We start from the raw sequence: 123,536 nt of genomic DNA, 5'->3' as shown, positions 1-123,536 counted from the left end.
TGCAAGAGCAACTGAGAAATCTACCAAGAAGTGATGTAATAACAGTAGACTTTCTGGTACTTCAAAGCAGTCAACAATACACATAATAATTTCCTAGTAGGCTAACTTAAAGGACTTTAACCCTCAAACTACTGACTGGGGTCATTTTGAACATGGCTCAAATGTGGTTTATTCAAATCTTAAATTTTTTTCATGACTTTGTCAATCAACTTGCTCTTGACAATGCTGTGTTTCTGTATCAATATGGACTTTTAAAGTTTGGGTTCATTTTGACAGCAGCCAAAAACACCTACTTCCAACCAGTGGCGATACAGTAAATGTCAAAGTTTGGATACACTTACTCATTCAAGGGTTTTATTTTATTTATACTTTTTTCTACATTGTAGAATAACAGTGAAGACATCAAAACTATGAAATAACACTTATGGAATCATGTAGTAACCAAAAAGTGTTAAACACTTTTTAGATTTTAGAGTTTAGATTCTTTAAAGTAGCCAACCTTTGCCTTGATGACAGCTTTGTACACTCTTGGCATTCTCTCAAAAAGCTTCAGCTGGAATGCTTTTCCAACAGTCTTGAAGGAGTTCCCACATATGCTGAGCACTTGTTGTATGCTTTTCATTAACTCTGCGCTCCAACTCATCCCAAACCATCTCAATTGGATTGAGGTCGGGTGATTGTGGAGGCCAGGTCATCTGATGCAGCACTCCATCACTCTTTGTCTTTGTCAAATAGCCATTACACAGCCTGGAGGTGTATTGGGTCATTGTCCTGTTGAAAAACAAATGACAGTCCCACGAAGAGCAAACCAGATGGAATTGCGTATCCCTGCAGAATTGGTAGCCATGCTGATTAAGTGTGGCTTGAATTCTAAAGGAATCACTGACACTGTCACCAGCAAAGCACCACCACACCATCACACTTCCTCCTCCATGCCTCACAGTTGGAACCACACATGCAGAGGTCATCTGTTCACCTACTCTGCATCTCACAAAGACATGGCGGTTGGAACCAAAAATCTCCAATTTGGAATCATCAGACCAAAGGACAGATTTCCACCGGTCTAATGTCCATTGCTTGTGTTTCTTGGCCCAAGAAAATCTCTTATTGATGTAGAGGTTTCTTTGCAGCATTTTGACCATGAAGGCCTGATTCATGCAGTCTCCTCTGAACAGTTGATGTTGAGATGTGTCTGTTACTTGAACTCTGTGAAGCATTTATTTGGCCTGCAATTTCTGGGACTGGTAACTCTATTTTTTTATTTTAATTTTAGCTTTATTTAACCAGGCAAGTCAGTTAGAACACATTCTTATTTTCAATGACGGCCTGGGAACAGTGGGTTAACTGCCTGTTCAGGGGCAGAACGACAGATTGTCACCTTGTCAGCTTGGGGGTTTGAACTCGCAACCTTCCGGTTACTAGTCCAACGCTCTAACCACTAGGCTACGCTGCCGCCCAAATGAACTTGTCCTCTGTAGCAAAGGTAACTCTGGGTCTTCCTTTCCCGTCCACGACAGTCCATCATTACTTTAAGACATGACGGTCAGTCAAGACTGAACATTTCAAGAGCTTGTAAGTTTCTTCAAGTGCATTACAAAAACCACCAAGTGTTGGAAAAAAGCTGTCCTTGAAACAGTCTTGAAATGTTTGTCAAAAGAGAGATCAGGGTCCAGAGTAACGCCGAGATCCTTCACAGTGTTATTTGAGACAATTGTGCAACCATCAAGATTAATTGTCTGATCCAACAGAAGATCTCTTTGTTTCTTGAGACCTAGAACAAGCATCTCTGTTTTGTCCAAGTTTAAAAATAAAACATTTGCCACCATCCACTTCCTGAAACACAGGCTTCCCCGGAGGGAAATTTTGGGGCTTTGCCATGTTTCTTTGAAATGTACAGCTGATCTCTCTTTTGACAAACATATTTGACAACTGTTTCAAGGACAGCTTTTTTCATTCTACGTAACATTACAAAAATCTGAAACGTTCTGTCTAAAAAATGATCCAGAAAAAATGTATCCTTACTTTTGTAACTTCTAGATTAGACTACTGCAATTCTCTACTTTTTAGTATTATACTCGGCTGCTAGAATAGCAATGAAAGTTAACATTATGTTTCCGAATGACATTACCAAGAGGTAGAATAAATCGTGAAAACAATAGTGGTCCTAAAACGGAACCTTGAGGAACACCGACATGTACAGTTGATTTGTCAGAGGACAAACCATCCACAGAGATAAACTGATAACTTTTCGACAGTGTAGAGATGAGACAATATAGTAACTACTAACAATTTGATACCATGAAATTGGGGAGAAAAGGGGGTAAAATTCATAAATAAATAAATAAATTATCAATGTTTGACAAAGCCAGATATGGCCTGGGCTTTACTGTAATGGTAGTGTTTTCACAGGACAGTAATCTAAAACTTAGTCCATTCTCAGAGCTACTAATTTGTAGCCCAATTCAACTACGGAAGCAAGCTGTTCCGTTAGCTATCCCTCTCTCGTTCTCTCCCGCTGTCTCTCTCTCCCACACTCCTCCCTCTCTCTATCTCTATTTGTTCTATCTCAGTCTCTACCCCCTCTCCTCCTCTCTGTCTAACACCCTCTCCTCCTCTCTGTCTAACCCCCACTCCTCACTCTCTATCTCTCTCCCTCTCTCTGTTTCAAGGACAGTGAAGTCCTTGGGCCTGTTTTGCGAGGCTGACCAGTAAATTGTGTGTCTGGCTGTACAGCCAGCCAGGCCTGTAGAGGCTGTATGTGAATATTATCATGGAGCATTTAGACTGTTGAGTGACTTGGATCGAACCTGTCTAAGACCCATTAGAACAATTACTTAATGTCCTGGCAGTGGTACTGATAGAGTCTTGCTGTCAAAGATACAGTATATCAGGATGTGGTAAACTGGACATTGGGAGAAGGACAATAGATGAGGTCAAGGGTAGAGGAATAGGGAAATCTGTAGAGCTCAGTGTAGAAAAAAACAGTCACAACCTCTCTGTTACAGGATTCACTTACAGTACAACATTCACTTACAGCACTTATCTCTACTACTCTCTCTGCCTTCCTTCTCTTCTCTCTCTCTCTCTCTCTCTCTCTCTCTCTCTCTCTCTCTCTCTCTCTCACTTTTTCACTCTCGCAGCTCTCTCACACGTCCCTGTGCTCTTTCTCTTACTCGTCTCCACTCCCTCCACCCCCTTCTCTCTGGCTGTGCTGGCTCCCTCAGCTGTTCTCAGTTGCTCTCTGTGCAGTGTGTAGTGTGGACAGGGCTAGGCTGAGCTGGGCTATGTTGAGGACATAGAATGTCTCAGTGAAGACTGTTTCCCAAGCTAACTGGATTAGGAGCGGGAACATACTGGACCTGTTTGTCTTTAATAACTAAAGACCGAGTTTTAATTAAGGGCATGCTGGAAGAGAGAAAAGAGAGAAACAAATAGAGAGTCAACACCAGAGAATTGTTGGAGCAGAGACCCACGTAAAGACTGATCTCTAGCCCAGCTCCCCTCACTCTCCCCGGGATCGGTATGGTGGGACTCCCCTTGCCTCTGACCTCCAACATTGAGGTGGTATGAGTCTGCTGTGTGGGTCCGGTTCAGCTCGGTTAAGTTCCACTTAGTTCGGTTTGACTCGGTTCTGTTTGGCTTGCTTAGACTGGCTGTCTATAGCACTTACCCATACCCCTGCTCCATTTTCAGGTTCTGTGTCTCTGGAACCCCTGACCCATAACCCCTGACCGTAGGACAGGTGCTGGTCCAGTTTTTCAAAATTACTGGACTGAACAGACTTCTGTTTGACAGTATTTAAAAAAATATATATTTTCTGGAAACTCTACCCCTGATCTGGGACTGATCCTGGTTCTGCTGACATCTATTCTGTGTTCTGGAGGACTGGTTCTTCAGGGACCTGTCTGGCCTCTCTCCCCAGGATCATGGCCTCTTTCTGGGGCATGGTGGTGTTGCTGTGTGGGATGGTGGTTATTTCGGGAGCACAGAAGACGAAGAGCAATATGCCCAGGCTAAAGCTCTCTTATAAAGGTGAGTCTTATTCATTTACCTTGACACTTACTGTACCATATTTCTTCCCTCTTTCTACTATTACTCTAAAGCTATCTGAAAAGAAGAATCATCTATGCTTACTCTGTTCTTACCAGCTGCTCTATATTCATACTTGTCTGTATGCATATCCAGCAGGGATAGAGGTTTCTGCTGGTGCCTGTGTCTGTCTGTGTTGAGAAAGAAGTGATTCACTTAACTACTAAAGATTGACTGTGATACGACATTTCTGCTAAAGTGTGTGTCAACATAAAGTGCAACCCATATTTCCATGATGTTGTTTGGTTGCTTTTAAAAGGTTTTATGTATTTGGCTTTATACGGCACATTTTCAGCATCAATTACATTATTTTACTGAGAATGTAAGATATGTGTCTGCCATATGCATGGGATTGAAAAGGAAACCACATTGATAGCCTATGTACTCTGCATCTGAGATATGTTTGATGTGCAGAGGTACACAACTTTCTTCCTCAGAATTCCATGTGCCATATGGCTGATCAAAGACATGCTTACTGAACATAGTAGGATCTGTTACAAAATATAATTGCTGACCATGTAGACCTTCAGATCAGAGGAGATATGTATCAGAGTGGATATGTAAGAATCTGTTAGATCACACAGGATCGAATCTGTTAGATATTTATTGAACATACACTGTTACCAGCTCTGTGAGATACATCGATCTGTTCTGCTATCCATCTCTAGAAAACTATACACTAGAATTGATTTTATACTATTTTATTCTACTTCCACTGTGTTGTTATGGGTAACCTTTATTTTAACAGAAACTCATACTGAGACCAAGGTCTCTTTTACAGATAAGACCTGAATTATTTAAATTACAGAAAATACTAAACGCAAGCAGAAAGAAAAACACAATCATAAAACAATTCATCTGTAAAAAGGTCCTCAATCAGGTTTCTGAATTGCTCTAGAGGTGAAAGTAGGCAACAACAGATCTGCCACGCTGATCCTCAACAGGGGTGCGTGCTTAGTCCCCTCCCGTTCTCCCTGTCTACCCACGACTGAGTGACCAAGCACGACTCCAACACCATCATTACGTTTGCTGACGACACAACAGTGGTAGGCCTGATCACCGACAACGATGAAACAGTCTATAGGGAGGAGGTCAGAGACCTGGTAGTGTGGTGCCAGGACGACAACCTCTCATTCAATGTGTGCAAGACAAAGGAGATGATTGACTATAGGAAAAAGAGGGCCGAACAGGCCCCCATTAACATCGACTGGGCGGAAGTGGAGAAGGTTGAGAGTTTCAAGTTCCTTGGTGTCCACATCACTAACAAACTATCATGGTCCAAACACACCAAGACAGTTGTGAAGAGGGCATGACAACGCCTTATCCCCCTCAGGAGACTGAAAAGGCATAGTTCCCCAGATTTGTAATTGCAGTGCGCTATGATAAACTGCATCTAGCGGCTTTAATGAAGTGGCAGCTGAGTTCGTATAGATGATGTCGCCATGGTCCAGGACCGATAGGAACGTCAACCGAATAATCTGCATTCTACTATTTAGCGAGAGGCAGGACCTATTTCTATAGAAGAAGCCCATTTTTATTCCAAGCTTGTTAACTAACTCATTAATATGCTTTTTAAAAGACAGCTTTTCATCTATCCAGATGCCCAGATATTTGTAAGCAGGGACACGGTCTACATGGACACCATCCAAAGTACATATGCTTAAATCAACAGACTTATTTTAATGCTCTCTAGAGAACAACATATACTTAGTTCTACCTGAATTCAGTACTAATTCCAGGTCAATAAAGTTGTGCTGTATTACAATGAAGGCAGACTGTAGTTCAGATAGAGCCTGGTTAACAGTAGGGGCAGTAGATTACTCAACAGTATCATTGTCATACAAGAGGAGGTTTTTTACAGACAAGTCAATATTGTTAATGAAACAGTAAAAAGTACAGTACCCAGAATCGACCTCTGCGGGACACCTTTAGTAATATCCAGGAAACCTGAAACCATTTATAACTAGGGATGCAGCAGAGATATTGCTATGACCTGGTCTAAAACCAGACTGATGTACATTTAGAATACATTTCAAAGACAAGAAAGATCTTAGCAGAGATTTAATCAAGGACTCTAATTTTTTAGCTAGGCAAGATAGTTTAGAAATAGGCCAATAATTATTTAGGTCACAAGGGGTACCACCTTTGTCAAGGGGGAATACATGGGCCACCTTCCAAACCTTGGGGATAGTTCCAGATATAATCGTCAGGATAAAAAATATGGGTTAATGATTCAGCAATCAGGTGAGCAGAGAGCTGCAGCAAAAATGGATCAAGCACATCAGCCCCAGTGGATTTTTTACATCAATCTTACTCAAGGCATCTAGCACCACAGATAGTAAATTGTCCAAATGAAAACAAAGATTCACTAGAAGTTGATGGGTTAACCATTGAGTCAGCTAGAGGCTGGCATAGAGAAGAGCTGACCAGGGTCAACTACACCACCGTTTCTCTCAAGTAAAAAGCCTGCAGAGATAACATGATGATTAAAAGCATCACTTATCCCATTCTTCTCAGTTATGACGCCAGTCAGACATAACTTGCTTGGGAAGAAGAGGAATTTGTACTCTTTAGTGCATTTACTGTTTACAAACTTCAGAAGGATCACCAGCAGAGTCAGGGATAGAGCTTAAAAAGTAGCTTGATTTAGCTTTCCTAATTAAGATAGTACATCTGTTTCTCATCTGAAAGATTTCTAGTCCACTACAGAGTCAGTTTTCCTTGCTTTGACCTAGGCCTGATTTCTCATCTGAATGAGCTCAGATAACTCAGAAGAAAACCAAGGATTCAATCTGTCATTGGAATCTCAAAGTATCTTGGACTCAGCAATGTGTATGAGTGTACAATATTCTCTGCTGTCTACTGTTTTCAGTTTCTTAATGAAGAGACATGCCAGAGTGACTTGCCAGTGGTTAAGTGAAGTATCGTTAATCTGTCTATCCGTCTCTCCCTCTCATATTCCTGGTTGCCGTTTTTCCGCTCTGTCGTTCCCTGCATGGTAATTACATTGAGGATGAATGGTGTGAGTCTGTCTCAACAGATGGCTCTCTCAAACAGAGACATTTCTTTCTCAGCACCACCACAATCATAATTATACACGCGCATACGAACACACTCACACACGCACACTCACACGCACACACACACACACACACACACACACACACACACACACACACACACACACACACACACACACACACACACACACACACACACACACACACACACACACACACACACACACACACACACACACACACACACACACACACACACACACACACACACACACATTCTCACACACTTTGGCCAGTAAATGATGATACCTGTGTGTGTGTATCAGTCATCTCTATATCACGCCCTCTGTGATTTCTCTATGAGACCACAGCACTACACATACAAAACACAGCTGAACTACTGTACTTGGATGGAACAACGCACAAACAGCAGACCTGAACAAAGAACAGGGTAGAGAGACAGTCTCTGTTAATGATATGGACTCATTCATTCTGAGTTTTCAATTATGAATATAGGCTTACATACATCTGTGGATAAAAGGTCAATTAATGTTTGGCATTGCTAAACATTTGTGGAGTGAGATGTGAGGTGTGTGTGTCTGTGTCTGTGGCTTCTGAGTGTGGGGTTGGTTGTTGCCAAGGTCTGTTCTCTGTGACCGACAGGTCCGGCAAGTGTAGGGACCCTGATCCCTACAGGCGGCACTCTGCACACACATGCATACACATACCCCCCCCCCCCCCCCCCACAGCAGGGCACATGGGGGGATCCACTGTACACCCCCCAACCACCTCCCTCACATCCTAACCCCAACTGCAGAGGGCAGTAGGACAGGGCGGCAGGGAAGGGGACGGGGAGCATGGTGGGATGTTACCTAAACATTACCCCTCCAGGTCCAACTGTAACAACAGCATGACTATAGGACTACAGGATGAAAGGGTAGTAGAGGAACAGGACAGAGAAAGATGTGATCCTGGTCATCTGAGGTGTGGTCTTAATGGGGTCTGTACACTGCCAGGGACATAGGAACTTAAACTGAGCTGTATAGTATGTCATACATGTGTCCTAGCCAGGAGAAGTGTGTGTGTGTGGGGGGGGGGGTATTGTTAAGTGTCTGGGAACTAGAGGAAGAGAAAACTAAAGATTATGAAGGAGAAGAAGTGAGAGGGGGAACTAGAGGAAGAGAAAACTAAAGATTCTGGGGAAATATGCCTTAAAAAAAGTATGCTTGTTTGTTTGGGTCAAGGAGAAGAAGTGAGAGGGAAGGAGAGTTAAAGAAAGGGTACTTTAGTTTCCCCGAATCAGGGGCTCCAGCCTGAACACACTGTCCTATTACATGGGTCAACATAAAGACATTTATAATTCAGAGTTTATTGCATTGATGTCCTAGCAAATCTCTCTATTTTTCAGAACTAGATGTTTTACCTGCTCCTGTTTAACCAGGGGCCACATGTCCACCCTCTAATTCTCTGAAAATGACTGCAGTCTAATGAATAGGAAACACATTTATAAGCCTGACTCACTAACATTGAGAGGAGACATAGAACACACACACACACACACACACACACACACACACACACACACACACACACACACACACACACACACACACACACACACACACACACACACACACACACACACACACACACACACACACACACACACACACACACACACACACACACACACACACACACACACACACAACACACACACACACACACACACACACACACACACACACACACACACACACACACACACAAACACACACAAACACACACACACACAAACACACACAAGTACACTCACGTAACATAAACACTCATGCACATGCATACTCACACAACACATATACTCTCATACAGCAGATACCAGCCAAGATCTAACCTCACAAAAACAAAAGCCGATGTTTAAAACAATAAACCACTGAACAACACCAGCCAAGGTCTAACCTCACAAAAACAAAAGCCACTGAATTGCAAAAAGAAAAAAATCTCTCCCTCTTTCTCTCTATCCATCTCTCTCTCCTCCTGAGGTCATGCAAATCTTATTGTAGTAATGTTATCCTCTGGGTTTGTCTCGGTGTGAATAGACTTTTAATTAGGGCATGGAATGAGGAAGGTTCTTTTAAAATGTTTAGTCCATAAGTATGTAGAGAATCTAGAGACCAGGGTTGGGTTTCTCTCTGTGTGTGTGAGACAGAGAGGTTCTCCATAGGTCAGTATCACACAAACACTGGAGTGGGGGTGGGACTGTATTACATGGGCTTGCCTCTCTACACATCCCAACCATGCAGGCAAGAATGTGTTGTGATTGTGTGAAATCTCCTGTTGTGTTAATGGGAACTTCTCTCATCACCTTCATAGTTTATTTTTTATTTTAATGTTTTTTATTTACCTATTCAGACAATTATGTAGTTATTTGTCTAAGCTTTACCCATCAGCATCCCACAGAGACAGATGGCATGCTGAAATATGTCTGCATGTGGTGTTGTGGACAGTGACTAATGTGATGGTATTGCAGCATCTAGAACACTTCATTGGTCATTGACTATACTCCCCCCTCCCAAAATACAGCAAGACAACCTGAAGGGTATGCTATGAAGGAAACAAGATCCACTCAGGGTTTTCAGAAACTAGCCAGCATCAGTTAGCTACCCATTCGAGCTCAGGCTTCATGACAACTTGATGACAACAGATGGCATGATCAGTCCAATCAAAGCTACTGTAGATATAACGTAATTGTTGCCAATGACCTTGAGCCTTCTTGGAAGGGCACTTTCAATCTAAGTCTACGGCAGAACTCAAAGGGCTCACATTCTTGATGTGTACCCTTACTAAATCAAATCAAATGTATTTATATAGCCCTTCTTACATCAGCTGATATATCAAAGTGCTGTACAGAAACCCAGCCTAAAACCCCAAACAGCAAGACATGTTGGTGTAGAAGCACGGTGTGACTAACGGTGTGACTAAAGTGTGTGACGTAGTGTCCCCATGAGTGACAGAACACTGAGCCAATCACGGTGCAATGCTGAGCCAATCATGGTGCAATGCTCCTATTTTCTGCTGGCCTGCCCCACCACAACAGAAAGCACTGAGCTACGCTGAAACACCTGCATTTTGAAGCTGGCTGTTTGAATGCGGCTTTATTAACTCAATGATATATGTATATATTTTTACATTGTCTGCAAACTGATATGTGACACATATAATGCAAAAATAACTTGCGAAACAGGCAACCCCCCTCCCCCAACATATATTTACAGTGGGGCAAAAAAGTATTCAGTCAGCCACCAATTGTGCAAGTTCTCCCACTTAAAAAGAGAGAGGCCTGTAATTTTCATCATAGGTACACTTCAACTTTGACAGACAAAATGAGAAAAAATATCCAGAAAATCACATTGTAGGATTTTTAATGAATTTATTTGCAAATTATGGTGGAAAATAAGTATTTGGTCAGTGAGAGAACTTGCACAATTGGTGGCTGACTAAATACATTTTTGCCCTACTGTATACATACACTACTGTTCAAACGTTTGGGGTCACTTAGACGTTTCCTTGTTTTTGAAAGAAAAGCCATTTTGCTGTCCATTAAAATAACATCAAATTGATCAGAAATACATTGTAGACATTGTTAACGTTGTAAATGACTATTGTAGCTGGAAACGGCTGATTTTTTATGGAATATCTACAAAGGCATACAGAGTCCCATTATCAGCAACCATCACTCCTGTGTTCCAATGGCATGTTGTGTTAGCTTGTCCAAGTTTATAATTTTAAAAGGCTAATCGATCATTAGAAAACCCTTTTGCAATTATGTTAGCACAGCTGAATGGGAGGTCCCGATGCACAACTGAGCAAGAGGACAAGTACATTAGAGTGTCTAGTTTGAGAAACAGACGCCTCACAAGTCCTCAACTGGCAGCTTTATTGAATAGTACCCGCAAAACACCAGCCTCAACGTCAACAGTGAAGAGCCGACTCCGGAATGCTGGCCTTCTAGGCAGAGTTGCAAAGAAAAAGCCATATCTCAGACTGGCCAATAAAAATAAAAGATTAAGATGGGCAAAAGAACACAGACACTGGACAGAGGAAGATTGGAAAAAAGTGTTATGGACAGACAAATCTAAGTTTGAGGTGTTCGGATCACAAAGAAGAACATTTGTGAGACGCAGACAAAATGAAAAGATGCTGGAGGAGTGCTTGACGCCATCTATCAAGCATGGTGGAGGCAATGTGATGGTCTGGGGTTACTTTGGTGGTGGTAACGTGGGAGATTTGTACAGGGTAAAAGGGATCTTGAAGAAGGAAGGCTATAACGCCGTTGTGCAACGCCATGCCATACCCTGTGGACGGTGCTTAATTGGAGACAATTTCCCCCTACAACAGGACAATGACCAAAACGCATAGCTCCAAACTATGCAATAACTATTTAGGGAAGAAGCAGTCAGCTGGTATTCTGTCTATAATGGAGTGGCCAGCAGTCACCGGATCTCAACCCTATTGAGCTGTTGTGGGAGCTGCTTGACCGTATGGTACGTAAGAAGTGCCCATCAAGCCAATCCAACTTGTGGGAGGTGCTTCAGGAAGCATGGGGTGAAATCTCTTCAGATTACCTCAGCAAATTGACAACTAGAATGCCAAAGGTCTGCAAGGCTGTAATTGCTGCAAATGGAGGATTCTTTGCCGAAAGCAAAGTTTGAAGGACACAATTATTATTTAAATAAAAAATCATTATTTATAACCTTGTCAACGTCTTCACTATATTTCCTTGTCACAAATCCCCCCGGTACTGCTCCTCCTTCTGTTCACCAGTTCCGGAGGTCCAAGTCACAGGCCTTCTAGACTGGACTGAACTGTCATTACGCACACCTGGTTCCAGTTCCTCACTGATTGTGCTTGTATAAATGTGCCCTTTGGTGCCCCATTGGGCTGTAGATTATTGTTCCCATGTCCGTTGGTCGTGTGAGTACCTATGCGGTGGCTCAGCATGTGCGGTGTGTTTTGTGCATTGTATATTACGAGTGTCGTTCTTCGAGGTTTACCCTTGCTTTTTTGTTTGGGTACATCCAGGGTTTTGTATGTTTACTTTGGATATATTAAAAACCCAGATGTATTCCTGCGCCTGTCTCCAAATCCTTTACACCAGCGTGACGTTCCTATTTATTTTGCAATTAATTTCATGTATGTTTTCATGGGAAAACGAGGACATTTCTAAGTGACCCCAAACTTTTGAATGTGTGTTGCAAAACAATTGGCTCAAAACAGGTTCTATCCTGAATGACAGGTCACCACTAGTAATAAGTGTTTTAACATATTAATGTTTTTACAAAAAGCAGGTTAGTTCTAAAGGATAAGTTGACATTGATGTACCTAGCTAAAAGGTGAGCCACTTTTGTAGTACCGGTCATCCCGCGTTGAACTCCAGAGTTGACCGAAGTTACCTCAGTAACTCCTCAACTGATACATAGAGTAGGCCTCTGGAGTCTGAAATGATCAGGATATGCTTTATCTGTCACCGAGAGGACTGCCAGCCATGCGACTATAAACTGATCTATAGGAACAAAGCCTTGAGATATAGAACTCCATACACTACTGGTTCATGTTTTGTTTAGATATTTTCTATGGCAGCACTAAATAACACTCCCTATGCCCTCCAGCCCAGAAAGAGAGTGAAAGAGAAGGAATGTAGGGTAAAATAGTTCATCAGTCTCACACAAGACTGTTGATTTGTTTTGCCTCCATTTGCCTTCGCCCTTGCTCTCTCCTTTCCTCTCACTCCCTCCACCTAAGATCCATTGTAATAAAAATACAGCTGTATCCTAACAGGGTGAGACAAGAGGGAGGAAGGTTGAGTAACCCATATGCAGATGGGGGGTGAATAGTAGGGCTAGGAGTCTCTAAAATGGCTGAGTTCACTTTGATTATTAAAATAGTGATAAGATTTTGTGTGCATCCACATGAGCTTGAGCATGTGAGTGTGTCAATGTATCCGTTTATTGGTTTAATCTCACAATACTCTGGTGAATGGATGGTTTCCATGGATGCTAGTCCCACACAAACACACTAACCTGAGCTGTGTGTGGTGTTGACTAGAACTGTGTTTGAATACCCATACAACATACTGTATTCTACCTACTTAATGAGTATATACTATTAGTTCATTTTAGTATACTGTAAGTGAACGGTGTCCTTTCAGTTGAGTATATGCTTCGCCTGTACCAGAAGTTGATGCTGTTGCTATGCAAACTCTTGCTAGCTTGTTAGCATGACAAATTAGTAGCTAGACATTTTACAACTGAGTGTTATTAAATTAATTCTGGAGTGCGCTCAGTGTCCGTTTTGTAAATTGAGTGTTTCGCTCTCGGAGCATTCAGAGCGCACACTGCCAGGCAGTATCAATGGACGTTCTGGCCGAGGAGTAGTGTTGATCCAAACAGTAGTGTTAATCCAAGCGTTCCGACTTTACAATGGCAGTCAAGCACCCAAGCTAACTGGCTAGCTACTTCCAGACACAAATGAGAGAACACCTCAATCTGACCATTTTACTTGCCCTAGCAGAGCTGGTTAGGCTGTTTTCAAGTTATCCAGAGCGTTAGTGTTTGTGCTGCTGGCAACAATTTAATTATGCTTTAATGCCTACGTTTACTGACACTGGTGTTGAGTGTTCATAAATTCATCAGTTATTCTGAGGAGGTCTGGTACACTCAAACAAGTGTGCTCTGAAATCGGAGTAGATAGCCAGAGCGAATTTACGAATGCACCCAAATGTCCATATAGTTTATATACTGGCAAGTTCGATATATTAGTAGCCAACTGACGTTAGGGAGCTAGCTAACATACCAGTACATACTGCTGTAATGACATGCTATGTGGTTTGTAAGGATAGCGTAGCTAAGAAATTGTCAGCCAACATAATGTGGTAATTATTTGAAAAGTCATTGCTTAATTACGTTGCTGAACATTATCTTAACATTTGCCATTAGTTAAAGCAATTGATTTGTATGTGCTCTCGCTGGATATTTTCCTCCATTTAATTCAAATCTAAAAAGGTTGTGAAGCCACCCCGATTTTCTGAAGGATTGCATGATAGGCCCTAAAAGCACAGAAATATTGTCTAATGCTTGTATACTTTGTATTTTGGCGAATGTAGTACAACATCCGGGAATTTTTGGCATATTATGACCAATAAGCATGATATACAGTGGGGCAAAAAAAGTATTTAGTCAGCCACCAATTGTGCAAGTTCTCCCACTTAAAAAGATGAGAGAGGCCTGTAGTTTTCATCATAGGTACACTTCAAATATGACAGACAAAATGAGAAAGAATGTTTTTGGGCTGTTGCTGGGCAACACGGACTTTCAACTCCCTCCAAAGATGTTCTATGGGGTTGAGATCTGGAGACTGGCTAGGCCACTCCAGGACCTTGAAATGCTTCTTACGAAGCCACTCCTTCATTGCCCGGGCGGTGTGTTTGGGATCATTGTCATGCTGAAAGACCCAGCCACGTTTCATCTTCAATGCCCTTGCTGATGGAAGGGGGTTTTCCCCAAAATCTCACGATACATGACCCCATTCATTCTTTCCTTTAAATGGATCAGTCGTCCTGGTCCCTTTGCAGACAAACAGCCCCAAAGCATGATGTTTCCACCCCCATGCTTCACAGTAGGTATGGTGTTCTTTGGATGCAACTCAGCATTCTTTGTCCTCCAAACACAACGAGTTGAGTTTTACCAAAAAGTTATATTTTGGTTTCATCTGACCATATGACATTCTCCCAATCTTCTTCTGGATCATCCAAATGCTCTCTAGCAAACTTCAGACGGGCCTGGACATGTACTGGCTTAAGCAGGGGGACACGTCTGGCACTGCAGGATTTGAGTCCCTGGCGGTGTAGTGTATTACTGATGGTAGGCTTTGTTACTTTGGTCCCAGCTCTTTGCAGGCCATTCACTAGGTCCCCCCGTGTGGTCCTGGGATTTTTGATCCCACGGGGTGAGATCTTGCGTGGAGCCCCAGATCGAGGGAGATTATCAGTGGTCTTGTATGTCTTCCATTTCCTAATAATTGCTCCCACAGTTGATTTATTCAAACCAAGCTGCTTACCTATTGCAGATTCAGTCTTCCCAGCCTGGTGCAGGTCTACAATTCTGTTTCTGTTGTCCTTTGATAGCTCTTTGGTCTTGGCCATAGTGGAGTTTGGAGTGTGACTGTTTGAGGTTGTGGACAGGTGTATTTTATACTGATAACAAGTTCAAACAGGTGCCATTAATACAGGTAATGAGTGGAGGACAACAGGAGCCTCTTAAAGAAGAGGTTACAGGTCTGTGAGAGCCAGAAATCTTGCTTGTTTGTAGGTGACCAAATACTTTTTTTTCCACCATAATCTGCAAATAAATTCATTAAAAATCCTACAATGTGATTTTCTGGATTTCTTTTTCTCATTTTGTCTGTCATAGTTGAAGTGAACCTATGATGAAAACTACAGGCCTCTCTCATCTTTTTAAGTGGGAGAACTTGCACAATTGGTGGCTGACTAAATAATATTTTGCCCCACTGTATATACTCAATTTAGGTCACAAATATTACGGTTAGTATGAGTATTAGAACACAACTATGATTTCCAGACTAGCTTTCTACATGTCTGACACCACTGTTTATACGACAAGCAGCCTGGGCTCTCGGCAATTTAACAGTTTCCTTTTCACATGGTGGATAGCATATACAGTAGGATTACAGTAACACATACCTGTCTCATTGTTTGTTCAGGTGACTGCGTGTGTGCGCCTGAGGGGAATTGTGCTGGGCTGTGTGTGTGTGGGAGCTCTGGTGTGTTTGTGACAGAGCAGAATTGAGGGCACTTGAGGGATTCTGTTTCTAACTACTCTCTCTCCTCTTTCTTCCCCTCCCTCCCTCACTCTGTCACGCATCTTTTTCTTTCATTCACACATTTTCCCTTCCATTGCCTTTTTTGTAATGCATGTCCATCTCTCCCTTCTCTTATTTTCGCCACTTCTCTCCCTTTTTCCTCCATTGTCTCACTTCCATTCTCCTCCCTCACTCCTCCCTATCAGGGCTTCAGATATAAAAAAACACACTTCAGAGAGTGGGGAATTTTCCCTGATGAAACATTAATGATGTACAGTTATATTACACAAGAAAGAAAGATTTTAAAAACTCAGCAAAAAAGAAGCATCCTTTTTCAGGACCCTGTCTTTCAAAGATAATTCATAAAAATCCAATTCACTTCACAGATCTTCATTGTAAAGGGTTAAAGACTGTTTTCCATGCTTGTTCAATGAACCATAAACAATTAATGTACATGCACCTGTGGAACTGTCGTTAAGACACAAACAGCTTACAGACGGTAGGCAATTAAGGTCAGTTCTGAAAACTTATGACACTAAAGAGGCCTTTCTATTGACTCTGAAAAACACCAAAAGAAAGATGCCCAGGGTCCCTGCTCACCTGCGTCAATGTGCCTTAAGCATGCTGCAAGGAGGCATGAAGACTGCAGATGTGGCCAGGGCAATAAATTGCAATGTCTGTACTGTGAGATGCCTAAGACAGCGCTACAGGGAGACAGGATGGACAGCTGAACATCCTCGAAGTGGCAGACCACGTGTAACAACACCTGCACAGGATTGGTACATCTGAATATCACACCTGCCGGACAGGTACAGAATGGCAACAACTGCCCGAGTTACAACAGGAACGCACAATCCCTCCATCAGTGCTCAGACTGTCTGGAATAGGCTTAGAGAGGCTGAACTGAGGGCATGTAGGCCTTTTGTAAGGCAGGTCCTCACCAGACATCACCGGAAACAACGTTGCCTATTGGCACAAACCCACTGTCACTGGACCAGGCCAGCAGCCATACTGCTCATTCTGTGTGTGATTTCCTGCAAGACAGGAATGTCAGCATTCTGCCATGGCCAGCGAAGAGCCCGGATCTCAATCCCATTGAGCACATCTGGGACCTGTTGGATCCGAGGGTGAGGGCTAGGGCCATTCCCCCCAGAAATGTCTGTTAACTTGCAGGTGGAAGAGTGAGGTAACATCTCACAGCAAGAACTGTCAAATCTGATGCAGTCCATGAGGAGGAGAGGCACTGCAGTACATATTGCAGCTGGTGGCCACGCCAGATACTGACTGTTTCTTTTGATTTTGACCCCCCCACACACACATACATTGATCAGGGACACATTATTCCATTTCTATTAGTCACATGTCTGTGGAACGTGTTCAGTTTATGTCTCAGTTGTTGAATCTTATGTTCATAGAAATATTTACACTTGAAGTTTACTGAAAATAAATGCAGTTGAAAGTGAGATGACGTTTCTTTTTTTTTGCTGAGTTTATATACTACATACAGTTGAAGTCGGAAGTTTACATAGACTTAGGTTGGAGTCATTAAAACTAATTTTTCAACCACTCCTCAAATTTCTTGTGAACAAACTATTGTTTTGGCAAGTCGGTTAGTACACCTACTTTGTGCATGACACAAGTAATTTTTCCAACAATTGTTTACAGACACATTTTACTTATAATTCACTGTATCACAATTCCAGTGGGTCAGAAGTTTACATACACCAAGTTGACTGTGCCTTTAAACAGCTTGGAACATTCTAGAAAATGATGTCATGGCTTTGGAAGCTTCTGATAGGCTAATTGACATAATTTGAGTCAATTAGAGGTGTACCTGTTGATATATTTCAAGGCCTACCTTCATACTCAGTGCCACCTTGCTTGACATCATGGGAAAATCAAAAGAAATCAGCCAAGACTTCAGAAAAACAATTGTAGACCTCCACAAGTCTGGTTCATCCTTGGGAGTAATTTCCAAATGCCTGAAGGTACCACTTTCATCTGTACAACCAATAGTACGCAAGTATGAACACTATGAGACCACACAGCCATCATAACGCTCAGGAAGGACACTCATTCCGTCTCCTAGAGATTAATGTACTTTTGTGCAAATAGTGCAAGTCAATCCCAGAACAACAGCAAAGGATCTTGTGAAGATGCTGGAGGAAACAGGTAGAAAGTATCTTTATCCACAGTAAAATTAGTCCTATATCGACAAAACCTGAAAGGTTGCTCAGCAAGGAAGAAGCCATTGCTCCAAAACCGCCATAAAAAAGCCAGACTATGGTTTGCAACTGCAGATGGGGAGGAAGATCGCACTGATTGGAGAAATGCCCTCTGGTCTGATGAAACAAAAATAGAACTGTTTGGAGACCATCGTCATGTTTGGAGGAAAAAGGTGGTGGCTTGCAAGCCGAAGAACACCATCCCAACCGTGAAGCACTGGGGTGGCAGCATCATGATGTGGGGGTGCTTTGCTGCAGGAGGGACTGGTGAACTTCACAAAATAGATGACAACATGAGGATGGACAGTTATGTGGATATATTCAAGACATCAATCAGGAAGTTAATGCTTGGTCGCAAATGGGTCTTCCAAATGGACAATGACCCCAAGCATACTTCCAAAGTTGTGGCAAAATGGCTTCAGGACAATAAAGTCAAGGTATTGGAGTGGCCATCACAAAGCACTGACCTCAATCCTATAGAAAATGTGTAGGCAGAACTGAAAAAGTGTACACGAGTAAGGAGGCCTACAAACCTGATTCAGTTACAATAGTGGATATATACGATATAAGCTCTGTCAGGAGGAATGGGCCAAAATTCACCCAACTTTTTTTGTGGGAAGCTTGTGGAAGGCTCCCTGAAACGTTTGACCCAAGTTAAACAATTTAAAATCCATGATACCAAATACTAATTGAGTGTATGTAAGCTTCTGACCCACTGGGAATGTGATGAAAGAAATGAAAGCTAAAATACCGTTTTTTTACCATCACTTTGTCACTAATTTCAGAACTTTGTGGTCATTTTTCAAAACTCTAGACACAAAACTCTAGACACAAAACTCTAGACACAAAACTCTAGACACAAAACTCTAGACACAAAACTCTAGACACAAAACTCAAAACGGTCATCACTTGTAACACAGGCTGTCCAATGTTCAACACATTGCATTGTGCATTCATACCTTTAAGGAAACCTTGCACTTGCAGAATCATTGGTTCAAATAACTCATTCATCATGAAATACCATAGGATTATTCATTTAGATCACACACAACATATCGATTGTTTCACTGTGTAGTTGTTCGTACAATCATTAAATACTGTAGTACCAAATGTGTTTTACTATGCTACTTCATATAAATACATTACTGTAAAAGGACTAGTAGAGAGAATACTACAGACACAGTGGAATCATTGAACAGAATATTAAATGTATTCACAGGTTTCCTTGAATCAAAGCAAAGGTAATTAGCTACAAAAAAAAATAAAAGAAATACAGAAAAATGTCAACTGCAGTGTTCCTCACCTGACATCACCTGACATTATCCCACACAATGACATAGGTCACGCCATCAGCTCTACATACCTCATTTAGCTCATCTAGGAAGGTTACATTCGAACAGCGAACACTATGTGGCTGCCTGCAACTCAATATATAGAGTATATTGAGTAGAGAGCTTTAGTGGTTGTTCAACCTAACATTAGAATGGGCAAGATGAGTAATCTAAGCAACTTTGACCGTGGTATGATTGTTGATGCCACACATGGTGATTCCAGCATCTCAGAAACAGCTGCCCTCCTGGGATTTTTACGCACTACAGTCTCTAGAGTTCACAGAGAATGGTGCGATAAACAAAACACATTCAGTGAGAGACATTTCTGTGGGAGAAAAACACCTTGTTAATGAGAGAGGTCAAAGGAGAATGTCCAGATTCATTCAAGACAACAGAAAGGCCACAAACACTCAAATAACAGCTGTTTAAAACAGTGGTATGCAGAATGGCATCTCTTACCGTACAACACCATGAATAATTCAGGCTGTTGTGGAGGCAAAAGGGGGTCCTACCCAGTACTAGATAGGTGTACCTAATAACGTGGCCAGTGAGTGTACAGTAAAGTCAAATCTGAAAACGTGGTCTGAAAAAATGGTACATGGGACCATAGAAACGGTGTCTGATAAAGAATGATGATGAAATATTACATCCAGGTAATGTAGTCCAATTGGTTCATATTCCACGGTAATTGGTGTCAATGGATCTCGTTATCCAGAAACTTTCATGATCTAAACATGGAATATTGTTTGTCAGTTTCCATAAAACTATGCATTAAGATTAATGGAACAGTTACTTATCATTTTGAGCACTTGTATCAATTGATAGTTAGATCATTGTAATAAAATGAACAGACAGTCATTTCAGATGGAATGTGTGAATTGCATTTTGAAATGGTAATACTTTCATATTAAGTTGTGTCATTTTGAACAGGTGATTTTAGTTCAATGAACAAATGATCTTAGCTCCATGTTTATTGTATCCAAGCAATTGGAAAAAGTGTTAGAGTTTTGAAAAATGACATCATTAGTGCCAAAGTGATTGTAAAAAACTGTAAATCATTCTCTCTACTATTATTCTGACATTTCACATCCTTAAAATAAAGTGGTGATCCTAACTGACCTCAAACAGGGAATTCTTACTTGGATTAAATGTCAGAAATTGTGAAAAACCGAGTTTAAATGTACTTGCCTAAGGTGTATGTAAACCTCCAACTTCAACTGTACATCATGTGGCACTCAGGACCCAGTCACTAATGAAAGTTTCAATTTATTACAAGTCATTATAAAACGGGTTGTTTGGATTCTGTTTGTGTTTGTTTGTGTGTGTGTGTGTGCACGGCGTGCGTGCGTGCGTGCGTGCGGCTGAGGATATTGTGCTGGGATGTGTGGGAGGGTGTGGGGGGACTCTGGTGTGTTTGTGACAGAGCAGAATTGAGGGCACTTGAGGGATTCTGTTTCTAACTACAAGCAGGTCTCTCTCTCCCTCTCTTTTTCTTCCTCCCCCTCCCTCCCTCTCTTACTCTGTCACTCGTCTTTTTCTTTCATTCACTCATTTTCCCTTCAATTGCCTTTTTTTGTAATGCATGTCCATCCCTCCTTTCTCTTATTTTCCCCACTTCTCTCCCATTTTCCTCCCTTGTCTCCCTTCCCTTCCCCTCCCTCTCAGGGCTTCTGACATAAAAACACACTTCAGTGAGTGGGACATTTTCCATGATGAAACATTAATGATGTACACAGTTATTTATTCCAATAAAGAAAGAAAGAAAGATAATACATACTACATACATCATGTGGCAATCAGGACCCAATCACTAATGAATGTTTTAATTTATTACAGAGCATTACGAAACGGGTTGTTTGGATTCTGTTTGTGTTTGTGTGTGTGCGTTTGTTTCTGCGTGCATGCATGATGTGTGCGTGTGTGTGTGCGGCTGAGGGGAATAGTGCTGGGCTGTGTGTGGGAGAGGGTGTGTGGGAGCAGTGGTGTGTTTGTGACAGAGAAGAATTGAGGGCACTTGAGGGAATCTGTTTCTAACTACAAGCAGCAGGTCTCTCTCTCCCTCTCTCTTTCTTTCTCCCCCTCTCTCTCCCTCTCTCTTTCTTTCTCCCCCCTCTCTCTCTCCCTCTCTTTCTTTCTCCCTCTCTCTTTCTTTCTCCCCCTCTCTCTTTCTTTCTCCCTCTCTCTTTCTTTCTCCCCCTCTCTCCCTCTCTCTTTCTTTCTCCCCCTCTCTCTCTTTCTTTCTCCCCCTCTCTCTTTCTTTCTCCCCTCTCTCTCTCCCTCTCTCCTTCTTTCTCCCCCTCTCTCCCTCTTTCTCCCTCTCTCTTTCTTTCTCCCCCTCTCTCCCTCTCTTTCTTTCTCCCCTCTCTCTTTCTTTCTCCCCCTCCCTCCCTCTCTCTTTCTTTCTCCCCCTCTCTCTTTCTTTCTCCCCCTCTCTCTCTTTCTTTCTCCCCCTCTCTCTTTCTTTCTCCCCCTCTCTCTCTCCCTCTCTCCTTCTTTCTCCCCCTCTCTCCCTCTTTCTCCCTCTCTCTTTCTTTCTCCCCTCTCTCCCTTTCTCCCCCTCTCTCTTTCTTTCTCCCCCTCCCTCCCTCTCTCTTTCTTTCTCCCCCTCTCTCTTTCTTTCTCCCCCTCTCTCTCTTTCTTTCTCCCCCTCTCTCTTTCTTTCTCCCCCTCTCTCTCTCCCTCTCTCCTTCTTTCTCCCCCTCTCTCCCTCTTTCTCCCTCTCTCTTTCTTTCTCCCCCTCTCTCCCTCTCTCTTTCTTTCTCCCCCTCTCTCTTTCTTTCTCCCCCTCTCTCCCTCTCTCCCTCTTTCTCCCTCTCTCTTTCTTTCTCCCCCTCTCTCTCTTTCTTTCTCCCCCTCTCTCTTTCTTTCTCCCCCTCTCTCTCTCCCTCTCTCCTTCTTTCTCCCCCTCTCTCCCTCTTTCTCCCTCTCTCTTTCTTTCTCCCCCTCTCTCCCTCTCTCTTTCTTTCTCCCCTCTCTCTTTCTTTCTCCCCCTCTCTCCCTCTCTCCCTCTTTCTCCCTCTCTCTTTCTTTCTCCCCCTCTCTCCCTCTCTCTTTCTTTCTCCCCCTCTCTCTTTCTTTCTCCCCCTCCCTCCCTCTCTTACTCTGTCACTCCCATCTTTCTCTTCCATTGCCTTTGTTTGTACTGCATGTCCATTTACTCTTATTTCCCCTCTTCTCTTCCTTTTTCCTCCCGTCTTCCTTCCCTTCTCCTCCCGTCTTCCTTCCCTTCTCCTCCCTCTCCCCTCCCTCTCAGGGCTTCTGATAAAAGAAAAAAACACATCAGAGATTTGGGCATTTTCCCTGGTGAAACATTAATGATGTACACAGTTATTTATTCCAAGAAAGAAAGACAGAAAATCCATACTACATACATCATGTGGCAATCAGGACCCAGTCACTAATGAACATTTCAATTTATTACAAAGCATTATAAAACAGGATGTTTAGAATCTGGATGATGATTGGTTGAAAGCAGGGAGTTATAGCACCACAATCCCCGCATTTCACAGGTAATGCCTGTTTTAACAGTTCCATTAGATTTATCAATGTGCATCCACTGTCCCACAGCCCAGCCAATCAATTTATAAAATTCATTCAATATATATATTAGAATGGATATAAAAGACAGGTAACGGTTGCCTAGCTTTCCTCAATAGCTATCAAATAAAAAACTTACTTACAAGCTCTAAACCAACAATGTTGTTATAAGAAAAATAATAGTTAATAAAAAATAAAAAATGTAAATCAAAGAGCAACATTAAAATTTAAATAATGAGACTATATATGGGGTACCAGTACCGAGTCAATGTACGGGGGTACAGGTTAATCAAGGTCATTGAGGTAATATGTACATGCAGGTAAGGATAAAGTGACTATGCACAGATAATAAACAGATTAGCTGTTTGATTAGATGTTCAGCAGTCTTATGGCTTGGGGGTAAAAACTATTAAGAAGCAATTTTCTCAATTTTCTCCAGTACTGCTTGCTGTGCCGTAGCAGAGAGAACAGTCAATAGGGTTGCTGGAGTCTTTGGTAATTTCTAGGGCCTTCCTCTGACACTGCCTGGTATAGAGGTCCTGGATGGCAGGAAGCTTGGCCCCAGTGATGTACTGGGCGGTACGCATTACCCTCTGTAGCGCCTTGCGGTCAGAAGCCGTGAACCTCGCCAACAGCCAGTGAAATTGCAGGGCGCCAAATTCAAATCGACAGAAATCCCATAATTAAAATACCTCAAACATAAAAGTTTTTTACACCATTTTAAAGATATGAGATCTGAGGACACATGCCAAGTCTTTTCAGTCTCCTGAGGGGAAATAGGTGTGGTTGTCTGGGTGTGTTTGGACCATGATAGTTTGTTGGTGATGTGGACACCAAGGAACTTGAAGCTCTCAATATAATCCACTACAGCCTCGTCAATGAGAATGGGGGTGTGCTCGGCCCCCCTTTTCCTTTAGTCCACAATCTTCTCCTTTGTCTTGATCACGTTGAGGGAGAGGTTGTTGTTCTGGCACCTGTTAAGGCTGTGTAAGGCAGGCAAAGTCAGGTGCAGGAGAGCAGAGTAGAGAAAAGAGGCACACTTTTATTCTGGTCAAAAAATAGGCACAACATGACATCTAAGTGCCCATAAAACACAGAACATGAATGCAAAAGTATAGCGCGTGAACATAGACCATTAACAAATAAACAATTACACAAATAAACAATTACACACAAAGATATGGAAGGGAACAGAGGACTGAATACATGCAGTGTGATTATGGAATGAAAACCAGGTGTGTATGAAACAAGACAAAACAAAAGTATGAGAAGTATGAGAAAAAGTATGAGAAATGGAGCGGAGATGGCTAGAAAGTCGTTGACGCCGATCGCCGAATACCGCCGGAACAAGGAGAGGAGCCGACTTCGGCGGAAATCGTGACAGCACCACACTGTCAGGTCTCTGACCTCTGATCTCATTGTTGTCGATGATCAGGCCAACCACCGTTGTTTCGTCAGCAAACTTAATGATGGTATTGGAGTCGTGCTTGGCCACGCAGTCATGGGTGAACAGAGAGTAAAGCAGGGGACTAAGCATGCACCCCTGAGGGGCCCCCGTGTTAAGGATCAGCTTGGCAGATGTGATGAAACCTACCCTTACCACCTGGGGGCGGCCGGTCAGGAAGTCCAGGATCCAGTTGCAGAGGCAGGTGTTAAGTTCCAGGATCCTTAGCTTAGTGAGGAGCTTTGAGGACACTATGGTGTTGATGGCTGAGCTGTAGTCAATGAACAGCATTCTCACATAGGTGTTCCTTTTGTCCAGGTGGGAAAGAGCAGTGTGGAGTGCAATAGAGATTGCATCATATGTAGGGGTCTGTTGGGGTGCTCTGCAAATTTGGGTGGGTCTAGGGTTCCTGGGATAATGATGTTGATATGAGCCTTGACCAGCCTTTCAAAGCACTTCATGGCTACAGACGTGAGTGCTACAGATCGGTGGTCATTTAAGGCAGGTTACCTGGGTGTTCTTGGGCACAGGGATTATGGTGGTCTGCTTGAAACATGTAGGTATTGTAGACTTGGTCAGGGACAGGTTGAAAATGTCAGCAATGACACTTGCTAGTTGGTCAGGGCCAGTGGTGTAAAGTACTTAAGTAAAAATACTTTAAAGTACTACTTAATTAGTGTAATGGGGTATCTGTACTTTGCTATTTATATTTTGGACAACTTTTACTATTACTTCACTACATTCCTAAAGAAAATATTATATTTTTGCTCAATACAGTTTCCCTGACAACCAAAAGTACTTGTTACATTTTGAGTGCTGAGCAGGACAGGAAAATTGTTACATTTATGAAGAGAACAAGTGGTCGTCCCTACTGTCTATGACCTGTTGGACTAATAACAAAATGTTTTGTAAGTAATTGTAAGTAATGTCTGAGTGTTGAAGTGTGTCCCTGGCTATCCATACATTTTAAATACACAGATTTTGGAATTATTTATAATTATACTTTTACTTTTGATTATTAAGTATATTTACAACCAAATACTTTGACTTTTTTGCACGCAGTATTTTACTGGGTGACTTTCACTTTTCCTTAAATAAAATAAAAAATCCTCAGCAATCTGAACGCAATAATGACAAAGCAAGAACTGGCTTTCAGAATAGTCTGCACATTTATAAAACATCGAAATTGAGCTCAGGTGCATCCTGTTTCCATTGATCATCCTTGAGATGTTTCTATAACTTAATTGGAGTCCACCTGTGGTAAATTACATTGATTAGACATGATTTGGAAAGGCACACACCAGGTACCAAAACATTTCTGCAGCATTCAAGGTCCCCAAGAACACAATGGCCTCCATTATTCTTTTGTTTTATTTTTTGTACTGTGACCCATTTTTCTCCCCAGTTTCGTGATCTCTATTTGGTAGGTACAGTCTTGTCCCTACATGACCCTGCCAAGCCGCACTGCTACTTGACACACTCCTCGCGTAACCCGGAAGCCAGCCGCACCAATGTGTCGGAGGAAACACCGTCCAGCTGGCGACCCAAGCCAGCTTGCAGGCCTCCATCATTCTTAAATGTAAGAAGTTTGGAACAAACAAGACTCTTCCTAGAGCTGGCTGCCGGGCCAAACTTAGCAACCAGGGGAGAAGGGCCTTGGTCAGGGAAGTGACCAAGAACCGATGGTCACTCTGACAGAGCTCCAGAGTTCCTCTGTGGAGATGAGAGAACCTTCCAAAAGGACAACCATCTATGCAGCACTCCACCAATCAGGCCTTTATGGTAGAGTGGCCAGACAGAAGCCACTACTCAGTAAAAGGCACATGACAGCACGCTTGGAGTTTAAATGTAAAATTTCAAAGTGGTTCCAAACTTCAAATTTCAGGTTTAGTCATTAACTCCATATTTTTAAGGTTAGGGATAAGTTCAGGCATTAACTCCATATTTTTAAGGTTAGCGATAAGTTCAGGCATTAACTCCATATTTTTAAGGTTAGGGATAAGTTCAGGCATTAACTCCATATTTTTAAGGTCAGGGATAAGTTCAGGCATTAACTCCATATTTTTAAGGTCAGGGATAAGTTCAGGCATTAACTCCATATTTTTAAGGTCAGGGATAAGTTCAGGCATTAACTCCATATTTTTAAGGTCAGGGATAAGTTCAGGCATTAACTCCATATTTTTAAGGTTAGGGATAAGTTCAGGCATTAACTCCATATTTTTAAGGTCAGGGATAAGTTCAGGCATTAACTCCAAATTTGCAAGGTTAAGATGAGGGTTAAGGCTTGGGATAGGCTTAAAACAAAAATAACTTTCTATTACTGGATTCAAACTTGCAACCTTTGGAATCAGATGCTTAACAACATCCTAGCAAAACCGAAACCTACTTGAAGGTTACAGCGAACACTGTTGCCCCGAGTAGAGAGTTTTCACATCTTCTCCGACAGCATCAGACAGGATGGATGTCAAATACTGACTTTTGTCATGGGTGACCTTGCTGGTACATAAACCCAGGTTTTCTAATGCTATGTATTGGACCAAATCAAATCAAATTTTATTTGTCACATACACATGGTTAGCAGATGTTAATGCGAGTGTAGCAAAATGCTTGTGCGTCTAGTTCCGACAATGCAGTAATAACCAACAAGTAATCTAACCTAACAATTTCACAACAACTACCTTATACACAAGTGTAAAGGGATGAAGAATATGTACATAAAGATATATGAATGAGTGATGGTACAGAACGGCATAGGCAAGATGCAGTAGATGGTATCGAGCACAGTATATACATATGAGATGGGTAATGTAGGGTTTGTAAACATATAAAAGTGGCATTGTTTAAAGTGGCTAGTTATACATGTATTACATAAAGATGACAAGATGCAGTAGATGGTATAGAGTACAGTATATACATATGAGATGGGTAATGTAGGGTATGTAAACATATATATTAAGTGGCATTGTTGAAAATGGCTAGTGATACAATTTTTTACATCAATTTTTCCAATATTAAAGTGGCTGGAGTTGAGTCAGTATATTGGCAGCAGCCACTCAATGTTAGTGGTGGCTGTTCAACAGTCTGATGACCTTGAGATAGAAGCTGTTTTTCAGTCTCTCGGTCCCTGCTTTGATGCACCTGTACTGACCTCACCTTCTGGATGATAGAGGTGTTGTCAGTACAGTTGCATCGAAGCGATATTGGCACATCCCAAAAGAAGCAGTCCTCCATAGGAATTAATAGAATTCTACAGTATTTCAATTTAATGTTTCAAGGACAAAATTACAGTAACATTAGAACATTTTAATAAATTATTATTTAAGGAAAATGTGGGGAAGTGCCAAGATGGAGGTGCGGTGGCTTCAAAAGTGCACCCCTGGTCAGCCATCTAGTGTATATATAAATAATTGGTCATAACATGAGAATAAAACCCTTTCCTGCTGTCAAATGACCAAAGCACCCTCGAGATACCTCATGAGTGGAATGTTCTAAATATTTTTCATAATTTCATAATTTTCATAACTTCTTTTTTAAACCTGTAACATGTGTGAGAGGTGTATACTTTCGTTTCAAAGTAGTTTTGTTTAAGACTACCAAGCAACACTCTGTGTGACCCTGATTTTCCCACTGCAGTAATATTAACAACCAGCCTGTTTGGTTAGCAACTTAAGAAGATCAGAAATAACAAATCATTTTTGCCCGGACTCTATTGTCTGGTGGAAGGATGAAATAAAACGAATGTACTCGGTAAAATAACGTTTTTAAGTAAAACATGTCGATAATCTTTTTTAAATATGTTGGCAACCATTTTATAAACGCAATAAGCTCCTCCAACCTGTGAATTATCGTTTTATAAAATAAATAAGGCCCTAGAACCTGGGAATTACCCTTGGCTTTGCCTCGGACCTAAGAACAGCCCTTGGTCAGGAGTTATCACATGACAATCCCTGGTTTCTCATGTCTTATTACTGTACTTAAATATACATTTAGCTAACAACCAACTGCACACTAACAGGCTGACCACACCACTCACATTACGCGTGCGAGCGTAAAATAAATGTACCCACACTGTTAAGAGTAAATGAGTGAAGAGGTGTGGAGTCAGGCGCAGAGAGCAAAAGATGTGTGAAAAACAACACGCTTTAAAAACATAACATGAACAAAAGTGGAAACACAAATGAACAGAAATATAAACGGACAGCGTGAAACCCAAAAGCCAACCAAATACACTCAAACAAGGAAACAGGCGAACAAGCCCGCACGAAACAGAAGCGGGCTGAACATTTACATTACATATTTACATTTAAGTCATTTAGCAGACGCTCTTATCCAGAGCGACTTACAAATTGGTGCATTCACCTTATGACATCCAGTGGAACAGTCACTTTACGATAGTGCATCTAAATCTTAAAGGGGGGGGGGATACTTATCCTATCCTAGGTATTCCTTAAAGAGGTGGGGTTTCAGGTGTCTCCGGAAGGTGGTGATTGACTCTGCTGTCCTGGCGTCGTGAGGGAGTTTGTTCCACCATTGGGGGGCCAGAGCAGCGAACAGTTTTGACTGGGCTGAGCGGGAGCTGTACTTCCTCAGTGGTAGGGAGGCGAGCAGGCCAGAGGTGGATGAACGCAGTGCCCTTGTTTGGGTGTAGGGCCTGATCAGAGCCTGGAGGTACTGAGGTGCCGTTCCCCTCACAGCTCCGTAGGCAAGCACCATGGTCTTGTAGCGGATGCGAGCTTCAACTGGAAGCCAGTGGAGAGAACGGAGGAGCGGGGTGACGTGAGAGAACTTGGGAAGGTTGAACACCAGACGGGCTGCGGCGTTCTGGATGAGTTGAAGGGGTTTAATGGCACAGGCAGGGAGCCCAGCCAACAGCGAGTTGCAGTAATCCAGACGGGAGATGACAAGTGCCTGGATTAGGACCTGCGCCGCTTCCTGTGTGAGGCAGGGTCGTACTCTGCGGATGTTGTAGAGCATGAACCTACAGGAACGGGCCACCGCCTTGATGTTGGTTGAGAACGACAGGGTGTTGTCCAGGATCACACCAAGGTTCTTAGCGCTCTGGGAGGAGGACACAATGGAGTTGTCAACCGTGATGGCGAGATCATGGAACGGGCAGTCCTTCCCCGGGAGGAAGAGCAGCTCCGTCTTGCCGAGGTTCAGCTTGAGGTGGTGATCCGTCATCGACACTGATATGTCTGCCAGACATGCAGAGATGCGATTCGCCACCTGGTCATCAGAAGGGGGAAAGGAGAAGATTAGTTGTGTGTCGTCTGCATAGCAATGATAGGAGAGACCATGTGAGGTTATGACAGAGCCAAGTGACTTGGTGTACAGCGAGAATAGGAGAGGGCCTAGAACAGAGCCCTGGGGGACACCAGTGGTGAGAGCGCGTGGTGAGGAGACAGATTCTCGCCACGCCACCTGGTAGGAGCGACCTGTCAGGTAGGACGCAATCCAAGCGTGGGCCGCGCCGGAGATGCCCAACTCGGAGAGGGTGGAGAGGAGGATCTGATGGTTCACAGTATCGAAGGCAGCCGATAGATCTAGAAGGATGAGAGCAGAGGAGAGAGAGTTAGCTTTAGCAGTGCGGAGCGCCTCCGTATACAGAGGAGAGCAGTCTCAGTTGAATGACTAGTCTTGAAACCTGACTGATTTGGATCAAGAAGGTCATTCAGAGAGAGATAGCGGGAGAGCTGGCCAAGGACGGCACGTTCAAGAATTTTGGAGAGAAAAGAAAGAAGGGATACTGGTCTGTAATTGTTGACATCGGAGGGATCGAGTGTAGGTTTTTTCAGAAGGGGTGCAACTCTCGCTCTCTTGAAGACGGAAGGGACGTAGCCAGCGGTCAGTGATGAGTTGATGAGCGAGGTGAGGTAAGGGAGAAGGTCTCCGGAAATGGTCTGGAGAAGAGGGGAGGGGATAGGGTCAAGCGGGCAGGTTGTTGGGCGGCCGGCCGTCACAAGACGCGAGATTTCATCTGGAGAGAGAGGGAGAAAGAGGTCAGAGCACAGGGTAGGGCAGTGTGAGCAGAACCAGCGGTGTCGTTTGACTTAGCAAACGAGGATCGGATGTCGTCGACCTTCTTTTCAAAATGGTTGACGAAGTCGTCTGCAGAGAGGGAGGAGGGGGGGGGGGAGGATTCAGGAGGGAGGAGAAGGTGGCAAAGAGCTTCCTAGGGTTAGAGGCAGAAGCTTGGAATTTAGCATGGTAGAAAGTGGCTTTAGCAGCAGAGACAGAGGAGGAAAATGTAGAGAGGAGGGAGTGAAAGGATGCCAGGTCCGCAGGGAGGCGAGTTTTCCTCCATTTCCGCTCGGCTGCCCGGAGCGGGAGGGGAGGACCGAGCCGGCCTGGAGGATAGGGGACATAGAGAGTCGAAGGATGCAGAGAGGGAGGAGAGGAGGGTTGAGGAGGCAGATTCAGGAGATAGGTTGGAGAAGGTTTGAGCGGAGGGAAGAGATGATAGGATGGAAGAGGAGAGAGTAGCGGGGGAGAGAGAGCGAAGGTTGGGACGGCGCGATACCATCCGAGTAGGGGCAGTGTGGGAGGTGTTGGATGAGAGCGAGAGGGAAAAGGATACAAGGTAGTGGTCGGAGACTTGGAGGGGAGTTGCAGTGAGGTTAGTGGAAGAACAGCATCTAGTAAAGATTAGGTCGAGCGTATTGCCTGCCTTGTGAGAAGGGGGGGGAAGGTGAGAGGGTGAGGTCAAAAGAGGAGAGGAGTGGAAAGAAGGAGGCAGAGAGGAATGAGTCAAAGGTAGACGTGGGGAGGTTAAAGTCGCCCAGAACTGTGAGAGGTGAGCCGTCCTCAGGAAAGGAGCTTATCAAGGCATCAAGCTCATTGATGAACTCTCCGAGGGAACCTGGAGGGCGATAAATGATAAGGATGTTAAGCTTGAAAGGGCTGGTAACTGTGACAGCATGGAATTCAAAGGAGGCGATAGACAGATGGGTAAGGGGAGAAAGAGAGAATGACCACTTGGGAGAGATGAGGATCCCGGTGCCACCACCCCGCTGACCAGAAGCTCTCGGGGTGTGCGATAACACGTGGGCGGACGAAGAGAGAGCAGTAGGAGTAGCAGTGTTGTCTGTGGTGATCCATGTTTCCGTTAGTGCCAAGAAGTCGAGGGACTGGAGGGAGGCATAGGCTGAGATGAACTCTGCCTTGTTGACCGCAGATCGGCAATTCCAGAGGCTACCGGAGACCTGGAACTCCACGTGGGTCGTGCGCGCTGGGACCACCAGATTAGGGTGGCCGCGGCCATGCGGTGTGGAGCGTTTGTATGGTCTGTGCAGAGAGGAGAGAACAGGGATAAACAGACACATAGTTAACAGGCTGCAGAAGAGGCTACGCTAATGCAAAGGAGATTGGAATGACAAGTGGACTACACGTCTCGAATGTTCAGAAAGTTAAGCTACGTAGCAAGAATCTTATTGACTAAAATGATTAAAATGATACAGTACTGCTGAAGTAGGCTAGCTGGCAGTGGGTGCGTTGTTGACACTACACTAATCAAGTCGTTCCGTTGAGTGTAATAGTTTCTACAGTGCTGCTATTCGGGGGCTAGCTGGCTAGCTAGTAGTGTTGTTTACGTTACGTTGCGTTAAAAGAACGACAATAGCTGGCTAGCTAACCTAGAAAATCGCTCTAGACTACACAATTATCTATGATACAAAGACGGCTATGTAGCTAGCTATGTAGCTAGCTACGATCAAACAAATCAAACCGTTGTACTGTAATGAAATGAAATGAAAATGTGATACTACCTGTGAATGCGACCGGGTTGTTGAGTTCTATTCAGAAGATGTTGGCTAGCGTTGGCTAGCTAGCAGAGTCTCCTACGTTAAGGACGACAAATAGCTGTCTAGCTAACCTCGGTAAATTAAGATAATCACTCTAAGACTACACACTCTAAACCTAAACAACACAATTATCTTGGAACGAAGATACGAAGACAGCAAAGACAGACTATATATAACCCTATATAACCCTATCCTAACAACCAAACAAGAAACAGGTGCTACCAATTAGACAGAACTAAACGAACACAGAACAACGGATCGGCGATAGCTAGTAGACCGGCGACGACGACCGCCGAGCGCCACCCGAACAAGAAAGGGAGTCACCTTCGGTAATATTCGTGACACATACATGTTATTCAATCATTGCATCCACACCGCTCAAGCGCGTCAACGAGCAACTACGTAGCCAGGCGCTAATGTAGAACTTGGTTCTATTTGTGATATGTGATACGCTGAAAGTCCCGCCTCTCCCATCTCATCATTGGTTTTTAGGAGCATATACCCACGTGGGTGATTGAAAGATGAACTGAGGTCCACACTCCAGTCCAGTTGGTAGTGGTAATGCACCTTAAAATTGGTTGCCAACTGCCATATAAAGTCCAAAAAACAAGAAGAAGCCTGAAGAAGGAGAGATTACTAGAAACAATCTCGGTTTATCCTTTTATCTGTGGATTAATTGTCGGAGAAGAGGACCTTGTGCATTTCAGGTAAAATAACCCAATGTTTATATCCCAGGAAAATTAGCTAGCAACAGCAAGACAGCTAGCTAAATTGCCATAAATGTTCAATGCTTTTCGACCTGTCGTTTTGATCATTCAACCTGCATGTCCTGATCTCGTCTGGTGTGGGTGGACAAAATCAACATGTGCACGATGGCACACGTGCACGCACTGTGCAGTCATTATGTAAGGTGTTGATTTATCATAAAACACTTTGAAACCTACCACCAGCTAATGTTTCCATTTATCACACATAGTAATACATCTACTATCAATCCCACACTGGGCTGCAGATTAGTTGTAGAGGCCTCGGTTTCAGATTGGTTGTACTGTATATTGGTTGTAGGGAGGTCTCAGGGTGGTTGTAGATGATTGGTTGGTATAACACAGACAGCTGAAGACAAATTCAGTGTAATGTATGACTGTGGTGTGACCTGGACTACATCAACAGGACATTCCCATTAGTCTATTGAGCAATTTGAATACAGTGTTGACTTGACATGACAACGAATGAAGAAGGCAGGGAGGCGTTCATAGAATTAGGAATTAAAATACTAATAGGATCTCATTGGAGGTGTTATTGTGACAGGGTAGGAAACAAAGTGTTGGTCAGTGTTTCCCAGGCGAGTGGGACCCTATAATCTTTGGCTACATTAAATGTTTTTTCTTACTTCGTGAAATAGCTAACATATTCATGTTTCACCTCTTCCTCTCTAATTTAGAAAAAGACTGTTGCACAAACAACATGCTGATTTAGGCAAACACCAGCCCTGGTATCAGGATGTATGAGCTCGCTATGTTTGCTCTGACTCAGTAAGATACACAAACTAATAGTGTAATTATAGAGCGCTTGTTGATTTATATTAAGAAGAAAAGTGGAAGCAACATCATTGTCATCAACATATTGCTGAATCTTGACCATGACAATGGAGATTGAAGAGTGAACAGTCTCCAAATTATCTCATGGTTGAGCAACAACAACTGCGCTCCTTAAGTGACAGAAGGCAGAGATTGTTGAGAGAAAGGGAGAGATTTGACTCAGGCAGCAGAGTAAACTATAAAAATGGAGTGACATCACATTTAACAAACCAAACATTTAAAAACTGTTACAGAAGGTAAAGTAAAAACCCAAACCGGTCCGTGCATCAATACCGGTACATAGTAAAATACGGTATACTGCCCAGCCCCAGAGTCTACTGAGCTATATCTCTACCCCCACATAGTCTAGTGAGCTATATCTCTACCCCCACATAGTCTAGTGAGCTACATCTCTACCCCCACATAGTCTAGTGAGCTATATCTCTACCCCCACAAAGTCTAGTGAGCTACATCTCTACCCACACATAGTCTTGTGAGCTATACCTCAAACAGCACATAGTTTAGTGAGCTGTACCTCTAACCCGCACATAGTCTAGTGAGCTATACCTCTACCCCCACATAGAGTCTAGTGAGCTATACCTCTACCCCCACATAGAGTCTAGTGAGCTATACCTCTACCCCCACATAGAGTCTAGTGAGCTATACCTCTACCCCAACATAGAGTCTAGTAAGCTATACTTGTAACCCCACATAGTCTAGTGAGCTATAACTTTACCCCAACATAGAATCTAGTGAGCTGTACCTCTAACCCCCACATAGTCTAGTGAGCGATATCTTTACCCCAACATAGAATCTAGTGAGCTATATCTCCACCCCCACATCATCTAGTGAGCTATATCTCTACCCCCACATAGAGTCTAGTGAGCTGTATCTCTACCCCCACAAAGTCTAGTTAGCTATACATCTTCCCACACATACAGTTGAGTTAGCTATACCTCTACCCAGACATAGAGTCTAGTGAGCTATATCTCTAACCCATAATCAAGTGAGCTATATATCTACCCCACACATAGTCTATTGAGCTATACCTCTACCCCCAAATATAGTCTAGTGAGCTGTATCTCTACCCCCACATAGAGTCCAGTGAGCTATACCTCTACCCACATAGAGTCTAGTGAGCTATATCTCTACCCCCACACAGAGTCTAGTGAGCTGTATCTCTACCCACATAGAGTCTAGTGAGCTATATCTCTACCCCCACACAGAGTCTAGTGAGCTATATCTCTACCCACACATAGAGTCTAGTGAGATGCATCTCTACCCCACAATTAGGTTCTAGTGAGATGTATCTCTACCCCACAATTAGAGTATAGTGAGCCGTATCTCTAACCCCACATAGGTTCTAGTGAGCTATATATCTAACACATATGGTCTACTGAGCTGTATCTCTACCCCACACATAGAGTCTAGTAAGCTGTATCTCTACCCCCACATAGAGTCTAGTAAGCTGTATCTCTACCCCACACATAGAGTCTAGTAAGCTATATCTCTACCCCACACATAGAGTCTAGTAGGCTGTATCTCTACCCCACACATAGAGTCTAGTAAGCTGTATCTCTACCCCACACATAGAGTCTAGTAAGCTGTATCTCTACCCCACACATAGAGTCTAGTAGGCTGTATCTCTACCCCACACATAGAGTCTAGTAGGCTGTATCTCTACCCCACACATAGAGTCTAGTAAGCTGTATCTCTACCCCCACATAGAGTCTAGTAAGCTGTATCTCTACCCCACACATAGAGTCTAGTAAGCTATATCTCTACCCCACACATAGAGTCTAGTAAGCTGTATCTCTACCCCATAGAGTCTAGTAAGCTATATCTCTACCCCACACATAGAGTCTAGTAAGCTATATCTCTCTACCCCACACATAGAGTCTAGTAGGCTGTATCTCTACCCCACATAGTAGAGTCTAGTTTAGAGCTGTATCTCTACCCCACACATAGAGTCTAGTAGAGCTGTGATCTCTACCCCCACATAGAGTCTAGTAGGCTGTATCTCTACCCCACACATAGAGTCTAGTAAGCTGTATCTCTACCCCAACATAGAGTCTAGTAAGCTGTATCTCTAACCCCACATAGAGTCTAGTGAGCTATCTCTACCCCCACATAGAATCTAGTGAGCTCTAGTGAGCTATATCTCTACCCCAACATAGAATCACATAGAGTCTAGTAGGCTGTATCTCTACCCCAGCTATACATCTCCCCACACATAGTCTAGTTAGCTGTATCTCTACCCAGACATAGAGTCTAGTGAGCTGTATCTCTAACCCATAATCAAGAGTCTAGTACACATAGTCTGAGCTATCTCTACCCCCACATAGTCTAGTAGCTGTATCTCTACCCCCACATAGAGTCTAGTGAGCTATATCTCTACCCCCACATAGAGTCTAGTGAGCTATATCTCTACCCCCACAGAGTCTAGTGAGCTGTATCTCTACCCCACATAGAGTCTAGTAGCTATATCTCTACCCCCACATAGAGTCTAGTAAGCTGTATCTCTACCCCACACATAGAGTCTAGTAGGCTGTATCTCTACCCCACACATAGAGTCTAGTAAGCTGTATCTCTACCCCCACATAGAGTCTAGTAGGCTGTATCTCTACCCCACACATAGAGTCTAGTAAGCTGTATCTCTACCCCACACATAGAGTCTAGTAAGCTGTATCTCTACCCCACACATAGAGTCTAGTAAGCTGTATCTCTACCCCCACATCATCTAGTGAGCTATATCTCTACCCCACACATAGAGTCTAGTAGGCTGTATCTCTACCCCACACATAGAGTCTAGTAGGCTGTATCTCTACCCCACACATAGAGTCTAGTAAGCTGTATCTCTACCCCACACATAGAGTCTAGTAAGCTGTATCTCTACCCCCACATAGAGTCTAGTAGGCTGTATCTCTACCCCCACATAGAGTCTAGTAGGCTGTATCTCTACCCCCACATAGAGTCTAGTAAGCTGTATCTCTACCCCCACATAGAGTCTAGTAGGCTGTATCTCTACCCCCACATAGAGTCCAGTGAGCTATATCTATACCCCACACAGAGTCTAGTAGGCTGTATCTCTACCCCCACACAGAGTCTAGTAGGCTGTATCTCTACCCCCACACAGAGTCTAGTAGGCTGTATCTCTACCCCCACACAGAGTCTAGTAGGCTGTATCTCTACCCCCACATAGAGTCTAGTAGGCTGTATCTCTACCCCCACATAGAGTCTAGTGAGCTATATCTCTACCCCACACATAGAGTTCTTGTAAGCTGTATCTCTACCCCACATAAGGTTCTAGTAGGCTGTATCTCTACCCCACACATAGAGTCTAGTAAGCTGTATCTCTACCCCCACATAGAGTCTAGTAGGCTGTATCTCTACCCCCACATAGAGTCTAGTAGGCTGTATCTCTACCCCCACATAGAGTCTAGTAAGCTGTATCTCTACCCCCACATAGAGTCTAGTAGGCTGTATCTCTACCCCCACATAGAGTCTAGTAGGCTGTATCTCTACCCCCACATAGAGTCTAGTGAGCTGTATCTCTACCCCCACATAGAGTCTAGTAGGCTGTATCTCTACCCCCACATAGAGTCCAGTGAGCTATATCTATACCCCACACAGAGTCTAGTAGGCTGTATCTCTACCCCCACACAGAGTCTAGTAGGCTGTATCTCTACCCCCACATAGAGTCCAGTGAGCTATATCTCTACCCCCACATAGAGTCCAGTGAGATGTATCTCTACCCCCACATAGAGTCCAGTGAGATGTATCTCTACCCCCACATAGAGTCCAGTGAGCTATATCTCTACCCCCACATAGAGTCCAGTGAGCTATATCTCTACTCCCACATAGAGTCCAGTGAGCTATATCTCTACCCCCACATAGAGTCCAGTGAGATGTATCTCTACCCCCACATAGAGTCCAGTGAGCTATATCTCTACCCCCACATAGAGTCCAGTGAGCTATATCTCTACCCCCACATAGAGTCCAGTGAGATGTATCTTTACCCCACAATTAGGTTCTAGTGAGATGTATCTCTACCCCCACATAGTCTAGTGAGATGTATCTCTACCCCCACATAGTGTTATTACACACATGGCCACACTGAATATTACTAATGTCACCTCAGAGAACGCTCACACATGTTGGCTGTCACTATTTCAGGAAAAACATGATTTGACAAAAACATTTAAGGGAATATAGTTTTGCTTAGGAGTCCAACAATCTGGAGCCCTTCCTCCCATCTAATTTAAAAAACCTCTTACCTCCTGATAGATGAGACCAATGTTTAATCATAGTGGCTACGTTTTTCTAGGACTCAGGTAAACAGATATTCCATCCAGCTTTCCAGCAATAAGTGTGGAGGGAGTGTATCAATACTGCTTCTATCCAACCACATTGGTCTGTGGGGAGAGACAGAGACAGAGACAGAGAGAGACAGAGTGGAAGACCAAGAGACAGAGGTGGAAAAATACAACGAAAGGGTGTAGGGACTGAGGCGCCCAGAATTACAGAGTGTTACAGACACTCATCTCAACAGTTCCTTGGAGACTACTTCATTACTGGCTCTCCCTCACACTCTCTCCCTGTCCCCCTCTCTAACACATACCCACCCTGTCCCCCTCTCTAACACATACCCTCCCTGTCCCCCTCTCTAACACATACCCTCCCTGTCCCCCTCTCTAACACATACCCTCCCTGTCCCCCTCTCTAACACATACCCTCCCTGTCCCCCTCTCTAAAACATACCCTCCCTGTCCCTCCCTCTCTCCCTCCCTCCTCCTGACTGTTGCTAATTCACAAGTTTCACAATACATTTCCCATTATTATGCATAATTATTTTCCCTTCTCCCTTTCCCTCTATCTCTCTCTTCCTCACACACACACACACACACACACACACACACACACACACACACACACACACACACACACACACACACACACACACACACACACACACACACACACACACACACACACGTGTGTGTGTGTGTGTTAGAGATTATGGGTTAGAGAGGTTTAGGTTTGAGAGAAATAATTTTGGCACCAGGTAATGGTGACAGTAAAGTTGACAGTATCATCTCAAAAGGCGGTTTACTTTCTGTAAACCTTTGGGTTACTTTCCCCTTAAAAGGAAGATGACAAAAAGGTTCCAACCAATGCATTTTGGTGTATCATCATAATGGTCTCTGGCGTGTGGTCAGACTCGCTCAGGTGGAACAAACATTAACTTTTTTCAATGCTGAAATGAATGTAATTGAGAAAGGTCGTAATGTATTTTTTCCACAAACATCCTTTATTTCAACTTAATCCAAGAAGTAATCATCTAGTTTTTCAAAGTATTTGTAATCTGATTCAAATATGTTTGCTGGTAATGTAACTGATTACAGTTACATTTTTTTTGTAATCAGTTTACATGTAATCGATTATTCCCAACCCTGGTAGTCAAAATAACACCCCTCAGACAAAAATGTGGCAAATATTGTATTGCATAATACTGGGCTGTTAGTTGACAATTACCTAATGGTTGTTGTAGGGTTTGAAATTCTTCACCAGAGCCTACAGGAAAACAGACATCCAGACAGTCATTATTGTGCTATTTTTACTCCAGTGTCATATTCATATTCCCCACAGTTTTCCATTGTGAGTTATATAGTCTAGCTCTGTTTGGCTAACCTGTTCAAGCACCCAGGCATTACACAGCAAAAACACTGGGCTGGCTCTTGAGACAATAATTACAATGACCTCATGGTTGTTGTGGTTTGCAGTAATTAACCAGTGTCTACACTGAGACTGGCTGGTTGTAATAGTGAATGGAGAATATTCTCTGTTTTCCACTGTGAGTTGGCTCTGTGATCTAGTTCTGCTTGACTAGCCCAGTCAAGGTCAGTTCCCCCAGCCAGACCATTTGGTCGTTGGCTCTTCAGCATAGGCACTGCCCGAGTGGCCACACAGTCTTAGCACGGTTGGCAGTGCTGAATCATAGAAAATATTTTGTTGGATGCAAGCTAGTGTGGGGAAGAGGGTGCGAGGGAGAATGTGTGATGGGCAAGAGAGAACACAATCGACAGAGAGATATGAAATCTGAGCCAAAGCACTCTCTCTCTCTCTCGCTCTCTCTATCTATCTATGCTCACTGAGCACAGACGTCAATTCAACATCTTTTCCACAGTGGTTCAATGTAATTTAATTGAAGTGACGTGGAAACAAAATTGATTCAACCAGTGTGTACCCAGGGGGGACCCTGCTGCATGTCTCCATGTGGGGATGGGATGTTTCCTCTCTGACATGGTGAATATACTGAGGAGACACATCACGAAGTCTGCTATAAGATGCTATTAGATGATGTGTATGCTAAGACTTCACTGCCTGCCTTAATCACTTTATTTCTCTTTAGTCTAATGTATTTATTTCCCTGGGTATATCAGATACCATAGGAATGACTGCGTTATCTTTTATTGTAAATGCTCTCTCTCCCTCTGTTCTCTTTCCAGAGATGTTGGAGTCCAATAACTTGGTGACATTTGAGGGCCTGGCCAATAGCTCAGCTTACCACACGTTCCTTTTGGATGAGGAGAAGGGTCGTCTGGTGGTGGGAGCCAAGGACCACATATTCTCCTTCAACCTGCTCAACATCAGCAGAGACCTGGCACAGGTACTGTACGCCTTATAATACATCATAACCTGGTCAATTCAGCAGTCATTTGGCACAGGTACTATACTGAACATATAATACAGATATAACCTATTTATGATGCATTATAACCTAGTTCACATCAGCAGATCCCTGGCACAGGTACTGTACACCTTATAATACATTAATAACTATCTATGATACACTACAACCAAGTCAACATCAGCAGAGTCCTTGCAACGGTAACTGTTACATTTGGTCAATATCAACACACTTTTAAATACAATACATTATGAACAAATATGAAAATGCTCTGGAGAATAGCGTCTGCTAAATTACTAAAATGTTAAATGGCGCTGACGGACAGGGCTGCCGTGTTTCTAGCTCTTAGGAAACTTTTTGGGGGCGGCCCGTCAGGAAGTCCAGTACCCAGTTGCACAGGGCGCGGTCGAGACCCAGGGTCTCAAGCTTGATGACGAGTTTGGAGGGTACTATGGTGTTAAATGCTGAGCTGTAGTCGATGAACAGCATTCCCACATAGGTATTCCTCTTGTCCAGATGGGTTAGGGCAGTGTGCAGTGTGGTTGAGATTGCATCGTCTGTGGACCTATTTGGGCGGTAAGCAAATTGGAGTGGGTCTAGGGTGTCAGGTAGGGTGGAGGTGATATGGTCCTTGACTAGTCTCTCAAAGCACTTCATGATGACGGAAGTGAGTGCTACGGGGTGGTAGACGTTTAGCTCAGTTACCTTAGCTTTCTTGGGAACAGGAACAATGGTGGCCCTCTTGAAGCATATGGGAACAGCAGACTGGGATAAGGATTGATTGATTATACCCGTAAACACACCAGCAAGCTGGTCTGCGCATGCTCTGAGGACGCGGCTGGGGATGCCGTCTGGGCCTTCAGCATTGCGAGGGTTAACACTTTTAAATGTTTTACTCACGTCGGCTGCAGTGAAGGAGAGTCCGCATGTTTTAGTTGCAGCGTGTCAGTGGCACTGTATAGTCTTCAAAGCGGCAAAAAAGTTAGTTAGTCTGCCTGGGAGCAAGACATCCTGGTCTGAGACGGGGCTGGTTTTCTATTTGTAATCCATGATTGACTGTAGACCCTGCCACAAACCTCTTGTGTCTGAGCCATTGAATTGTGACTCTACTTTGTCTCTATACTGACGCTTAGCTTGTTTGATTGCCTTGCGGAGGGAATAATTACACTGTTTGTATTCGTCATGTTTCCGGTCACCTTTCCTTGGTTAGAAGCAGTAGTTCGCACTTTCTGTTTCGCGCGAATGCTGCCATCAATCCATGGTTTCTGGTTTGGAAATGTTTTAATCATTGCTATGGGAACGACATCGTCAATGCCCTTTCTAATGTTGTTGTTGGAAGCAATACGGAACATATCCCAGTCCACGTGACCGAAGCTGTCTTGAAGCGTGGAATCAGATTGGTCGGACCAGCGTTGAACAGACCTGAACGCGGGAGCTTCTTGTTTTAGTTTCTGTCTGTAGGCAGGGAGCAACAAAATGGAGTCGTGGTCAGCTTTTCCCGAAAGGAGGGCGGGGGAGGGCCTTATATGCGTCGCAGAATTAGAATAGATCCAAGGTTTTACCAGCCCTGGTTGCGCAATCGATATGCTGATACAATTTAGGGAGTCTTGTTTTCAGATTAGCCTTGTTAAAATCCCCAGCTACAATGAATGCAGCCTCAGGATATGTGGATTCCAGTTTGCAAAGAGTCAAATAAAGTTTGTTCAGGGCCATCGATGTGTCTGCTTGGGGGGGAATATATACGGCTGTGATTATAATCGAAGAGAATTCCCTTGGTAGATAATGCGGTCGACATTGGATTGTGAGGAATTCTGAATCAGGTGAACAGAAGGACTTGAGTTCCTGTATGTTGTTATGATCACACCACGTCTCGTTAATCATAAGGCATACGCCCCCGCCCCTCTTCTTACCAGAAAGATGTAAGAAGAGGGGCGGGGGCGTATCTGAAGGCCATCAGACTGTTAAAAATCCATCACTAACACATTAGAGGCTGCTGCCCTATATACATTAACTTGAAATCACTGGCCATTTTAATAATGGAACGCTAGTCACTTTAATAATGTTTACATATTTTGCATTACTCATCTCATATGTATATACTGTATTGTTTCTTAGTCTATGCCGCTCTGACATTGCTCGTCCAAATATTTATATATTCTGAATTCCATTCCTTTACTTTAGATTGTATGCATTGTTAGATATTACTTGTTAGATATTGCTGCACTGTTGGAGCTAGAAACACAAGCATTTTGCTACTCCCGCAATTACATCTACTGAACACATGCATGTGACAAATACACTTTGATTTGATGTCAAATGTAAACACTCTTATACATACAAGTCTGTTTGCAGTCTATCTGTCTGCATATGTTCCCCAAACCCTGTCCGTCTAAGCCAGTCTCAGCCAGGTATCCAGGGACTCTCTTTCTATAGAGAAATGACTTGTGAATAATTCAGACCTGAGCTGTCGCACAGGATCTCACGCTGCGCCAGGCATGTTAGCCGCTCCCTGCACACCTGGATGAATAATAGAGTAAACGGAAACAAAGTGGAGAACAAATCTCATTGTGACTCCTCTAACTCTACCACATATATATACACACGTGAACGTACATACTGTAGGTGCACGCAGACACACACACATATATCAACGCAATCTAAAAAATATGCCCCACTTACGCAAAAAGTACATTTTTAGCGACGCTGCTGGCAGAAGCACCTCAGCTAATGTAAGGAATGTTAGCTGGCCAGCTGCTTGGTGAAGATGTTAGGGTTAGAGACTGGTTAAAGTTTGTGTCTGATTTAATGTATCTATGTGTATTGTGTAGTGAAGCATCCTTATCTCTCTGTGTCTGTGTAGATCCCGTGGCCTGCATCCACCTCCAGAAGAGATGAGTGTAAATGGGCAGGGAAGGACCTCATGGTGAGTAGCTACCTCATCTTACCCATCACATCTCTCGCTCACATAGTAAGGCCTTTACACTGTCTCTCCCTCTTGGAGTACTGCCTTTTACACTGTCTCTCCCTCTTGGAGTACTGCCTTTTACACTGTCTCTCCCTCTTGGAGTACTGCCTTTTACACTGTCTCTCCCTCTTGGAGTACTGCCTTTTACACTGTCTCTCCCTCTTGGAGTACTGCCTTTTACACTGTCTCTCCCACTTGGAGTACTGCCTTTTACACTGTCTCTCCCACTTGGAGTACTGCCTTTTACACTGTCTCTCCCACTTGGAGTACTGCCTTTTACACTGTCTCTCCCACTTGCAGTACTGCCTTTTACACTGTCTCTCCCTCTTGCAGTACTGCCTTTTACACTGTCTCTCCCTCTTGCAGTACTGCCTTTTACACTGTCTCTCCCTTTTGGAGTACTGCCTTTTACACTGTCTCTCCCTCCCGATGTATTGCCTTTTACACTGTCTCTCCCTCCCGATGTATTGCCTTTTACACTGTCTCTCCCTCCCGATGTATTGCCTTTTACACTCTCTCTCCCTCCCGATGTATTGCCTTTTACACTATCTCTCCCTCCCGATGTATTGCCTTTTACACTGTCTCTCCCTCCCGATGTATTGCCTTTTACACTCTCTCCCTCCCGATGTATTGCCTTTTACACTATCTCTCCCTCCCGATGTACTGCCTTTACACTAGCTCTCCCTCCCTGAGTACTGTCTTTACACTAGCTCTCCCTCCCGGAGTACTGTCTTTACACTAGCTCTCCCTCCCGGAGTACTGTCTTTACACTAGCTCTCCCTCCCGGAGTACTGTCTTTACACTAGCTCTCCCTCCCGGAGTACTGTCTTTACACTAGCTCTCCCTCCCCCTCCCGGAGTACTGTCTTTACACTAGCTCTCCCTCCCGGAGTACTGTCTTTACACTAGCTCTCCCTCCCTGAGTACTGTCTTTACACTAGCTCTCCCTCCCGGAGTACTGTCTTTACACTAGCTCTCCCTCCCAGAGTACTGCCTTTACACTAGCTCTCCCTCCCGGAGTACTGTCTTTACACTAGCTCTCCCTCCCAGAGTACTGTCTTTACACTAGCTCTCCCTCCCAGAGTACTGTCTTTACACTAGCTCTCCCTCCCGGAGTACTGTCTTTACACTAGCTCTCCCTCTCGGAGTACTGTCTTTACACTAGCTCTCCCTCCCGGAGTACTGTCTTTACACTAGCTCTCCCTCCCAGAGTACTGTCTTTACACTAGCTCTCCCTCCCAGAGTACTGTCTTTACACTAGCTCTTTACACTAGCTCTCCCAGAGTACTGTCTTTACACTAGCTCTCCCTCCCAGAGTACTGTCTTTACACTAGCTCTCCCTCCCAGAGTACTGCCTTTACACTAGCTCTCCCTCCCGGAGTACTGTCTTTACACTAGCTCTCCCTCCCGGAGTACTGTCTTTACACTAGCTCTCCCTCCCGGAGTACTGTCTTTACACTAGCTCTCCCTCCCAGAGTACTGTCTTTACACTAGCTCTCCCTCCCAGAGTACTGTCTTTACACTAGCTCTCCCTCCCAGAGTACTGTCTTTACACTAGCTCTCCCTCCCGGAGTACTGTCTTTACACTAGCTCTCCCTCCCAGAGTACTGTCTTTACACTAGCTCTCCCTCCCGGAGTACTGTCTTTACACTAGCTCTCCCTCTCGGAGTACTGTCTTTACACTAGCTCTCCCTCTCGGAGTACTGTCTTTACACTAGCTCTCCCTCCCAGAGTACTGTCTTTACACTAGCTCTCCCTCCCAGAGTACTGCCTTTACACTAGCTCTCCCTCCCGGAGTACTGCCTTTTACATTACAGTGTTGGTATAGTCTGTGTGTTGTCACATGGACAGAAATCTCTGAATCTGATCATAATCCACTGGCCAAGTTAGAGACATCACATGACCATAGTCACATAGAGTCCTACCACAGAGAAGTTGACCTAGCCACTGGGATACAGGGTTAACAGTGGACAGCCAATGGGCTTACAGTCACTACTTTCAACACAGGAGCAGTATCCTAACAACAGCTATGGCTTTGTCGAGACATGGGTATTTGTTAGTTGCAAATGCAGCACGGTTTCAGTCCACACAGTCATATGGCATATCACAAGATCATTTATGTGTGTGTTGTCCTTAGTCTAAGAAGAGTCATGTCAATATCAGTGGCACTTCAATACTGTGAGTCTTGCGTGCATGACTAGCTCAGCCATGTACTGTATATTTGTCCTGTATATCTGTCTCAATACAAGCAGTACACTGTGTAAACACCCAAAGAGACACAGTTGCATCTCTCTCCTTCTGACTTTATTCTCAGATACAGCCTGGGGCCATGTGCTGCCTGCAATATAAGATCTTCGCTCCGCTGTATCTGCCTCACTGAGATCACAGGCACAGGGTCAGCTTCTGCTGAGTTTCTATAGGGCTGATTTTGAAGGGCCATCAGGACTTTTGTGTGTATCTGCGTGTATTTTCTGTAAACATTCTGGCAGAGATGAACGGGGAGCCCTGAAGGATGGTCTTTGTGTTTGAAGGGCATAGGAGACAAGGAGGAGAGGAAGAAAGACCACAGATGCTCTTTGATGAACTGCAACAAAGACACTTGTGAACATGCCATGGGGATACAGTGAGAGAAGGAGAGAGAGAAAATTGCTAATTTCATGTACATCTATGAAGAGGGGAGGGGTAATACACAGGGCCAGGAAAAATAAAGTTGTGCCAAAAAGTTAGATTACGGGTCTTTACGTCCAAGCTTCGCTAACTCTTACGAAACTTCCATCATACAAACTCTGTTGGTTCAGTGCATGGTTTGGCCAATGGGTTCACACTGTTAAACTTGATCTCACAAAAAACTCTAACACCATCCAAATCACACTAGCGCGAGAAACGTTAACGTTATCTGATCATCAACCAGGTAAACCACCCTGAAATGACAGACACCTCTTCAGAAGACAACAAAGGCATATACAACCAACAGAGCCGTTCTCTGTTGGTGACCTACTAAAGGCAGATAGACGTAGTCATGCATTATTTGTGGTTCTTATTTCTCTTGTGATGACATTCATTTTGATATGAGGTCAGAGGCCTGCTGCCTGCTCAGGCAAGTGCTGACGAATCACAGGGGAAACTGTCTTCGCAGCATGGAGACACACACACACACACACACACACACACACACACACACACACACACACACACACACACACACACACACACACACACACACACACACACACACACACACACACACACACACACACACACACACACACACACACACACACACACACACACACACACACTACACAGTAGGCTCAGACGAGGTTATAGTATGTGATACTCATAACATTTTGTTGTTGTGGGACATTTGCTTGTTGGTTGCAGTGCAGTTATGCATTGAAAATCTTACTGTTGATGTCCATCATAAAAATCCTGGCTGTTTTAATACTCAGATGTCTCTGAGCCTTTCTGATCAGGAATCTGGATTGGAGAGATCATGAGTACACATGGGGAGAGGGAAATGGAGAGAGAGGAGAAGGATGGAGAGAATAAAAGATAACTGAGAATTACAGATTACTGGTCTCAATCTGATCAGCGAGTTGTTGAGTTATTACACAGCACAACAGTCTAGATTATCTCGAAAACACCACAACCGTGACTCACTCAGCTGGCCTTGCCATGATGTCATTTGTACAGTAAAATCAATCAGGGCTGTTCCTTTTCCCAACACTGTTATTCATATGTAGATCAGGTCATTCCTAAATATTCCTGGAAAAGTACTTATATATTATACAGACAGGACAAGTCTTTAATTCTGATGCCCTTAATTCCCTCAATTGAAATGTTTGTTTTCCTGCATAGCTCTATGTGATGTTGTGTTACGTCCAGAGAGGGTGAACCCTTTTCTCTGTCCAGTGGATCAGCTCTATAGGAGGGCCTGCTTCTGATGAACAAACTGGGTTTTGACCCAAATGGGCAGGACTGGGTTTTGACCCAAATGGGCAGGGCTGGGTTTTGACCAAAATGGGCAGGACTGGGTTTTGACCCAAATGGGCAGGACTGGGTTTTGACCCAAATGGGCAAGGCTTGGTTTTAACCCAAATGGGCAGGGCTGGGTTTTGACCCAAATGGGCAGGACTGGGTTTTGACCCAAATGGGCAGGACTGGGTTTTGACCCAAATGGGCAAGGCTTGGTTTTAACCCCAATGGGCAGGGCTGGGTTTTGACCCAAATGGGCAGGGCTGGGTTTTGACCCAAATGAGCAGGACTGGGATTTGACCCAACTGGGCAGGATTGGGTTTTGACCCAAATGAGCAGGACTGGGTTTTGACCCAACAGCTTTAGACAGCTTTATCCTCTATGTTAGTTGTTTACAGAAACGGTTTATCTCCTGGCAAACCCATGCTTTAAATAAAATGTCTCTCTTTCTCTATCTCCAGAGGGAATGCGCTAACTTCATCAAGGTGTTGCAGCCTTTTAACCAGACCCATCTGTATGTATGTGGAACCGGAGCCTTCCACCCTGTCTGCGCCTACTTGGAGGTGGGGAAGAAACTAGAGGTATACCAACCAGTAATACCCTATTCAGCCATCTGTCAGCTTACTGCAGTTATAGCTTTAGTATTCTACTATTTACTAACCAGTATGAACCTTGGTAGAAGAAAAGGGGAAGGGGGATACCTAGTCAGTTGTACAACTGAATGCATTCAACTGAAATGTGTCTTCCGCATAGGGCATGTCATGGTTCTGACTGATTCAAATCTTGTGTGAGCTACAACTAGACTATAGTATTAAGAAAAACTCTTCACTGAAATGTGATATTATGGTTTTGGGTTTCGATTTAAATTCATAAGCCGTGGAGTGTGAGGTAATCTCTCGTAATGATTCGCTCATGGCCTTAGGAAAAGTTTTATTCATTCAGTACATGAGGTGGAAAATTAAACAGAGTTTCATCGTTTAGAGGTTCCCAATTCGCTGTGTGTGTGTGTGTGTGTGTGTGTGTGTGTGTGTGTGTGTGTGTGTGTGTGTGTGTGTGTGTGTGTGTGTGTGTGTGTGTGTGTGTGTGTGTGTGTGTGTGTGTGTGTGTGTGTGTGTGTGTGTGTGTGTGTGTGTGTGTGTGTGTGTGTGTGTGTGTGTGTGTTCTATGTCTCCTCTCAATGTTAGTGAGTCAGGCTTATAAATGTGTTTCCTATTCATTAGACTGCAGTCATTTTCAGAGAATTAGAGAGGGAGAATAGCTCTGAGAATAGCAGTCTTCTCTCTTTACTGCCCTGACTGTGGCCCCTGGTTAAAGTGACTCTAGGAGCAGGTAAAACATCTAGTTCTGAAAAAATAGAGAGATTTGTTTTCCAAGACGCCAACTTCATGCGTTGATGTCAATAGGACATCAATGCAATAAACTCTGAATTATAAATGCTCTTTATGTTGACCTATTTTTCATGTAATAGGACAGTGTGTTCAGGCTGGAGCCCCTGATAGAGAACGGTCGGGGGAAGAGCCCTTATGACCCCAAGCTGCTCACAGCGTCCATGCTCATCGGTGAGTGACCCAAACAAACAAGCATACTCAACTTTTTTTTAAGGCACCAATTTCCCCCAGAACTTTTCACCACATAAAGAGGGAGTTGTACCTCTTCTCTCATCTCCACTCATTCATTAAGCATATTTACAGCTGAGAGGAAGTGGGTGAATGACAGGGCTGGCTATATATAGTGTTCATCATTAGGAGTGCTCTACAGTGGACACCCACTCATTTCCATGCCTATATGTAGTGGACGCATGTGTGTGTGTCAGCTTCATTTCTTCACCATGTTCAGGACTAGTCATACTTTATGACATCACATCGCTCCAACCAATAGATGGTCATTTTCCATCACCCTTTATCTCCTCCTGTCTCTCTCTCTCTCTCCTCTTACCACATCTCCTTGCTTCTCTTTCTCACATCTCTGATTTCTCCTCTCATCCATGTCTCCTCTCTCGCTCTCTCTTGCTCTCTCTTACTCTCTCGCTCTCTTACCCTGTATCCCTCCTCTCTCTCTCACTCTCTATCTTTCCTCTTACCCCGTCTCCCTCCTCTTTCTCTCCTCTTCCTCCTGTCAGCCCTGTCTCCCTATCCTCTCTCTCCTCGATCTTCTCCCACCCATGTCTCCCCTTCTCTCTTTTTCTTAATACCCCTCCCTCCTTTAATGCTCTCTTAATGCAACCACCTGGCCCTCTTAGTCTCTTCCTGTTAAATCTGACTTTCACACTTACTTGTTCTGGTTTATTATCTGATAGATGGAGATGTTCCTTGTGAGAACACATTCTACTTGTACTGTTAAGCCTGCAACCACCATACTGTACCTGATAGACTAATACAGACACGAAAGGTCATGAGACGCACACACACACACAGGATACACAAACACTCACATGCACACGCACAAAAACATATATTGCAGCATGCACACACACGTTCACACATACACCTGATATTGTCCTCCTCCCCTGTCCTCCAGATGGCGAGCTGTATTCTGGGACGTCAGCGGACTTCATGGGGCGGGATTTTGCCATCTTCCGTACGTTGGGACAGCATCACCCCATTAGAACTGAGCAACACGACTCCCGCTGGCTGAATGGTGAGATGGAAATAAAGATCATTCTCAGTTCTGATGTTCTCAGTTCAGTGAACTATGCTTGCATGATGAAAAACCTTGCTTGAGTCCTGAAGACTTGTGTTAGCTCCCCAAGATGATACCCAGGCTATAGCTCAGCATGGTAACAGTCTGTTGGCATGCAGACCAGTCTGATTGAATGCATTTCGTCTCAAATTGAGACAGAAAGTGTTTCAAAGACAGAAACTAAAAAGACAGAAACTGAGACAAGTTTTTCACAGAGTAAGAGAACAAAGGAGACATACAGAGAAAACAGAGAAGCGTGAGAGGGAGGACAAAAGAAGGAGGGAAAGGGAATAACAAAAATAGGCAGCATTAAGTATAAATCCTCCAAGATTGACATGGCTGTGGTGGGGGAGTGGTAGCAGACACAGTGGCTCGATTGCAACAAACAGGCAGAACCCAACATGCTCCTGAGGTTATCGCTGGATTTCTTAAAACGCTACAAATGGGAAATTACATGCACCTATGGCCTAAACTGAGCTGCATTGCAACGAAAAACCCACAAGGATAGACCAGCAGATCAATTGATCTCTCGCTGTTACCATGTCAAGTGATTATGCGGACAGCTAGTCTAGATTCTTTACTCTTGCCCCCAATGAAATATCGACTCACTCTGTGTGCAATATATCACGACTCAGGATATGACCCAATACTATTTATTATACAAATGGGCAAGCAAAGGGCAGGTCGAGGGCAGACAGAGGTTCCTAACCCAAAGCACGGTCAAACAGGGACAGACCGGCAGGCAGGCTCAGGGTCAAGACAGGCAGATAGGTCAGATCTGGGAAGACTAGAAAAACAAACTTGAGCGCAGGAGAAACGGGAAACACGCTGGTAAGACAAGGCAAGACAAACTGGCACAGACAAACAGAAAATGCAGGTATAAGTACACAGGAGATAATGGGTAAAAATGGGAGACACCTGGTGGGGGGTGGAGACAGGCATAAGACAGGTGAAACAGATCAGGGTGTGACAGTACCCCCATCCCCCATCCTCCTCCTGGTGGCTCAACCTGGAGTCCTAACCGGGCACATAGCTTGTTGACCAGGGGGGCCGGAACTGGGTCCAGGATGTTCCTAGTGGTAACCCTGCAACTCTCCTCCGGGCCATAACCCTCCCTGTCAACCAGGTACTGGAATCCCCTGCTCAAGGTCGAACATTCAGGAGGCGCCTGTATGCAGGTTTGGCCGTCGATTGGTTGGGGGGAGGGGCGGGCCTGGAGACACAAGACAAAGGGCTATGAGACAGATGTTTAATTCCTAGACACATAAAAAGTGGGATGTACAGTGGGGCAAAAAAGTATTTAGTCAGCCACCAATTGTGCAAGTTCTCCCACTTAAAAAGATGAGAGAGGCCTGTAATTTTCATCATAGGTACACTTCAACTATGACAGACAAAAAGGGGAAACAAAATCACAGAAAATCACATTGAAGGATTTTTAATGGATTTATTTGCAAATTATGGTGGAAAATAAGTATTTGGTCAATAACAAAAGTTTATCTCAATACTTTGTTATATACCCTTTGTTGGCAATGACAGAGGTCAAACATTTTCTGTAAGTCTTCACAAGGTTTTCACACACTGTTGCTGGTATTTTGGCCCATTCCTCCATGCAGATCTCCTCTAGAGCAGTGATGTTTTGGGGCTGTTGCTGGGCAACACAGACTTTCAACTCCCTCCAAAGATCTTCGATGGGGTTGAGATCTGGAGACTGGCTAGGCCACTCCAGGACCTTGAAATGCTTCTTACGAAGCCTCTCCTTCGTTGCCCGGGTGGTGTGTTTGGGATAATGTTCATGCTGAAAGACCCAGCCACGTTTCATCTTCAATGCCCTTGCTGATGGAAGGAGGTTTTCACTCAAAATTTCACGATACATGGCCCCATTCATTCTTTCCTTTACACGGATCAGTCGTCCTGGTCCCTTTGCAGAAAAACAGCCCCAAAGCATGATGTTTCCACCCCCATTCTTCACAGTAGGTATGGTGTTCTTTGGATACAACTCAGCATTCTTTGTCCTCCAAACACGACAAGTTGAGTTTTTACCAAAAAGTTATATTTTGGTTTCATCTGACCATATGATATTCTCCCAATCTTCTTCTGGAACATGCAAATGCTCTCTAGCAAACTTCAGACGGGCCTGGACATGTAGTGGCTTAAGCAGGGGGACACGTCTGGCACTGCAGGATTTGAGTCCCTGGCGTGGTGTAGTGTGTTACTGATGGTAGGCTTTGTTACTTTGGTCCCAGCTCTCTGTAGGTCATTCACTAGGCCCCCCCGTGTGGTTCTGGGATTTTTGCTCACCGTTCTTGTGATCATTTTGACCCCACGGGGTGAGATTTATTTATTTTGCTCCTTTGCACCCCATTATTTTTATTTCTACTTTGCACATTCTTCCATTGCAAATCTACCATTCCAGTGTTTTACTTGCTACATTGTATTTACTTTGCCACCATGGCCTTTTTTTGCCTTTACCTCCCTTATCTCACCTCATTTGCTCACATCGTATATAGACTTGTTTATACTGTATTATTGACTGTATGTTTGTTTTACTCCATGTGTAACTCTGTCTCATTGTATGTGTCAAACTGCTTTGCTTTATATTGGCCAGGTCGCAATTTTAATTGAGAACTTGTTCTCAACTTGCCTACCTGGTTAAATAAAGGTGAAATAAAAAATAAATAAATAAAAGATCTTGTGTGGAGCCCCAGATCGAGGAAGATTATCAGTGGTCTTGTATGTCTTCCATTTCCTAATAATTGCTCCCACAGTTGATTTATTCAAACCAAGCTGCTTACCTATTGCAGATTCAGTCTTCCCAGCCTGGTGCAGGTCTACAATTTTGTTTCTGGTGTCCTTTGACAGCTCTTTTGTCTTGGCCATAGTGGAGTTTGGAGTGTGACTGTTTGAGGTTGTGGACAGGTGTCTTTTATACTGATAACAAGTTCAAACAGGTGCCATTAATACAGGTAACGAGGGGAGGACAGAGGAGCCTCTTAAAGAAGAATTTACAGGTCTGTGAGAGCCAGACATCTTGCTTGTTTGTAGGTGACCAAATACTTATTTTCCACCATAATTTGCAAATACATTCTTTTTAAATCCTACAATGTGATTTTCTGGAGAAAAAACATCTAATTTCGTCTGTCATAGTGTACCCATGATGATCTTTTTAAGTGGGAGAACTTGCACAATTGGTGGTTGACTAAATGCTTTTTTGCCCCACTGTATATGGAGGGTGCAGAAGACGAACAGCAGCGGGGCTAAGGATTTTAGAGATGGGGAAGGGGCCTATAAAAATGGTGGGAAAGTTTACGGGACTCCACTCAGAGGGGCAGATCCCGAGTGGACAGCCATACCCTCTGCCAGAGACGATAGCGGGAAGCAGGGGTCCGGTGGTGGTCCGTCTGTCACCGATATCTGGAGGTGGTCTTGAGAAGGCCGGGCTCTCTTCCAGGTACGACGACAGTCGGATGAACATGTGGGCAGAGGGTTTGTTGACTTTTTGCTCAGGGAAGAGCAGGGGTTGAACACTGAACACTCAAAAGGCCAGTGGCCAAGCAGGGAAGGATGTTGTGGGAATATTCCACCCACACAACTTGCTGGTTCCAGGTGGTGGGGTTGGGGGAGACGAGGCAATGAAGAGCCATCTCCAGGTCTTGATTGGCTCGCTCCAACTGGCCATTAGACTGGATGAAAGCCAGAGGACAGGCTGGCTGATGACCCAATGAGGGTGCAGAACGCCTTCTAGAACTGGGAGAGACCATGTCGACCGGAAGTCCATGGATCTGGAAGACGTGCTGCACCATGAGCTGGGCAGTCTCCTTGGCTGAAGGCAACTTGGGAAGGGGAATTAAATGGCCAGCTTTGGAAAACATGTCCACCACCGTTAGGATCTCTATCAGATTCCCATCTGATGGGGGGAGACCAGTTACGAAGTCCAAGGTGATATGAGGCCAGGGGCGGTGAGGAATCAGGAGTGGTTGAAGAAGGCCTTCCAGAGCTTGCCGCGGAGTACCTGTGCAAACACACAGTGTAGGCGGCGATGAACTCTGAGACGTCATGAACCATGGTGGGCCACCAAAACCGAAAGCCAAAGTCCGACGGGAGCCAGGATGGCAGGTGAGTCTGGAGGAACGGGCCCATACCAGGACAAGAGAACGGAGTCTTGGACAAACATCCAGTTAGCATGTAGGAGATTTAATGAAATTTAAGTGAGTGAATAACAGCCTTGAGCCTGTCTTGAATTGAGGCACTAGGTGGTTCAGACACATACCAGATTCTTATGGTCAGTCCGAGACTAAGTATGGATGTTCTGCCACCTCTAACCAGTGCCTCCACTCCTCCAACGCCATCTTAACTGTGAGTAGCTCTCAATTTTTCACATCATAGTTCCTCTCAGCTGGGTTAAGACGGTGGGAAAGGAAGGTGCAGGGATGCAGCTTTTAGTCCTGGGCAGAACACTGGGACAGGACAGCCCCTACTCCGACGTTGGAGGCGTCGACATCCACCACGAACTGATGGGACGAGTCCAGGTGGATTAAGATGGGAGCTGTAGTGAAACGATACTTGAGATTTGAGAATGCCCGGTCTGCTGTTGGAGACCATATGAAAGGAACCTTGGGAGAGGTGAGTGCTGAGGAAGGAGGAAGCCAAGGTGCTGCAATGCCGGATGAAGCGGCAGTAGAAATGAGCAGATCCCAGAAAATGTTGCAACTGCACTCTGGATGTGGGTTGAGGCCAATCCACCACCGCTCTCACCTTGTCAGAATCCATCTGAATATTTCCTGTACCGATGGCGTATCCTAGGAAGGAGATGGTGGAGCAATAGAATTCACATCTCTGCTTTAACAAACAGCTGGTTCTCCAGGAGATGCTGGATGAACTGTTGGACACAGAGGATGTGCTCTTGAGCTGACTGGGGAAAATGAGGAGGTCGCCAAGGTAGACAAATACAAACTGGTTCAACATGTCGTAGAGCACATCGTTGACAATGGCCTGGAACACTGCGGGAGCGTTGGACAATCAGAATGGCATCACTAGGTACTTGTCGAGTCCGCTATCCATGTTAAAGACTTCCATTTGTCTCCTTCCCGTATCCGAACAAAATAGCAGGTGTTCCGAAAGTCCAACTTCGAGAAGATGGTAGCCCCCTGGAGAGGTACGAAAACTGAGGAGATGAGTGGTAACGGTTTTTAACCGTGATATCATTAACCTCTTAGCGCCACCTGAAACGTCTGCGTCCCACCCAGCCATCAGGAAATGCAAATGTGCCACGCCAAATGCTAATAGCACTCGTTAAAACTCAAACGTTCATTAAAACACACATGCAGGGTACTGAATTAAAGCTACACTCGTTGTGAATCTAGCCAACAAGTCAGAGTTTTAAAATGCTTTTCGGCGAAAGCATGAGAAACTATTATCTGATAGCATGCAACACCCCGAAATACCTGAAGGGGACCTAAACAAAAGAATTAGCGTAGCCGGCGCTACACAAAACGCAGAAATAAAATATAAAACATTCATTACCTTTGACGAGCTTCTTTGTTGGCACTCCTATATGTCCCATAAACATCACTATTGGGTCTTTTTTTCTAGATTAAATTGGTCCATATATACCCAAAATATCCATCTATGAAAACTGTGTGATCCATAAAAAAACACAGTTTCAAAACGCAACGTCATTTTTTTTAATTAAAAAAGTTGCCTATAAACTTTCACAAAACACTTCAAAATGCTTTTGTAATCCAACTTTAGGTATTAGTAAACGTTAATAATCTATCAAATTGATCACGGGGCGATGTGTATTCAATAGCTCCACGTCTTCAAATCATGGTCGGAAATCTCTCCTCCAAAACATCCTGTCGTACACCGGATGGTATGGGGTCTCTCTTCTTCGTTTGACCAAGGAACAACCTCCAGGCAATTGCCAAGACTGGCGACATCGTGTGGAAGCTGTAGGACTTGTAAGCTCGGAGCCATCTATTTTGCTGTGACATAGACAATACATGCAACTGGCGCATTGATATTTTTTCCACTTTTTGGTGATCAGTTTTCCTTGGGCTTTTCGACGAAACACACGTTCTGTTATAGTCACAGCCGTGATTTAACCAGTTTTAGAAACATCAGAGTGTCTTCTATCCACACATACTAATCATATGCATATACTATATTCCTGGCATGAGTAGCAGGACGGTGAAATTTTGCGCGATTTTTAACAGAATGTTCGAAAAGGTAAGCCATAGCCTTAAGAGGCCCCGGTAGTCGATACAAGGACGCAGGGTTTTGACCTTTTTCTCCACAAAGAAGAACCCTGCACCAGCAGGGGAGACAGATGGATGAATACTCCCTGCCGCAAGAGAGTCCCCAATGTACTTCTCCATAGGCTTGGTCTCCGGACCCGACAGGGAATAAAGTTGGCCCCGAGGTGGTGTAGTACCCGGGAGGAGGTTGATGGCGCAGTCGTAGGGTCGATACGGAAGAAGAAATGCGGTGCGTGCCTTGTTTGTAAACCTTCTGGAGGTCCTGGTACTCCGCAGGAACAGTGGAGAGATCCGAGGCTTTTCCCAAGCCCACAAAAAGACATTCCTGGGGCAGGCTCTGCTGACTTCAGACAATGTGCATGACAAAACGGACTCCAACCCATGATAGATCTAGGAGCTCAGTCGATCACGGGATTGTGCCTCTGGAGCCATGGAAACACCAAAACCATGGGTACATAAGGGGATTCAATGAGTAGGAACTGCATAGACTCACTGGGATTACCTGACACTCGCAGGTTGATAGGAACCGTATTGTGGGTAACTCAATAAAGTGGGTAACTGCCAATAAAGTACCCATCCAGCACAGTGACATGCAAGGGAATGGAAAGGGGTGGTGTGGAGATACCCAGCTCCGACACTAGGGGAGTGTCCATAAAACTCTTGTCGGCCCCAGAGTCAATGAGCACCCAGAGAAATTGGGAACGGTCACCCCACAGCAGGATGGCATGAAGATGGGTACGAGTAATGAGCAGATTGGAAACTCCCCGTATGGCTCACCAGCATATTCATAATACTGATGAGCCTGGTCTTTTAATGGACAGGTTGATATGTAATGTCCTGAAGTATCACAATACAGACAGCTCTTGGTGCTCAGTCTGTGCAAGCATTCAACAGGAGACAATCCTCCCCAGTTGCATGGGCTCCAGAGGAGATGAGTCGACTGTACTCTGAGATTACCGAGGGAATTTGGGTGATGTCGGATTCTCTCGGCCCTGTGGACTTCGGGAACTTCCAGGATTCTTCAGATGCGAGGTGGGAATCATGGATGAGCGAGTGTGGCCAGGAGCAGACCTCCTCTTCTCCCTCCTACGTTCCCGTAGCCACCCATCGATCCGTATGGTCAAAGCTATGAGAGAGTTGAGATCTAATGGCAGCTCCCGGTCTGCAAGCTCATCATTAATCACCTCTGATAATCCATGAAGGAACGTGTCGAACAGGGATTCAGGGTTCCAGGCACTCTCGGCGGACAAAGTGCCAAAATCCACTGCGTAGTCTGCCAGACTACAGGAATCTTGATGCAGTTGAAGAAGCTTTTCAGCAGCCTCTCTTCCGGACAACGTAGAATCAAACATCTTTCTTACCTCCGCCACAAACTCCAGACTGAGACAAACGGTTGATTGTTGCTCCCACACCACCGTAGCCCAGGCAAGTGCTCTCCCAGACATGAGAGTTATCAGGTACACTAATTAAGAAGGCTGCAGATCGAAGATGAGGGAGCACTGGGAGAGAAACTCGTGGCAGGATCCTAGATTTCCAGCATAGTGCTTCAGAGGAGGTAAGTGGGGTTGACAGAAAGCCAGGGTAGGCTGGGGAGAAACGCCGATGATTACTGAGATTCTAGAAGGCTACCGTAGTGGCTTTCTGTCTGCTTGGGTGCAAACAGCGTTGCGGAGCTGGTCCGAGTCTGCTGGGTCAGTCATGGACAGTTCGTACTATCACGACTCAGGATATGAACCAGATGTAGACACAGGAGGGGGATAGTTCCATATTATACAAAGGGGCAGGCAACGTGCAGGTCGAGGGCAGGCAGAGGTCCGTAATCTAAGGCAGGGTCAAACAAGGACAAAACAACAGGCAGGCTCAGTTTCAGGACAGGCAGATAGATCAGATCCGGGAAGACTAGAAAACAAAGTTGAGAGCAGGAAAAATGGGAAACACGCTGGTAAGATCTGACAAGCCAAAACGAACTGGTACAGACAAACAGAAAACGCAAGTGTAAATACACAGGAGATATTGGGGACAAATGGGAGACACCTGCTGGGGGTGGAGACAAGGCAGGTGAAACAGATCAGGGTGTGACACAATAATAGTGTTAACTTCTTGCGTTGAGCCATCCCGGATCCGGTATCGTGACTACAGCCTCAAGCTCATTACCATAACGCAACGTTAACTATTAATGAAAATCGCAAATTAAATTAAATTAATCTATTTGCTCTCAAGCTTAGCCTTTTGTTAACAACACTGTCATCTCAGATTTTCGAAAATATGCTTCTCTACCATAGCAAACTAGCATTTAGCATTAGCATTAGCAGGCCACATTTTCACAAAAACCAGCAAAAACATTCAATAAATAATTTACCTTTGAAGAACTTCGGATGTTTTCAATGAGGAGACTCTCAGTTAGATAGCAAATGTCCAGTTTTTCCTGAAAGATTTTTTGTGCAGGAGAAATCGGTCCGTTTGGTGCGTCACATTTGGCTACCAAAAAAAACGAAAATTCAGTTATCCAAACGCCAAACTTTTTTCCAAATTAACTCCATAATATCGACTGAAACATGGTAAACATTGTTTAGAATCAATCCTCAAGGTGTTTTTCACATATTTCACATATCTCTTCAATCAATGTAAATTGAATGCCACTGGGAATTACGCACCAATTTAGACAAAGGCCACCGGACGGCCCCCTGGCAAATGTAGTCTCTTATGGCCAATCTTCCAATGATATGCCTACAAATACGCCACAATGCTGAAGACATCTTGAATGAACGGCAGAGCGCATAAGCTCGTTCCCAGCATATTCACAGCCATATAAGGAGACGTTAGTAAACACAGCGTCAAAAATCCTGTTAATTTCCTGTTAGAAGTTGCATCTTGGTTTCGCCTGTCGCATTAGTTCTGGGGCACGCACAGATAATATCTTTGCAGTTTTGGAGAGGTGAGTGTTTGTCTTTCCAAGGCTGTCAATTCCATGCATAGTCGAGCATCTTTTCGTCGCAAAATATCGCGCTTAAAACGGGCACGTCTTTTTATCCAATAATGACATAGCGCACCCATAGACGCAAGAAGTTAAACATTCTTTTTTAATGACTACCTCATCGCTGTACCCCACACATGCAATTATCTGTAAGGTCTCTCAGTCGAGCAGTGCATTTCAAACACAGATTCAACCACAAAGACTAGGGAGGTTTTCCAATGCCTCTCAAACAAGGGCACCTATTGGTAGATGAAAAAAAGACATTGAATATCCCTTTGAGCATGATGAAGTTACAACAAAGATACAGGCGTCCTTCCTAATTCAGTTGCCAGAGAGGAAGGAAACTGTTCAACGATTTCACCATGAGGCCAATGGTGACTTTAAAACAGTTACAGTTTAATGGCTGTGATAGGAGATAACTGCAGATGGATCAACAACATTGTAGTTACTCCACAATAATAACCTAAATGATTAGAGTGGAAAGAAGGAAGCCTGTACAGAATAAAAATATTCCAAAACATGCATTCTGTTTGCAATAATGCACTAAAGGAAAACTGCAAAAAATGTGGCAAATAAATGTACTTTACGTCCTGAATACAAAGTGTTATGTTTGGGGCAAGTCTAACACAACTGAATTACTGATTACCCCTCTTCATATTTTCAAGCATGGTGGTGGCTGCACCATGTTATGGCTATGCTTGTCATCAGCAATGACTAAGGAGTGTTTTAGGATAAAAGGAATAGAGCTAAGCACAGGAAAAATACTAGAGGAAAAGCTGGTTCAATCTGCTTTTCAACAGACAATTAGAGACATTCACCATCGAATTGGAAACAAATAAAATAATAAGAATTGACTACACTATCAACAGTAGTATTCCATTCATACAACATGTCGGATAAATTGCCACAATAGATTTCGCCCTTAATAGATTTCTCCCTTAAATCGCCCTTAGTCTGCTCATAAAGTAGGACTAAGTTGTTCCGATGATACTGTAACACCAACCAGAGGGCGAAATGTTCTTGAAAAATATTGGTTGCAATCCAGACTAAAAGATAACCTTGATATCCACGTCAGGGAACGGTTAATTTCTGCCAAATGTTGGTTGCAATTGAGATCAGCTGTGCGGGTGATGTTAGCATGTATTGATGGTTTGATAACAATAAATCAGCTGATGATAATCTGGTGGTTTTCCATGGTTGCAATTGGCCCACTATGCGTTTTACTGGGGAAGAAGTTTCTGATTCCCATTTCATAATTTCTTAAATATGATATATTTTTGTGTAGATCCCAGGTTTGTGAGTGTCCATCTGATCCCAGAGAGTGACAACCCCGAGGACGACAAGATCTACCTGTTCTTCAGAGAGAACGCTATGGATGGGGAACACGCAGGGAAGGCTACACACGCACGCATCGGACAGCTCTGCAAGGTACTGTACACATTCAGAACACAAACACATTCAGACACCTCAGACTAAAACCGCTCCCTCTATCTCAAACAGAGTTGATGAATGACAGTGATTTCCATAATGGATGCTCTCTCTCTCTCCTCTCAGGTTATATTTAGGTTTGTTGTGCTTGGTGTGGGTCTCTTACTGATGAAAACCTGAGAGAGAGAGGTGGTTTAAAAATGACACTGGAGCCAGAGAGAGAGAGAGAGAGAGAGAGAGTAAATAACAATGGTGGTACTGTTACAAAAGGGTTCTTCACCTGTCCCCGTAGGAGAACCCTTATTGGTTCCAGGTGCAACCTTTTTGGGTATAACACAAAAGTGTTATACCTGGATCTTAAAATGGTTATTCAAAGGGTTCTCCTATGGGGACAGCCAACATCTTCTGGTTGAACCATTTTTTCTGAGTGTAGGATGATGGCTGGTATTGGCAGAGACTGGTGTCTCCTCTGTCACCCTTTAGCCTTTAGCCTTTAGCCTTTAGCCTTTAGCCTTTAGCCTTTAGCCCAACACACACAATTACACACACAGACACAGACACGCACACCCCCTCGCAGCCTGATCTCTCAGTATGTGAGGCATCTGCTTTTCTCTACTCAACACAATACATTCATTATTTATAATGCCATATACATTTAGGCTGAGCATATTTGGGGCGTCGGTCTTAATAGACGGTCAACAATCACTGGGAGCCTGTATTCCTTCGACGTGTGCAGAAAAACAAAGTCACTTTTTATTTTGATAACGTATTATGAGAATCTGTAAGACAGGTGCATTAAGCCATTGTTGTCTGTTCAGGTGTCAATCATAGTTAATATAACAAAATGCAGTTACTGTATTGCGTTTTTTTTTTGTGGGGGACGTAGTAAATATTTGGACTCTGGTGTGTTTCCTCTAACAGAATGACTTTGGAGGCCACAGGAGTTTGGTGAATAAGTGGACTACTTTCCTGAAGGCCAGACTGGTGTGTTCTGTACCTGGACTCAATGGCATAGACACACACTTTGACGAACTACGTGAGTGTTTACATTAGCCTTTGTGTTGCATGTTATGTGTCTGTGTGGCTGGAAAAGGGGGCTGTGGTGTGTGAGTGTGTTTTGGGCAAACAAATATCACATGTATACCAGTCTACTGTATTCTGTTTATTCCTGACACTAACTCTTCTTTTGGTTGTTTTTGTTCTCAGAGGATGTGTTTCTGATGAGCGCTAAGGATCCCAAGAACCCCACCATCTATGCAGTGTTCACTACATCCAGGTACTTACTTCAGTCAGCCACCTGTCTACAGGTGGATCCTGAATGGATCCTGCAGAAGATTGTTGTAGTAGATGTGTATCTCTAATTGATTCTCTCTCTCTCTCTCTCTCTCTCTCTCTCTCTCTCTCTCTCTCTCTCTCTCTCTCTCTCTCTCTCTCTCTCTCTCTCTCTCTCTCTCTCTCTCTCTCTCTCTCTCTTTCTGTCCCTCTCTCTCTCTCTCTCTCTCTCTCTCTCTCTCTCTCTCTCTCTCTCTCTCTCTCTCTCTCTCTCTCTCTCTCTCTCTCTCCATCTCTCTCTCTCTCTCTCTCTGGATCTCTCTCTCTCTCTCTCTCTCTCTGTCTCTCTCTCTCTGTCCCTCAGTAACATCTTCAAGGGCTCAGCAGTGTGTTTGTACAGCATGGCAGACATCAGAAGGGTGTTTCTAGGTCCCTATGCCCACAGGGACGGCCCTAACTATCAGTGGGTTCCCTTCCCCGGAAGGGTACCGTACCCACGACCTGGCACGGTGAGGGCATGATGGGGTCTTTGGGTGGGGGAGGGACACACTTTACATAAAGGGGCTATACATAAGGCATACATACCACCTTTATAACATTTTGAATAGTAAACTAGTGGAAGACATGAAGGAAAGGATCCACATAGTAATGGATGTTTTTTAATCCACAGTGCCCCAGCAAGACATTCGGAGGATTTGATTCAACAAAGGACTTGCCTGATGATGTCATAACATTTGCGAGAGGACACCCAGCGATGTTTAACCCCATCTATCCCATCAACAACCGACCAATCATAGTCAAGACAGACACGGACTACCAGTTCACACAGATAGTGGTGGACAAAGTGGAGGCTGAGGACGGACAGTATGACGTCATGTTCATAGGCACAGGTACACACACTCACACACACACATGCACACACACGCACACATGTGCACACACACACTAAGAATGTGTGTCTGTTGTTTCTGCATTGTAGACATGGGTAAAGTGCTGAAGGTGGTGTCCATCCCCAGAGGGTCCTGGCATGACCTGGAAGAGGTTCTACTGGAGGAGATGACTGTGTTCAGGGTAGGTCACTCCTACTGCTATCAGATCATGTTTATGTTAAAGTAATACAGCTGTAACAACATCACAATTATTACTTTATCAAAATATGGGTTTGTAACATTTGGGACATTTCTCATGTATTTTGTCCTAGGAGCCAACTGCTATTACAGCGATGGAACTCTCCACGAAGCAGGTAACCAATGCTGATCATATTCCTCATGACACGAAGAGAACAGGAAAAGGAATGGGTGTACTAGAAAGTCCTACATTATAGAATCATGGCTTTAGTGAAGCTATAGACACTTAACACAGCCCATGTAATACAGATCCAGTCTCTAAACAGAGATACGTCATATTTCTGACAGGCAGAGTCAGCTACATTCATATGTAATGAAGTAGTGGTGCTTCTAGGTGAGTGTATCCCACTAGTAGTCAGCTTTCATCAACACAAAACAGTGGTTAAATCCCCCACTTACTGCACACACTGAGCTGCAGAAGAGAGGGGCACGACTGTAGAAGAAGAATTTAACTCAATTGTATCTATGATATTTATACTTGATGTGACCTGTCAACGCCATGGGTAACACCTAGCCTGAGGACTGTATAAGGACAAAATAAGCACTTGTTAGAAGACGTTAAAATGATGCTGACTGTCTAAGACGGATGTCAACCAACAGATCTCTTGTGATAATACAATGGTAGAAATACTGTGCTGTAGAAACCTTCACCTGTAACAATATGACGAGGCCTTTCTTTACTGTACTGTACAAGGCACTGAGAACCTTTCTAAACCAGTTCACATTTGCATAATGCAAAAAATATGGTATCAGGTATTTAGAATGTTTCCTGTTCTGTTTCCACAGCAACAGTTGTACCTAGGCTCAGAGCTGGGCATATCCCAGATGCCTTTGCATCGATGTGAGGTGTACGGGAAGGCGTGTGCTGAGTGCTGTCTAGCTAGAGACCCTTACTGTGCCTGGGATGGGACCGAGTGCTCACGATACTTTCCCATGGCCAAGAGGTACACACACACACACACTCATCGCATAGTGAACATTCAAGCACTATTTATCCCATTCAAAGACTGTAAATAATGAGTACATTGTGTACAGAGAATCAGATCTGTTAGCCCTGAAGGTAGCCAGGTCACATTTCTCCCTGAGACACAGAAACATAACCTGAGCTGTGTTTACTGGCAATGAGAACTAATGTTAGTCATATCTGCAGGCAGACTGTCTGGGTGAGTGCAGGGTGAAATAAAGTGTTAGAAGTTCTAGCTGTTCACGGGAGGAAGGTGCGATGTGTGTGTGTGTGTGTGTGTGTGTGTGTGTGTGTGTGTGTGTGTGTGTGTGTGTGTGTGTGTGTGTGTGTGTGTGTGTGTGTGTGTGTGTGTGTGTGTGTGTGTGTGTGTGTGTGTGTGTGTGTGTGTGTGTGTGTGTGTGTGTGTGTGTGTGTGTGTGTGTGTGTGTGTGTGTGTGTGTGTGTGTGTGTGTGTGTGTGTGTGTGTGTGTGTGCACTGTAGCCTCCCACCCACGCATAAAGTCTCCATTGGGTTATTGATTTGAGCTTTAGCCTGAAGATCTCATATTTCTACATATTTTAGACTCTGAATACTCTGATACTCTCAGAGAGAACAGCCCTGTGGGGAAGGGAAGATATGTGAGAGAAGACACTTGTTCTTTCTCAATGAATAAATCTCTGTTCTGTTTCTCACTTTGGATATTCCATTGTTTATTCAGTCATTGTTTACAATACATGTGTGTGTTTCGAATCCATCCCCTCTGTATCCTTGGCTGAGAGTAACTGTGTTAGTCAGGCTGTGTAAAATAGCTATGAGTGACTGATTGATTGGATTCCTCAGCCACCCTGTAATTAGAACTAAGCCGGTCTACAGTGGAATGAAGCTCACTGGTGTTAGCTAATCTGCCTGGCTGGCTCACAACCACAAGTACAGCACATCCAAAACCACACACATGCACGTGCATACTTGCAAACTGACTGTTGACGTGTCTTTTTGCAGGAGGACAAGGAGACAGGACATCAGGAATGGAGACCCTTTAACCCAGTGTTCAGACCTGCAGCATCATGGTATGTATTCACAAATAAACCTCCTCATGGAAGATTCCTCTCTTCCCTTCACATTGTTCACGTTGTGTTCACAGTATGATCTGTGTGTGTGTCCCTGTAGATAACCTGAATGTGCAGCCCACGGTGCTGGATAAGACAGTGTATGCAGTGGAGAACAGCAGTACGTTTCTGGAGTGTAGCCCCAAGTCCCAGAGAGCACTCACCTACTGGCAGTACCAACAAGTCAACGACGACAGGAGACAAGACGTATGAAACCGTACACTAGTCCTTACACATAACACAGCATTTCAAACATGATGTCCATCAAATGACCGGTACACTGTTCAGTGCATTACATAAATGACTGCATACTGTATTACAGATACTAGGTACTGTGTCTGAGCTGCAGATCTACAAAGAATATTGAACATATGGATCTCAAATGTGGTGTTGTTTATCTTAGTATGCTAGATAAAATTAAGTCAAGTGAAGCAAACATTGTTCTATTACTCCTCTCTGTGCAGATCAAAGCAGAGGATCGTTTTGTCCGTACGGAGCAGGGCATGCTGATCCGCATATTGAACAAAAAGGATTCTGGGACTTATGTGTGCCAGGCTGTGGAACACGGCTTCATGCAGACGCTCCTAAGGGTCACCCTGGAAGTCATCGACACTGAACGCCTCGACGAGCTCATTCACCGTGATGACGAAACCGCCACACACACCGCTGCCACACACACCACCTCCTGGGACACGCCCCCAGCCCGGGAATCGTCCAATCAGAAGCTATGGTACCGTGACTTCCTGTCATTAGTGAACCACCCGACCCTGAACAGCGTGGATGAGTTCTGTGAGCAGGTGTGGAAGAGGGAAAAGAAGCAGAGGAGGCAGAAAGCACACCTATCCCAACAGGTTCAGCTACACCAGCAGCAGCAGGGCCTCTTGCACGCTCACACCCACGTGAACGCCCATGGGCTTGCGGCCAAGTGGAAACACCTGCAGGAGAGGCAGAAGGGCCGCAACCGTCGGACCCACGAACTGGAGAGAGCCCCCCGCAGCGTCTGACCTCGCACCGACTAAATCCCATGACCCCGCCTGACCCCCAACCCCTAATCCATGTACACTGTCCTCATCCTCAGATCCCCCCTGAACCTCCTCCCCTGCCTCATCTCTCCTTACAGAGATAAAGATTCGTTCCACACTGACTTTGTACAGAGAATCTCAACTGGAAACAAAGGCAATATCCCGCCCTGGTCTGTGCGTGTAGGCTGCGTGGCCACCCATGTTTACAGTGACACGGCACAGAGACAAAGGATGTTACAGGACACCAGGTGATACAGTACTATTCTATAATCTCAGCTGGCCTCTGTAGCCCCAGCATCATGGAGGGACAGTGTTAGCCAACATGTGGCCTGGACTCCACGTACTGCAGAATAACTTATTGAAAACATGGCTCTGTCTCCACTGTAGTGTAGCTTTGTTTGTTCGTCGTGTCTCGTCATTGTTGTCCACCCAGATATAGTAGTTAGCTTCTCCTAACAACCACTATCTTGGAACAAGGGATGATAGTGTTTGATGAAATGACGGAGCAGGGACAGACCTCGTGTGTATCACAAGGACATAACTACATACAGGTCATGTAAAGCACAACAGTTTGATGTTGATTGGATTCGATGAGAAATGAAGAGTCCTAAGGAGAGAGGAGGATGACTGAGCCCTGCAAGATACTTCAGAGTAGCCGTGGATTTACAACGAATTATGTTATTCTAACTTAAATCAGACATGTAAATGTGCTTTGACACATCCTCGTACTAAAGGGAATGGTTTGCGGTTATCTTGTTACATGATGTTGTTTCCCCATAAACAAATGTATTTAACAGAAGGTGATTTGGTTTTTCCCGAAAGCAGTAGGTAAATAAAGTATCCAACATGATTCTGAAAGTCACTGTGTTAAGTGTATAGATAGATAAGCTCTTCCAAGGCACAAATGTCTTCATGTTTTATTTAAACGTGTATCTTTTTGATTTGCTCAGAACCCTGTATAAGTATTTGTTACATGGTGGAAGTTGAGTTTATTATGTTGAGTTGAGTTTATTAAGTTGAGTTTATGTGTCAGTCCAACCACTGCATCCCATCTTAACTAAAACTTTAACATGTCTCTACATCAACTATGTCACATTGTTTGATTGAATCCATTAGCATACAAAACTTATTTTCACCACATACAGTGCCTTCAGTATTCATGCTCCTTGACATACTCCACATTTTGTTGTGTTATAGCCTTAATTGAAAATGGATTAAATCAATATTTTTTCACCCATCAACCCCATAATGACAAGGTGAAAACAAGTATTTTTAATTTCTTGTGATTTTATTGAAAATGAAATATCTAAAAACCCATGAGTATTAGAATGACCTTTATCAGCGATGACCGCTGTGAGTCTTTCTGGGTAGGTTTCTAAGAGCTTTACACACCTGGATTGTACAATATCTGCACATTAATTTTTTTAATTATTCAAGCTCTGTCAAGTTGGTTGTTGATCATTGCAATACAGTCATTGTCAAGAACAGACTCAATTCGTTGGGGCTTGGACTCTACATGCCCCAACGTTCCACAGGAATGCTGGCCTATGTTGACTACAATGCTTCCCATAGTTGTGTCAAGTTGGCCGGATGTCCGTTGGGAAGTGGATCATTCTTGAATTACACAGGAAACTGATGAGCATGAAAAACCAAGCGGCATTGCAGTTCTTTACACAAACCGGTTTGCCTAGCACCTACTACCATACCCTGTTGAAAGACACTTACATCTTTTAACTTGCCCATTCACCCTCTGAATGGCACACCTATACAATCCATGACTCAATTGTCTCAAGGCTTAAACATCCTTCTTTAACCTGTCTCTTCTCCTTCATCTACGCTGGTTGAAGTGAGTTTAACAAGTGACATCAATAAGGGATCATAGCTTTCACCTGGATTCACCTGGTCAGTCTATAGAAAGAGCAGGTGTTCTTAACATTTTGACACTCATTGTATATGTGTTTTAGGTTATTGTCCTACTGAAAGGTGAATTTGTCTCCTAGTGTCTGTTGGAAGGTTTTCATCTAGGATTTTACCTGTGCCTAGCTCTATTTATTTTATTTTATCCCCCCAACAATTCCCCAGTCTTTGCCGATGACAAGCAGTTTCCTTCCTCCCTGGCAGCTGAGTTAGGAAGGACTCCTGTATCTTCTCAGTGGCTGGGTGTATTGATACACCATCCAAAGTGTAATTAATAACTTCACCATGCTCAAAGGGACATTCAATGTCTGTTTTTTTTTGTATCCTTCTACCAATAGAAAACCTCCCTAGTCTTTTTGGTTGAATCTGTGGTGTTTGAAATTCACTGCTCGACCGAGGGACCTTACAATTATCTGTATGTGTGGGGTACAGAGATGAGGTAGTCTTTCAAAAATAGTTTGTAAAAATGTCTAAAAACATAATTCCACTTTGACATTATGTGGTACTGTGTGTAGTCCACCGACACACAATCTAAATGTAATCTATTTTACATTCAGGATGTAACACAACAAAATGTGGAAAAAGTCAAAGGGTATGAATACTTTCTGAAGGTACTGTACATATATATTGATATACAGTATATCTACACTGTGAAAGATTCTATGATATAAGTTGATCTATTTGAGAAACCATTGTGTAACATGCCATTATATGCCTGTAACTGTTACTTTATGATAACACCTACATGTAACATGTCATTATATGCCTGTAACTGTTACTTTATGATAACACCTACATGTAACATGTACATGCTGGCAAACAGGACCACAGAGCAAATGCTTTCCACTCTTAAGAAAAACACCACTGGTGTTGTATGGAACATGCAGGGTTCTATTACAATATTTAGCATACCACTACTGTACCATCTGTCTATGTCTGTTTGCCCATGTCAGCCTGCAAATGTACTTTCAAGCATATCTTACACTTCCAGCAATACACACATGTATTTTGTTATTGTCCAGGAGTATATCTGTTCTGTGTATCTTTCCTTGAATCACTACATTACTCTGAGAGTATGTAAAGCGGGAGATGTTTTTTTCTGACATGTGTTTCTTATGTAAGTCAGGAGATGTTTCCTTTTGAAATATCTCACCACAGTGAGACATACAGAGACAGACAGAGAATCTGGAATGTACACACCTGTGAACATAACATAAACATTGAAGAGTAAATCCCATGGTCCAACAGTATGCCACTGTATACTAATTGCATGTGAATGCCATTCTAGTCTACTTTTGTTTCTATAACGATGCATTGTTTAATGTTGTTTGTGATGGACTGCTCTTAGCTTAGAGGCAACACACATTTACCTGTTATTGAGGTGTAAAGACACACAGAAAGAGTTACTGGAAGTACGGCATAAATTAAGTACTCTGGTGTATTCCACTGGCACTCAGAGATACTCTTGTTTATCTGGGCTGGAAATCACTTTTTTATGCAAACATCTATACAGATCTGTCAATCACACATAGTTACAGTAAATATAAAGTATATTACAATGTAATTCTCATCAAACACAACAATGCAACGTGGATCAGTACACATGGTCAGGTAGAAAGAGTATACATGATCTTCCAATGATCTGTATCAGTGTGGATGTTGAGATTCAGGTGGAACAGCCTAAGCAGAGTTTGAACCAGTGACATACTGCCTACAGAGTCCAGACCTCTTACAACAGGTGCTAGTGGGCTCACATAGTGAAGCAGTACAGAGGGTATGTCTCTGTACAGGGATCAGTTCTTAAAGTGCCATACCAGGTCCTATTTTAGAGCCGGTATTCTACAGTATAAAAGGTGCTGATTCTCTGTACCATTCATCTCCGTCCCACTTCAACCACTGGCAGGGCTGCTGAGTGTAAATGAGGGAGTAAACTGCTGCTGCTGTGTAGACTGTGTTTGGTATGATGATGATGATGACGACGACGATAATGACGATGATGTATTCTACTGTTCTAATAAAAACATCTTCCTAAAGCCTGTTCTTATTGTCATGTGTTATTCGTGATATCTGAGATTGTTACTCTACACTGCCACAATGTTACTATGTCATATGACTGAAGCCCATGGTGGACTTGGGCACATCTATATAAAATATCAACTCCATGAGATGAGAGATCTGGTTGTCAAGGGTGATACAATAGTTGTAATACAATTGCAGTATTGTAAATTGTAAATAAACCATATTTATAGAGTTATACATTTAATTCAAACACAATGAACTTCCATGCGCTAAAGCTATAGACCTCTTGGTGCCAAAATGTAGTTGATTTTATACATTTGGTTAAGCGCACACAGCCCATTAACCATCAGGATTAGATAAGATTTATAAATTACAAGCACTGAAAGGTATAATTGATGCTTGATGATTAATCATCTGGTCCTACGCTGAAATTCAACAAAAAAATAAATCTCTGCAGGTATTGATATGGTTGTTTGACATAGCTGACATGCCTTTGCATAGGAACATCACTGTATGTCTTGTGGTACGTGACTGCCCCCCTCTGGCAGAGCTGACCTTTGTCATCGTGCATCAGTCACATCATCAGTCTGATTGGATAGACCTGTCATCCCATCCCTCACCCCCAGGGGACACCACAACACTCACAAAGGACTGATAGGAGGGACAGAATGAGAGACAGACAGGGAGAAATACACTTCCCCTTTACTGTTGATTAAGAAGTAAGAAGAAAACACTAAATTAATTACCAATTGGCAATATGAATAAGAGTAGAAATGTAAAATAATCATGTCACTTTGGTAACCACACCACTGATTCAACACTTCTCACACACACACACACACACACACACACACACACACACACACACACACACACACACACACACACACACACACACACACACACACACACACACACACACACACACACACACACACACACACACACACACACACACACACACACACACACACACACACACACACGCACACGCACACGCACACGCACACACACGCACACACACACACGCACACAAATGCATCCACTCACTCACTCACTCACACACACACACACACACACACACACACACACACACACACACACACACACACACACACACACACACACACACACACACACACACACACACACACACACACACACACACACACATGCACACAAATGCATCCACTCACGCACGCACACACACACACACACACACACGCACACGCACACACACGGAGATATGGGGACCACTGGTGGTTCGCAGCTGGTTAGTTAGGGGTCGCAGCTTGTGAAATGTGTGATGTTTATACAGTGGGTCAATGGAAAATTCCAAAAGCAAAAAGCGAAGATTCCATTCTCTGTGATATATACTCCCATGTGTGTTTATTGACAACCTATTGACCCAGAGGTCTTTATCTATATTCATATAGCCATTGGTGGGTACTACACATGCAGATGCCAGTTACAGTTGACTTCAGATCCATGCATAGACCATATGCATAGTGACAAGGGTCACTTGAAAGCAAAGTTTAGTAAAGTTAGAGGGCCTACAGCCCACTTTCACACCCTCCCCTTGAACCTCAACATGTCTGTCGTTTACACCTGGAGAATGACCCCTCAGAACATTTATCACATTACAACAACTACAATAACATTATTTGAAATAAACCTTGTATGTGGCAATGGTACTTTCTTTCTTTCTTTCATTCGTTCATTCTTTCTTTCTCTTTTTGTCGCTCATCAAAGGCTTGTAGGGTTTTGTCGCTGCCCTGTCTCATTGAGTCAATACTAACACAGTTGAAGTGATTTACTGAAAAATCGAATTCTGCAGACTTGTGGATTGACTTGATCATGAGGTATGCCTCGGAGCAATCCTCATGCTCTCTAAATAGTCTGGGTGTGCACTCTGTTATTTTGAACCGCCTGAGTTGGCAGTAGGCTCAATGTGTCAGAACATCACTAGTAGAGGAGAGGAAACTGTTTGAGTGTTAGCACTAACACTGACGTTGTGTTTTAACCTTGGCAGTAGCAGTGTATAAGTGTGTTTTAGCATTGGCAGTAAACCTCTAGGGCTGGACTATGCTATGGTCTGGGTTCATTACCTCAGCTCCCGCTTCCAAATGATCTGCTTTACTTCACTGTCGTTCGTTCTATGCTACCAACCAGATGGGTAAGAGAATGAGAGAGACGAACACAGCATATTTGCGGGTGTTAAAATATCGGTGTTGAGGTAGAAATTGTTCTGAATGTAATATCTGAGTGTTGATTTTATTAGGTTAACACCAGTGGGATTGAAATTGATGCCACCTGTAGTGAATAAATGAAGTGTTATTTGAATCACAGTGGAATCATCATCCGTTAACTCTCTCAGAGACTCTCTCATTATCATATTTCCCGGCATGCTTTGTTACATGTTGCTTTTTAGAATAGTTTGTTTTAATATCTATGTTTCTGCATGCACATTCATTAATTGATCTTATACTACATTAAGATAAATAACATCACTTTCTTCTAAACTAATCCAATCTGTAAGTGGTTGAATTTATTTAACTCGTTAATGAGATGGTTTATTTAGTCTCCTTTTTTAATCTTCCCTATATTGGCAGTCATTCAAACTGCAGATTGCAGTTGCAGGTGATCTATGCATAGTCACTTCACCCCTACCTATATGTACAGATTACCTCGACTAACCTGTACCCCCACACAATGATTCGGTACCGGTACCTCCTGTAAATAGCCTCGTTATTGTTATTTTAATGTGTTACTTTTTATTATTTTTTACTTTAGTTTATTTGGTAAATATTTTCTTAACTCTTCTTGAACTGTACTGTCGGTTAAGAGCTTCTAAGTAAGCATTTCACGGTAAGGTCTATACTTGTCGTAGTCGGCGCATGTGACAAATACAATTTTATTTTATTTTATCAAAAGTTCCAATAGGCTTAATACATTCTAGCACCGCCCACAATTCCATTCCTCTTCATATGGGTTTCATTTCCGTTTGACTTCGGTTTGACTTCGAGCCCATCGCGATGTTGCACTAACTCAGGGAGGGAGGAGATGTCGCTAAATATGGATCAAATTTGTTGAAATTGTTAAATGACATTTGCATAATTTGTAAGCTACAGCAAGACATTAATGAGAAAATTTGAGTAAAATCTTTTCACGAGTGTTTCCACAGCATTATCGCTGCAAAACTGACACTAGCTAGCTAGCTTCTTTTTCATTTAAATAACATGGCTGGTTAGCTAGCTAGCATAAGAGATGTCCGGCTAGCCTGTAACTTATGGTTGCTATTAAGTTGTGTAACAGAGCAAATGGTCTAGGTTCTTATCATTTGTGACTCACCACCTGGATTCGGTCTTACGTTACAAAATTTAAAATTGTGTTTTTTACATTGGATAAAAGTAGAGCTACAAGATGGTATATCATACACTGCATTTGAGGAACATTGGGAAAGTAATTCTGCTTTGAAAGTTGATCAACTTGTAAACACACTTTTGAGAAAATAGCCTTTGAATGTTTTGATATCTAGTGAAGAGGTCTTCTTTGTCTGCACCCATTCAGCATCGTTCACACCCTCTTAAGCTGTAGCCCCACCCATCTCGTGTCGCTCTCGGAGCTTCACACTTGACGCTCTGGCAGATGATTTGTTTACCCCTGGATAACATGAAAACAGCCTAACAAGTTCTGCTGGCAACAATTTAATTACGCTATTCAACGGGTGTTGAATTTGGCCGGCCAGCTAACGTTAGCTAGTTAAACAACAATGAATAGTGCCAACAATGCCACAGTGCTGGGAGCTAACCAACCATGTTCATTGTTTGCTAGCTAACATTAGGCTCTAACTACAAAAGCAAACAGTTCTAGGAAATGACTAATAATGTCATCTATACTTGAATTCCACTGACTTCAAAACTTTATCCTACAGAAAGTGGAGAGCAAAACGTATGCAGCTCCACTACACAGTACATTTTCTTTTAAATCCGGATTACCAACACATACTGATGACTAACATTAGTTTAAATTGGCTCAATTAGGAAGAACTACAACTGTTCAGAATGACATGTTCATGACTGTTGATATTCACAGGACTCTCCAAATGCTGTGTTGAACGAGCACCATGGATGAAGGGGGGTGGGGATTAGAAAGTTTCTCTCTACCAAACCTTCACCAAGTCGTCCAATCTTTGCTTCATGAACAATTGTTGCATCTTCTAAAATAAATAAAGGATACATTTTGTTCATTTTGTTTCAATTTTTTTTTATAGATGTGAATAATTTAGGAGATCAGTAATATAATGTTTTTTTAAATGTTTATAAAATACATATTCAGTCACAAGTCACTTGGATTATTTTATGATGCCTTTCAAAATGTTAGCAAAGATTATGTTTTGTTACTTTATAAATGCTGAAACATTCTCATTAGTTTTGGCCTAGACAATGATCTTGAAATGTCTACTACCCATTTTAAACAGTAGTACTGTTTCTATTAGTTGTTTGCTCCTGTCTGCTAAAGTGGTGGACAATATGGAATACATCAAAGGAAGGGAGAATGAATAAGTAATCATTGTTTGCTGTTTGGGGTTTTAGGCTGGGTTTCTGTACAGCACTTTGAGATATCAGCTGATGTACGAAGGGCTATATAAATAAATTTGATTTGATTTGATTTGATTTGATTTGATAAGTAATCAGTTTATGGGTGTATAGATGGAGAGCTGTAAAAAAAAACATGGACAATGTCGGGGAATAATCAGGTAAATATAGAGCCTATAAATGACAAATGAAAAGCACTACTTAGGATAAGATTTTCAAAACATTGGTTCAACTTGAGGAATGAGATCTCAGCTTGCTATATAACAAATCCAACCAAATATACACCTTAGTGAACAATCATTTTGTAAAGTACATAGACCTATTTCTCTGAAAAGCAATGTCAGATCCAGTCTATGATATTAGCCAGAAGGCTCTGATGTAAGCTAGCTAACCAGTCAAGTCTATGGAAGAGGCTACCTTGCTAGCATCGGCTTTGCAGTGGTTATACTATGTTGAAATACTCGTTTTCAAATTTTCTCAAATTTTTCTCACAAGCGCATTGCTGTAGTTTTTAAAATTCTGTGAATGTCATTTAGTAATTTTAACGAATTTGATCCATAATTAACAAGATCTCCTCCATGTTCGCAATGGCTGACAACGCTGTGGAAATGGCTCCCCCGATATGAAGAGGTTTTAGAACATTTGAGCGTGGAATGTGCATTGAGGGTATTGTTGGACATCAAAACTTCAGCAGGATTCCAATACAAATGATAGAACACTTTGCAAGCCATTATAAAGAGACTTGCAGATGTGACCTGCAAGGTGTTTCAGACTGCTGTGTTAGTGCAAAACTAGGCTGTCCACGTATGGTATTGTCAAAAAAAAGTTATCTATTGTCAGAAATAATTACATTCTTATGATAAAATATTAACTTAGTTGAACAAAGACTGTGCAGTTTGAGCTACAGTTGAAAATACAAAGGAGTCTGAGCTCCATCTTGTTTTTAACTTCTGTCTGTAAAACATTTTTTTGCTAAAGATAAACTACGTCTTTGGTGGCTACCAACTAATGTTGAATCACAAGACAAATACATATGTCATATACAGAATATAACAAAACCTTAATAAGCTGCCATAAAAATGTGTAGTCTTCCATTTTGACAAACAGTTTTCCACTTGCCATAAACAGCACTTTTACTATAATTGTGAGTGAAAACCAGATTATTTTGTGAGCTCTACTCACAATCAGAGTTGATGTTTTGACGAGGTTTGGTATAAGTTGCCAGTTGCCAGACAAACACAGAGAAAAACAATACCTGGAGTTTTACAGATTTACAGAAAACACAACAGTCTCACACTCATATGCATCATACCAGACTCTACTATAAACTGGTCAGACACTGGCGCCTGTCTCAAACCTAGTTGAATACTTTATTCGGAACAACAATGAAGACTTGTGGGTATAAAGGATCCAATTACGTTAGAGGTCTCACGGATGCTTGGATCTGTTAGTCAGTGATGTGTGTCTTTCCCTGAAATCAATACTTTTTGGGTAGTGTAACTTTGTGTGGGACAAAAACATTCTATTTTAACATTCTGTCATGACGTGTACATGTTCAACGTAATAAAAACATGTTTTCCCATATCAAGAGGTTACATTTAAAAACAAATACTATTGTAAGTGCCAAATAAAGTAACAGGGTTGACCGTAACAACGTTGACCGTAACAGGGTTGACGATTTCATCTAAAATCAGCCATAAATCCCCTTGTGACAGAGGGAATGGAAGATTACTGTGTGACACAGGGAGGGGCAATTGCATGCAAGGCTAACAAAACACATGTCATTGTTAAAACATTTCTATCCTGTCTATCTATGGGTCACAGCGTTGATGGGTTATGCTCGAGACACACAGTTTTACACCACAAAACCAGCTCACATAATAGTTTCACCATATTAAAACGACCTTAAAATGAATCACTGATCACATGAGATAAATAATCATCTTTAGAAATGACTTTATCAAAGCAACTAGGCCTTTACATTAATGATGAAAACTTGGAGAAATTGTGGAGTTAAGTGGGTTGAAATCTTCAGAGAAGTCACAGAGTGCACAGAGGGACATGTATTTATTCATATAAAACATAACATTGATTGAATTGTCCATGTGGTTTATATTAAAGGGCACTTAATTTAATATAAGAGGCTTTTACAATCTAGCATTGGTGCACAATTTCTACTTGAAATATCAAAGGGGTGCAAAGGAGACTCATTTGTAATTGCAGACTACAATAGGGGACTCATTAGGGGGACCCTTTAGGGGACTCATTAGTAATTGCAGACTACAATAACCACAGCAGCTACAACAGTTGTAAAAGTTATCTGTGATTCATCTCTAGCCAGTGTCCTCTGGTGTCTGGTCCTGGTGAGCCAGAAGTTTTAGCTGAGCCTGAGGATTCTGTACAGCTGATGATTATTCTGAGTTAAACTGAACCCTAACCCAACTCCTGCTCCTCCACACAGGAACCAGCTGACATGATCAAAGTGTTGATGGGGAGGATGTCTGTGATTTGTAGCAGACAGATAGGCAGGAGCAGCCTGGTTACAATAGCACACAAATCAGTGAAGGGGCTATTGTGCAACAAGCTCTCACAGTCTCACGTCAAAATTAGATGTTCATCCATGTTAAATTTGAATGGTTAAGGTAAGAGTTAAGGTCTGGGATAGACTAATTCCGAAGTGTTTAAGGTTCAGTTTAGGCATTAAGTCCAAATTTCTTAAGGTTTAATTAAGGAGTTAACTGTGAAATCTTAATGTTAGGCATTAACTCTGAATAGTTAAGGTAAGGGTTAAGGTTTGGGAGAGGCTTGAAAAAATATACGAAGAAAATACCATTTTATTGCTGCATTTGAACATGCCCATCCAACATACCCGTCCACAATGTCTGAGCAAATACCAAAACACACTTGTATAATATAAGGCGTTGTCATCCCTACTGCCTCTGATCAAGCAGACTCACTAAACAAAAATACAGAGTTTGTAAATGATGTCGGAGTGTTGGCATATGCCTGTGTCTGTCCGTCTGGGATGCTTAATTTAAGGAATTCGGTGGATAGCATTTACTTTTACTTGAGTACTTTTTTCACAGTGCCTTGCAAAAGTATTCATACCCCTTTATTAAAATATTTTGTTTAATTAAAACCTGTAACTTAAATGGAATTGTATTTTAATTTAATGTAATTGACATGCACAAAATTGTCCAAATTGGTGAAGTGAAATGAAAATAATAACTTGTTTAAAAACAATAAAAATAAAAATAAATGGAAAAGTGGTGCGTGAATATGCATTCACCTCCTTTTCTATGAAGCCCCTAAATAATATCTGGTACAACCAATTACCTTCAGAAGTCACATAATTATTTAAATTCAGTCCACCTGTGTGCAACCTAAGTGTCACATGATCTGTCACATGATCTCTGTATATATCCACCTATTCTGAGAGGCCCCAGAGTCTGCAACACCATAAGGCAAGTGGCACCATGAAGACCAAGGAGCTCTCCAAACAGGTCAGTGATGAAGTTGTGGAGAAGTACAGATGAGGGTTGGGTTATAAAAAAAATATCAGAAACTTTGACCATCCCATGGAGCACCATTAAATCCATTATAACAACATTATAACAACAAACCTGCCAAGAGAGGGCCACCCACCAAAACTCACAGACCAGGCAAGGAGGGCATTAATCAGAGAGGCAACAAGAGACCAAAGATAACCCTGAATGAGCTGCAAAGCTCCACAGTGGAGATTGGAGTATCTGTCTATAGGACCACTTTAAGCCGTACACTCCACAGAGCTGGGCTTTATGGAAGGGTGACCAAAAGAAAGCCTTTGATTAAATAAAAAAATATGCAAACATATTTGGTGTTCACCAAAAGGCATGTGGGAGACTCCCCAAACATATGGAAGAAGGTACTCTGGTCAGATGAGACTAAAATTGAGCTTTTTGGCCATCAAGGAAAACGCTATGTCTGGTGCAAACCCAACACCTCTCATCACCCCGAGAACACAATCCCCACAGTGAAGCATGGTGGTGGCAGCATCATGCTGTCGGGATGTTTTTCATCGGAAGGGACTGGGAATCTGGTCAGAACTGAAGGAAGGATAGATGGCCCTAAATACGGGTAAATGTCTTAAGGGAAACCTGTTTCAGTCTTCCAGAGATTTGAGACTGGGACAGAGGTTCACCTTCCAGCAGGACAATGACCCAAAGCTTACTGCTAAAGTAACACTTGAGTGGTTTAACAGAAAACATTTAAATGTCTTGGAATGGCCTAGTCAAAGCCCAGACCTCAATTCATATTTTGCATCTTCAAAGTGGTATGTTGTGTAAATCAAATGATACAAAACCCCCCAAAATCCATTTTAATTCCAGGTTGTAAGGCAACAAAATAGGAAAAATGCCAAGTGGGTGAATACTTTTGCAAGCCACTGTATTTAAGTACATTTAAAACCAGATACTTTTAGTCTTTTACTCAAGTAGTATTTTACTGGGTGACTTTCACTGTTACTTGAGTCATTTTCTATTAAGATATCTTTTATTTTACTCAAGTATGACAATTGAGTACTTTTTCCACCACTGCTATTGTGTGCGTGTGTGTGTGTGTGTGTTTGTATGTTTGCATGAGTTCTTCAGTCTCAGACAATAAGTGTGTCTCTGGTTTGGGGTCTTATTGCCTCTATGTCACTTCAAGAGGACTGTGGCTACATGGAGACTGATAGAAAGTGCCAGGACCTTTCCCCTGTTTCCCTTGAAGATCTGTTCATGGTGGTCCTGTCCTGGAGCAGGATGGCAGCTCTCTGATTCAATTAAAAACACCACCAATCTAGCACCCCCCCACCACACACACACACACACACACTCACTCACACATACACACACACAGCATTCCACAGTGGTCTTTGTAATTCACAACATCCCTCAGATACAGCTCTCTCTCAGATCCAGTTTCACATTCTTCTGTTCCATACCACTTTAATAACATGCTCTGCACTGAACGACAATGGCATGTCATTTGTCATAAACTGATATAAATGAGTGAAGGGTTGAAAGTTGTTGGAATGACAGCCATTGACAGGTGTCATGCCAACCCTTCTGATGGTCATTTGTCAGTATGTTAAGCTCCACAAATCGAATCAGAATGGGAACATTCCATAAACAAGGTCAACCAAAGCAGAGGTCAGGAGAGAGAAAGACCTCAGGTCTCCCCAGTCATAAAGCCAACCGTGTCATAGTGCTTTTCAAATGTTTTTTTCAATTCAGCTCCTCTGTTCTGTTCTCCTGAACCCAAACTTTACACCCATAAATGCACGTCACCAGGCCTAGCATTATGAATGACAATACACAGGATGCTGGATGGGCACTTCATGTTGTCCCACACACACACTCACATACTCACACCCACACACAGATCAGTACATTTCAGAGTGCTCCGTATGATGGATGACAATATACAGCAGCTTTGACGGTCACTTCCACAGATCACTTGAGCGGTGTAACCCAGCCTTCCACTGAACCATCTCTGACCAGGGCCGGGTTTCACATTACTGGCACTATACACTGGGAAACTGTCTGTCCAGGGAGCCCAAGCACATTACAGGCTCTGAGCCAACATGGTGGCCACATAGCTTCCATAACTTCATGGAATGTCTGACCAGGTGAGCTGCTCAGAAATTATCTCTGGTGTCTGACAACGGGAGGGAAGAAGAGAGGGAAAGGGGAAAGAAGGGAAATGGGGCCGGGGTTCAGGGACCTATATAAGAAGTTGAAGAGATTTTCCAATACAGGCAGAAAACAAATGATATTTTTTACGTGTGTATGCCGAGTGCGTTCAATGTGCTGGGAGAGTGAGGGTGCTGGGCTGTACCAACTAAGGAACTGGACAGCCCAGATATATGTCATCTATGAGTGTTCAACAACATTCTGTTGGCCAACCATAACAGACCTGGATTCTCAGTCAGAGTGCTTCATATCTACCTTTCCTCTCTCCCTCTCCTTCTGTCCTCTTTACCTCCATACATTTCTACCTCTCCCAGAGCTACTGAACTGATGGTATCAGAGTTTCACAACACGCCAAATACTGAATGGGCTCTAAGACAGATGGACACAAACACACACAATACTAAGAAATCACACAGTGCATGTGTGCCGAGCCATATGACGTGCACCTGTGTAAACGGGCCTGTAATCTGGTGGCTCTGTAGAACAGTGGGTCCTCTCTGCTTCTGAACACTGCTGGAAAAGAGTAGTAGCCATCCCTGATCCTGGCCTGACCTCTGAGCATGGGGTCTGGTGTATACACACTATACGCTCCCTGCTGCTGCTGTGCACTGTGGTGTGTGTGTGTGTGTGTGTGTGTGTGTGTGTGTGTGTGTGTGTGTGTGTGTGTGTGTGTGTGTGTGTGTGTGTGTGTGTGTGTGTGTGTGTGTGTGTGTGTGTGTGTGTGTGTGTGTGTGTGTGTGTGTGTGTGTGTGTGTGTGTGTGTGTGTGTGTGTGTGTGTGTGTGTGTTCAGAGTTGGTGTGTGCAGGAAAAGTCGTTGAACAGAGGCGGATATTGACCCAGCATTAACATGAGTGAAAATATTTGGACTGTGTGAGGAGACCTTGAGAGGAACTCCTGGACATGGAATAGTAAAACAAACGTTTTGGTAAAGCTTGCTACATGTTTGTCTAAGAGGAAGCATAGTGAGGCTTCTTTGTTATAGACCAGGTGGGTAACAGTGAAATGTTTGGTCATGAATATAAAGCAGTCAGATACGTCAAGATCAGATGTTTTAAATGTTTACGGACCTCAGATAACCTATATGGAAATATGTCCAATCCTCGATTCTTTGCATGATTCTTGATTCCAAATTAATAAGGGAATGTTGGAAAACAACAGTACATACAGTACATTCACACAGACTCCTCACTCAAACTAGTTAATCTCTCCTCCCATCCCTTCTCCTCTCCTCCCCTCTCCTCTCCATAAACAGGAATAGAGAAAGTGAGAGGTGTGTTATTTAAAAATATATATATCACCTTTATTTAACCAGGTAGGCAAGTTGAGAACAAGTTCTCATTTACAATTGCGACCTGGCCAAGATAAAGCAAAGCAGTTCGACACATACAACGACACAGAGTTACACATGGAGTAAAACAAACATACAGTCAATAATACAGTAGAAACAAGTGTATATACGATGTGAGCAAATGAGGTGAGAAGGGAGGTAAAGGCAAAAAAAGACCATGGTGGCAAAGTAAATACAATATAGCAGGTAAAACACTGGAATGGTAGATTTGCAGTGGAAGAATGTGCAAAGTAGAAATAAAAATGATGGGATGCAAAGGAGCAAAATAAATAAATAAAATCAAATAAATACAGTAGGGAAAGTGGTAGTTGTTTGGGATAAATTATAGGTTGGCTATGTACAGGTGCAGTAATCTGTGAGCTGCTCTGACAGCTGGTGCTTAAAGCTAGTGAGGGAGATAAGTGTTCCAGTTTCAGAGATTTTTGTAGTTCGTTCCAGTCATTGGCAGCAGAGAACTGGAAGGAGAGGCGGCCAAAGAAAGAATTGGTTTTGGGGGTGACCAGAGGGATATACCTGCTGGAGCGCGTGCTACAGGTGGGTGATGCTATGGTGACCAGCGGGCTGAGATAAGGGGGGACTTTACCAAGCAGGGTCTTGTAGATGACATGGAGCCAGTGGGTTTGGCGACGAGTTTGAAGCAAGGGCCAGCCAACGAGAGCGTACATGTCGCAATGGTGGGTAATATATGGGGCTTTGGTGACAAAACGGATGGCACTGTGATAGACTGCATCCAATTTGTTGAGTAGGGTATTGGAGACTATTTTGTAAATGACATCTCCGAAGTCGAGGATTGGTAGGATAGTCAGTTTTACAAGGGTATGTTTGGTAGCATGAGTGAAGGATGCTTTGTTGCAAAATAGGAAGCCAATTCTAGATTTAACTTTGGATTGGGTCTGGAAGGAGAATTTCAGTCTAACCAGACATCTAGGTATTTGTAGTTTTCCACGTATTCTAAGTCAGAGCCGTCCAAAGTAGTGATGTTGGAGAGGCGGGCAGGTGCAGGCAGCGATCGGTTGAAGAGCATGCATTTAGTTTTACTTGTATTTAAGAGTCACTGGAGGCCACGAAAGGAGAGTTGTATGGCATTGAAGCTTGCCTGGAGGGTTGTTAACACAGTGTCCAAAGGAGGGCCAGAAGTATACAGAATGGTGTCGTCTGCATATAGGTGGATCAGAGACTCACCAGCAGCAAGAGCGACATCATTTATGTATACAGAGAGGAGAGTCGGTCCGAGAATTGAACCCTGTGGCACCGCCATAGAGACTGCCATAGGTTCAGACAGCAGACTGTAACGACGTTCGTCTGTTGAAGAAAGAGAGTCGGACCGAAATGCAGCGTGTTGGTTACTCATGACTTTAATGAAAGAAAACGCGGTACATGAAATAACTGAATACTAAATACAAAAACAACAGAACGGAACGTGAAACTAATTACAGCCTATCTGGTGACTACAACACAGAGACAACGAGGATCACCTGACTCTGATTGAGAATCGCCTCAGGCAGCCAAGCCTATACAACACCCATAATCAGCCGCGATCCCAAATAATACAAACCCCAATACGAAAAACAACATATAAACCCATGTCACACCCTGGCCTACCCAAACATATAACAAAAACACAAAATACAATGACCAAGGCGTGACATCCGATTTGACACACTGAACTCTATCAGAGAAGTAGTTGGTGAACCAGGAGAGGCAATCATTTGAGAAACCAAGGCTGTCGAGTCTGCTGATGGGGATGTGGTGATTGACAGAGTCGAAACCCTTGACCAGATCAATGAATATGGCTGCACAGTAATGTTTCTTATCAATGGCGGTTAAGATATTGTTTAGGACCTTGAGCGTGGCTGAGGTGCACCCATGACCAGCTCTGAAACCAGATTGCAGAGAAGGTATGGTTAGATTCGAAATGGTCAGTAATCTGTTTGTTGACTTGGCTTTCGAAGACCTTAGAAAGGCAGGGTAGGATGGATATAGGTTTGTAGCAGTTTGGGTCAAGAGTGTCCCCCTCTTTGAAGAGGGGGATGACCGCAGTTGCTTTCCAATCTTTGAGAATCTCAGACGACACGAAAGAGAGGTTGAACAGGCTAGTAATAGGGGTGGCAACAATTTTGGCAGATACTTTTAGAAAGAAAGGGTCCAGATTGTCTTGCCCGGCTGATTTGTAGGGGTCCAGATTTTGCAGCTCTTTCAGAACATCAGCTGACTGCATTTGACAGTGATGAGTGGAGGTTGTTTGACCGCTGACCCATTGTGGATGCAAGCAATGAGGCAGTGATCGCTGAGATCTTGGTTGAAAACAGCAGAGGTGTATTTAGAGGGCAAGTTGGTTAGGATGATATCTATGAGGGTGCCTGTGTTTATGGCTTTGGGGAGGTACCTGGTAGGTTCATTGATAATTTGTGTGGGATTGAGGGCATCAAGCGTAGATTGTAGGATGTCTGGGGTGTTAAGCATGTTCCAGTTTAGGTCGCCTAGCAGCACGAGCTCTGATGATAGATGGGGGGCTGTCCAAAGCACAGATGTCCAGAGCACAGCTGGGGGCAGAGGGTGGTCTATAGCAGGTGGCAATGGTGAGAGACTTGTTTTTAGAAAGGTGGATTTTTAAAGGAAGAAGTTCAAATAGTTTGGGTACAGACCTGGATAGTAGGACAGAACTCTGCAGGCTATATTTGCAGTAGATTGCAACACTGCCCCCTTTGGCAGTTCTATCTTGTCTGAAAATGTTGTAGTTTAGATGAAAATGTCAGTATTTTTGGTGGTCTTCCTAAGCCAGGATTCAGACACAGCTAGAACATCCGGGTTGGCAGAGTGTGCTAAAGCAGTGAATAAAACAAACTTAGGGAGGAGGCTTCTAATGTTAACATGCATGAAACCAAGGCTATTACGGTTACAGAAGTCATCAAAAGAGAGCGCCTGGGGAATAGGAGTGGAGCTAGGCACTGCAGGGCCTGGATTCACCTCTACATCGCCAGAGGAGAAGAGGAGGAGTAGGATAAGGGTATGGCTAAAAGCAATGAGAATTGGTCGTCTAGAACGTCTGGAACAGAGAGTAAAAGGAGATTTCTGGGGGCAATAAAATAGCTTCAAGGTAAAATGTACAGACAAAGGTATGGTAGGATGTGAATACAGTGGAGGTAAACCTAGGTATTGAGTGATGATGAGAGAGATATTGTCTCTAGAAACATCATTGAAACCAGGAGATATCATCGCATGGGTGGGTGGTGGAACTAATAGGTTGGATAAGGCATAGTGGGCAGGACTAGAGGCTCTACAGTGAAATAAGCCAATAAACACTAACCAGAACAGCAATGGACAAGGCATATTGACATTAAGGAGAGGCATGCTTAGTCGAGTGATCAAAAGGGTCCAGTGAGGAGAGAGGTTGGTTGGGGTCACGGCGATTCAGACAGCTAGCCGGGCCATCGGTAGCAAGCTAGCATAGGATGGAGGTCTGTTTTTAGCCACCTCGTGCGTTTCCGTCGGTAGGATTAGTGGGGTTCCGTGTGGTAGTGGGGATCAATCTAATTCGCAAAAAAAAAATTGATATAGTTATAGAGGCCCAAGAAAAAATAAAAAAATTGTCCGATAGGTCTATTCAGATAGCAGCCGATAAGACAGCTAACGATTAGCAGACCGCAGATGGGCGTTCAGGTAACGTCGCGACGGAGGAGCCAGCTGGATAACTCCCTCGGGCAGATAACGTCGGTAGTCCAGTTGTGAAGGCCCGGTGGGGCTCCGCGTTGGCAGTAAAACGGGTCTGGATAGGTGATTGTAGCCCAGGAGTGACTGATGGAACTCTTCAGCTGGCTTGCTCCGGAATAATTGATGTTTGCTCCGGAATCGACGTACACCGATAGTCACACGGATAGCAGCTAGCTAGCTGCGAGATCCAGGTATAAATGTACAGAGCTTGCGGTTGAAATCCGGGGACATGGAGCGGAAAATAGGTCCGGTATGTTCCGGTCCGAGCCGCGCCGTACAAAACAGGCGATAGATTTTCGAGCTAAAGGATAGCTGATGACCACAAACCGTGGTTTGCTGAATACCAACGATTAGCCAGTAAAGAAGCTAACTAGCTTCTGGTTAGCTTCATGCTAGCTTCTGGCTAGCTTCTGGTTAGCTTCTGGTTAGCTTCTGGTTAGCTTCTGGTTAGCTTCTATGGAGGATTACAGCTTTGAGGTAAATAATACCTTCTTTAAAAAAATATATAAATTGGTGAGGCGGGTTGCAGGAGAGTGTTTTGAAGATGAGTTTATGGAAAAGAAAAAAATATATATAAAAATATATGCGAAGAAAGTTGTAAATATACAGTATATATATATGGGACACGACAAGACGAGGACAAAAGACGTCTGACTGCTATGCCATCTTGGTGACAATGTCAATCGGATGTGGTGGGGTGAGAGGAAGAAAAGGAGATATTCACGAGAGATAGATGGCAGACAGCTGATTGACTAAGAGGGAGGAATTAAAGGGGTGTATACTATGATAGACAATGCTAAGGCATATCTGAATGATCCCTACCATTACACTGAGAAAGACAGTAATAATAAGGAGTGTAATAAGGAAGAAATGTAATAAGAAGGAGTGTAATAATAAGGAGTGTAATAAGAAGAAATGTAATAATAAGGAGTGTAATAAGAAGGAAGGACTATAATAAGGAAGGAGTGTAATAAGGAAGGAGTGTAATAAGAAGGAATGTAATAATAAGGAAGGAGTGTAATAAGAAGGGAGGGGTATATTATTAAGGAGTGTAATAATAAGGATTGTAATACTGACGAAGTGTAATTAGAAGGAAGGAATAAGAAGGAAGAAGTGTAATAAGAAGGAATGTAATAAGGAAGGAGTGTAATAAGAAGGAAGCAGTGTAATAAGGAGTGTAATAAGGAAGGGGTGTAATAAGGAAGGAGTGTAATAAGAATGAGTGTAATAATAAGGAAGAAGTGTAAGAAGGAAGGAGTGTAATAAGAAGGAGTGTAATAAGAAGGAAGGAGTGTAATAAGAAGAAATGTAATAATGAGGAGTGTAATAAGAAGGAAGGGGTATAACAATGCTGCAGTAGTTTGTGTCGGGGGGCTAGGGTCAGTTTGTTATATCTGGAGTACTTCTCCTGTCCTATTCGGTGTCCTGTGTGAATCTAAGTGTGCGTTCTCTAATTCTCTCCTTCTTTCTTTCTCTCTCTCGGAGGACCTGAGCCCTAGGACCATGCCCCAGGACTACCTGACATGATGACTCCTTGCTGTCCCCAGTCCACCTGGCCATGCTGCTGCTCCAGTTTCAACTGACCTGAGCCCTAGGACCATGCCCCAGGACCACTTGACATGATGACTCCTTGCTGTCCCCAGTCCAACTGACTGTGCTGATGCTCCAGTTTCAACTGTTCTGCCTTGTTATTATTCGACCATGCTGGTAATTTATGAACATTTGAACATCTTGGCCATGTTCTGTTATAATCTCCACCCGGCACAGCCAGAAGAGGACTGGCCACCCCTCATAGCCTGGTTCCTCTCTAGGTTTCTTCCTAGGTTTTGGCCTTTCTAGGGAGTTTTTCCTAGCCACCGTGCTTCTACACCTGCATTGCTTGCTGTTTGGGGTTTTAGGCTGGGTTTCTGTACAGCACTTTGAGATATCAGCTGATGTACGAAGGGCTATATAAATACAATTTTATTTTATTTTATTTTATTTGAACAAGGAAGAAGTGTAATAAGAAGGAATGTAATAATAAGGAAGGAGTGTAATAAGAAGGAAGGCGTGTAATAAGAAGAAATGTAATAATAAGGAGTGTAATAAGAAGGAATGTAATAATAAGGAAGGAGTGTAATAAGAAGGAATGTAATAATAAGGAAGGAGTGTAATAAGAAGGAAGGCGTGTAATAAGAAGAAATGTAATAATAAGGAGTGTAATAAGAAGGAAGGAGTATAATACGGAAGGAGTGTAATTTAACAACACTACTAGCTAGCCAGCTAGCCCCCGAATAGCAGCACTGTCGAAACTATTACACTCAACGGAACGACTTGATTAGTGTAGTGTCAACAACGCACCCACTGCCAGCTAGCCTACTTCAGCAGTACTGTATCATTTTAATCATTTTAGTCAATAAGATTCTTGCTACGTAAGCTTAACTTTCTGAACATTCGAGATGTGTAGTCCACTTGTCATTCCAATCTCCTTTGCATTAGCGTAGCCTCTTCTGTAGCCTGTCAACTATGTGTCTGTCTATCCCTGTTCTCTCCTCTCTGCACAGATCATACAAACGCTCCACACCGCGTGGCCGCGGCCACCCTAATCTGGTGGTCCCAGCGCGCACGACCCACGTGGAGTTCCAGGTCTCCGGTAGCCTCTGGAACTGCCGATCTGCGGCCAACAAGGCAGAGTTCATCTCAGCCTATGCCTCCCTCCAGTCCCTCGACTTCTTGGCACTGACGGAAACATGGATCACCACAGACAACACTGCTACTCCTACTGCTCTCTCTTCGTCCGCCCACGTGTTCTCGCACACCCCGAGAGCTTCTGGTCAGCGGGGTGGTGGCATCGGGATCCTCATCTCTCCCAAGTGGTCATTCTCTCTTTCTCCCCTTACCCATCTGTCTATCGCCTCCTTTGAATTCCATGCTGTCACAGTTACCAGCCCTTTCAAGCTTAACATCCTTATCATTTATCGCCCTCCAGGTTCCCTCGGAGAGTTCATCAATGAGCTTGATGCCTTGATAAGCTCCTTTCCTGAGGACGGCTCACCTCTCACAGTTCTGGGCGACTGTAACCTCCCCACGTCTACCTTTGACTCATTCCTCTCTGCCTCCTTCTTTCCACTCCTCTCCTCTTCCGACCTCACCCTCTCACCTTCCCCCCCCTACTCACAAGGCAGGCAATACGCTCGACCTCATCTTTACTAGATGCTGTTCTTCCACTAACCTCATTGCAACTCCCCTCTAAGTCTCCGACCACTACCTTGTATCCTTTTCCCTCTCGCTCTCATCCAACACCTCCCACACTGCCCCTATTCGGATGGTATCGCGCCATTCCAACCTTCGTTCTCTCTCCCCCGCTACTCTCTCCTCTTCCATCCTATCATCTCTTCCCTCTGCTCAAACCTTCTCCAACCTATCTCCTGATTCTGCCTCCGCAACCCTCGTCTCCTCCCTCTCTGCATCCTTTGACTCTCTATGTCCCCTATCCTCCAGGCCGGCTCGGTCCTCCCCTCCCGCTCCGTGGCTCGATGACTCATTGCGAGCTCACAGAACAGGGCTCCGGGCAGCCGAGCGGAAATGGAGGAAAACTCGCCTCCCTGCGGACCTGGCATCCTTTCACTCCCTCCTCTCTACATTTTCCTCCTCTGTCTCTGCTGCTAAAGCCACTTTCTACCACTCTAAATTCCAAGCATCTGCCTCTAACCCTAGGAACCTCTTTGCCACCTTCTCCTCCCTCCTGAATCCTCCTCCCCCTCCCCCCTCCTCCCTCTCTGCAGATGACTTCGTCAACCATTTTGAAAAGAAGGTCGACGACATCCGATCCTCGTTTGCTAAGTCAAACGACACCGCTGGTTCTGCTCACACTGCCCTACCCTGTGCTCTGACCTCTTTCTCCCCTCTCTCTCCAGATGAAATCTCGCGTCTTGTGATGGCCGGCCGCCCAACAACCTGCCCGCTTGACCCTATCCCCTCCTCTCTTCTCCAGACCATTTCCGGAGACCTTCTCCCTTACCTCACCTCGCTCATCAACTCATCCCTGACCGCTGGCTACGTCCCTTCCGTCTTCAAGAGAGCGAGAGTTGCACCCCTTCTGAAAAAACCTACACTCGATCCCTCCGATGTCAACAATTACAGACCAGTATCCCTTCTTTCTTTTCTCTCCAAAACTCTTGAACGTGCCGTCCTTGGCAGGTCTCCCGCTATCTCTCTCTGAATGACCTTCTTGATCCAAATCAGTCAGGTTTCAAGACTAGTCATTCAACTGAGACTGCTCTCCTCTGTATCACGGAGGCGCTCCGCACTGCTAAAGCTAACTCTCTCTCCTCTGCTCTCATCCTTCTAGATCTATCGGCTGCCTTCGATACTGTGAACCATCAGATCCTACTCTCCACCCTCACCGAGTTGGGCATCTCCGGCGCGGCCCACGCTTGGATTGCGTCCTACCTGACAGGTCGCTCCTACCAGGTGGCGTGGCGAGAATCTGTCTCCTCACCACGCGCTCTCACCACTGGTGTCCCCCAGGGCTCTGTTCTAGGCCCTCTCCTATTCTCGCTATACACCAAGTCACTTGGCTCTGTCATAACCTCACATGGTCTCTCCTATCATTGCGATGCAGATGACACACAATTAATCTTCTCCTTTCCCCCTTCCGATGACCAGGTTGCGAATCGCATCTCCGCATGTCTGGCAGACATTTCAGTGTGGATGACGGATCACCACCTCAAGCTGAACCTCGGCAAGACGGAGCTGCTCTTCCTCCCGGGGAAGGACTGCCCGTTCCATGATCTCGCCATCACGGTTGACAACTCCATTGTGTCCTCCTCCCAGAGCGCTAAGAACCTTGGCGTGATCCTGGACAACACCCTGTCGTTCTCAACCAACATCAAGGCGGTGGCCCGTTCCTGTAGGTTCATGCTCTACAACATCCGCAGAGTACGACCATGCCTCACACAGGAAGCGGCGCAGGTCCTAATCCAGGCACTTGTCATCTCCCGTCTGGATTACTGCAACTCGCTGTTGACTGGGCTCCCTGCCTGTGCCATTAAACCCCTTCAACTCATCCAGAACGCCGCAGCCCGTCTGGTGTTCAACCTTCCCAAGTTCTCTCACGTCACCCCGCTCCTCCGTTCTCTCCACTGGCTTCCAGTTGAAACTCGCATCCGCTACAAGACCATGGTGCTTGCCTACGGAGCTGTGAGGGGAACGGCACCTCAGTACCTCCAGGTTCTGATCAGGCCCTACACCCAAACAAGGGCACTGCGTTCATCCACCTCTGGCCTGCTCGCCTCCCTACCACTGAGGAAGTACAGCTCCCGCTCAGCCCAGTCAAAACTGTTCGCTGCTCTGGCCCCCCAATGGTGGAACAAACTCCCTCACGACGCCAGGACAGCGGAGTCAATCACTACCTTCCGGAGACACCTGAAACCCCACCTCTTTAAGGAATACCTAGGATAGGATAAGTAATTACATTTACATTTAAGTCATTTAGCAGACGCTCTTATCCAGAGCGACTTACAAATTGGTGCATTCACCTTATGACATCCAGTGGAACAGTCACTTTACAATAGTGCATCTAAATCTTAAAGGGGGGGGGGTGAGAGGGAATACTCGTTGTGCTATAATGAAATATAATGAAATGTAATGAAAAAGTTATACTACCTGCGGGAGCGAAGTGCCCCCCCCCTTTAAGATTTAGATGCACTATTGTAAAGTGACTGTTCCACTCGATGTCATAAGGTGAATGCACCAATTTGTAAGTCGCTCTGGATAAGAGCGTCTGCTAAATGACTTAAATGTAAATGTAAATGTAATTTAAAGGAATGTAATAATAGAAGGAAGGAGTGTAATAAGAAGGAGTGTAATAAGAAGGAATAGTGTAATAATAGAAGGAGGTGTGTAAGAAGGAAGGAGTGTAATAAGAAGGAAGGAGTGTAATAAGGAGTGTAATGAGAAGGAAGGAATAAGAAGGGAGCAGTGTAATAAGGAGTGTAATAAGGAAGGGGTGTAATAAGGAAGGAGTGTAATAAGAAGGAGTGTAATAAGGAAGGAGTGTAATAAGAAGGAGTGTAATAAGGAAGTAGTGTAATAAGAAGGTAGCAGTGTAATAAGGAGTGTAATAAGGAAGGGGTGTAATAAGGAAGGAGTGTAATAAGAATGAGTGTAATAATAAGGAAGAAGTGTAAGAAGGAAGGAGTGTAATAAGAAGGAGTGTAATAAGAAGGAAGGAGTGTAATAAGAAGAAATGTAATAATGAGGAGTGTAATAAGAAGGAAGGAGTGTAATAAGAAGAAATGTAATAATGAGGAGTGTAATAAGAAGGAAGGAGTATAACAATGCTGCAGTAGTTTGTGTCGGGGGGCTAGGGTCAGTTTGTTATATCTGGAGTACTTCTCCTGTCCTATTCGGTGTCCTGTGTGAATCTAAGTGTGCGTTCTCTAATTCTCTCCTTCTTTCTTTCTCTCTCTCGGAGGACCTGAGCCCTAGGACCATGCCCCAGGACTACCTGACATGATGACTCCTTGCTGTCCCCAGTCCACCTGGCCATGCTGCTGCTCCAGTTTCAACTGACCTGAGCCCTAGGACCATGCCCCAGGACCACTTGACATGATGACTCCTTGCTGTCCCCAGTCCACCTGGCCATGGTGCTGCTCCAGTTTCAACTGTTCTGCCTTACTATTATTTGACCATGCTGGTCATTTATGAACATTTGAACATCTTGGCCATGTTCTGTTATAATCTCCACCCGGCACAGCCAGAAGAGGACTGGCCACCCCACATATGCTCTCTCTAATTCTCTCTTTCTTTCTCTCTCTCGGAGGACCTGAGCCCAAGAACCGTGCCCCAGGACGACCTGACATGATGACTCCTTGCTGTCCCCAGTCCAACTGACTGTGCTGATGCTCCAGTTTCAACTGTTCTGCCTTGTTATTATTCGACCATGCTGGTAATTTATGAACATTTGAACATCTTGGCCATGTTCTGTTATAATCTCCACCCGGCACAGCCAGAAGAGGACTGGCCACCCCTCATAGCCTGGTTCCTCTCTAGGTTTCTTCCTAGGTTTTGGCCTTTCTAGGGAGTTTTTCCTAGCCACCGTGCTTCTACACCTGCATTGCTTGCTGTTTGGGGTTTTAGGCTGGGTTTCTGTACAGCACTTTGAGATATCAGCTGATGTACGAAGGGCTATATAAATACAATTTTATTTTATTTTATTTTATTTGAACAAGGAAGAAGTGTAATAAGAAGGAATGTAATAATAAGGAAGGAGTGTAATAAGAAGGAAGGTGTGTAATAAGAAGAAATGTAATAATAAGGAAGGAGTGTAATAAGAAGGAGTGTAATAAGGAAGGAGTGTAATAAGAATGAGTGTAATAAGAAGGAGTGTAATAAGGAAGGAGTGTAATAAGGAAGTAGTGTAATAAGAATGAGTGTAATAAGAAGGAGTGTAATAAGGAAGGAGTGTAATAAGGAAGTAGTGTAATAAGAATGAGTGTAATAAGGAAGGAGTGTAATAAGAAGGAGTGTAATAAGGAAGTAGTGTAATAAGAATGAGTGTAATAAGAAGGAGTATAATAAGGAAGGAGTGTAATAAGGAAGTAGTGTAATAAGAATGAGTGTAATAAGGAAGGAGTGTAATAAGAATGAGTGTAATAAGGAAGGAGTGTATTAAGAAGGACTGTAATAAGGAAGGAGTGTAATAAGAAGGAGTGTAATAAGAAGGAGTGTAAGAACGAATAGAGATGCACATCACAGTGATTTCAAATGTGGAAAATAATCGGATAACCATTCCACTCACCTCCTCCTCAACAACAGATGCTGATTTATAATTAAGGGTTGTTAACAAAACTGTGTGTGTGTGTGTGTGTGTGTGTGTGTGTGTGTGTGTGTGTGTGTGTGTGTGTGTGTGTGTGTGTGTGTGTGTGTGTGTGTGTGTGTGTGTGTGTGTGTGTGTGTGTGTGTGTGTGTGTGTGTGTGTGTGTGTGTGTGTGTGTGTGTGTGTGTGTGTGTGTGTGTGTGTGTGTGTGTGTGTGTGTGTGTGTGTGTGTGTGTGTGTGTGTGTGTGTGTGTGTGTGTGTGTGTGTGTGTGTGTGTGTGTGTGTGTGTGTGCGTGTGTGCGTGTGTGGGTGTGTGCGTGTGCGTGTGTGCGTGTGTGTGTGCTTGTGTGCATGCGTGTGTAATGAGAGCTCTGTTGTGTTCAGCCAGTGAACAGGTGCAGAGTGGGAGTTAGATTTGACCTCTGGGAGGACAGCTGCCTCTCTATGGACCATGATCCTCTCTGCTCCTGACTTAAGCATCCTTTACAATCAAAGAATCCATGCCGATGGATAGACACTGTATGTCAACTGCTGGCTTACACTCTCTCTTTCCCCCTTGTTCTCTCCCTCAAGTTTAGAAGCAAATGGCCTGTCTCTTTTGAGATGCGGTCTTATTTCCTGCTTATCACACGTATCCTGAACATACTGTGTAATGGAATCAACAGACCAAGGTGGGAAGGACTGCAATTAGAAGAGTTGTGTCAGTGGTTGTGACGTTACACATTTTTTTTTTTTTTTCACCTTTATTTAACCAGGTAGGCTAGTTGAGAACACCTTTATTTAACCAGGTAGGCTAGTTGAGAACACCTTTATTTAACCAGGTAGGCTAGTTGAGAACACCTTTATTTAACCAGGTAGGCTAGTTGAGAACAAGTTCTCATTTGCAACTGCGACCTGGCCAAGATAAAGCATAGCAGTGTGAGCAGACAACACAGAGTTACACATGGAGTAAACAATTAACAAGTCAATAACACAGTAGAAAAAAAGGGGGAGTCTATATACAATGTGTGCAAAAGGCATGAGGAGGTAGGCGAATAATTACAATTTTGCAGATTAACACTGGAGTGATAAATGATCAGATGGTCATGTACAGGTAGAGATATTGGTGTGCAAAAGAGCAGAAAAGTAAATAAATAAAAACAGTATGGGGATGAGGTAGGTGAAAATGGGTGGGCTATTTACCAATAGACTATGTACAGCTGCAGCGATCGGTTAGCTGCTCAGATAGCTGATGTTTGAAGTTGGTGAGGAAGATAAAAGTCTCCAGCTTCAGCGATTTTTGCAGTTAGTTCCAGTCACAGGCAGCTGAGTACTGGAACGAAAGGCGGCCAAATGAGGTGTTGGCTTTAGGGATGATCAGTGAGATACACCTGCTGGAGCGCGTGCTACGGATGGGTGTTGCCATCGTGACCAGTGAACTGAGATAAGGCGGAGCTTTACCTAGCATGGACTTGTAGATGACCTGGAGCCAGTGGGTCTGGCGACAAATATGTAGCGAGGGCCAGCCGACTAGAGCATACAAGTCGCAGTGGTGGGTGGTATAAGGTGCTTTAGTGACAAAACGGATGGCACTGTGATAGACTGCATCCAGTTTGCTGAGTAGAGTGTTGGAAGCCATTTTGTAGATGACATCGCCGAAGTCGAGGATCGGTAGGATAGTCAGTTTTACTAGGGTAAGCTTGGCGGCGTGAGTGAAGGAGGCTTTGTTGCGGAATAGAAAGCCGACTCTTGATTTGATTTTCGATTGGAGATGTTTGATATGAGTCTGGAAGGAGAGTTTGCAGTCTAGCCAGACACCTAGGTACTTATAGATGTCCACATATTCAAGGTCGGAACCATCCAGATTGGTGATGCTAGTCGGGCATGCGAGTGCAGGCAGCGATCGGTTGAAAAGCATGCATTTGGGTTTACTAGCGTTTAAGAGCAGTTGGAGGCTGGAGGTTTGGAGGTTAGATAGCACAGTGTCCAATGACGGCCCGAAAGTATATAGAATGGTGTCGTCTGCGTAGAGGTGGATCAGGGAATCGCCCGCAGCAAGAGCAACATCATTGATATATACAGAGAAAAGTGTCGGCCCGAGAATTGAACCCTGTGGCACCCCCATAGAGACTGCCAGAGGACCGGACAGCATGCCCTCCGATTTGACACACTGAACTCTGTCTGCAAAGTAATTGGTGAACCAGGCAAGGCAGTCATCCGAAAAACTGAGGCTACTGAGTCTGCCGATAAGAATATGGTGATTGACAGAGTCGAAAGCCTTGGCAAGGTCGATGAAGACGGCTGCACAGTACTGTATTTTATCGATGGCGGTTATGATATCGTTTAGTACCTTGAGTGTGGCTGAGGTGCACCCGTGACCGGCTCGGAAACCAGATTGCACAGCGGAGTAGGTACGGTGGGATTTGAGATGGTCAGTGACCTGTTTGTTGACTTGGCTTTTGAAGACCTTAGATAGGCAGGGCAGGATGGATATAGGTCTGTAACAGTTTGGGTCCAGGGTGTCTCCCCTTTGAGAGGGGGATGACTGCGGCAGCTTTCCCAATCCTTGGGGATCTCAGACGATATGAAAGAGAGGTTGAACAGGCTGGTAATAGGTGTTGCAACAATGGAGGAGGATAGTTTCAGAAATAGAGGGTCCAGATTGTCAAGCCCAGCTGATTTGTACGGGTCCAGGTTTTGCAGCTCTTTCAGAACATCTGCTATCTGGATTTGGGTAAAGGAGAACCTGGAGAGGCTTGGGCGAGGAGCTGCGGGGGGGGGGGGGGGGGGAGCTGTTGGCCGAGGTTGGAGTAGCCAGGCGGAAGGCATGGCCAGCCGTTGAGAAATGCTTATTGAAGTTTTCGATAATCATGGATTTATCGGTGGTGACCGTGTTACCTAGCCTCAGTGCAGTGGGCAGCTGGGAGGAGGTGCTCTTGTTCTCCATGGACTTCACAGTGTCCCATAACTTTTTGGAGTTGGAGCTACATGTCTTTCAAACATCAGAGAAACATCCTATCACAACTGTAACTGCTAAGCCTGAACCATATCAGATCTCCTGATTGTTCACCAATCACACAGCTAGAGAATAATAATACACATTAAGGCTGTCATGGTGACATTTTTATCACACACATACACATACCCAGACACCCACAACACTTTCATCATGCAGAATGCAAAATAACTGTAATGTTTCAAATAGATCCATGTAATTGAAGATAATCAGATTCACAGAAATGGTCTTCTTGAAGAACATGGAAAGACAAAAAAGAAAACCAAGGACTCCAAAGAGGTGGACATTTGTTCACTGTTATAAACACAATAAGGAGTGTTGACCATATCTGTCACAGGCTACACACAAACACACAGCTTGGAGAAAGAACAGACAGTAACAGCAGTAACAGAGAACACACTAATAACAGGGCTTCAGACAGGTGAGGGAGAAGAGGGGGAGAAGTGAAACAGAGAGCAAGGGAATGAGAGCGATACAGTGGAGATAAAGGAGTGAAGGAAAGTGGAAAGTGACAAGTGAGAGTACAATTTTAAACAAAAAGCTAATAAAGAGTGAGAAATACGGGTCAGAGGGGAAAGGAAAGAGAGAGAAGGAGATAAAAGAAGAGGGAGAAACTAGAGTCTGGATAAACTTTGGCTCTGGTCCATATTAATGCTGCAGGAGAAGGGCGGTCGGGGGAAGAAGTGGAGGGGGACAGGGAGAGAGGGAGGAGAGGAGATGAGAGGTGGTGGGCTGCACTGTGCGGTGCAGTGCTGTGTGGCGCGTGGAGAAGCAGTATTTCTTGGAGCAGAGCTGGGGAGAGGCTGACCCTAAGATACACCCTGCAGGCTGCACTTCAGCTGTCAGAGAGAGAGAGAGAGCGAAATTGAGGCGAGATAGGAGAGAGAGAGAGAGAGAGAGAGAGAGAGAGAGAGAGAGAGAGAGAGAGAGAGAGAGAGAGAGAGAGAGAGAGAGAGAGACAGAGTGGGGAAAGAGAGAGGAAGAGAGAGAGGTTTCTTCTCATTAGCAGGAGTCAATCGTCAGCCTTGAGAAGGAAAATTAATGAATTAATGAATGGCACACACACACTGGTATGTATCCTCTGCTCTGAGCAGTGGAAGCAGTACACATTAGTGAGCACAGTTGTTTGGATCCTCCTTGCCTGATCAGAGGGGGGAAAGAGAGAGAACACAAGAGAAACATCACAAGAGAGACAGAGAGAAAGAGAGAGTGTCTCCCTCTGCCTCTCCTGCTTCTCCTGGGCTAGTGGCCAGACACTGACTCTGTTGGATCCTGGAAGAACACAAGCTGAGGATACCACAATGCTGCCTTAGACAGAATGACAGAACACACAGCAACACTTTGGAAGGACTATCAGCAGTATTTCTTTTCCTTCATTTGTTCAGACATAAAGAAGATGCAACATCCCTGCCAGGCTGCCACAAGAACGACAGTCAGTCGGACAGACGGACAGAGAGCAGCAGTGGTTATGCAGCTCGGGCTGTAACAGCTGGAGTACTCTCTCTCGCCTGAAGCAATTGGTTTTAGGAGCTAAGTTCCTCACTACCTCTCAATCATTGAATCATAGTCCTGTAGGATCTCCTCTCATAAAGATGGACACAATACTGCAGTAGTTCCTACAGACTGAGACAGAACAGTACAGCTCCACTTGGAGATCAGTAGAAAGAAACGGTGGATTCTTCCCTCTCGGAGGGCTGAGATACCTGCAATACCTGTGGTCAGAGACTGGATTGCTGCCTTTTCCTATGGAGGAAAGATTGATGATGAAACTGTATATCTGATTTATTATAACATACTCTGGTCATAGAGCCTGGACTCTACCAGGTGGATATTTCCTACACTTCCCTTGGACTTAAGTAGTGATTCACACTGGATTGGCTTACTCCCTCTTCGGTGTATTTGTGTCAGGATGGAGTGTGTAAAGAATGTGTCTCTGATTCTGAGTGTTTTCCTGTTGAGCTCAGCACACTCAGCCCAGAGCGTCTACCCCAGAATACGACTCTCCCATAAAGGTAGGAATCAGGAACTTTAGTATGTGAGTGCTGGCTGACTAACTAGTCAAAGCATGCTAACATTTTTATTCCGTTTATGTCACGGCAGGTGTGTCAGTGACAATATAGAATGTTTACTAATAGACACCTCTGCACAACCCCTTAACAACTTGGAGAAATGAGTTATTACTTTACTAAACTGCTCGTATTCATCACTAAGTGTATAGCTGGCCACAGTATCATCTCTGATGTTAGAAACTGTTAATGAGTATTTGAGATTACTCTATGTAAGATGAAAGAGGACCTAAACTCATCTATGACATTGTAAAGTGTGTTTCCTCCTTGTGATTGTCCTGGTATTTTATTAGGATCCCCCATTAGCTGTTGCAATAACAGCAGCTACTCTTCCTGGGGTCCCCACAGAACATGAAACAGTCAAAAGTTTGGACACACCTACTCATTCAAGGGTTTTTCTTTATTTTTTAATTATTTTTTTATACATTGTAGAATAATATTGAAGGAATCAATACTATGAAATAACAGATGTTAAATAAAAAATGTTAAACAAATCGAATCGATTTTAGAATCTTCAAAGTAGCCACCCTTTGCCTTGATGACAGTTTTGCACACTATTTGCATCCTCTCAACCAGCTTCACCTGGAATGCTTTTCTAACAAACTTGAAGGAGTTCCCACTTATGCTGAGCACTTATTTTCCTTCACTCTGCGGTCCAACTCATCCCAAACCATCTCAATTGCATTGAGGTGGGTTATTGTGGATGCCAGGTCATCTGATGCAGCACTCCATCACTCTCCTTCTGGAGGTGCGTTGGGGGATTGTCCTGTTGAAAAACAAATGATACTCCCACTAAGCGCAAATGGGATGGGAGTGCATATCGCTGCAGAATGCTGTGGTAGCCATGCTGGTTATATGTTCCTTTAATTCACTGACAGTGTCACCAGTAAAGCACCCGCACACCATCACACCTCCTCCTCCATGCTTCACGGTGTGAACCACACAAGCAAAGATCATCCGTTCACCTACTCTGCGTCTCACAAATACACGGAAACAAAAACGGTTGCTTGAACTCTGTGAAGCATTTATTTGGGCTGCAACTTCTAAAACTGGTAACTCTAAAGAATGTATCTTCTGCAGCAGAGGTAACTCTGGGTCTTCCTTTCCTGTGGCGGTACTCATGAGAGCCAGTTTCATCATATCCCTTGATGGTTTTTGCGACTGCACTTGAAGAAACTTTTGAAGTTCTTGAAATATTCCCTATTGACTGACCTTCATGTCTTAGAGTCATGATGGACTGTCGTTTCTCTTTGCTTATTTGAGCTGTTCTTTCCATAATATGTACTTGATCTTTTACCAAATAGGGATATCTTCTGTATATCAACCCTTCTTTGTCACAACACAACTGATTGGCTCAAACACATTAACACCTGTCTAGGACAGACGTTCCGCTAACGGAACCTCACCCCAACATTCTGCTGAAAAGGCAGCGCGGGAAATTCTACAATATTTTTTAGAAATATTTAACTTTCACACATTAGCAAGTCCAATACAGCAAATGATAAACATCTTGTTAATCTACCCATCGTGTCCATTTTTTAAAAAGTTTTGCAGCGAAAACACAACATATATTTATGTTAGAACACCACCAAATCCAAAAAAACACACAGCCATTTTTCCCAGCCAAAGATCACACAAAAGCAGAATCAGAGATCAAATGAAACACTAACCTTTGATAATCTTTATCAGATAACACTCATATGACATCATGTTGCACAATACATTTATGTTTTGTTCGATAATATGCATATTTATATCCACAAATCTCGTTTTACATTGACGCCATGTTCAGAAATGTCTCCAAAATATCCGGACTAATTACAGAGAGCTATGCCAGATAACAGAAATAATCACCATAAACTTTGACGAAAGATACGTTTTACATATAATTAAAGACACATTGGTTCTTAAGCCGCCGCTGTGTCAGATTTTTAAAAAATGTTACGAAAAAAGCATTTTATGCAATAATCTAAAACGGCGCTAAAACGTAACGTAAATATTTCTCCGCCATGTTGGAGTCAACAGAAATATGAAATTACATCATAAATATTCTCTTACCTTTGATGATCTTTCATCAGAATGCAGTGCAAGGAGTCCTAGTTCCACAATAAATCATTGTTTTGTTCCATAATGTCCATTACTAGTGTCCAATTAGCTGCTTTTGCTAGCACGGTTAGTTCACATGTCCAAAAGCTGGCGCTGGTCCAGGCGAACTCGGACGAAAACTTCAAAAAGTTATATTCCAGGTCGAATAAACTGGTCAAACTAAGTAGAGAATCAATCTTCAGGATGTTATTTTCATATACATCCAATAACGTTCCAACTGGAGTATTCGTTTTTGTCTACAGAGTCATGGAACGCAGGCGATATCAACAGTAATGTGCGCAACCAGGAACTGGCATTCTGACAGACCACTGACTCATTCCCCTCCCATCTAGTGGAAGGTGTAGGAAGTGCGAACATATCCATATCTTGTATCCATATCTTGTTTGGATGTGAATAGGCGATGACTTGAAATTCGACCAGCCCCATAATTTCCACTTCCTGTTTGGAAATGTGCCTGCTCTATGAGTTCTGTTATACTCACAGACATAAATTAAACAGTTTTAGAAACGTTGGAGTGTTTTCTATCTAATAGTAATAATAATAATATGCATATATTAGCATCTGGCCTTTTTTGCCTTTACCTCCCTTCTCACCTAATTTGCTCACATTGTATATAGACTTGTTTATACTGTATTATTGACTGTATGTTTGTTTTACTCCATGTGTAACTCTGTGTCGTTGTATCTGTCGAACTGCTTTGCTTTATCTTGGCCAGGTCGCAATTGTAAATGAGAACTTGTTCTCAACTTGCCTACCTGGTTAAATAAAGGTGAAAAAAAAATCTATAACAGAGTAGGATGCAGTTCACTATGGGCACGCAATTAATCCAAAGTGAAAATGCTGACCCCTATCCCTAACAGGTTTTAAGAAGGACAGAAATTCCACAAATGAACTTTTAAGTAGGCACACCTGTTAATTGAAATGCATTCCAGGTGACTACCTCATGAAGCTGGTTGAGAGAATGCCAAGAGTGTGCAAAGTTGTAAGCAATGCAAAGGGTGGCTGCTTTGAAGACTCTCAAATATAAAATATATTTTGAATTATCTTTTTTGGTTGCTACATGATTCCATATGTGTTATTTCATAGTTTTGATGTCTTCACTATTATTCTACAATGTAGAAAATAGTAAAAATATAGAAAACCCTTGAATGAGTAGGTGTGTCCAAACTTTTGACTGGCACTGTACATTTAAAAACGGCACATTTCTTGTTGTTGACTAGAGGATTGTTTTCTTCCTCTGGCCACGGTGGCTGGCATTCCACAATGTGGCATTCTACTTTTATAATGGTAGGATGAGAGAGGGGCACACTGGTAAGTTTATGGTGGTGGTGTGTGTGTGTGTGTGTGTGTGTGTGTGTGTGTGTGTGTGTGTGTGTGTGTGTGTGTGTGTGTGTGTGTGTGTGTGTGTGTGTGTGTGTGTGTGTGTGTGTGTGTGTGTGTGTGTGTGTGTGTGTGTGGTCTCATCTGATTATTTGCAGTCTATATCTTAGGGAGTACGAGGTTCTTTCTTTGTAGTTAAGTCTGTAGTTAACACAACCTCTCTTCTCTCTCCACTGTGTCTTTGATCACTATAGCAACACTAACACATACTGTAATTCCACATAAAAAGGTGTCGGACATAGTTAAGAGTATGTGTGGAATTTCCCTGGTCAATAAATAGGATCTGTGTAAGGTGCAAAGCAGTGAGTTTGTCCTGGAAGTAGAACAGCGTGGTTTATCTACATGGTACCCCACTATGAAGGTTCACTGGGGCCTGTTTGTAATACTTTCCCTCTCTTATCACCATGCTAGTTTAGATAACATCGTACAGTAAATTACTTTAATAAATACAGATGTAGGATATTCATTTGAGCCAGTTTGCTACAGCAGGAAAATAATCCTGCAGGAACAGGAAATGTGAATTATTATGTTGATTTTAATTTCTGGACATTTCTGTAGGGGTTGATACATGTTTTATTAGAGTAAATCAAGTCTGACATTTTAAAGTGGAATTACAAACTTTAGAATCCTTAAAACTCAAATACACTACAAGTTTACATTTCCTGCTGTGCAAATTCTCAGCAACAAAAGAGTGATCAAATTAAGATCCTACATCTGTAGGAGGAGGAAGAGAGAAAGAGAAGGGAGCGAGGAGGAAAGGAGAGCTAGAAAGGGATGAATAACTGAAAAAGTGAAGAAGAAAGAGAATGCTAGAAGAAGGGAAATAAGGGAGAGACGAGCCCCGGACGCAGGGAAGGAAATACAGAGAGATGAGAAATGGTAGAAATGGAGAGGAGAAACATAAATAAGGGAGGGATGTTATGGGTTTGTTTGGTTAGTGAAGTGTGTTAGGCTGGTATATTGACAGAATCCCTTGCTGAGTGTTGAGTTGTGCTGATGTGTTCAGTCATAAACGTCACCTCAATTACAGTAATAACACTGACATTCATACATGTATTTCACCTGAGTCATTACTAACCTGGGGGAGAGAAGCTCCACTGACTGATTTACACACACAGAGGGACAGAGAGAGAGAAAGAGAAAGAGTTAGTGAGAGCAAGAGAGAGGGAAAGAGAGAGAGAAAGGCAGACAGATGGAGGAAGACACCACAGGAGAGGAGAGGAGTGGAGAGGAGTGGAGAGATGGTGGGCACTGGAACAGGCCTGTGGTTACCACCATCCACCATGAACTTGTTCCAAAGTTCTATTTCAAGCTCTCTCATACTGAACTCGGTCTTCAACAAACTTTCATTCTGTTGTATGTTTCCTCTCCCTCAGTCCACCCTTTTCCACTCCATCGCTGTCTCTTCCCCATCATTCTCTTACTCAAAATCAAATCGAAGTTTCTTGGTCAAGTACACAGATTTTCAGATGTTATCGCAGGTGCAGAGAAATGCTTGCTTTTCTAGCTCCAACAGTGCAGTAATTATAAAAATTATAATTATAATAAAAAACAGAATCCTGAAGAAAAAAATATATATAATTTATATAGGATGGGCAAATGACTAGAATACAGTATATACAGTTGAAGTCGGAAGTTTACATACACTTAAGTTGGAGTCTTTAAAACTAGTTTTTCAACCACTCCACAAATTTCTTGTTAACAAACTATTGTTTTGGCAAGTCAGTTAGGACTTTGTGCATGAGACAAGTAATTTTTCCAACAATTGTTTACAGACAGATTATTTCACTAATAATTCACTGTATCACAATTCCAGTGGGTCAGATGTTTACATTCACTAAGTTGACTGTGCCTTTACAGAGCTTGGAAAATTCCAGAAAATGGTGTCATGGCTTTAAAAGCCTCTGATAGCTTCTGATAGGATGGCATCATTTGAGTCAATTGGAGGTGTACCTGTAAATGTATTTCAAGGCCTACCTTCATACTCAATGCCTCTTTCCTTGACATCATGGGAAAATCAAAATAAATCAGCCAAGACCTCAGAAAAAATATTGTAGACCTCAACAAGTCTGGTTCATCCTTGGGAGCAATTTCCAAACACCTGAAAGTACCACGTTCATCTGTACAAACAATAGTACGCAAGTATAAACACCATGAGACCACGCAGCCGTCATACCACTCAGGAAGGAGACACCTTCTGTCTCCTAGACATGAACGTACTTTGGTGCGAAAAGTGCAAATCAATCCCAGGACCGTGTGAAGATGCTGAAGGAAACAGGTACAAAAGTATCTATATTCAAAGTAAAACTGTCACATACCATGACACTGGAGAGACGATGCAGGTACAGGGAGTAAAACATTTAATAAAGAACGGACGATGAGCGAACCCTGCGGTTGCGGACGGTGCAATTGACGGACCAGGTGATGAAGCAGCCCGACAGGATGCACTCAATGGTGCATCTGTGGGAGTTTGTGAAGGTCTTAGGGGCCAAAGGTCTTGTTGCCTACCTTCACCACTTGGGGTCGGCCTGTCAGGAAGCCCAGGACCAAGTTGCAAAGGGAAGGGTTCAGACCCAGGGCCCTGAGCTTAGTGATGAGCTTGGAGGGTACTATGGTGTTGAAGGCTGAGATGAACAGCATTCTTGCATGGCGATAGATCTGCTGGGGTGACATGAGAATTGTAGTGGGTCTAGGGTGTCCCCCCTTCTCTCCTGTAGCGTGTTCTGGCTGGTAGAGCATGCTGTAGAAGGCTGCTGGTGGATCCTATCATTATGGAATGAAAAACATCTAAGCTTTAATAATATGTGTCTCATGGTCTCTGCCAGCTTTGATTTACACCGACCTACCAACACACTGAGACACACACACACACACACACACACACACACACACACACACACACACACACACACACACACACACACACACACACACACACACACACACACACACACACACACACACACACACACACACACACACACACACACACACACACACACACACACACACACACACACACACACACACACAGAATAATGTGAATACTTTACCATGTGCAGGCCTTGAAGGCGGATCTGGAAAAGAGAGGAATGTGATTAAAGTCTCTGTTATTAGTCCTGAGGAACTAAACTATCACAATATTAACTATCACAATCTATCTGGTTGTATTTCTCTGGATGTGGAGGAATTTGTTTGAAATCATGGATGTAGTCATCAGAGATGTATGACCCAGTTTCCGTCTGACTTAAAGGTGTTACAGTACTGTAGAGATCAATCCAGTCTACCCTTTAGGTCTGTGGAAATATGCTCTCAGATGGACATCCTCCAGGACTGAGTTTACAAGTCAGAATTATTTTGGGAATGTTATCAGAGTTTCCATCTCAGAGCTCTGACATTGAGATTTCATCTTGTCTTCTGTGTTTATATTATCACTATCTCTTTCTCCACTTTTTCATTCCACTCATCTCCCTCTTTCCTCTCCTGCCTCTCTTCCTGAACATTTCACCACGTGTAAGCGCAACTCTTTTCCAACACTGTTGATCTTTTCCATCAACTATAATCTCGATTTCCTCTCATTCCTATCAATATGTTTTGAAAATCTGCTTTTGTATCGAGTTGCAATCACCGATTGTCTCCAGTTTCCAAAGCAGAACAGACCTGAAGCTGCTCTGCATGCAGCTCCTCCAAAGACCTTAAACACACTTTATGAGAGCCTAATACACTCTCATTGGGCAGGGCTTTCAGCCAATCAAAACCCTTAAATCCTAGTGGTCAATTGTCCCATCTGTCTGATTGTCTAAAGATGGTTTCCAGAGGGATTGGTCTGGCCATTGTATTACAATGAATAGAACAGAACTCCTTATTAAAAACACAATGAAAAACAATAGAGCTGTAGAATACATTACATTACTTGAAATGATATGCGGTCTTGCCTCATATGTTGTCTGTCTCCTTTTCTATTGTCTGTCTGTATATTCTGTTTATTGTGGAAACACCATTTCACAAAGTCAGATTCCTGTACCTGCAATTGTATTTGGTGAATAAAGGTGATTCTGGTTCTGCTCATCTGCATATTGTGGCCCTGTAGTGAACTCTTCATAGTAAAACAAGTGTTATATTATGCTGTATGTTTAATGAGAGGTTTTGACTGCTGGCATGTGTCAGAGTATAGTGTGGTGGAGGCAACGGGACAAATGAAGTGATGGGGTGGAGGGAGAGATGGAGCCAACACGTGATTTATCTCTCTTCTACCATCTCCATCTATCTCTGTCCTCACACTTGGCTGGAAGCTGGACCTTCACTAGGATTCCAACACAGACAGTTTTTTCAGAGTCTAAATCCAGTTATTAGCTAAAGTAATACCACAGAGAGCCAGGCATTGGACCAATTGACTTGCTATAACTAGGGATAGAGTAACTAGGGACAGAGTAACTAGGGACAGTATAACTAGGGACAGAGTAACTAGGGACAGAGTAACTAGGGACAGAGTAACTGGGGACAGAGTAACTAGGGACAGAGTAACTAGGGACGGAGTACAGGCCTCCTTCAAACACAGGTTATTAGCTCTCCAGTATTGGCATGTTCTCTAGGCATTGCAGATGGGGTCCTCTGATTCATACATTCCAATCTGAGTTCAAACCTAACTGTGTCACCACACCCAGATAATAGCTACCTGTACAGAGGCTCTCCTCGTTGAATGTGTTTAAAGAGACCATTATGGGTTTAAGAAGCACATTAAACTCTGAGCAAAAGTTGTTACTGAAGCTGTAAGTGAGAGGTAGTTCTCTGCTGCTTCTGATCACAGGGGAAAACATTATTGTACCCCACACTAACAGCCAATTTTAATAAACATATTCCTGTTGAAAACCACAGCAATTACTGAAAATTGAACTTTAGCATAATTCAAACAGTACCTCTGCCAAATGAATATTTAGTTAGAAAGCATAATAATTTTGTAACATTGGTAAATATTATTTCTAAAACCTCTGATTTTCTGTGCGTGGTGAATCAAGTGTTCAGGTGATGTCAGAGTGTTTGGACAGGGATAATGTCAGACATGTTCACTTGGATAAATAAACTCCTGTCGCTGCCATGTTGTAGCAGAACATTTTCCTCTCAGACAAGTCAAACAGTGAACGCCTAAAAGCTCTCATGGGCCATACTTCAACAACACACTACTTTCAACTACACATACAGTACCTTACATACTTTTTACATAATCCCATGCAGTAAAAGCACACAGTTAAGACAGCTGGTGTCCCCCTATTGTAGATGGCATTCTGATGTGATTTCAAATATGCTGAACATACTGTGCTTCCACTCTGATACCTATTCCATCCCTGAGATGTTTAGAGTTTGCACATTTTAGATGTGTACGCCATTTGCATTCTGATCATTCCTGATCCTCCATGGCTCTGTTCCACTCCAATGTCTAGTCCTTGTTCCTCTGTTCAATTGTTGATATCCTACTGTGAAGCACTCAGGTAGTAATTACCAGTAAGGAGCCCCCCTCTGAGTGGTAATATAAAACCTTCCTTCCCAGACTAGAACAGAAGAGAGCTGCTGGATGTGTTTAAACATCTTAAATGACTTAGCTGGAGGTGGAATTGTGATGAGGAATGAGCTGGGGAATACCAGTGTTGCATGAAGCCCTGTGTTTGTTAGATGAAGTCCTGTATCTTTTAAATGAGGGAGATTTGTCTCATTAAATATAGTCTTTATACTAAGTACTGTATAAGTACCTGGATAGGATGTGACAGGGAGATGTGCATATTCACCTCAGGGCAGGGAATTTATAGGATCGAATAGGAATATTTTTATCTGTTTCGGCCTCTCTCTCTCTCTCTCTCTCTCTCTCTCTCTCTCTCTCTCTCTCTCTCTCTCTCTCTCTCTCTCTCTCTCTCCCCCTCGTTCGCTCTCTCTCTCTCTCTCTCTCTCTCTCTCTCTCTCTTTCTCTCTCTCTTTCTCTCTTTCTGTCGTGTGTGTTCTCTGTAGGTCTGTAGTGTCTAGGGTGAAACAGCTTGTGAGACATGTCTGCTATTACCTTTTAACAGTACAAACACCAGGGGGAGAGGAGGAGGGTTGAGAGAGAGGGAGAGAGAGACAGACAGACAGACGGAGAGAGAGAGAGAGCAAGAGGGAAAGAGAGAGAGAGAGAGAGAGAGAGAGAGAGAGAGAGAGAGAGAGAGAGAGAGAGAGAGAGAGAGAGAGAGAGAGAGAGAGCGAGAGAGTCAGAGAGAGAGAGAGAGAGGGAGAGAGAAAGAGAGAGAGAGAGAGTCAGAGAGAGAGAGAGAGAGAGGTGAATGAGGGGATGCAGTGGGTGAAATGGTCATGGGGTGAGGGATCCTGGGTTAAGATATGAGTGAGGGGGTTAGGGATGAGGCAGCGGTGATGTGAGGTAATGCCTATTTAATCAGGCAGCACAATGCAGTCTGTTTGCCTATATCTAGCACAACCACCACTTCCTCCCTTTGAGTGAACCTCAGCCTTTACTATCCCCACAGACACACCGTGGAGCAGATGGGGGTTAGGGTTCCAAGGACGACTCTTGCTGGGGCATCTACTCTGCTAGCTGGGCTTTAATCAAACTCCATCATAATAGAATCTCTGTACACTCTCTGAGAGACTCCGTCTGTGTGTGTCTGACGTGATCTGTGCTCAGAAATATTAGCCCTCTGATGTCTGTCTCTCTTTTGGGCAACAAGGATTTACACCCCACAAAACAATGCACAATCTAGTTACGTCAAACTTAAAACAGAGTTGGGTGAACCACATGACAGTGTGTTTGTTGTGTTGTTGATCTTTACAGGAAGTATTATGTCAGGAAATTTGGTTCTCCTGCTCTCCAGATGTAGCAATGGTCTCATTCAAAGATCACAGGCCTTCTTCCTTTGTTATCCAGCCGTCTCTTCTCTCTGCTTTCCCAACTCTTCCGTTTACTTTATCTCCACCTCTTAGTCCACCTCTCTTCCCCTATGTTACCCCCATGTCCTCTTCCCATCGCTCCTCTCTTCTCCCCAGCTCATCACCCCTTGCTCCTCAATCCTTCCCCAGCTCATCACCCCTAGCTCCTCTATCCTCCCCCAGCTCATCACCCCTAGCTCCTCTATCCTCCCCCAGCTCATCACCCCTAGCTCCTCTATCCTCCCCCAGCTCATCACCCCTAGCTCCTCAATCCTTCCCCAGCTCATCACCCCTAGCTCCTCTATCCTCCCCCAGCCCATCACCCCCAGCACCTCTCTCCTCCCCCAACTCTTCACCCCTAGCTCCTCTCTTTTCCCCCAGCTCTTCACCCCTAGCTCCTCTCTCCCCCCTAGCTCATCACCCCTAGCTCCTCTCTTCTCCCCTAGCTCATCACCCCTAGCTCCTCTCTTCTCCCCCAGCTCATCACCCCTAGTTCCTCACTCCTCCCCCAGCTCATCACCCCTAGCTCCTCTCTTCTCCCCAGTTCATCACCCCTTTCTCCTCAATCCTTCCCCAGCTCATCACCCCTAGCTCCTCTATCCTCCCCCAGCTCATCACCCCTAGCTCCTCTCTCCTCCCCCAGCTCATCACCCCTAGCTCCTCAATCCTTCCCCAGCTCATCACCCCTAGCTCCTCTATCCTCCCCCAGCTCATCACCCCCAGCACCTCTCTCCTCCCCCAACTCTTCACCCCTAGCTCCTCTCTTCTCCCCCAGCTCTTCACCCCTAGCCCCTCTCTCCTCCCCTAGCTCATCACCCCTAGCTCCTCTCTTCTCCCCTAGCTCATCACCCCTAGCTTCTCTCTTCTCCCCCAGCTCATCACCCCTAGTTCCTCACTCCTCCCCCAGCTCATCACCCCTAGCTCCTCTCTTCTCCCCAGTTCATCACCCCTTTCTCCTCAATCCTTCCCCAGCTCATCACCCCTAGCTCCTCTATCCTCCCCCAGCTCATCACCCCTAGCTCCTCTCTCCTCCCCTAGCTCATCACCCATAGCTCCTCTCCCCTCCCCCAGCTCATCACCCCTAGCTCCTCTCTCCTCCTCTAGCTCATCACCCCTAGCTCCTCTCTCCTCCTCCATCTCTTCACCCCTATCTCCTCTCTCCTCCCCTAGCTCATCACCCCTAGCTCCTCTCTCCTCCCCTAGCTCATCACCCCTAGCTCCTCTCTCCTCCCCTAGCTCATCACCCCTAGCTCCTCTCTCCTCCCCTAGCTCATCACCCCTAGCTCCTCTCTCCTCCCCTAGCTCATCACCCCTAGCTCCTCTCTTCTCCCCCAGCTCATCACCCCTAGCTCCTCTCTCCTCCCCCAGCTCTTCACCCCTAGCTCCTCTCTCCTCCCCTAGCTCATCACCCCTTGCTCCTCTCTTCTCCCCCAGCTCATCACCCCTAGCTCCTCTCTTCTCCCCCAGCTCATCACCCCTAGCTCCTCTCTCCTCCCCCAGCTCATCACCCCTCCTCTCTCCTCCCCCAGCTCATCACCCCTAGCTCCTCTCTCCTCCCCCAACTCATCACCCCTCCTCTCTTCTCCCCCAGCCCATCACCCATCCTCTCTCCTCCCGCAGCTCATCACCCCTCCTCTCTTCTCCCACAGCTCATCAACCCTAGCTCCTCTCTTCTCCCCCAGCTCATCTCTCCTCCCCCAGCTCATCACCCCTAGCTCATCTCTCCTCCCCCAGCTCATCACCCCTAGCTCATCTCTTCTCCCCCAGCTCATCACCCCTAGCTCATCTCTTCTCCCCCAGCTCATCACCCCTAGCTCATCTCTCCTCCCCCAGCTCATCACCCCTAGCTCATCTCTTCTCCCCCAGCTCATCACCCCTAGCTCATCTCTCCTCCCCCAGCTCATCACCCCTAACTGCTCTCTTCTCCCCCAGCTCATCACCCCTAGCTTCTCTGCTCTTTCTTCTCTCCCCCTTTCTTCTGTCCTGTCCTACTCCATGTGGCTCTCATTTTACTCTGTGACATCATTCCCCCATGCGTGGTGGTCTTGGAACACATGGCCATCCAACGTGCAGGCACCACATACACTTCCCTCTGGGCACTACGGAGTCTCACACCCCCCTGTAGAAATACAAGAAACACTCATTATCTTCCTTTATAATGCAACCCTTTTCCCATCTCTCTTCGTTTTTGATCCCGCACAACTTCATTATTCAGTAGACTGTGTCTCTCTGCAGACAAATGGGAATGCCTGTCATCAGTACACACACTTTAACATTGAACCTGTGGTTAGAACTAACAACTTGCCAGTGGCAAGACATCAACTTCTTCCAACAAATTGAATTATTGTCTTTACCTTTCCCAAGGTTTGCCAAGGTTCATGTTTTATTGACTCCTCTGTATTCCTCTATAACTACACATCAGTGTTTCCCTCGCCTCGCCACAGTTGAGTAAAGTAAAGGAAGCCTTGTTTCCTCCCAGTCTGACACACTCCATTCTCTCCCATAGTAGCTGAAATGTTATAGCATTTCCATGGAGGGATTTAAATGTTTTATGATTATTTAATTTTTCGAAATCTCTCCTGCCAACTCTCAGCACTCCCCATGCGGGAGATGAAAGGATGAGACTTGAGGGAGTCTCTCCTCTTTTTCTCTCCCTCCATTTTCCATTTGAAGTGGGAGCACACCCGTGTGTGTGCCTCTCTCTCGCTTTTGTTTTAGTGAACACACACTCCCTCGTTCAACTCCTTAGATGAAGAGAATCACACACACAGCAGCTGCAGAAGATGACAGGGAGGAGAGGAGTGGAAATCCCCTCTGTCTATAGAGACGGAACATAATTAGCTGTTTTAGATAATGATACACTGTTTGACTTGTGTTAGCTCTACCTGTTACTAAGCAAATCTCCGCATTATCAAATCATCATATGAAGTTTCATTCCAAAACACTATACACTGTATAGTTGGTAAATTAGCTATGGCTATTTTTGTTTTGTTTTAAGAACATAGGAAAGAGATGAGATTTCTTCACTATCTAATCATGGCATGGGGTTGTTCAATGACAGATGTGTATTTGTTTAAAATATATAACTTGAAATTTTTGCAGAATGCTATATATCTGCCTCACTAGCAGAGAAATAAGTAGTACTGTTACAGGATGTTTTACACAATCAAATGTAACAAATAACTCCATTTTTAACAATGAAATGTACAGATCATACATTTATGACAAACAAATAAAGTGGGGCAAAAAAGTATTTAGTCAGCCACCAATTGTGCAAGTTCTCCCACTGAAAAAGATGAGAGAGGCCTGTAATTTTCATCATAGGTACAGTTCAACTATGACAGACAAAATGAGAAAAAAAAAATCCAGAAAATCACATTGAAGGTTTTTTAATGAATTTGCACAATATCCATCTGTTGTGGACCATACCATTAACACAATTCATGTTGTTTTCACAGAATATGCAGTAAATTAACACGTTTCTAAAATGCTTACATTTTCTTTACATACAAGCTTACCCAACACCAAAATTATGGATCTTTCTTGTCTTATTTACATATGCTTGCCAGAAATGAAGACCTAATGTTCAAAACCTTAAATATAGTATAACGGTTCTACTTTTGGAACAACAGCAGCTCAAAAGCTATATTGAAACAGCTGACAAACATTTTTGAATGAACAGCCCATTGAAACATTGAGAAATAGCTGATTTACTGTAAGTTGTTTAAAATAGAAAAACCACAGCTGATTCCAATCTCAATCGGAGACATAGCCAGGTGTTGAGGTTCTTTCAATTACATGGACACACACAGTAAAAAGGAGACTTTTTGGATTGATTCTGTTCGATGTGGATACAGAACAACACAGAGGAGCAGAAAAAGAAAACATTATGTCTGGACAAGGGAGAGGAGTAGTTGGACCAGGGAGAGGAGTAGCTGGACAAGGGAGAGGAGTAGTTGGACCAGGGAGAGGAGTAGCTGGACCAGGGAGAGGAGTAGTTGGACCAGGGAGAGGAGTAGTTGGACCAGGGAGAGGAGTAGCTGGACAAGGGAGAGGAGTAGTTGGACCAGGGAGAGGAGTAGCTGGACAAGGGAGAGGAGTAGTTGGACCAGGGAGAGGAGTAGTTGGACCAGGGAGAGGAGTAGCTGGACAAGGGAGAGGAGTAGTTGGACCAGGGAGAGGAGTAGCTGGACAAGGGAGAGGAGTAGTTGGACCAGGGAGAGGAGTAGCTGGACCAGGGAGAGGAGTAGTTGGACCAGGGAGAGGAGTAGCTGGACAAGGGAGAGGAGTAGTTGGACCAGGGAGAGGAGTAGCTGGACAAGGGAGAGGAGTAGTTGGACCAGGGAGAGGAGTAGCTGGACAAGGGAGAGGAGTAGTTGGACCTGGAAGAGGAGTAGCTGGACCAGGCAGAGGAGTAGTTGGACCAGGGAGAGGAGTAGCTGGACAAGGGAGAGGAGTAGTTGGACCAGGGAGAGGAGTAGCTGGACCAGGGAGAGGAGTAGTTGGACCTGGAAGAGGAGTAGCTGGACCAGGCAGAGGAGTAGTTGGACCAGGCAGAGGAGTAGTTGGACCTGGAAGAGGAGTAGCTGGACCAGGGAGAGGAGTAGTTGAACCTGGAAGAGGAGTAGCTGGACCAGGGAGAGGAGTAGCTGGACCAGGGAGAGGAGTAGTTGGACCAGGGAGAGGAGTAGTTGGACCAGGGAGAGGAGTAGCTGGACCAGGGAGAGGAGTAGCTGGACCTGGAAGAGGAGTAGTTGGACCAGGCAGAGGAGTAGTTGGACCAGGCAGAGGAGTAGTTGGACCAGGGAGAGGAGTAGCTGGACCAGGGAGAGGAGTAGTTGGACCTGGAAGAGAAGTAGCTGGACCAGGGAGAGGAGTAGCTGGACCAGGTAGAGGAGTAGTTGGACCAGGTAGAGGAGTAGCTGGACCAGGTAGAGGGGTAGTTTGACCAGGTAGAGGAGTAGTTTGACCAGGGAGAGGAGTAGTTTGACCTGGGAGAGGAGTAGCTGGACCAGGTAGAGGAGTAGTTGGACCAGGTAGAGGAGTAGCTGGACCAGGTAGAGGGGTAGTTTGACCAGGTAGAGGAGTAGTTTGACCAGGTAGAGGAGTAGTTTGACCAGGCAGAGGAGTAGTTGGACCAGGCAGAGGAGTAGTTGGACCAAGGATCGGAGTAGTTGGACCAAGGAGAGGAGTAGCTGGACCAGGACAAAGGATAGGGAGAGTTAGGGGGAGAGGAGTAAGATTGCATGGTGGTGTTCAAAGGAGAGTAAGCGCTGTTGTCACTGATGAAATAACAACCACCATCATAGACCATGTGATAAACCATGTTCTATCACTGAGAGAGGCTGGTCAAAGAGTCCAGCCTCATCACAGACGGTCGACCGTGGCTTCCATTATCCGGAATTTTCAACAAACCAATAGGTAAGTAACACATTTCACAAGGGCTTCTTCTATCATTGCTGTTGCTATGTCCCACAGTAGCTGTAGGCCACCAGTCCCAATACAAATACATATGTTGTATTTGTTCCTCTAAAGGACGCAACGTCTTCCTCTCTCTGGGGGAAGAGGAAAGCTCCTCAGTGAAGACCAAGAGCATGCCGTTGTAGGATTGGCCATTGCTGACAATGCAGTAAAACTGAGAGAAATTCAGAGCAGAATTGTAGAGGACAACCTGGTATTTCACAGTGTGGAAAGCATCAGCCTGACTACCATGGCTTGGACTCTGAATGAAACAGTTGTACACAGTTCCTTTTGAAAGGAACGGTGAGCAGGTCAGGGAACTCCGGCACCAATACGTCCAGGTATGGTCAATCCAATATGTCTTGTTCCTATAGTGAGTTTTACACTATGCTCCTCTACATGTAAACATGGGTTACAGTACATACAGTAGGACATACTGAAAAGCATTTACACACATATATTCTTTCAGAGAGTCATGGAGTTGGAGGAGAATCAGAACCCACATGAAATAATTGATGTGGCCGTGGCAGGGTTTAACCTGGCATAAAAAGGGCGGGGATGAAATGTCATCGGGAAAAGGGCCAATGTTGATGTGCCGGGTCTGAGAGGAGCAAATATCACAATGTGTACTGCAATCTGGAGTGCTGGTTTGGTCCGGATTGGTCCCTACAACACTGAGCGCCTTCTTTTGTTTTTAGATGGCCTCCACTAACAACTGGTGCCAGAAGCAGAAAGAGAACAGCTGGGAGGAAACATGAGGACATGTGTGATTGCATGGGACAATGTAGCATTCCACCATTCACATGCAATCACAAACTGGTCTGCAGCCCATCCAAGAATAGTTTCCCTTTTGCTCCCCCGTTACTCGCCTTTCCTCATTTTTTTTCTTCCTGGAGGTGGAAAGTGTATGAACATCGGCAACATGACCAAATGTCCCTCCTGGATGCAGTGGATGCTGGCTGCAGAGACATCTCAGCTGAAGACTGCCAGGGGTGGATAAGGCAGGACAAGCATTTCTATCCAAGGTGCATAGCGAGAGACGACATAAGATGTGATGGGGACGAAAACATGTGGCCAAATGCTGAAGATGGTATAGATTAGAACACGACTGGGCATTTTACTGTTTGATCCCTTCTGTCCCTTTTTTACCGGAAATGTGTTTTATTTTTACACATTAGGGAACCAAAGGTCATGTATGTTGGATGTGCTGTTGAACCAAAGGCCATGTATGTTGGATGTGTTGTTGAACCATAGGTCATGTATGTTGGATGTGTTGTTGAAGCAAAGGTCATGTATGTTGGATGTGTTGTTGAACCATAGGTCATGTATGTTGGATGTGTTGTTGAACCAAAGGTCATGTATGTTGGATGTGTTGTTGATCCAAAGGCCATGTATGTTGGATGTGTTGTTGAACCAAAGGTCATGTATGTTGGATGTGTTGTTGATCCAAAGGCCATGTATGTTGGATGTGTTGTTGAACCAAAGGTCATGTATGTTGGATGTGTTGTTGAACCAAAGGTCATGTATGTTGGATGTGTTGTTGAACCAAAGGTCATGTATGTTGGATGTGTTGTTGATCCAAAGGCCATGTATGTTGGATGTGTTGTTGAACCAAAGGTCATGTATGTTGGATGTGTTGTTGAACCAAAGGTCATGTATGTTGGATGTATTGTTGAACCAAAGGTCATGTATGTTGGATGTGTTGTTGATCCAAAGGTCATGTATGTTGGATGTGTTGTTGAACCAAAGGTCATGTATGTTGGATGTGTTGTTGATCCAAAGGCCATGTATGTTGGATGTGTTGTTGAACCAAAGGTCATGTATGTTGGATGTGTTGTTGAACCAAAGGTCATGTATGTTGGATGTGTTGTTGAACCAAAGGTCATGTATGTTGGATGTGTTGTTGAACCAAAGGTCATGTATGTTGGATGTGTTGTTGAACCAAAGGTCATGTATGTTGGATGTGTTGTTGAACCAAAGGTCATGTATGTTGGATGTGTTGTTGAACCAAAGGTCATGTATGTTGGATGTGTTGTTGAACCAAAGGCCATGTATGTTGGATGTGTTGTTGAACCAAAGGTCATGTATGTTGGATGTGTTGTTGATCCAAAGGTCATGTATGTTGGATGTGTTGTTGAACCAAAGGCCATGTATGTTGGATGCGTTGTTGAACCATAGGTCATGTATGTTGGATGTGTTGTTGAACCAAAGGTCATGTATGTTGGATGTGTTGTTGATCCAAAGGTCATGTATGTTGGATGTGTTGTTGAACCAAAGGCCATGTATGTTGGATGTATTGTTGAACCAAAGGCCATGTATGTTGGATGTGTTGTTGAACCAAAGGTCATGTATGTTGGATGTGTTGTTGAACCAAAGGTCATGTATGTTGGATGTGTTGTTGAACCAAAGGTCATGTATGTTGGATGTGTTGTTGAACCAAAGGTCATGTATGTTGGATGTGTTGTTGAACCAAAGGTCATGTATGTTGGATGTGTTGTTGAACCAAAGGTCATGTATGTTGGATGTGTTGTTGAACCAAAGGTCATGTATGTTGGATGTGTTGTTGAACCAAAGGTCATGTATGTTGGATGTGTTGTTGAACCAAAGGCCATGTATGTTGGATGTGTTGTTGAACCAAAGGTCATGTATGTTGGATGTGTTGTTGATCCAAAGGTCATGTATGTTGGATGTGTTGTTGAACCAAAGGCCATGTATGTTGGATGCGTTGTTGAACCATAGGTCATGTATGTTGGATGTGTTGTTGAACCAAAGGTCATGTATGTTGGATGTGTTGTTGATCCAAAGGTCATGTATGTTGGATGTGTTGTTGATCCAAAGGTCATGTATGTTGGATGTGTTGTTGAACCAAAGGTCATGTATGTTGGATGTGTTGTTGAACCAAAGGCCATGTATGTTGGGTGTGTTGTTGAACCAAAGGTCATGTATGTTGGATGTGTTGTTGAACCAAAGGCCATGTATGTTGGATGTGTTGTTGAACCAAAGGTCATGTATGTTGGATGTGTTGTTGAACCATAGGTCATGTATGTTGGATGTGTTGTTGAACCAAAGGCCATGTATGTTGGATGCGTTGTTGATCCATAGGTCATGTATGTTGGATGTGTTGTTGAACCAAAGGCCATGTATGTTGGATGCGTTGTTGAACCAAAGCCCATGTATGTTGGATGTGTTGTTGAACCAAAGGTCATGTATGTTGGATGTGTTGTTGAACCAAAGGTCATGTATGTTGGATGTGTTGTTGAACCAAAGGTCATGTATGTTGGATGTGTTGTTGAACCATAGGTCATGTATGTTGGATGTGTTTTTGAACCAAAGGCCATGTATGTTGGATGTGTTGTTGAACCAAAGGCCATGTATGTTGGATGTGTTGTTGAACCAAAGGCCATGTATGTTGGATGTGTTGTTGAACCAAAGGCCATGTATGTTGGATGTGTTGTTGAACCAAAGGTCATGTATGTTGGATGTGTTGTTGAACCAAAGGTCATGTATGTTGGATGTGTTGTTGAACCATAGGTCATGTATGTTGGATGTGTTGTTGAACCAAAGGCCATGTATGTTGGATGCGTTGTTGATCCATAGGTCATGTATGTTGGATGTGTTGTTGAACCAAAGGCCATGTATGTTGGATGCGTTGTTGAACCAAAGCCCATGTATGTTGGATGTGTTGTTGAACCAAAGGTCATGTATGTTGGATGTGTTGTTGAACCAAAGGTCATGTATGTTGGATGTGTTGTTGAACCAAAGGTCATGTATGTTGGATGTGTTGTTGAACCATAGGTCATGTATGTTGGATGTGTTGTTGAACCAAAAGCCATGTATGTTGGATGCGTTGTTGATCCAAAGGTCATGTATGTTGGATGTGTTGGTGAACCAAATAGCAATTTCATGTTGCTAATAAAGCTTTTACTGCAACAATTCTGTCACTTACTATTTTCTTCTACTGTACGTTCTGTACATTCTATAAAGTGAAGATGACTCATTCACTTTTAGATAGTATGTTGCCAAAAATGCACACATTCGACACTCAACCAAAAAATGTAGTGGTTTACAGTAAAAGGAAACTTAATTATAAAAAACAATGAATTTCATTTAATCTATTGTCTGCAGGTAGAACTGAAACATGAAAAGTAATGCAGTTTTTGTAATGCCATCAACTGTTAGTATTTTGAAAGTCGTTGTGCTATAATTGACTATATGTTCCTCTTAAATAGAAAGAATGTGCTAGTGTTATGACAGAATGATTAGATATTGAGTGGGGTTTACTGTATTATGATGGAGTTATAGTATGTAAGGAAAGTTATTTTGTATTTTGAAATGTAGAGTTGGTATTAATGAACAAAATGTGGTTTTGAGCAGAAAATTAACTATTTGGCTAATTGTGTGATGTAGGTGTGTTGCTGTGTTATGAGTTTAGAAAAAGTATATAATATGAGATCTGTATGTAAAACATTTACATTTGACATTTTTGTCATTTATCAGATGCTATTATCTTACAGTAAGTGCATTCATTTTAAGATGGCTTGGTAAGACAACCACATATCACAGTCAAATATAAAGGACACAAACTTTCCATTCCAGCTTAACAATGGATATATAGCCTGCACATTTAAAATCTACGACTGAAAAAGCTGTAGTATTTGAGACACACATGATGGTACCGTAAGCAATCATTTGGTACCGTAAAGCCATCATTTCTGTTGAAAAACCCAAAATGTGAAAAATCGGTGGTTATACCGTTTTGGAAATACACTCTTCATATTTAATTCACTCAAGTCAAGTCCTGTCATTTCATTATCATTATCACCACATCATCATCATCACAATTAATCACCATTATAATTTTTGTTGTGAGAATTTGTCACCTTTATCCTTATCATCATCACCAACAACACTGTTTTTAGTCCAGTGGATGTTACTTATCCCATTCAGTTCCCATCATTCCCTCAGTGAATGTTAACTTATCCCATTCAGTTCCCATCATTCCCTCAGTGAATGTTAACTTATCCCATTCAGTTCCCATCATTCCCTCAGTGAATGTTAACTTATCCATTCAGTTCCCATCATTTCCTCAGTGAATGTTAACTTATCCCATTCAGTTCCCATCATTCCCTCAGTGGATGTTAACTTATCCATTCAGTTCCCATCATTCCCTCAGTGGATGTTAACTTATCCATTCAGTTCCCATCATTCCCTCAGTGAATGTTAACTTATCCCATTCAGTTCCCATCATTCCCTCAGTGGATGTTAACTTATCCATTCAGTTCCCATCATTCCCTCAGTGGATGTTAACTTATCCATTCAGTTCCCATCATTCCCTCAGTGAATGTTAACTTATCCCATTCAGTTCCCATCATTCCCTCAGTGGTTGTTAACTTATCCATTCAGTTCCCTTCATTCCCTCAGTGGATGTTAACTTATCCATTCAGTTCCCATTCCTTCCCTCAGTGAATGTTAACTTATCCCATTCAGTTCCCATCATTCCCTCAGTGAATGTTAACTTATCCCATTCAGTTCCCATCATTCCCTCAGTGAATGTTAACTTATCCCATTCAGTTCCCATCATTCCCTCAGTGAATGTTAGCTTATCCCATTCAGTTCCCATCATTCCCTCAGTGGATGTTAACTTATCCATTCAGTTCCCATCATTCCCTCAGTGAATGTTAACTTATCCCATTCAGTTCCCATTCCTTCCCTCAGTGAATGTTAACTTATCCCATTCAGTTCCCATCATTCCCTCAGTGGATGTTAACTTATCCATTCAGTTCCCATCATTCCCTCAGTGGATGTTAACTTATCCATTCAGTTCCCATCATTCCCTCAGTGGATGTTAACTTATCCATTCAGTTCCCATCATTCCCTCAGTGGATGTTAACTTATCCCATTCAGTTCCCATTCCTTCCCTCAGTGAATGTTAACTTATCCCATTCAGTTCCCATCATTCCCTCAGTGGATGTTAACTTATCCATTCAGTTCCCATCATTCCCTCAGTGGATGTTAACTTATCCATTCAGTTCCCATCATTCCCTCAGTGGATGTTAACTTATCCATTCAGTTCCCATCATTCCCTCAGTGGATGTTAACTTATCCCATTCAGTTCCCATTCCTTCCCTCAGTGAATGTTATCTTATCCCATTCAGTTCCCATCATTCCCTCAGTGGATGTTAACTTATCCATTCAGTTCCCTTCATTCCCTCAGTGGATGTTAACTTATCCATTCAGTTCCCTTCATTCCCTCAGTGGATGTTAACTTATCCATTCAGTTCCCATTCCTTCCCTCAGTGAATGTTAAACTATCCCATTCAGTTCCCATCATTCCCTCAGTGAATGTTAACTTATCCCATTCAGTTCCCATCATTCCCTCAGTGAATGTTAACTTATCCCATTCAGTTCCCATCATTCCCTCAGTGAATGTTAGCTTATCCCATTCAGTTCCCATCATTCCCTCAGTGGATGTTAACTTATCCATTCAGTTCCCATCATTCCCTCAGTGAATGTTAACTTATCCCATTCAGTTCCCATTCCTTCCCTCAGTGAATGTTAACTTATCCCATTCAGTTCCCATCATTCCCTCAGTGGATGTTAACTTATCCATTCAGTTCCCATCATTCCCTCAGTGGATGTTAACTTATTCATTCAGTTCCCATCATTCCCTCAGTGGATGTTAACTTATCCATTCAGTTCCCATCATTCCCTCAGTGGATGTTAACTTATCCCATTCAGTTCCCATTCCTTCCCTCAGTGAATGTTAACTTATCCCATTCAGTTCCCATCATTCCCTCAGTGGATGTTAACTTATCCATTCAGTTCCCATCATTCCCTCAGTGGATGTTAACTTATCCATTCAGTTCCCATCATTCCCTCAGTGGATGTTAACTTATCCATTCAGTTCCCATCATTCCGTCAGTGGATGTTAACTTATCCCATTCAGTTCCCATTCCTTCCCTCAGTGAATGTTAACTTATCCCATTCAGTTCCCATCATTCCCTCAGTGGATGTTAACTTATCCATTCAGTTCCCTTCATTCCCTCAGTGGATGTTAACTTATCCATTCAGTTCCCTTCATTCCCTCAGTGGATGTTAACTTATCCATTCAGTTCCCTTCATTCCCTCAGTGGATGTTAACTTATCCATTCAGTTCCCTTCATTCCCTCAGTGGATGTTAACTTATCCATTCAGTTCCCTTCATTCCCTCAGTGGATGTTAACTTATCCATTCAGTTCCCTTCATTCCCTCAGTGGATGTTAACTTATCCATTCAGTTCCCTTCATTCCCTCAGTGGATGTTAACTTATCCATTCAGTTCCCTTCATTCCCTCAGTGGATGTTAACTTATCCATTCAGTTCCCTTCATTCCCTCAGTGGATGTTAACTTATCCATTCAGTTCCCTTCATTCCCTCAGTGGATGTTAACTTATCCATTCAGTTCCCTTCATTCCCTCAGTGGATGTTAACTTATCCATTCAGTTCCCATTCCTTCCCTCAGTGAATGTTAACCTACCCCATTCAGTTCCCATTCCTTCCCTCAGTGAATGTTAACTTATCCCATTCAGTTCCCATCATTCCCTCAGTGAGTGTTAACTTATCCCATTCAGTTCCCATCATTCCCTCAGTGAATGTTAACTTATCCCATTCAGTTCCCATCATTCCCTCAGTGAATGTTAACTTATCCATTCAGTTCCCATCATTCCCTCAGTGAATGTTAACTTATCCATTCAGTTCCCATCATTCCCTCAGTGGATGTTAACTTATCCCATTCAGTTCCCATTCCTTCCCTCAGTGAATGTTAACTTATCCCATTCAGTTCCCATCATTCCCTCAGTGGATGTTAACTTATCCATTCAGTTCCCATCATTCCCTCAGTGGATGTTAACTTATCCATTCAGTTCCCATCATTCCCTCAGTGGATGTTAACTTATCCATTCAGTTCCCATCATTCCCTCAGTGGATGTTAACTTATCCCATTCAGTTCCCATTCCTTCCCTCAGTGAATGTTAACTTATCCCATTCAGTTCCCATCATTCCCTCAGTGGATGTTAACTTATCCATTCAGTTCCCTTCATTCCCTCAGTGGATGTTAATTTATCCATTCAGTTCCCTTCATTCCCTCAGTGGATGTTAACTTATCCATTCAGTTCCCATTCCTTCCCTCAGTGAATGTTAACTTATCCCATTCAGTTCCCATCATTCCCTCAGTGGATGTTAACTTATCCATTCAGTTCCCTTCATTCCCTCAGTGGATGTTAACTTATCCATTCAGTTCCCTTCATTCCCTCAGTGGATGTTAACTTATCCATTCAGTTCCCTTCATTCCCTCAGTGGATGTTAACTTATCCATTCAGTTCCCTTCATTCCCTCAGTGGATGTTAACTTATCCATTCAGTTCCCTTCATTCCCTCAGTGGATGTTAACTTATCCATTCAGTTCCCTTCATTCCCTCAGTGGATGTTAACTTATCCATTCAGTTCCCTTCATTCCCTCAGTGGATGTTAACTTATCCATTCAGTTCCCTTCATTCCCTCAGTGGATGTTAACTTATCCATTCAGTTCCCTTCATTCCCTCAGTGGATGTTAACTTATCCATTCAGTTCCCTTCATTCCCTCAGTGGATGTTAACTTATCCATTCAGTTCCCATTCCTTCCCTCAGTGAATGTTAACCTATCCCATTCAGTTCCCATTCCTTCCCTCAGTGAATGTTAACTTATCCCATTCAGTTCCCATCATTCCCTCAGTGAGTGTTAACTTATCCCATTCAGTTCCCATCATTCCCTCAGTGAATGTTAACTTATCCCATTCAGTTCCCATCATTCCCTCAGTGAATGTTAACTTATCCATTCAGTTCCCATCATTCCCTCAGTGAATGTTAACTTATCCCATTCAGTTCCCATTCCTTCCCTCAGTGAATGTTAACCTATCCCATTCAGTTCCCATTCCTTCCCTCAGTGAATGTTAACCTATCCCATTCAGTTCCCATCATTCACTCAGTGGATGACAAACTCCCTCCTGCTCCACTACACGTCTGTCCTAGTTATCGTCAGCTGAAGCATTACACATTCCATAGTGTGTTACATCTGGAGGTGTGTGAGTGTGCCCCACTTGTGTGTGAGCGCCGCGTATGTGTGTTTGCGTGCCACGTGTGCCTGCATGTATCTGTGTGTATGTG

General features: G+C 43.6%; 2 protein-coding genes across 2 annotated transcripts in view; both read left to right on the top strand.

The window, feature by feature from the left end:
• Nucleotides 1–3,255: 3,255 nt before the first annotated feature.
• LOC124036211 (semaphorin-3ab-like) lies at nt 3,256–68,410 on the top strand. Its single transcript, XM_046350482.1, has 17 exons — nt 3,256–4,032; nt 40,409–40,569; nt 43,451–43,513; nt 47,991–48,110; nt 48,998–49,088; nt 50,047–50,166; nt 60,722–60,864; nt 61,786–61,900; nt 62,071–62,140; nt 62,501–62,645; nt 62,807–63,026; nt 63,116–63,207; nt 63,338–63,379; nt 64,050–64,207; nt 65,207–65,274; nt 65,375–65,520; nt 65,778–68,410. The coding sequence occupies exons 1-17, from the start codon at nt 3,927–3,929 to the stop codon at nt 66,315–66,317; spliced, it is 2,400 nt and encodes a 799-aa protein (XP_046206438.1). The 5' UTR covers nt 3,256–3,926; the 3' UTR covers nt 66,318–68,410.
• Nucleotides 68,411–97,420: 29,010 nt separating this feature from the next.
• LOC124036204 (semaphorin-3E-like) overlaps nt 97,421–123,536 on the top strand; it is a 77,378-nt gene continuing 51,262 nt past the window's right edge. The window contains exon 1 of the mRNA XM_046350469.1: nt 97,421–98,452. Coding sequence (XP_046206425.1) covers nt 98,350–98,452 — 103 coding nt within the window. The 5' untranslated portion in view covers nt 97,421–98,349. The remainder of the gene's footprint in view (nt 98,453–123,536) is intronic.

Source organism: Oncorhynchus gorbuscha, linkage group LG01 (genome assembly GCF_021184085.1).
Source record: "Oncorhynchus gorbuscha isolate QuinsamMale2020 ecotype Even-year linkage group LG01, OgorEven_v1.0, whole genome shotgun sequence".
Taxonomy (NCBI): Eukaryota; Metazoa; Chordata; class Actinopteri; order Salmoniformes; family Salmonidae; genus Oncorhynchus; species Oncorhynchus gorbuscha.
The sequence above is the reverse complement of the archived record's forward strand: the minus strand, read 5'-3'. Positions and strand labels throughout refer to the sequence as shown.

What these genes read in the sequence shown, in the direction of transcription:
- LOC124036211 (XM_046350482.1), top strand. Translation starts at nt 3,927, where the DNA reads ATGGCCTCTTTCTGGGGCATGGTGGTGTTGCTGTGTGGGATGGTGGTT. An exon ending in CGTCATGTTCATAGGCACAG is followed by an intron (nt 63,027 to 63,115) that starts GTACACACACTC and finishes TCTGCATTGTAG; the next exon opens with ACATGGGTAAAGTGCTGAAG. An exon ending in TTCAGACCTGCAGCATCATG is followed by an intron (nt 65,275 to 65,374) that starts GTATGTATTCAC and finishes GTGTCCCTGTAG; the next exon opens with ATAACCTGAATGTGCAGCCC.